Source organism: Zalophus californianus, chromosome 10 (assembly GCF_009762305.2).
Source record: "Zalophus californianus isolate mZalCal1 chromosome 10, mZalCal1.pri.v2, whole genome shotgun sequence".
Classification (NCBI taxonomy): Eukaryota; Metazoa; Chordata; class Mammalia; order Carnivora; family Otariidae; genus Zalophus; species Zalophus californianus.
In genome coordinates this window covers 5,263,916-5,369,662 of record NC_045604.1, presented here as the reverse complement: position 1 = coordinate 5,369,662, position 105,747 = coordinate 5,263,916, and the positions used below count along the sequence as shown (strand labels likewise).

Sequence of the window (105,747 nt, the reverse complement as noted above, 5' to 3'; positions counted from 1 at the left end):
AGAGACACAGCGAGAGAGGGAACACAAGCAGGGGGCAGTGGGAGAGGGAGAAGCAGGCATCCCGCCGACCAGGGAGCCCGAGGCGGGGCTCGATCCCAGGATCCTGGGATCATGACCTGAGCCGAAGGCAGACGCTTAACGACTGAGCCACCCAGGTGCCCCTCCAAGAGGCTTTTAACTGGGAGGAAGGAAGCACCGTCAAAGCTGCCTTGAGGATGGATGTTGCCAGGGGCAGCTGTGCAGTTGGCAGGTTGGGGGACAGCATCATTCCCTTTATCTTGTTGTGGGAAACTGACTTTTTTTTGAATAGGCTTCATGCCCAATTTGGAGCCCAATGTGGGGCTCTAACTCACAATGCTGAGATCAAGACCTGAACAGAGATCAAGTGTCGCACGCTTAACCGACTGAGCCACCCAGGTGCCCCGGGAACTGACTTTTTTAATAGCTGATGTAGAGTGGCTGGTTAAACCGTAACTTGGTGTCTTGAGATTCAGATCATATGTTTGTTTAGGCTGTAGCAGGAGAGGACTTGGAAAGAAAACTTCAGGAAAGCGGAGTGGGTGGTTTCGGGTGATATTCAGTGAGTGCGTGTCAGGTGCTAGACCCTCCCCTAACACCTGACACTCACGGGCTCATTTAGTCCACACAACAGCTTTATGAGATAGGTATTTTTATCACCCCCGTGTTGTAGATGAGGAAGCCAAGGTACAGAGAGGCTAAGTGGCTTATTTTGAGTTTTATAAATAAGAATTTGAGCCCAGGGCGCCTGGGAGGAAGGAGGGAGAGAGGGAGACAATGAGGATGGCGGGCATCTCCCATCAGAGGGCACCTTCAGAGTCTGGTCACAACCTGGCACCCGTGCAAGTCTGAGAGCGAGGACCTCCTTAAATTTGGTGTGGAAGGCACCTCTCTTGCGTCCCGCTAGTCCTGGCCCTGTGGCTCGAGCATGGCTGTCTAGAGTGAATTGCGGGACACGTGGCCAGGAGCTGGAGGTGGGGCCTCGCCAGACACTGACTCTGCTGGTGCCTCGACCCCGTGACTTCCGTGCTGCCGTCAGAACTGTCAGAAGTCAAGTTCTGCTATTTATAAGCTGCCCAGTCTCTGGTATTGCTGTTAGGGCAGCGCGAACTCACCAAGACTTCAGACTAGAGGCAAAGAGCATCTAGCGGGTGTTTTTTGTTTTTTTTTTTTTTAATTTAAATTCAGTTAGCCAACATATAGTACACCATTAGTTTCCGATGAGTGTTGGATAATTTATCAGTTGCAGATAACACACAGAGCTCATCACATCACGTGCCTCCCCTTAATGCCCATCTCCCATCTAGCGGGTATTTTTAAGCAGGGGTGCAGTGTTATTCAAGGACCCATTTGGAAGCTTACGCCAGCAGCAGAGGGGAGGGCGTGGAAGCGATGGGACTGTGATAAGGGGACGAGTGCGAGGGCGTTAAGAGCCGAGGTAAGAGCACGAGAGCAGCCTGGTGGGAGGAGAGGACAAAGGGGGGAGGCGGTTCGAAGATACCGATGATAATAAAAATCATTGCTCACATTCATTGAGTAATGACTATGAGTGACGCTTTGCGCTTTACAGATGTTTTCTTTTAATCCCTAAGCCAACCTTATTTGGTTGGTACTCTTGTTGTCCTCATTTTAAAGATGAAGAAACTGAAGGTAAACGTCACTGGAATGACCTTGGTAGTGGTGAACGCAGGTGGATAGTCTTGTGATACATAGAATCCAGCTGAAGTATTTGCATTTAAGTACAGTAAAAAAACCTAAAAGAGTATGAATTTTGATATAATGCAGTTAAGCGGCTGCCTTCGGCTCGTGGGTCCCTTTGGCAAATGGGTCCTGGACTCACCCAGTCTCTGTCTTCACACAGCGAGGGCTAATATTCTCATTAGCTGTGGATGAAAAGGCATCTCATGCTGGGAATCAGGGAGGAGGCAAATTGAGTTTGGCATTTCCAGTTTCACCATGTCCTTGGTCCAGGTCAGCAAATGTGAGCAAATGACTGGAAAATTTCTGGAATTCCTTCTGCTGTCCTGGGAGTCCAGCCAGGCCCACGCCCAGGCACCAGAATCACCCGTCTACTGGGCATCGCCCCCAGGTAGCATCAAATCCCAGCCTGGGCTTCGATTTGGATCCTGCAGCTACTGTCCCAAGTTCCGCCGCATAGATTCACCACCAGCCCCTAACCATCCCTTCATTAACTTTGCAATGAAGATGACCCTGCATTTTACACAACTGTATTTTTTTGACTTCACTTTTAATATTATGTGGGGGTTTTAACATGTTTATACTCCTGCAGATTGGAAGAATATGAAAAGAATACAGAATTTCGACAAGTTTAAAGCTTTTTACACCTAAGTGGAAAGATAGTTAAATATCTTAAGAGCTAAAAGAAATGCAACATCAAATCAAGTGCTATAGTTACAGTAAAGCAAAGAAAGAATTTGGTGATATCACAGTGCGGCAAGTTGAATTGAGGGACACAGGCTATGAGACCAGCCTTTTTTTTTTTTTAGATTTATTTATTTATTAGAGAGAGAGTGAGCACTTGCACACACACGCACACACTTGAGCAAGTGGGGGGAGGGGCAGAGGGAGAGAATCTTCAAGCAGGCTCTCTGCTGAGCGCAGAGACCAACGGAGCTCCATCCCACAACCATGAGATCATGACCTGAGCTGAAACGAAGAGTTGGACACTTAACGGACTGAGCCACCCAGGCACCTGAGACCAGCCTTTCAGAGGACGTCAACAAAGCAGGTAAAGGGACCTGGGTAGGTACCAACAGTTGATGTCTCAGTGATGTTTCTGGTCGTTAAGCAACCTTAATTGATGGAGCAGATGCCCCAGAAAATAGCTGGAGTAGAGATGACATAAATGTGTCCTTTATGAATCTTTCAGTCGTGGAAAGATAAGGAATTCAGAGCAGGCATGTTCAAGGTATCAGTTAGTACTTTTTGTTTACATATATGTATTATTCGAGACATGTAGCTTATTAAAGTAACCGTTTGTGGTTCCGACTTGAACTATGTATTTGAATAATTGATTTGCGTTTGTGATTTTATTTTATTTTAATTAATAAATTTTACTGAAGTACAGTTGGCACACAATGTTACATGAGTTTCGGGCGTACGACATCATGATTGGACACGTCTATACGTTATGCTCACCATACATGCGGCCACCTGTCACCACACAGCACTATTACAGTTGAATCTAAGTCTATATGAAGTATTTGAAGACAACTTAAGAATTACCCTACATATAAGCTTAGTGTACTAGATTTACAGGCCTTCTTTAAATATTTGGGGAATCTTATTTATTGATTCAAATACTTTATCCAAGGTGAGTGGGGGGGTGGGGGAAACAGGTGACGGGGATGAAGCTGTGCACCTGTTGTGATGAGCACCGGGTGATGCATGAAGTGCTGAATGACAATACCGTGCACCCGAAACTAACATAATCCTGTATGTTAACTCTCCTGGAATAAAAATAATAGTACTAAAAGTATATTTATATCTTAAAAAAAGAAAAACAAGCAGAAGAGCTATATCATAAAATCTGTTTTCAACTCTGAAAAAAAAAGAAAGTAAAGCCCCTACTGTGTGCTGACCCCAAGCAAGTCACTGGGAATTGAAGGATGAGAAAGGGAGGCTAGGGTGAGGCAGGTGAGGCAGGTGGCAGAGACTGGGGCAATCCAGGAAGCAGATTTGCAGGCGCCAATTTACAGGGCTGGGAAATCCTAGGGGACTTTGGGGGAGACTCTAGAAACAGTCTGCCGTGACTGGAGTCCAAGATGGGAGACGTGGTGACACGGCACGAGCCCAAGATTGGCAAGAAGCAAGAGAACAGGAAAAGCCTCGTCCCCCAGGCCTGCGAGCCTGACTTTACCTTGTAGGGGATGGGGGACCTCCGAAGGGTTTAAAGCATGGCTGTGACATTGTAAGGTTTGACTTTGAAATAGCTCCCCTGGCCTTTCTCATATGTCCCCTCATTTCTACATCTTTTGACTCTAAAGCGACATGTGATTATTGTGGTGAACTCTGAAAAGAGGAAATGTTTGTGACCCGACATTTACACATTCACTGCGGGCCTGAGGCAGGTCGGTCTGCAGGTGACAATTTATGGCTCTTTCTCTACCGGCGTCCTTGCTCGTGCTTGGTCTTTTCACAGGGAAGTCTATCCCTGCCGCTACCTCCCAGGCACCTCTACCTGCCTGCACATTTCTGGGAGCCAGGCTGTGTGTGTGTGTGTGTGTGTGTGTGTGTGTGTCGCACCTGCTACCATCTCAGACCATGCAGGCCCATACTGCGTCCTTGTCACTCTCACATTTCTTCTGCTAATGAGTCACAGGGAGCCCTGGGCATCCCCACACAGGCTGATGGTGGAGGCATGAGATCCAGGACCTGCCCCATCTGCATCTTGCCGTTTCAATCATGATCCTCTAAGGTCTCTTTGCCTCTCCTCCCTCTCCCACCAGCCCCCGGGAGTGACCCTTCATCATGAATTGGGCTTTCTGTGTCCCATAAATGACCTCAGCAGGGGATGGCACTTAGCAGCTGTTTCTGTCCCCCTAGATTCTTACTGCTTGCTCCTGTACCCCGACGACCTGAGCGGTGGCAAGAGACAGGCTTGGGAACCAGTCAGGGGAACGAAGCGTTTGAGAAATCTGCATAAGGGGCCGGGCTCTGATCTTGCTCTCCAGAGTTTCAAGCTTTTGCTTTCATTCTCCTTCAGGGGAAAACCAGCGTGTGTGATTACAAAGATCACCTGCCTCAGGACTGTCCCCTTAGGGGGTCCCCTAAGCCTGCTGACGAATCCCTTGATACATTTAAAACTTGGCAGTGAAGGGAAGGAAAAATTCTTCTCCACCCTCAAGGTCTCCTACCCGAACTAAGAACTAAATTTATGTGAGACAGATTAACAGGAGAAAAAAAAAACAACCCAAAGTTTTATGACGTGTGCATGGAGGCCCAATAATGAAATTGAGACCTAAAAAAATGACCGAGGAAGCAGTTTTTGTACTTTTTAAACAAAGAGACAATAAATCTGTGAGGAATTGACAGGACAAAGAAAACTTAACTTTGGGAGCTTTAATTAGTACGGAGTTCTAAACAGACGTTGGGCTGGGGGAGTGAATCAGTAAAAAAAAAAAAAAAAGGTGACAAGCGTTGTTTGTAAGTGTTCTCGGCTCTAAATTTCCCATCTCTTGTGATCAGGATACTCTTTACCTCCTGGTCCAGCCGGGTTGCTTTTCACACGGGAGATTTGTTTCCTGCTTTCAGGGGACAAAGGAGGGTCTGAGTGTCCTTGTGCTCACTGGCTCTGAAGTAACTTATTTAAATAATCAATATGCCCAAGTGGCCCATCTTCGGGTGGCCTGCCCTTGGCCCCTATCACAGTTTATAAAGAACCTTTACTTAAGTTTAAAAAAAAAAAACAAAAAACCTCTGATCCCCACATCAGACTTGTGATATAGATAAGGCAGACAGGATTACACACATTTTATGGATGATGGACAGAGGCTCAGGGAGATTAGGGGACATTTTCTGGTGCATGGCTGGTAATCTACCTGGCCGGCTGTGGGAACGCAGCGGCGCCGTGGAAACTCAGAGAACAGTGTCCTCGGCCAAGGCAGCAGAACTGGTGGGGAGATTCCTGCACGGCCCCCCTCACCCCCACTTTCCTCCCCCACACAGTGCAAGCTCATCTGCGAACGTGTCTCTCTCCATGGCGTCCAGGCCAGGCCCTCGGTGGTCCCTGCCCACAGGGGCGTCTCCCGGGCATATGGCCAAATAATGGGTAAGACAGGTCCTGCCTTAAAAAATGTTCACAGTTCTTCAGTTCAGTTCTGGAAACATCTACTGGGGTTCTTGTGTGCCGGGTCATGTGCTGGGTGTGTGGTGGGAAGGGGTCTCAACAGGTCCCGGGGAGGAATTAAATACGATGAAAGTCCGTTGCCAGCTGCACACTGTCGCTGACAGAGGACCAGCTTTGGGGTCAGGTGAACTTGGATCCTCACGTGGACTCTGCTGCTTCCAAGCTGGTGACTTTGGGCAAGTTTCTTAAGCTCTTTGTGTCTCATGATCTTTAAGTGGGAAGAAGAACACCCACCTTACAAGTTTGTTGGGAAGTTAGATAGGGATGATGTGTTTACCCTACTTGGCGCGGTGCCTGGCATTTGGGATTCGTGTCCTGACCGTATCCCTGTGTGTCCTCGCTTGAACCCAGAATCAGGATTCGGACCACGAAGTTCCACACACGCCCATGGCAGCTAACCCTGAGGCTAATGCACCGGCCTGCCCTCCTCACTCAGATATTAATTCCCTTCCATCTTCTCCCCTTCGTGAGCTTGTGAGCCAAGTGGAAAGACACGCACACAGCATCTGTATGAATCAGGGTGAAGTAAATGCTTAAAACCAAATAAGCACAGGCTGGAGGAAACCAGGCGGGAGCGGGGTGGGGGGGGGGGCTTGGCTGGACCAGGAGCAGGGAGCCCGGCGCGGGAGCAGCGCTTGAATTAGCCTGATGAGCTACTGCATGGAGGGTGCAGGGAGGAGCCATGCGGTTCTGTCGCGGTGGGGTCCTCCGGCTGAATTTCAGGCCCTGGGCCCAGTGTGGGGCGAGGAGGGTGCAGCTGATGCCAACAGCTTCCGCCTCGGTATGCTTCCTTCGGCACAAATGATGCTCCGTGTGGAGCCAAGGTAGCTCCACAGAAGTGGACGCCAGGCTCTCGAGTGCATTCTGCGGTGGGTGCACGGGACGCCGGCCTGCCCCCAGCTTGGGGTGCCTGATCCCACGGGACAGCAACCCCTCTCCCACCCCTCATCCCCACAGCTACTGTCACAGGACTTCTCGGGTCAACTTTTGACAAAGAGACTCACCACCTGGCCTGGAAACTGTGATGCGGCTGGCGCTTCTGCATCCCATTCTGAATCAGGACGCAGATTCTTCCCTGAGCCAGGCAGCCTTTTCTTTCTAAACCACTGTGCAGCACACCTGGGTCAGTTTCAGACTTTCTGTTTCCTGGGACGGCATGTCAGTGTTGCAGATATACTCCAACGGTCACACTATTGAGCGCTGGTCTTTTTGCATTTCTCGACAAGGGTGCTGGCTGGTTTTGGTGAGGATGCAAACAAGGTGCAGCCATCAAGTTGTCCCAGCGACATCAAGAATCTTTAATAACACCAACAGTGAGGCACTTACTTGCATTATCTCATTTCACCCTCACAAAATCCTGGAAGATGGCATGCGCTCCCTGTTTCACAGGTGAGAAAGCCAGGACTCAAAGAGCATAAGTTGCCTCCCAAGGTCACACAGCCGGTACCTAGCAAGTGTTTGAACTCGGGCGGTCTGACTGGTGCCCTGGTGCTTATGCTCTTCTCCCAAGTAGTCTGGTACTGAATGACTGTCTCCTGACTACCCTTCAACTTGCTTGGCCAGCCCAGCACTAGCCTTCCTTCTAGAAAGACGTTCCCAGAACCCAGGCAGAGCCTCAGAGCTGGCTTCTGTTCAGCCGTGTCTGAACAAGCGATTATGGGGGATGCTACAAGGTGGTTCCTGCTGCGGTGGGGCTGGGCTAAGTGAGTTCTGATCCTATTGCCTGGATCAGCAAGAGGGTGGCTCAGAGTCACAGCAGAGATCGTCCCCCCAGGCACCTCCCGAGAATTTTCCTTTCTCTCCGTTCCACTCAGCATCTGCGACCCTAGCACAGCATCTATTAATTATTGTATCATATGTGAATTAGTTGATGTGAAGGCTGAAGAAGACCACTTTGGCATAAAGGGAGGAGGCTGACTTGTGTTCCTGTTCTCTCACCAACTAGCTATGTGGTCTGGAGCAAGCCACCTAATTTCTTTGGGTCTCTGTTTTCTCATCTATAAAATGGGAATAATAATCACTTACCTGAACTCTCTCAGGCCTGTTGTGAGCCTCTGGCTTAGTCAGGCTGCCCCTGAGGCTTCTGATCTGTGTCTTTGCAGGGACAGGGGTTTCCGGAGAGGACCCAGACCCTGTGATGGTAACTGGGACCCTAGGGGGGGTCTGTCACTCTGCCCCTGCAGCTACAGGCTGGAGAGCCGGTGGAGAGCATCTCTTGGATATCCCGTTCCATCTCCATGGCCATAGCCATTGTAACCTTGGCAGAAGCAGGGGGGCCAGACACCTTTTATGAGGCGGAGACCCGGTACCGGGGTCGTGTGAGTGTGGTGGGCCCAGGCCACTCCCTGCAGATCAGCAACCTGAGCTGGAAGGATGCGGGGCCCTACCGAGCCCACACGAACCTGAGGAGCTCCCGCATCACCCGCACCCGGGAGTACCAACTGCAAGTCTATGGTGAGCGTCCTGCGGGCAGCAATGGGTGTGGGGCAGTGCTCATCTTTCAGGCTTTCTCACAGCCTTTTCCACATCTCGTTTAGTAACATTTACACTTTTTCTGATTACAAGGCTAATATGTGCTCACTATAAAAAAAAAAAAAACACAACAAACCATGTAAAGCAGAGTTGCCTGGGAAAGTCTCCTGAACAACGACAAGGCCCAGGACGTGCCCCAGGCCAATGGCAGCAGAACCCCCGGGTGTGTAGTGGGCAGAGAATGGGAACTTCAGCCCCAAGAACTCAGTTGTGCTACTTGAGTGCTCTTGAGGTTCCCTGATGCTAAAATAGGAACACTCCCATCTGGTGAGAATAATCTCCTGAGAAAGAACGTTGGGACACTCTGGACAGAGGTACAGGAGTGTACAGGAATATTGCTTAAAGATACTTAAAAATTGTTTCAGGAGGGAAAACTGCAACGAAGACATAGGGGCAGGTGGCAGATACCCCAGCAGCAAGGAGGACGGGCTGATTCAGCCTGTAGAGATACAACAAGCTGATTGTAGATTCAGACGGCTTATTACTCATATAGAGTGTGAAAGAGTAACCCAGGTCCCTCACACCAGAAAGAATGACAAAAGGGGCCAGTTGACCACAATGCAGGTGCTGGAAACCCTGTAGCCAGAGAAGCAGTTCTAGACTGCCGTGAGGGGGCAGGGTCTGCAGCTCTGTTCTGAGCAGTGGGAGCAGGAAGCTCCTTCCTCATGAGACACTGACTCACCAGTGCCTCCCAGGGGAGAAAGGGAGGTCAGCGGAGATGGTTTCAGGGTCTCACGGGCCACCATCCTCTCGTCTTCTGGGAGGATCACAGGGCACTTTGCCAAGACTCAGATCAGCTGTGGTTCCAGGCTTTGCCTGAGGGACCTGAGGGACCTGGCTGAGGTGCTCCCCCACACTGGGAAGCAAAAAGGTATAGTTATGCGTGAGGATGAACATGGGGAAGTGAACTGATGGAGGGAAAGCAGAGAAGCTTTTCAGGCTTGAGTCATGTTATAGGAAATATTCCTATTTGATGAGGCATTTTTTTTCTTCCTGGGAGAGAGCGTTTTCTGTCATACATCAAGCCTGGCCTGGCCATGGCCTGTTCGCAGACAGCTCGAGGGCACACCGGGGCTTCTGGGACCTCGGTGGGACTGTTCCCTAGGGTGGTCCAGGGCTGCGGGGAGAGCCCCTCTCCCTCTGCTCCAGTGGAGCGGCTACAGCGAAGTAACAGGCCAGCCTTTTGTTCTTCTCAGGAAGTTCCCCAAGTCACTGGAGCCTCACGACAGCCCTGCAGCAGGCAGCAGAGGGGTTTTTCTTGCTGGGCTGCTGAAACTAGTCTCAGAGAGAAGTAACAACACAGAGGTAGAGGTGGCAGAGCCGGGAATAGAACTCAGGCACCTCGATGCCACATCCTGTGTGTCTGGTTTGTCACTGCATTTACGGGCTTGAGCTAGAGAGGATGCTGAGGGGAGAAGGGCATGCGGAAGGAGTCATGGGGGGAGGGTTTGGGTTCTGGAAGACCACACCGGGGGAGGCAGCAGAAAGTTACCCAGCCTGCCTTCCCCCTGGGGGACATTCTGGGCCGTGGGGTCCTATTTTTGCCCAGTTGAGCTGCCGCTGGGGCTGCCATCAGGTGGGCCCCAGGGCTGAGGCCGAGTAACAGAGGCCTTCTCCCATACCCTGTGGCTTTGTTGAGCCTGCCCTGACTAACCACTCTCTTAGCTTCTCTTCCTGCCACTCCCCAACCCCCTGGCTCTGGCCTGGGGACACAGGAGGGCAAATAATGGCAACGTGGAAACCTTAAGGAAGCATCTGAGGTCCTGGTCCTGGGGGAAGAGGGGGTGGGGTGCAGGTTGAAGGGAGTACACGGGAGTGGAAGAACCCTCAAAGGCCAAGGGCCAAATCTTCTGGGAGCCCCGACGGGCACCCGGACGCTCGGACATCCGGAAGCTCGATGTGTACTGCAGAGACCCCTCCTGGAGAGAGATGTAATTACAACACAGTTCTGTGTGGGTGCGCACACGCCGCATTCATGTGGTCAGTGCTGGGGTGGGAACCCAGGCTTTGGGGTCAGATCCACTGGATTTGGGTCTTGGAATCATCATGTAATAGCCGAGACTCTGGGCAAGTTACTTGAAGGTCCCCGAGCCTGTTAAACGGAGTAGGTGCAAAACCTCTGCTACCTACTTCATAGGGTGGTTCTCGGAATCAAATGATGCTACATGGCAGGGTCTCGTAGAGCCCAAAGCTCTCGAATAGATGTGGGCAGATTCTGCCTCTGTTTCTCCTTGTGTGTACTGAGGATGATTCAGGGTCTTGGCACCAATGCCCTGTGCCTTCTGCCCTGTGAAGGGAGGGCCCAGGGCAGTTCGGCAGTCTTCGGTTGGTTCATTTTGTGCCCACAGAGCAGCTGGCCCGGCCCGGTGTCACACTGAGCTCCAGGATCGGTGAGAGTGGACACTGTATCTTCATCCTGACGTGTGAGGCCGAAAGCAGAGGAGGCTCTGTGACCTACAGCTGGCTACCTCTGGGACCCCAGACTGTTGGTGTCCCGTGGAGGATCTGTCCTCAGTGTCTCCTCAAGGCTCGGGGACAGGGCTCTGACCTTCACCTGCGTGGTCAAGAACCCAGTCAGTAACAGCGGCTCCCTCCCTGTCTCAGTGCCGTCCTCATGTCCAGGTACCCGGAACCTGAGCATGCACCGTGCACTGCGGCTCTGAAGTGGGCAGAGGTGGAGGGCAGAGTCCCCTTCAGGCCCCGGGGAGAACACCCTTGAGAGAGTGGCATGGGCAGGTGGGGGCAGTGCAATCGGGGGGGAGGGCACTGGAACCAGTGTGGAGGCTGGAGGGGTTTGGGCAGGAGGAGCTTGATGGGGCCTGGGTGGCCCTGAGTGCGTAGGGGAGACCCTGGCACTGAAGCTGTGGTTTTCTGTCTGTCTGTAGGGCCAGGAATCCTGGAAGGGGACACGGTGGGGGAGACAGTGACCGGTCTCCTCGGGGACTTGGCCATTCTGCCCCTGGAGGTCCCGGCCGGGCAGGAGGTGGAAAAGGTCACCTGGAGCTCTGGAGAGCTTGTTGCCATTATGCAAGTGGGGCCAGGAGGCGAACCGGTCCTGGCTGCCGGGACTCAGGCACCATACAGCAGACGGTGGAGTGCCCTCTACTGCGGCTACTCTCTTCAGATCAGGCCCCTGAGGCTGCAGGACCCTGGCCTCTACAGAGCCTGGATCACCCTGCATAGTCCCTCGATCAACATCACCAAGGATTTCACCCTGCATGTCTACGGTGAGGGAGGGGGTGGAAGGCTCACGTTTGAACTTTGACCTTTCCTCTCTCCCCTGCTTGGCCAGACCAGAGTCTTCTCAGAGCTCGAACTTTCCTTTCTTGCACATTAGCTGCAGGAGCCCAATATCACTGTCAGCTCCCGGATCACGAGGGATGGGGCCTGTTACATCACCCTGATCTGCTCCCTGCGACAGGCCGGAGAGGATGTTCAGTACAGATGGGCACCCCTCGGCCAGGGGGCAGTTACGTCCCATGGGGGAACCACTCTTCGTCTCTCCTGGAGACCCGGGGTCAGCGACAGCTATCCCTGCACGGCCAGCAACCCGGTCAGCCAGAGCTTCAACTCCATACCCACCAGGCCCCTCTGCTCAGGTAACCCCTTCCTTGTGTGGGCCCCCTCCCTGGCAGCCTTGGTCCAGGAGCTCAGCATCCCCACCTGCCGCCCTCCTGGTTCTAGGGGTGGTGGAAGAAAAGGAGGGCAGGATCGTCTGCAGCAGGGCTGTCTCTGGGGGGCAGGAAATGAGGGCTCTGGGGCCATCCTCCCAGGGCCGTGCTGTCCAGCTTCCGACGGTCAGCCCCAGACTCGGTGCCCGGGCGCTCGGCTTACTCTTGGGACTCCCCGAGGGAAAGTGCGTCCCTCAGCCCACACAGTCCTGCAGAGCCCACTGAGGAGGCATCCCAGACGTCCTTGGCCATGTCCTCAGTGAAGCCTGGAGCTGCCGTGAGACAGAAATCCCAGGCTGTGCCCCTCCGGTGTCATGGGCGGCCTCTCCTGGGTTCCATAGGCCGTGGCAGGACACTGCCTCGGTCCAGACTCACTATGTCCCTTTCCTCTTCTCGGCCAGCTTCTGAACATCTCTCCACTCCCTGTCTCTGGTTCCTTACCAACCACTTGCTCTTTGACCCTTTGTGTCTGCCCTGTCCCCAGCCGCATCCTCACTGCTAAGTCCAGGGGCCACTCCTCACTTGAGTTGTTCTTAGGCCGCTCTCCTCAGGGTCCTGGGCTGCTGGGTCCCAGGGGGTCTTCTTTTGTATCACAGTCCTTAAGGGTCACACCCAGGCCTTCTGTTGCCCGGGGCAGAAAGCTGGCTGTCATTCAGAACCCTGGTTTTCCACTGCTACTTGCCCAGGTGCTCACACCTCCCAGTTATCGCACTCTCTTCCTTCGGGATCATCCTGCTGATCACGCTGCTAGGGGGTGAGTTCTGAAAGAAAGAAATGCTTGGGTTACTTTTCTGCTTAAAATCTTGTGGTGTCTGCCCGCTATCAAGTGTATAAATATATGATCCCCTCTTCATTCATTTAAGCAACTCCTGTTTACAGAGCATTTATCATTATTATTGTTATTTTAATTGAAATATAGTTAACATATAATATTAGTTCCAGGTGTATAACATAGTGATTCAACATTTATATACATCACGAAATGTTCACCGCGATATGTGCGCTCACCATCTGTCTCATGCGTAATTACAATATCATTGACTGTATTTCCTATGCTGTACTTTTCATCCTCACGGCTTATTTATCTCATTCCTTGATGTTCTTTTTTAAAAATTTTTAATTGTTATGTTAATCACCATACATTACATCATTAGTTTTTTTTTTAATATTTTATTTATTTGAGAGAGAGAGAATGAGAGATAGAGAGCACAAGAGGGAAGAGGGTCAGAGGGAGAAGCAGACTCCCTGCCGAGCAGGGAGCCTGATGTGGGACTCGATCCTGGGACTCCAGGATGATGACCTGAGCCGAAGGCAGTCGCTTAACCAACTGAGCCACCCAGGCGCCCCTACATCATTAGTTTTTGATGCAGTGTTCCATGATTCATTCTTTGTGCGTAACACCCAGTGCTTCACGCAGAACGTGCCCTCTTTAATACCCATCACCAGGCTAACCCATCCCCCCACCCCCCTCCCCTCTAGAACCCTCAGTTTGTTTCTCAGAGTCCATCGTCTCTCATGTATCTCATTCCTTGAAAGAGCATTTTATAACCTTACAGAGAGAGAGCGTGCCTGTGTGCAAGTGGGGGGTGGGAGGAGCAGAGAGAGAGGGAGAGAAAATCTTAAGCAGGCTCCATGATCAGTGTGCAGCCCAATGTAGGGCTTGATCCCCTGACCCTGAGATCATGACCTGAGCCAAAATCAGGAGTCAGATGCTTAACTGACTGAACCACCCAGGCACCCCTTACCGAGCATTTTTTTAAAAGATTTTATTTATTTGTCAGAGAGACAGAGAGCATGCACAGGTGGGGGAAAAGGGGAGAGGGAGAAGCAGACTCCCCACTGAGCAGGGAGCCCAATGTGGGGCTTGATCCTGGGATCATGACCTGAGCTGAAGGTAGACGCTTAACCGACTGAGCCACCCAGGTGACCCCAGAGCATTTTAAAAAAAGATTTTATTTGTAAGTCATCTCTATGCCCAACGTGGCGCTTGAACACACAACCCTGAGATCGAGAGTTGCATGTTCCACCAACTGAGCCAGCCAGGTGCCCCCAGAGCATTTTTAAGGTGCCTTGTGTTGTTCTAGGCATTGAGGATAGAGTGAAGAAGAGGTCTGGATAAATTGCCACCCCTCAGGGAACTCAGTCACAATCGTCACGATCTGCAGCTAAGCCTACTAAAGGATTAGAGGGGGTACTGAGCATGTTGTATTAGGGCCTTCATCTGTGTCTGTTTTACCCATGGAACGAGACCAAAGCCCATTTTCGTCTTCTCTGCATCACCAGTACACAGCATGGAATAGGCATGAAAATTGTGAATCTGACAGTTATTCTGGGAACAGCCTGTGCTGGGGGTAACGGGGCACAAGGAAACATGGTAATTGGCTGCAGACACTAACGTTCTCCCTGCCCCTCAATGGGGTCCAGAGGGCAGTTCACCTCTACCCTCTAGATTCACTTTCCTTAAGGGGCCTCCAGCCCACTCACTCTTCCGAATTCTCTTCTTGGAAATCCCTCCCCCTGCCTGCCTGCCTTCCCTTTCTTCTCTTCCCCGCCTTTTACCCCAGTTCCTAACCTGTGGTCATTATTTCATTCCAGCCTCCTTCTTACCCTGCTCCTTGAAGAAAGAATTTCTTCTTTTTTTGATCCTGGGAGCTTTGCAGATTGAATAGATTGACTTTGACAAGTGGAGAAGCCAAGAGGAGGAATGTGAGAGGGGTCATCTTGTGGCACACAGAGATGAAGAATTCTGTACCTGGGCACCACCTGCCAAAGTCTCTTGGCGAGAGAGGGACATCAATCCCTATTTAAGGCATAAAACCTATTTCATTTGCAAACAGTTCAAAATCGCCAAGAAACTGCTACATACCTTCTGTTTAAAATAACCTGATTATGTTTTATTTAATCATTGTTTTAAAGTGTTCAGAAAGAAAAGAGGGCTTATTCATATAAGAAAAATTGCTTATTTGTAGGGCGCCTGGGTGACTCAGTCGGTTAAGTGTCTACCTTCAGCTCAGGTCATGATCCCAGAGCCCTGCTCTGCGGGGAGCCTGCTTCTCCCTCTCCCTCTGCCTGCCGCTCCCCCTGCTTATGCTCTCTCTCTCTGTTAAATAAATAAAATCTTAAAAAAAAAAAAAGAAGAAAAGTGGCACGTTTGAAACATAAGAAGGTTTGTGAGGTGATTAAGTGTTATGAACATATGTATTCATATTCTGTTAACATTGAAGTACATGGGCTAAGAGGGCCCAGATTGAACTTAAATTTCTTCTCCTTGGAGCAGGCTTTTGACCACCTTATTTATGCAAATCTTTCCTCTTATTCATAATCATTTTACCCAGGTCAATTTTGTCAAATTATCACAATTTGTAAATATATATTTATTTGTTGGATTTTTTTTTCTTACCTTCTGTCTCCCCCACAAGATATTTAGCTCCATGAGGACAAGAGCTCTATCTGTTTAGTTTACAACATAAATTCAGATGGCAATAGAGTGCTTGGCTTATGGTAGATATTTCAATATTTTTTGAATGAATAACTAATGGATGAGAGTTGAGAACATTTTTTCTTAAAGATCCAAGAACTATCAGATTTCATAATAATTTGGGATCTATAACGTTTGTGTGTGCGTGTGTGTGTGTGCGTGTGCGTGTGTGTGTGTGTGTGTGTGTGTAGTTTCTTTCTGCTTTTGATAGAGGAGGAAGAAAATGGAATTCTTATCTTGAAATTTCTGGTGTCAGGCCATCCCTCAGGCAGCCACTTTGGCATTCCGATTATGCTGAGCTCCAAACAGTCAAGACCCAAAAGACTCAGGGACGAAGAAGCTTTGACAAGCCCCAGCCACAAGAATTTAGACAGAGGACCAGCTCCAGAAAGACAAACATAGATAACTACACTATAATATGAACTAGAGGTGGCAGACAGGGAGGAACTTAGCAAATTCTGTTAAAATTCCTCTCTATGTTCCACTTTTCTGTATGGCCCAGCAAACACTGATTTTTACCATTTACTCTTTTTCATCTTCCTGGGAATTGACTTCCTTCCCTTTGAAGTCCTAGGCCCCATCCCCTTCTCCTTATTTCAAGATGACATATATACCCCATTTTGCCGGACTGTCTTTGGAATTTCCACGAATGTGGATTTAATTTGTACAAAATTAAATCTGATTTTCTCCTGTTAATCTGTCTTGTGTCAATTTGATTCTTAGTCCAGCTAGAAGGATCTTGAAGAGCAGAGGAAATTCTTCTTCCCAACATCTTCTAAGTAGTTTGCTTGCATCTAAGTGGTTTGCTTGACCCTCTGTAATGGGTTTCTCCCACCGCAGTCACTGAAATTTTAAAAGCACAACTCCTCTGGTCCAGACAACTGATTTTCTTCCTTTCAGGTCTCACCATGTCCAGAGTCTTTGCACAGGCTCTGCCCTCTGATTAAGCTCTCCTTTCCTGTAAGGAGCTCCTACTCACCTGTAGATCTCTGCTCAATCATCACTGTGTGGGAGAAGCCTTCCCTGATCCTGGCAACAGCCCCCATTATAGGTTACCCTTACACCATGCGTCTTTTTTTTTTTTTTAATTGTAAGTCTTGGCCTGCCATACTTCTGACCAACCCAGTATAGTCTAAGGGCTCCACAACTCTCTCCTGGGGGTCAATAATTTGCTAAAACGCCTCACAGAACTAAGGAAAAACAGTTTACCTACTACATCCTGGTTTATTATAAAAGGAAACATCTCAGGAATAGTCAAATGGAAGAAATGGACAGGGCAAAGTATATAGGAAGGGGTGTGGAACTTCTATGCCCTTTCCAGGTATACCACCCTCCTAGCACCTTCATGTGCTCACCAATCTGGAAGCTCTCTGAACCCCTCTGGTTGGAGTCTTTTTATGGAGGTATCATTATGTGGGCATGATTGATTCATCATTGGACATTGGTGACAGAACTTTATCTCCAGCCTCTCTCCCACCCCTGGATGTTGGGGGTAGGAGGTAGGGAATTTGGGGAAAATGGGGCTGAAGTTCCAACCCTCTAATCATTTTGTTGGTTCTCCTGGCAACCAGCCCACCTGTCACCTCATTAGCATACAAAAAGATACTTATGTCTTTGAAGATGCCAGGGAATTTAGGAGCTGTGTGGAAGGAAACTGGGAGGAAAACCAAATCTATATTTATTATTATCTCTCAATATCACAGCCTCTCTCATTAGAATTAAGCACCCCAAGGACAGAGACCTCTGGTCACTGCTCTGTTTTCTGTGTTCAGCACAGTGTCTGGTACTTAGTGGTGCTCAATAAATCTTGCTGAATGAGTAAGTAATGAATGTGTGCATGGTTGAGTGAATACCTGCCTGACATGGTACAGACACCTTCTTTTCTCCCCCACCAAAGATTCTGTATTTATGAGCTGTATTAGCAACTCATAAACCCCAAAACACACAGCTTTGGGTGCTGCATTTGATGGATCTTGATATGAAATGTGGTTTCTTGCCCTAACAAGCTGGTGGTTTCCTTTACCTGCTGGTTGAGCTCATGAGGTGAAGGCTTTTTCTGCACATGGATTTGGGAAAGTTCTTACTGAGAATCCAGACTCCAGATCTGTTGGGGTATTCCTGGGCTTGATTTTGTTACTGGTTTAAAGAGAGGGAAGGGGAGCTAATTCTAATTATTTCACCATTTGGACTGGCTTAAAGGAGAGGGGGTAGGGCACAGATTCATTCTAAACCCTGGCAGTTGTTAGTCTCCCCTCCAAATCTTTGTCTGCTCTGAAGCTCCCCCAACCTCAAACCACCCACTCTGAGGCAGACTAATCTTGTCCTCTGATCATCACGTTCTAGGGGCTTCTCTCTTCTTCCCACCTCATTCTCACTTGGAGGAGGCACTTTCCGTCCTCCCCCACTGCACGCCTCCCACCCCCAAGATGGGGGCCTCTCAGAATTTCCCCTGAACTCCTCACAGTGGGTCACACCTCTTTATACTCACTGAACACTTATTTAAAATTTCTTCCACTCCATTATGTAATACATTCTTTTTCATTAAAGAACTTTTGGAAAATTAAGACAAGCAGAAGAAAACCAAGCCACTTAAGATATCACCTGCCCCACAAAACCCAGCATTAATATTTTGATATTTTTTCTTCTAAGTTTTTCCTTGCATTGGTGTTTTTAAAATGTAGTTGTAATCATACAGCACATTAAATTTCACTTTCTACTTTCCTTCACTTGTGATATTGTAGAGGAGGGAAAATAATCTTCCTTATACCTTTCTAGATTCTGTGGCTGAGACCCTCCACCTCCCGTAACAAAAGATTAACAAGAGAAAAAAAAAAAACCCACAAGTTTAATAACATGTATACCTCCTGTATACATGGGAGATACCCAGGAACCTGAGTAAAACTCCCCCAAACGGCCCAAGCCGCCATCTTAAATACCATCTTCAGCTAAAGGCAAAAGAAAGAAGTTTTGAGGGGGAAGCTTTTTATGGGAAGTTATCAGGAAAAGTACAACAAAGGTGTAGTTGTCATGTAGATTTAAGTTGGTGCCTCCTCCACTGATAAGATTCTTTTGTAATTCAGAGTCATCCTTCTCTTTCTGGTATATGAGGGAGACACCTGTACATATGGAGATTTCCTTTGTAAATGTAATTGTCCCTTACAAAAGGGACAAAGGATCTTCTCCTGCATCTGTTCTTTCTTTAAAATAATCAACTGAACATAATCTTTATGCTTAAGAGGCATATTTTGGGGTGGCACACTCAACTACCCTTCAAAGTCATTACATTTTCTAGCTTTATAACCCATAATTCCTAATGTCTGTGTTCACTTCACCTTCCCCTGTGGTTAGAGTCTTAGGTAGTTTCCAGAATATCACTATAACAAATGGCAAAATAATGCATATTTTTGTAGGTAAGTCTCACAGTATCTTTTTGAGACAGTATGGTTCTCAATCCCATTCTTGCCCAGGAAGCATTGTTTTTAAGTTCTTTCAACATGGGGGAAAATAAATTCCCATTTCTCCCACTCTTCCTGCCCCCTCTGCTATGAGTCAGTGTTGAGATAAATTTCTAGGTCCAAATGGACCACTTCTGTCCAAGGTGCCATGTAAGCAAACCGAAACTTGGATGACTTTTGTGTCCCTGCAAATGCTCTGTTTGATCAGAAACCCAGTGGTATTTCCAGTCAACTAATCTCCAAATGCCAAGCCAACTTGGGACCTTTTCACTCCAAATGAGTCTGATTTTGTGGCTCTAGTTCTTCAGATATTTTCTATTTTTCTCTTCCTCATTCTTTATTCTTTATATTATAAAGTCTTCCAGGCTTCTGCCCCATTTTGCACATCTCCGAATGGAGACTGCTCACTTCGTTAAGTGTTTAATAAAGTTTGTTTGTATTACCTACTTTTTGTTAATCATTTTTTAACACCATTGAAGGGGAGCAGAATATACCACCCCAAAATATATCACCCACACTTTGGCATGTGGATTATTTTGAACTGAAGTCAATCAAGACCCAGCAGACTCAGAAAAATCTTTTTGCCTCTCCATTAATTACCTAATAAAATTTAGAAAGGAGGCCTGTACCAGAAAGAAGGCCACTACCAGAGGTAACGTTTTCATCTGAGAGATTATCTGCCTGGCAGGGCAAACACTGTGTACAAAACACTTGTTCTTCTCATTCTCCTGTGAATTGTCTTCCTCCCCTTTGAAACCTCAGACCCCTACCCGTTTCCTTACCTCAGGATGGTATAAAAGCCTCAGTGGCTGGACTATTTTTTTTTAAAATATTTTATTTATTTGACAGAGAGAGACACAGCGAGAGAGGGAACACAGCAGGGAGAGTGGGAGGGGGAGAAGCAGGCTTCCCGCGGAGCAGGGAGCCCGATGTGGGGCTCGATCCTAGGACCCTGGGACCATGACCTGAGCCGAAGGCAGACGCTTAACGACTGAGCCACCCAGGCGCCCCTGCTTGACTGATTTTGAGTCTCATATTTTTTATGGGGCTCTCATACATATGAAATCAAATTTTTTCACCTGTTAATCTGTCTTTTGTCAATCTAATTATTATACCAGCCAAAGAACCTAGAAAGGAGGAAGGGACAATTTCTCCTCCCCTACACTAGTCACCTCTCTTTTAAGGGCTGATTCTTCATTTTTTATGTAATGAAAAAGTTTACTTTGCATGAAAGCAACCAGCTCCTTGCAAGAGGTTGTGAGATGTGGATAGCAGTGGGAGAAGGTTGTCTTAGAAAACTCACCTGTTTTGGGGAGGTTCACCTTACTCAGGAAATCTCCACCCTCCTCGCCAATTGTGCCCTGTTTCCGTGTTGCCCCTTCTAATGCTTTGTAAAACTTGGTCTTGCCCGAAACCCTTTGAGAAGACTACTCCACTGCTTCTGAGTCACTGTGCTCCCCCAATCCATAGGTTACTTTCTTTTGAATAAAGGACTTCAAACAAAACTGTTTTAGTTTTGTCATTTGACAGTTTACACCCCTCAGACCTGGGGCATCAGATCCCTTCCCAATATCTTCATTCAAGATGTGTCCAGAAAGGGCGCCTGGGTGGCTCAGTTGGTTAAGCGACTGCCTTCGGCTCAGGTCATGATCCCGGAGTCCCAGGATCAAGTCCCACATCGGGCTCCCTGCTCAGCAGGGAGTCTGCTTCTCCCTCTGACCCTCTTCCCTCTCGTGCTCTCTATCTCTCTCATTCTCTCTTTCTCAAATAAATAAATAAATCTTTAAAAAAAAAAAAGATGTGTCCAGAAACATATCAAAAGCAACCATCCTCCGGCCCATGTTTTTCATTTCATTAAAAAGGTAAACTCTAAAAAGGGAGGCAGGCATGATGTCTATTTTATTTGCCGGACTGACCTGGCAGAGATCTTCAATAAATATTAGTTGAATGAATTATGAGACTTTAAATACTTACACACGATCACCCCTAACTCCAAGTCTTTTATAATAGATTCTAAATGTGTCTTCAGGTTCAGTTTCTCCTTTGAAATGGACTTCTGAACAGGCCCTATGGCCCTGGCTTCTCACTTGCAGCACAGAGTGTAAATGAAGCTGAGGCTGTGGTTCTTGTCTTCAGGTCAGTCACACTTTGGAGCATCCATCCAGCCAAACCCTGTCTTCTGCCTGGCTTCTCTGTCCTTATGCACTTTGGCTCCCAAGTCCTATGGCTCCACAGCTGACTCTGGTTATTGGAAATTTGTGATCAGATGTGCTGCTAATGCTCACAGAAGTCATTCATGAGGAACCAATTTCATGAAAGCAGAGAGCACACCTGAGCAAAATCAGTGTAAGCTCAGCACAGTGCCAGGCACATAGGTAATGAGTTGGTTAATGAATCCATTTCTGGCTGCTACATCTGCTTTTTCTGGAAATATCTGCCATTCCTATGTTCTCACTCTTTTGGCCACCAGACTCTTGGTCTAGTTTGGATCTCCAAGCTCTGGAATGGGAGTTGTCATTCATATGATGGACAGCACATTTACATTTCAATAGAGATACTTCTAAGGCTCTTGCTTGGAGTTGGTTGATAAACTCACAGTAACATTTCCAGGAAAGGATAGTTACACATTTAGGGTTTGAGGAGATTTCTCAGGAGAGGATGGAATTAGGAACTCAAATCTGAAGGAGCATAGAAGATAGTTATTCTGGAAGGAAGTCAGTGTTCTTCATTCTTCCTCAATATTTCTGGTCAATTCAGTGATTTTTTTTTTTTTTTAATTTTCTTTGAGGCAAGGCAGAAGAGATGCACTGCTGTTTAGATCACATTCTCATAGGCAAATAACCTTGGTGTGTCTGGTGATGTGGGTGGAGAGTGGGGTTTCTCCATCTGTTAGGCAGATAAAAAGATGCAGATTGCTGGAGGTGGGAAGGTGCTGGATCCCACCAGGAGACCCCACCATCCCAGACACCCTTCCTTGCCAAGGTCACCCAACCCAAACCTCTCGCTATAGAGAAACTATTACTTAAGGTTAAACCACATTTACTTTGCTGAATGCTTAATGAACTGAACTTTACTTCCAATAATCCTATTACTTTCCTACTACTATGCAAACTGTTTTGCTCATTCTCATCTTTTCTGACCTGGCTGGGAGGGGAGACAGGAAGGTCTCACTGCTTCTGCCAGGTGTGAAACGTGAAGGAATAAGCTTTAAAGCTTAGCACATTAGTAGTTTGGGGAAAGGGTGCAAACCAGATGTAACATAGCTAGACCAAAGAAAAGTAACAGAAATGTCTCCTGCCTCCAGCTTATTGGTGGCTCAGAAGCAAGCTGGAGTTGTCTCCCCAGCAATCCCTCCCCTTTGAGGCACAGCCCAAGCCATGGACTTTTCTCCATCCAAATCCTCAGGATCCTACTGATTTTCTTGATCATCCCTACCTAGAACCTCTCTCCCTCTCTATTTATTCCATATTACTCCATTCAACTCCGAAAACATAATTCTCATTTATTCCATATATCTTGTGTAACCCTAAGCAAAGGGAATGGGGATGTACTGGGAAAACTTTTAATATCAGAGAATACAAGAACGCTGGGGCCCAAGACATTTTCAGCTAAGCTTGAACCAGGAAAAAGAATGAGACAAGTAAGGTGAATCTCAGCTCTAAAGCTTCTTACCTTTTGAGGTATTTGCACAGAGGAATAAAGTGCATTTACTGGATTTTCCTCTGGAATAGTGTTCTATTAAAAAGAGAAAAAAAAATCATAGGGTCACCTAGACAAGCCCAAAGGGACACCCAGAATCCAGAAGGGAAAGCAGAGCTAGGAGGAAGGGCAAGAAGAAAGAGACGTTCTGGGCCAGGAATGGGGAAGAGGGAGGAACTCTTGTTGGTGAGTGCAAGAAGCAATTGCCTGATTTTTAAACTGTGTTGTGTTTAAATAAATTTAAAAATGTATAAGATATAGAAGTCCCATGAGCTAGGAGCAGCCTAAGGTGATTGAAGGATAATTTGAAGTAATATTGCTAACGTTGCAAGTAAACTTTTCTATTAGCTTAAAAGGCCCTTGGAGCAAATATATGAGGACAACTGATGGGTCAAAACAATAAAACTATGGCAGCAATAGCAAAAACAACTTCCAGGCTGGAGAAAAGTATCCTGGGTCAGTGAAGTTTCTTCCTGAACACCCAGGACAGTCCTGTGGTCTCCTGGGAGTGTGTCTTGAGCAGAGAAGAAGGAGGATGGTGATAAAGCAATCGGTTTTGACATAAGCCAGGCTGTGTGGAGCCCAGAGCAGTCTCCTGTGAGGCAGAAAGGAGCTCTCAGGACACTAACAGCTTCAAAAGAAAGTATAACGTCTCCTCTCAGGAAAGTTGTAGGTAAACAGAGGAAGACGCAACCTGAAACACCAAGGGCTGCACTGAAGCTGGCATTCTGAGGCCCCAAAGTGCTTTTATTTCTTCAGTAAATGGGCCAATGTGGAAAAGTGCTCTATGGCCTCTAAGGAGCTAGCCCAGCTGGGGCTACAGGGATTCCTGGTGACCTTTCAAAGTTGTCTATCTAGGTCATGTCTCCAAATTGTCTTATTATTTGAGTTTCTTTAAACTTTATTCTTATCATCTTCTTTTCAAAGAGTTTCCTTTGAATTGACAATGTGTTTATTTACCTCAGCTTGGTGACGCATGCCTAGAAAGCCTTGAGTGTGGGCCTAGAGCCTTCTGAAAGTGTGGGCCCCTGAGCCTTCTGATGGAAAAGTCATCTCTATAGCCAGTGTTCTGACACCGTAACTCAAACATCAGCCCAAAGTCACACTTCCCTACCTGCTGTGCTTTGCAAAAGGAATTTGGCCTGTTGAGTGACCCTTGTGAGCTGTAGAGGGAAGAGAAGATTCCATAGATCACAGAGTGAGCATTACTGGCTGGGTCAGAACCAGGGGCTCAGAACCAGAGGTCACTGACTCTTGCATGAGAAAGTATTCATAAGGACTTAAGGAGACACAGGTGTGTTGGGTTTCAAGGGCTATACATCCTCATATTCCATGTTGCCCAAGTCCACAGAGAAATCTCAACTAAAGTAAGGAGGGCCTTAGAGAGGAAGATCAGGTCCCAGGAAAGATGGGAAAGGACTCACATTAACGCAGATGATTGTGTCATACACTGGAGTCTCTCCAGAAGGAGGGTAGTAGTTAAGAACTTCCTGATGAGTATCTATTCCCTTCTTCTCTTCAATGGACTCTGAAACCAAGGTGGGAGAAAATTAGAGCTAACCCTCCTTTATTCACCACCCCCACCAGCCTACCCCCTGGAAGACCCATTTAGGGTGACCACCATGCTGGTTTCCCTACAACTGACCACCATGCTGGTTTCTGGGACATGGGACTCTCCGTGCTACACCCAGGGAAATCCCATAATGAACTGTTTACCCTGGTTTCTTCACTTCCCAATTTCTGGACCAACGCAGCCAAAGGGGAAGAAGAGAGGGTCAGAAACACTTTCAGAGTGCTTTCAAGAGGGAGGAAAGATCTTAACACCTACAGTTTATACACAACTGATGCTTAGGTCCCTCCCCAATTCTCCACATGGACAGTATCAGGGAAGCTGAGAAGAAAAAATCAGTAGGAGGGTTTAGGGATGCAGAGCATGGTGTTTGGCATGGAGAGAGACAGACATAGACTTCTCCAGGAAGAGTGTGTCTAGACTGAGGTGGGGAGTAAAGAGAGGTCTCTGGAGTTGATCCAATGAGGAGGACTGGGTATGGTTTGGGGGCTCTAACCAGGGATAGGGACTGGAAGGGCTGACTGGAGTGTGTTTGGTGTATGGGACCTCAGAGTTGGAAGCCATCGCCTCCCAGGTCTGAGGAACACAGTCAGCAGTGTAAGGCTTGTGTCAGTAGGAGGACCACACCGGTAAGTCCCTCTTGGGGGAAAGAGAGGGGTGAGCACTGGAGAGGGAACTAGGAGGACTTTGGACTTAGAAGATAGGTTATGGACTCAAGCACTCTCTTACTCCAGAATTAAGGAGTGCAAGATGATTGTGTTCTCCTTGAGTACACAGAATATGGCCTCTTCATTTCTGTATCCTTAGTGCCTAGTAGCAATTCCAGCGCACAGTTCAACATATGTTTTTTGAAGAAATTAGGGAGCAAATGCATGAATGAGGCTGAAGGCAAAAATCGTGCATGCTCTACCTTTTCTTCTTTCTCTTCGCATAATTAGAATAACTGGCACCAGGGCAAAGGCACTGAACAGGAAGAGCACCCACAGGACATACAGGACCATGGAGGATTCTGAGTCATCAGCAGCACCTTTAATGAGAGAATGGGTAGAGGCACAGGGAAGAGAGAAGAGTCAGCTAGGGAAAATGATGCAACTTGTGGAGCAACTGCCACCTTCCTCCCAGGCTGGTGACTTCCCAGGGGCCTCCAGTTTTCATGGGCTGTTCCCATGGGGACCAGGAGCTGAAGAAGGTATAGGTCCTGAGATAGAGGCTTCTGGAGAGAGAGGAGAGACCGTCACCTTCACAGAGCTTCCAGGCAAAGATGGGGTTTGAAGAATTGCTGCTGATGGGGTTCCTGGCCACACAGATGAAGGTCATGCCCTTTTTTCCCAGCCTCCAGGATATGGGGAGGATGGGGCCATTATGGGACTCATTGGCTGCCTGCCCCAGGGACTCCCAACTGTAGGTCACATCTTCTCCTCCCTGGTCCATGAAGCATGTCAAATTAGTCACACAGGTGCCATTCTCATTGTTCTGCAGACCCATGGTAACTTTGGGCCTTGACAGGTGCTCTGCAAAAGAGAAACAGACAACCAAGTGTGGAAACTATGCCTTTCTGATTATTCTTGTAAACCTTGGACCTGAATCTCTGGGGTGCTACAGAGTGGAGAGGAAGAAGCGATTCAGAGCAGAATTCTCATTCTTATCTGGGAAGAGAACTGGTCTAGGTTGGCTTTCCTAGTTATATAAAAACAACAGTAACAATAGAAATAATAATAATAATTCAACAAGAATGCAGCTGCCATTTTTGAAGCAAAGCTATATGGCCAGCCTTGTGCTAGATGCATTTTAGATGTGAGCTAATTTTATCTTTTTTAGAGGCTCCCTATTTCCTCTGTCTTCAGGCTTCCTTGAAGAGACTTTCACTTTACTCTCCAGGAGAGAATAGTATGGGAATAATATTTCTGGCCCTCCTCTCTTTCTCATGCTCATGTTCTCCTGAGAGGATGAGCAAATCGGTTCATTGATGAGATGGAAAGAGTCCTGACATCCAACATCATTTCTTTAATACCTTTCTCTATTTCGAGCTGTTAAGATTGCTGTCTAAATGTGGTTTGCCCTTCTCTCCCTCCCCCAGCTAGTTTGACTGCATAACCTCTGTTCCTTTCAACTATGTCTATATGGAGGACACACCTGATCAAGGTACATGGCCTAACTCTTAAGGGCAAACCTGGAGGCCCATCTCTGGGTGTCCCTGATCCTACAGCTCCATGAGTAATTGGTTGAACAATTGTTTTGTAAGTTCATCTTCCCTGAATGGGCTCCAAGGTCTAGACTTTGGGGGAAAAACACTTCTCCTACCTAGCTTCACCAGAAAAAATAAAGCTGATATTTCTATCTTCCTTTTGATTCTTGTGTGATTTTTCAATTGGTTGGAATCTGTAGGGAAAGAGGTATAATTGATGTTTATACACAATAATCTTTCTAAGATAGGATCTCCTTCCTCCCCATTACAGATATGGAAATGAAATTTCACAGAGCTTAAGTAACCTGGCTAAGGCCATGCAGTTAGTAGGTAGAGAGGCCAGAATTTGACTTGTGTGATCACTGCTTCCCCTATCACCCATCCTCTACACTGCATTGCCTCTTGCAGAATCTTTGAGTAGGAAAGGGCCTGAGGGGTGAGCTACATTTACTTCATCCATGCAGGAGTTTCCCTCTTCCACTTCTTGCCAAATGTGTATCCAACCTTTGCTTGGAATCTCCAATATCAGAGAGTTTACCACTGTGTGAAGGCAGTCATCCACCTTTGGAACTAATTCTGCTCACCATAGACACGCAGTCCATACTGCTGGATGAAGGGGTCTTTGAGGGAAGAACTGTATATCACCACGCGGTAATCACCCGAGTCACTCTTATCCAGTTTGCTGAGCTTCAGGGAATAGTTTCCACGTAGGAAGTCCAGCCTTCCTTGTTATGACTCTGGGTCACTATGACATTGGCCTGTTTGTCTGGTGTTTTTGGCTCTATGGTGATGAGAGGGGTTGTGTTGAAGATCCAGACAAGGCTGTCAATCTGAATTCCTGGGAGCTTCAGAGGGAAAGTCACAGACCCACCAAGGTCACCAACCAGTTCTTTCGGAGCTCCAGAGGTTGCTGGCCCTGCAGACACAGAGACCATAAAATAAACCTAAGACCCTGTCCTTGCCACCAATTACTCACCTGTTTTGGGTCCTGGGAAGGTCCCCAAGAAACCCTCTGGGGCCAACCCAACCAGCCCCTGGGAAGTCCTTTGAAACCTCACTCACACAAAGGCATTGAGGTCAGAATGCTTTGCCTGAAAGGAGGGGACTGGCAGGGGAACCCCACCCCTTCCCAGAGACCTCAGGCTGGAAAGACCATGCTCTGAGGTAGGTCATGAGGCCCAGCTCCATCTTGGACAAGTTCCTGTTAGGGGAGAAGTGGGGAGGTTACTGTCCAGTCCTCCCTTTGGACTCCCAGATTGCTCCTGGAGAGCTGACTTTGATGCAGATGCAGAAGCAGCAGCTTGCCTGGCGTAGGGGCAGTGGTTCTCAAGAAGAGATCAGGACACTGGGAAGGGAGCTCTAAGTTCTTATGATAACAATAGCTGGAAGCTTGCGGGTGTTTCATCTTCTGTTTTATGGTAGATTAGAGTGTGAAATCATCCCCGAGTGAGGTTCTCATTCATTTTAATTTCAGTGTCCCTTCCTTGAGTGGAAAGGCAAAAGAGCACTGGACGCTCTGCAGTATGCCTAGACTGACTCGTGATGCTCACCCCCAACTATTAGGATTGTAGTAGGGGTTCACTGCCCCAAGAAGTTTTTGTTTCACCGCAATCTTAGTTCACTTTAAAAAGTATGACTTATAAACAACCACCACTGGTTTGTGGTTCCAGGTGGAAAACAGTAAGAACGGCTATGAAAAGCTTCCAGAAGTGGCCCACAGAGCATTTCCAGTGAGCAAGTGTGGGGAATGAGTCTTCTACCTGTTAAGATCTGAGGGACAGACTCGGGATAGCACAGAGCAGAAAGGAAATTTAGAAATACACAGTCAGTAAGAGGCAGAGCCCACATCAGTACCCACAGGATCAAGGCCCCATCCATCATTGCTTACAAATGAGAAAAACAAACAACAGAGATTGAGGAAAAAGTATTCAAGGATCACAAATAGTGGCAAAACTAAAACCAGAACCCAAGTCTTCTTATAAGTGTTCTCCATACAAGTACAAAACCCAGTTATTTTCCCTTCTACCTCTTAACATAATGCATCTGCTGAAATGTCTAAGAGAAAATTTTATTAATTCCATCATGGAAAGCACAAAAAAAAGAAGAAACAAGGAAAATCTTTTTAAGTAGTTTCTACACCCAACATAGGGCTCAAACTCACAACGCTGAGATCAAGAGTCACATGCTCCCCCAACAGAGCCAGCCAGGTGCCCCAGGAAAATCTTTTTAAACTCTAACAAAGCAACAAGCTATAGGCTCCTGACAGTTGTATTATAATGAGGCAGCTGCTGGGCTGCACTATGACTTTTGTAGGCTGTATTCACTTTTGCCTTGGTCCTTCATCCATAAAAAATATTAAAAACTATATTTTATGACTGCATTGGTAAAAAATGAATGTAATGCCAGCTGCATTCATTATTACATATTAATTATTATTATTATATTTATTTTTCTTCTGATTCTGAAAGAAATTTGAACTATTGTGGGCCCCGGACATTGTGTCTAATTGGCTCTGTGCGGCTGACCAAGCATGCAGGTTCTCTTTCATGTCAAAGCTTGATTTGTTATCATATATTTTTAATTGAAATATAGTTGACATACAATAATTATATTGGTTTTAGGTGTACAACATAGTAGTTCAACAATTCTATACATTATGCAGTGTTCACCATGATGAGTGTAGCCACCATACTAAGTTATTACAACGTTATTGACTCTATTCCCCGTGCTGTACTTTTCATCTCTGTGACTTATTTCTCTCATAGCTGGAGGTTTGTACCTCTTCAACCTCTTCACCTATTTCACTCATCCCCTCACCCCTTCTTCCGTCTGGCAACCACCAGTTTGCTTTCTGTATTTATGAGTCTGTTTGTTTCTTTGTTTTAGATTCCACATATGAATAAAATCATATGGTATTTGTCTTTCTCTGCCTGACTTATTTCACTTAGCATAATACCCCCTGGGTCCATCCACGTTGTTGGAAATGGCAAGATTTTATTCCTTGTGATGGCTGCGTAATATTCCATTGTGTATATACACCACATCTTCTTTATCCCTTCATCTATTGAGAGACATGTGGGCTGCTTCCAAATATTGGCTATTATAAATAATGCTGCAATAAACACAGGGGTGCATATATCTTTTTGAATTACTGTCTTTGTTTACTTTGGGTAAATATCCAGTGGTGGAAATACTGGATCATAGGGTATTTCTATTTTTAACTTTTTGAGAAAACTGTGTGCTGTTTTCCACAGTGGCTACACCAATTTACATTCCCACCAACAGTGTGCTAGGATTGCCTTTTCTCCATACCCTTGCCACCACTTGTTACAGTCTTTTTGATATTAACCATTCTGACTGGTATGAGCTGATATCTCATTGTGGTTGATTTGCATTTCCCTGATAATGAGTGATGTTGAGCATCTTTTCCTGTGTTTGCTGGTCATCTGTATGTCTTCTTTGGAAAAGCGTCTCTGGTTCTCTGTCCAGTTTTAATTGGATTATTTGGGTTTTTTGGTGTTGAGTCTTACCATCATATTTTCTATCACCCTGGCACTGATGCAACTCATTCCCCTTCTAGCAAGAGACAAATTCCTGTACTGGCTTACCCAGATATCTAAAATTGCTTCACTAGAGATTTATTTCTATAGTCCCTGTTAAAACTCAACTACTCCGGGGCACCTGGGTGGCTCAGTCGTTAAGTGTCTGCCTTTGGCTCAGGTCATGATCCCAGGGGTCCTGGATTGAGCCCCACATTGGACTCCCTGCTCCACGGGAAGCCTGCTTCTCCTCCCACTCCCCCTGCTTGTTTTCCCTCTCTCACTGTGTCTCTCTCTGTCAAATAAATAAATAAAATCTTTAAAAAAAAACCCAAAACTCAACTACTCCAGAAATAGTTCCCAATATAGTTACTATGCATTAGGGTTGATTCTGTGCCAAACATTTATTGTAAAGATTATGCCTAATACCTAAAGCAATCTTGAAAACTAGGAATTTTGATCCTTTTACACAGGGATCAGCAACCTATATAGTCCACGGGACAAATGTGGCCTGCTGCCTATTTTGGTAAATCAAATTTTATTTGGACACAGCCAGCCATGTTCTTTTTTTTTTTATTTTTAAGATTTTATTTATTTATTTATTTTAGAAAGAGCAAGAGAGCTGGGATAGGGAGGAACAGAGGGGGAGGGAGAGGGACAAGCAGACTCCGTGCTGAGTGCAGAGCCTGTTGCGGGGCTCTATCCCATAATGACCTGAGTTGAAACCAAGAATAGAATGCCCAACCAACTGAGCCAGCCAGGTGCCCCAGGACACAGCCATGTTCTTTCATGTACATATTATCTATTGATGCTTTTCCACTACAAATGCTGAGTTGAGTAGTTGCAACAGAGATTATATTGCCTGCAAAGACTAAAACATTTACTATTTGACCCTTTACAGCAAAAGTTTGTTAACTCCTGATTTGATGAGAAAACTGAGATTCAAAAAAACCTAAATAACTTGTCCAAAGGCACAAAGTTAGTAAGTGATGATTTGAGGATTTAACTCAATGTCACTCTCTCTCCGGAGCCTGGGGTCTTTCCACTATGGCTCAATTTGAAGGCCCTAGAGCCTTGTGCTGGCTCCAGCCCTCTCCCTCACTCCCTTTCAGCAGTGAGGGCTCAGGTGTCAATCCTGAAGCCCTTGTGTCTCACAGAATCCAATTTCCTCTTCATGTCCTTTGGTGACCTTTTTCTTTCTTTCTTTCTTTTTCTTTTTCTTTCTTTCTTTCTTCTTTCTTTCTTTCTTTCTTTCTTTCTTTCTTTCTTTCTTTCTTTCTTTCTTTCTTTCTTTCTTTCTCTTTCTTTCTTTCTTTTTCTTTTTCTTTCTTTCTTTCTTTCTTTCTTTCTCTTTCTTTCTTTCTTTTTCTTTCTTTCTTTCTTCTTTCTTTCTTTCTTCTTTTTTAAAGATTTTATTTATTTATTTGATATATATAGAGAGAGCACAAGTAGGCAGAGAGGCAGACAGAGGGGCAGGCAGAGGCAGAGGAAGAAGCAGGCTCCCAGTTGAGCAGAGAGCCCGATGTGGGGCTCGATCCCAGGACCCTGGGATCATGACCTGAGCTGAAGGCAGATGCTTCACTGACTGAGCCATCCAGGAACCCGGAGATGACCTTCTTTTAAGCACAAGCTGCTCTACCAGTGTTTCAGAGAAAGGGAATCCTGATGTTATCAAATGTTGACCTAGCCCCTTGATTACAGTTTTGGGATTTTTTTTTAATTTAAAGATTTTTATCTATTTATTTGAAAGAGAGAGTGCACATGCCTGAGCAGGGGAAGGGGCAGAGGGAGAAGCAGGCTCCCGGCTGAGCAGGGAGCCAGATGCAGGGCTTGATCCCAGGACTCCGCAATCAAAACCAAGCCAAAGGTAGCTGCTTAACTGAGCCACCTGGGCGCCCCTACAGTTTTGGGATCTTAACTAACTTTTTTTGCTAAATTTGTCTCCAAAAGTACTGGCTTCTCCTCCTGGGTAAATGTCTTTTGGGGGACTGATTCCTGTTTTCGAACATTTCTGCCTCCTCACCCCTATCAGTCAGTGCATATATATTTTGGATCCCTCAAGTCTTTATTAAATCATTCTGTTAAATAATCTGATTTTTCAAAAAGCTGCTCCCCTGCATCCCTAAATACTAAAGCAGGATGGTTTCCAGTTGCTCTGTCTTTGACAATTTCAACGGTGTCAAAACAGTCCCAGTGCATGCTACAAAGTCAGTGTCAGTTTGAATTTTTGACTGATCATCTAACGTTTGCATCCTTTTACTTCAACAATAAGGTGAATATTTTGTAGTCAAATAAAGATTGGTTATTACTTGGCTCCAAATAGGTGCAACCCTGGATTTTCACACAAGGTTTGGGGGAGATGTTTAAATTGGGGAGGTGGCAAACTGCAAGGATATGACTTTAGTACTAAAGCATGTGTGCACACATTTAGACATGGGTAATCATTCTTTTCACTTCTGTAGACATGTGGCGCTATATTCTCTGGGTGAATGCCAAGACGGGTGAATTTTGTGTGAGGATATTAAAAAATGTCTCCAAATTCATTGCTTCTTGTTAGGATGAAGGTGGAAGATGACACAGTGCAAATTGTCAACACAAGCCTAGAGGGAGTATATTGTTTCTATCTTATATCTATAGGATGAATAGAGGGGTCATGAAAGAAGAAAGTAGCTCCATGCCATTCCTCAAGTGTGAGTTCAGACGATAAGGGGTGGGGTTAATGAGTCCTAGCCAGTTTTGTTCCCTCTTCTGTGGAAAGAGTTTCCCATAGTTGACTGTGAAAAGGGATCCAGAAACAAGAGACTTCTCTCAGCTATTCAAGGCTGACCTGAAGTTCCGCATTCTGTGATGGCTTTTCCACCTGCAGCAGTCTTATCGAGTTTTACCTTGCCTATGTAGGTCATGTTTTCTTAATTCAGTCATTCTTTCCTCTAGCAAGAATTTATTTAGTTCCATATTTGTGCCACGCACTGTCTAGGAGCTGAGGATATAACTAAGGAGGGATACAATCCTGACCCTTGTACTCATGGAGTTAGGAGATAGCCATTAAATAAGTGGCTGTATGTGTTATGAAAGGGGATGTAGTAGGCACTTGGGGAACCTACAATACAGAGATTGAATGTGATCTGTAAGATTGAAAGACTCTAGAGAATGAGTGGCTACTAACACCTACCTACAAGGCCTAGGAGGATTGGACCCCATGAAACTCATCTACCTTCCCACCTAGATCAGTGTAGTGAATGTCCTAACTTGCCTTTTCTGCATCCACTTCATCCTTTCCTCATTTTATAGCAGCCAAGTGTGTCAGGTAAGACTGACAGGAGCCCAGTTCAAGTGGTAGCCTTCCTCATGGTAATTAGTTCAGCAGTATCACATGACCTGGGTTGACTTATCTGGGAAACCCCAGGGTTTTGCTCCAAGCGCAAGATGACCATATGATGCTGTGGGAAGATATGAAGCCGGGGACCACTTGCTATCACCAGACAAGCAACCAGGTCTCCTCCCTTACCTGACCCCCAGTTTCCTTTGTACCTTACATTTTTGTTTGTGCTTTATCCTTCTCTCTGCCCATCCAAATCATATTCAAGATCCATAAAACCTAGGTCAAAGCCCTTCCCTGAAAAGTCTCCACCTCTTTCACCACACCTACCCCCTGAAATTCCACCACAAATGTCACTTCTTTTTCCACTTTAAATTCCCCAAAAGGAGTTATTCTCCTGGGTGATGATTGGACATACCATTTGTAGACCAGTAACTGGTCTACAGGCATTAGGTTCCAGATTACCTGGTGTTGGCTCTGGGGTTGCACCCAGGGAGGGGCGGGGATGGCCTCTCCTGCCAGGCAGCATGGAACAGTGTAAAGAGGTAGTGCTCTGGCCTAACTGGGAGTCAGAAGACCTGGGTTCATTCTGGTTCCTCCGTAATAAGTAACAAACACTTGGTATCACTCCTTAGCTCATAAACTGGTTTAATGGGCATCATGTTTTTATCCTCAGAGTAACTCCATGAGATAGAGGTTAATTAAACTCCATTTTATGGATGAGGACACTGGGGCTCCAGTGTCCTCCCAGAGATGCTGAATGATTTCCCCAAAGTCCCAAATTGGGAAGTGGTAGATGTGGGATGAGAAGCTGGTTGGTTCTTTTGTGTCGGAGGCCTGCATTCTTTCTACTACTGCCTTGCTATTTACCACTTTGAGTTATAGCGTTGAGTTGAGGGAGAGTCTCAACTCTCAAAGAGAAAAATAACCTTTATTTGCGAGGACTTGGGGTGGATGAAAGGTGAATACGGATTTGAAAGCATTTTGAGAAGTACAGAGCCCCTCTACCACACAGTAGGAGGTGGGAGGGAAGGGCGAGGAGCCGTGTTATGAAACAGGCCTTGAGAAGGCTTCTCATTTTTAATTCTCATTTCCTCAAGGATGGCTAGAAGTGAGAAACAGATTTCTCAAAACTTCTCTGGATGGCTTCTCAGCAGGATGAGCTTTTCAGAAGGTGTTCTGGAACCTAATGCCTATAGACCATTCACTGGCTAATTCACAGCAAAACACTATGTCCAGTTACCATGCATGGTGAGATCTCCTGCGGCAAGCATTCCCTGCCAACTTGCCTTTGGAGGTGGAGGGTGCTGGAGCAGGAGACCCGCTGTCTTCTGTCCTGGCCAAGACTCAGATATTTTGGAATCAAAAGAGTCAACCCTAAGATGCCCTTCATAACAGGAAGGTAAACAGCTCCTCCCCTTTGCCACCTCCTTTTCCTCTGGGTTATCACCTCCTCCCTTTCACCTGCTCCCCCCACAAGACTCAAGAGTTGAGTGGAAGGAAGGAGCTATATTAAGAGAAAGGGACGTCATCAATACAGCCAGAATTAAGGGATGGTACCAAGGAGAAGCTGGTTTAGCTCACAGCTACAGTGTGAGCTGGTTTTCTAAGTAGAGACTGATTGAATTGTTCAGTTAAGAGAGAAAATTCAAATGTTTCCTTCTGCTAATATCGTTGTCATGCATAACCATTTTAAAATATTTTTCTAAATATTTTCTAGTACACTTCTAAACATATACTTATAAATATGTTTAAGTAGAAATATTTAAAATGTATATTTATAAATAAATAAATATACACCCGTATGATCTCATTTTGATCTTAAAGTTGCCCTCAAAGGGAAGGAGGGCTAAGTCCCGGGGAAGATAAAATTCTTTATTTAATTCATGACAGAATCTGGATTAGAACACAGGTCATTCTACTACCCAACACCCCTTCTTTCAGCCCTTCTTTCCCTGAGACAGTCAGAAGGGGAGGCTGTCCCCAGATTCATTCTTTCTCCTCTCCTTCTAGTTTCTTCCTGTTCTCTGATTTAGAAATCACAGATTACACAAATATATTAAATGAAGTAGCAGAGCTTCCTGAGTTGGGCCAGAGTCCCAGAGTGGACCCAGAAGCCTAGAGGTTTACCTCAGGATGGAGAAGGCAGTCAGGAGAACAGGAGAATCTGGACTCACCTGTGAGCTGGCAGAGAAGGATGAGGATGAAGCATGCTGGGGGACCAAGCATGTTGTTCTCTGGATGTCAGTCACTAAAACGAACTACTTCCTTCTTGCAGTACTCACATCTCTTCCCCAGCTAGCATGTGTAAAAGTAGGAGGGGTCATGAAATGCAAAGTGAGAATGAACTGTCTATAATTGTTTCCAATCTCACGTATTAATTGTAGGTGGTCAATAAAGGATGGAAAAATGAATTGAACCCCAAAGGTGATGAAGCCCCCCATTTTACAGATAAGGAAACATTGGCTCAGAGATGCTAGGAATTGATCAAGGCCATATGGTCATTCTTTTCTGCTACGTTATATGACCTCTCAGATACTCAGAACACAGGAAATGGAAAGAAATTGAAGATTAGAAGGAGGAAAAAAGGGTGGCACTAAGGATAATAATAATATTTACTGAGTTTTGCTAAGTGGCAGGAGTACATGCATTCTTTTATCTGTTCCTCTTAACAACCCTGTGAGATACTACCATAATTCTTGTTTTCCAGATGAGAAAATGAAGGCTTAGAGTATATTACAGCAAAATTAAAAGTTATTTTAATTAAAAAAAAAACAGTATGAGAGGCAAAGAGTCAAGCCAATTAGTGGGAAATGATATTTATAATACATTTATTCCACAAGAATCTTATATCCATAATACATAAAGAAGTCTTACGTATCAATAAGAATTAGGCAGACAACACAATGGACAAGAGATTGAAATAGGTACTTCATAAAAAAAGATATCCAAATGGCAAATAAAGAGAAATCACTAAGAAAATGATGTCAATAGGAATAGCTAAAAGGTCAATCGAGGCACTAAAATGAATTCTAAAATAAATTCTAAAAATAATTTTTAAGAAGAAAAGGAGAAACGGTGACACAAAAAAAAGTAAGCAGAAAACATAATAAAATGGCATATCTAAATTCAACTATATCAGTAATTACACTAAGCATAAGTAGACTAAACACTCCAATTAAAAAGCAAAGATTTTTAAATTAATAAGAAGACAAAACCAAATTAATGCTGTCTACAAGAGGTGAGCTTACAAATAAAGACACAGTTGGGCTGAAAGTAAATGGATGGATACAGACATAACATTCAGCCACTAGGCATAAGAATGCTAGACTAGCTCTATTGATACCAGATAAAGTAGACTTTAGGACAAAGTGATAAAGATGGGCATTTCATAATGACAAAGGATCAATTTATTAGGAAGACATAACAATCATAAATGTGTATCACTAGTAATCAGAGATCTTCAAAATACAAAAAGCAAAAAATTTCTCTGGGATAAATGCCCAGGAATATGACTGCTGGGTCATATGGTAAATGTATGTTTAATTTCTTAAGAAACTGTCAAAATATTTTCTAGAGTTGTAACATTTTACATTCCCACTAGTACTTTGTAACAGATTCAATTCTTCTATATCCTCATCAGCATTTGGTTTTGTTATTATATTTTATTTTCATAGTTTTAATAGGTGTGTAGTAATATCTTATCGTGGTTTTAATTTGCATTTCCTAAAAGCTGATGATGATGAACACTTTTTCACGTGCTTATTTGCATTCACATATCCTCGTGAAACATCTATACATGTCTTTTGTCTGTTACATAATCAGATTCTTTGTTTTTTTTTTTACTGTTGAGTTTTGAGAGTTCTTTATGTATTCTAGATACAGTCCTTTGTTAGATAAGTTGTTTGCAAATATTTTCTCTTTGTCTGTAACGTCTTTTTTTGTCTTCTTTTTTTCTTTTTTAAAGTTTTTATTTATTTATTTGACAGAGAGATGAGAGCACAAGTAGGCAGAGTGGCAGGCAGAGGGAGAGGGAGAAGCAGACTCCCCGCTGAGCAGGGAGCTGGACACAGGACTTGATCCCAGGACTGTGGGATCATGACCTGAGCCGAAGGCAGACACCCAACCGACTGAGCCACCCAGGTGCCCCCTTTTTTCGTCTTAATAGGGTCTTTTGCAGAGTAAGATTTTAAATTTTGGTCAAGTTCAATTATCAATTTGTTTTTTTTTTTTTATGGATTGTGCTTTTGGTGTCATGTCTAAACACATTTAACTGGTCCTAGGTTTCACAGGTTTTCTCCTACATTTTTTTCTAAAAATTTTATGGTTTTATACTTTATGTTGAAATCTCTGATCCACTTTGAGTTAATTTTTGTGTGATGTGTGAAGTTTAGGTTGAGGTTCATTTTTTGCCTGCAGATGTCCAAATGTTCCAGCACTACATATTGAAAAGATTATCCTTCCTATATTTAACTGATTTTGCAATTTACTCAAAAATCATTTGGCCATACTTGCATGGGTATATCCTGGGGTTATCTATTAATTTACATGATGTAATTATTGATATATTAGGGCTTAAGTCTGCCATTTTATTATTTATTATTTCTTTGTTTCTTCTTTGTTATTGTTGTTGTTGTTCTTCTGTTTTACTTTCCTAACCATTCTGTGGGCTACTTGAATATTTTTTTATAATTCCATTTTGATTTATCTATATCTTGAGTGTATCTGTTTGAACAGTTTTTTTTGTTTTGTTTTGTTTTTAGAGAAAGAGAGAGCGAGGAGGGGAGGGGCAGAAGGAGAGGGAGAGAGAATCCCAAGCAGGCTCCACTCCCAGTGTGGAGCCCAATGGGGCTTGATCCCATAACACTTAGATCATGACCTGAACCAAAATCAAGAGTTGGACGCTTAACCAACTGAGCTACCCAGATGCCCCTCTTTGAACAGATTTTTAAATGACTGCTCTATGCATTATATTATACATATATAAATTATGGTCTACTGGTGTTCACATTTTACCAGTTCAACTGAAGGGGAAAACCTTACCTGTACTAGATTCCTTTACTATAGTTTCTTAATAACTTATCTTAAATATATCTTCTATATACATTGAGACCCATGTAAGGTAATGTTATAGTTTTTGCTTCAATTGTCAAATATAATTTAGAAAACTCAAGAGGAGAAGGATAGTCCATTATATTTATCCATATTTTTACTCTTTCCATTGCTCTTTCTTCATTCTTAATGTTCCAAGTTTCCTTCTTTCATCATCTTTTTCTATTACAAGATACTTCTTTGACCATTCTTTTAGGATAGGTCTGCTAGTGATAAATTCTGTTAGTTCTCCTTCACCCGAGAATGTCTTGATTTCACCTTCCTTTCCTGGTTGAATTCTAGGTTGGCAGTTCTTTCCTTTAACATTTGAGAAATGGTTATACCTCTCTTCCTGACCTCCATGGTTTCTGATGAGAAATCTGCAGTAATTCAAATTGTTTCCCCCTGTAGCCAATGTATTGTTTTTCTCTAGCTGTTTTCAAGATTTTTTTTTCTTTGTTAGTTTTCAGCTGATTGATTACAATGTATCTTGGTATGTATTTCTTTGAATTTCTCTTGTTTGCAGTTCATTCAGTGTGTTGAATGTGTAAGTTTATGCCTTTTGTCAAGTTTGGGGAAATTTCAATACTTCTTTAAATACTGTTTTTTGGTCCCACATTCTTATTTTTTCTCCTCTCCTTCTGGGACTCTGATGACATAAGTGTTAGATTTTTTGTTATTACCCTAGAGAGCTCTGAATCTTTGTTAATTTTTTTTTCAGTCTATTTTCTCTCTGTTTCAGATTGGGCGTTTTCTATTTTCAAGTACACTGATTGTTTCTTTTATCATCTCTGTTTTGCCCATCAAGTGAGTTTTACATTTCAGTTATTGCATTATTCATTTCTAAAATTTCCCTTTGGCTCTTTATATCTTCTATTCTTTTGCTAAGACTTTCTTGTGCTTTCATTTTTTGTGTTTCCAGTGCGTTCACAGTTACTTGTTGAAGCATTTTCATAATGGTTGCTTTAAAAATTTTTGTCAGATAATTCTGACATCTGTCATATTGATTTTGGTGCCTATTGATTGCTTTTTTTTTTCATTCACACTGATATTTTTCTGGCTCTTGGTATGATGAGTGATTTTTGACACTGTGGTTGTGGGGAGGGTGAACTTGTTGCCACTGTGTGCTTGTGAAAATCCACTAGTCCTTCCTCAACACCACCCCAAGCAAGAAGGAGTAGTACCTCATCATTTCATGGTGGAGGTGGAAATTCAGTCTCCCCACTCAGCCTCTTCCAATGTGACTCCAGTGGGGAGGGGGAGGGATTCTTCCTTACTGACGAGGGAGAGTGGAGGTCTAGATTTGCCACTTGGCCTTTGCCGATAGAAAGGGGTCCTACACTTTTCCAGTGTTATTTGGCTGGAAGAGTGTGGTTATTTTCTAAATGCTTCTGTCTTGCTAGGCTGCGTATTTTCAAGTTCTTTGCCAAGAGAAAGTAGATTTTTCTTGGGATTGGCATTTCTGGGTTACTGTCTTGTCTAACACACAACCCAGGATATATAGGTGACAAAAAGAAAACCCAAGGAACTAACTGCCATGTCATTCCTTGGATCTAGAGGTCCCCAGTTGGCCTTTTTTCTCTTCAGCTTTTAGAATTATCTTGTGGTTGTGTTTTATATATAATGTCCAGTATTTTTAACTATACTTAGTGGGAAAAAGAAAGAGAAATGCGTCTACTTCATCTTTTCTGGAATGAGGAGTGTGATCATTTGTTTTTATATCTTTTCTCTCTTCTTACTCCGTTGAAATAATGGTGAAATCCTTAAAAGGGATTTTTTGTTAATTGGTGAAATGAATCCAACATAGATAACTTTTTTTATCTAACTTGAAAAACACAGTGACAATAGATGAAACATTTTCAAATGTATTAAAGTCTATAGCCTTGCTGAAAATTAAGATAACAATTTCTGTGAATGCGAAACTGTGCAGAAACCCACAATACATGAGGAGAAGGGAGTGTATATGTATCTAAAAGGAACCTTGATACCAAAATCATACAAAAACAGGAAAAGAAAATTATAGACCAGTATCACTTATGAGCATAGTTGCAAAGATCCTAAATGAAACATTAACAAATCAAACCCAGTGGTGTGTTAAAAATACATCACGATCAGATATCATTTATCCCAGGAATGTGAGAATGGCCAATATTGTAAACATTTATCAGTAATCCATCACATTGACTAAAGGCAACATAACATATGATCATTTCAGATGATGTAATAAAAGATTTGGTAAAATTTAATATTTACTCATAATTTTAAAAATTTGTAAAAAAAAAAAACTATAGCAAACATCACATGAAAATGCTGAGCCTTGAGAAGCAATTTTATCAAAGTAAGGAATAAGATAAGAATTGCTCCAGTTACTGCTACTATTCATTGATTAACTAGTGTCTTGGCCAAAGCAATGAGACAAGAAAAATGAATAAGATGTATGTGGATTAGAAAAGGAGAGACAAATTATCATTATTTTCTGATCATATCACTGCTGACATAGGAAATCCAAAAGAATCTGCAGACAAATTATGAGAATTAATAAGAGTAAACAAGGACTCCAGCAGATAACCATGTTTTTCTAACTTGGCTTACAGGTTGACACTTGTTTACTAATCTTGACCCAGTTTGAATAAGAGATAGAGAGATATTTTCCCCAATGTTTTATTAGCAGAGTCAGGATGGAACACAAATATTGGACTTCAAGCCAGTGATTTTTCCATTGTGAGGTATCACCCATTTGTAAACCATGCTACTACCAATGTGGCAATGGTAGAGACAGTAGCTTTGAAATGTTGTGATTTTGATTGCTGACATTCTTGGTAAAAAGAATGAGGTTGGAGGGGAGGTGTTTTTTTGAAACCTACCCAGCCATGATTTTGAAGCAGATGCTTCATTCTTCATTTAATTTCCCTTTAGTGATTCCTGTCATGGCTTTCCTCATCCTAGAGATGACCAAGCCAAGGTTTCTGGGAAGATGGGGAAAATAAACTGTTCTGATATGGGAAAGGGCTAAATTGGGCAGAATGACATCAGTGAAAAATCCTGGGGCACCCCATCAAGACACATGTGGAGAGATACTGAAAAAGAAAGCATATGTTGAAACAGAAAGTTATTGCCTTTGTAACATAAAACATATCAGCAACATTTTTTAGTCATTTTCTCTTTTTAAAGACATTTTGGCCCATGAGGCCCCACTCTCTCTTGGTTCTTTCTTTCTTTCCTTTTTAAAAAATATTTTATTTAAATTCAATTAACATATAATGTATTATTGGTTTCAGAGGTAGAGGTCAGTGATTCATCACATTTAACTGGTCCTAGGTTTCACAGGTTTTCTCCTACATTTTTTTCTAAAAATTTTATGGTTTTATACTTTATGTTGAAATCTCTGATCCACTTTGAGTTAATTTTTGTGTGATGTGTGAAGTTTAGGTTGAGGTTCATTTTTTGCCTGCAGATGTCCAAATGTTCCAGCACTACATATTGAAAAGATTATCCTTCCTATATTTAACAGATTTTGCAATTTACTCAAAAATCATTTGGCCATACTTGCATGGGTATATCCTGGGGTTATCTATTAATTTACATGATGTAATTATTGATATATTAGGGCTTAAGTCTGCCATTTTATTATTTATTATTTCTTTGTTTTTTCTTTGTTATTGTTGTTGTTGTTCTTCTGTTTTACTTTCCTAACCATTCTGTGGGCTACTTGAATATTTTTTTATAATTCCATTTTGATTTATCTATATCTTGAGTGTATCTGTTTGAACAGTTTTTTTTTGTTTTGTTTTGTTTTTAGAGAAAGAGAGAGCGAGGAGGGGAGGGGCAGAAGGAGAGGGAGAGAGAATCCCAAGCAGGCTCCACTCCCAGTGTGGAGCCCAATGGGGCTTGATCCCATAACACTTAGATCATGACCTGAACCAAAATCAAGAGTTGGACACTTAACCAACTGAGCTACCCAGTCTCAAAGTGAGAAACGTTTATTCGTCTAAACCATGACAGTTACAACTCATCTAATTTAAAAATATCTCTTTCAATAGTTATTTCTTTTTCAAAACACCTATAGATTATATTATGCAAAATGGCCGTAGAGCAAGCATAGCAGTCACTTTTCTTATGATGTGATTTTGCACTCAATTATCATTTAAATTTTTTTCTTTGTAAAATAACTAAGCATGACATTAAAATGTGAAATAGAGAACTTTAAACTTCAAGCTAAAAAATCTACAGGAACTTTTTGATATTTTTCTCACTAATACACTTTCATCACAATTTGATCATATTTTTGCACATCTTCAATAGAATGCTTTTTCCAACTCACTCTGAAATATCTAAATTAGTGTTAAAACATCCCCGGGAGGGCACATAACTGATAATTTAATACTTTGAGACTTCATAGAAACCAGTTGCGGTCCAATGAGAATATTACTTTCTCATTGGCTGGTGGCTTCCCTGCAACACAGCCATAGAGTCTACACACCTGTTGGCAGAGCTACACACCAAAATTCTCAAGCCCAGTGTGGGAACCTCGAGCACTTGCCCTTCCTCTTTGGGCCCTGGTTACTGCTCTGCTGTTGGTTGGACTCTGAGGATTGTCACGTCCTGTTAGATCAGTGAGCTTTGAATCTGTGACTACGCTTTCCTGTAACTGCCCCCAGTTTCTAAGAGTTACTTCTAAGTGGTCAGAGGTGAAAGAATTATTATCATGTCTCACATGTCTAGTGTATGTTCCAGTTTCTACACCTCTTAACCTACATTCTGTCTCTGGGTTTCATCAATCATGTGACATGTCCTTTGAGGAAGGAGGCTCTGGAAAGGAAGGCTAGCCCTTTTTTGTGCCCAGGACAGTGCTTGGTGTGACTAGACTCCCACACACTGACCCCAAACACCCAATAATCTATCCATCAAGTACAATGTATGGCAGAGAGCCCTAGACCACATCCCTGGTTGGCGCTCCTCACTTGTCATTAACGCAACTTGTATCACCCACTGTACTGTGTGTTGAAAATACAGTTGAAAGAAAATTGTCTGCCTTCAAATAAGCCATGCTCTGTTGGGAGAAATACATACATAAGACAATAATTATGATGCAGAGGCTAAGGGCTGTGATGGGTAGAGTCTAAGCACTGAGTAGTTTTTAATGTAGGGTCTATCACTACACGTCATCTCACTCTTATGATTCATCGTTTCTTCACCCGTTAAGTTAAAATAAAACTGCCTTCTCTTACCTACCTCATGGGTTGTTGTGGGGCAAAACTGTGGAATGGATGTGAAAGCACTTTGTAACTCTAAAGGGCAATACTGCCGTGACTACAAGACATGTGGGGTGGCAGTGGGAGGGGGTGGTCTTATGATAGCTGTCCTGTGCTGGGCTCCTGGAAGTTTCACTGGGTGTGGGAATTTATCCAGATGTCTAGCGCTCAGAGCCAGTCCTTGCTCAGTTCACAACTTTGGAAACGTGAAAAGTAGGACAGAAGAAAGGAGAGCAGAGAAGCCTTGGCTACCCCTGGTCTTGTGCCTGCACAAGTGGAAACTCCCTCAATCCTGAAGGACTGGAAAGGAATCTCTTTAGGCAGGGCCAGTCCCAGCCCCTCTCTCTGCTGGTCTTCCACTTCAGTATCTCAGAACATGCTTCTTCTCTGGGTCTAACCTCCATTTCTCCTGCTTTCACATATGATCATTTCCATTTGGTTGGAGGAGAAAACAACTACAAGCTTTCTCTAACATCTCTTCATTCAAACTTTTTGAGAAAATGGGACATGGGGGAGGAGGTGATGTAAGAAATGTCCAACATGCTCACAGTCCACCCATTGACCCATAAATTGTCCATATTCCTTGTCATTCACAGCAGAGTTGCCCTGCTCACCTCTGTCAGCATGACTCATGCCTCCCCCTCTCTCATTCTGGCAGTGTTGCCCAGTGAGTGGGCAAGAACACAGATGCTCCAGCCACATGGCCTACACTTGACTCCTAGTTCTGTCCTCCCTGTTTGGTCTTGAGCAAGGTGACTGATGCTTTATGCCTCCATTTCCTCACCTGGGAAATGAGATAACCATAGTTCTTAGTCCACAAGATTATAAGTATTAAATGAGATAACCCATATTAAGATGGCATAAAGACTGGGGCGCCTGGGTGGCTCAGTCGTTGAGCGTCTGCCTTCAGCTCGGGCTCCCTGCTCCGCGGGAAGCCTGCTTCTCCCTCTCCCACTCCCCCTGCTTGTGTTCCCTCTCTCACTTTCTCTCTCTGTCAATTAAATAAATAAAATCTCTTTTAAAAATGGCATAAAGACTACCCTGTAGTAAGTCCTCAATAAACATTAGCTATTATTTTAATTAACTCACTTAAAACAGCTTCTAATCACTTGTAAAGAGGCAGCATAAATAAATGAAGTCCTAGTTCTAGACTTCAAGAGAGGAAAGCTGATAAGCCACATGCCTGGACTGTCTCTCCTCATGCCCTCTGCCCTGGCAGGCTCCTGGGAACCCAGACCCAGCACCACGCTGACTACTGCAGCCCCAGGTCCCCAGCCCATCCTAGTTCCAGGCCAACCCCTGCAGACCCAGACTTTAGACTGGCTCCTCTGGACCCAGGCTCTTGGCTTGCTCCAGACTGGTTCCCTCAGATGAACCTTCAGACCAGCTCCCAAGGCCCCAGGTTCTAGGCTAACCCCCATGGCCCTAGGCTCCAGGCTTACACTAGCTCCATGTCGTTCTGCATCGCCCCAGACTCTAGGCTGAGTTCCAAAAAACTGGCCCATCTCAGCATCTACCTGGTCCCTGTGGATCCATCCAGATGCCAGGCCCATCAAAGTTGTCTCCAATGCCTGGTTGGCTCCTGTGGTCCCAGGATCCAGGCCCAATACAGTGAACCCAAGCTTTAGGCCTGATCCATGGACTCAAGCACCAGTGTACCAGGCTTGCCCACATGCTGACCCAGGCACCAGACTTCCCAGTCCAAGGACTTCAGCAGCAAACCCACCCAGGATCTCTCATGGTGAAGGTCTCTGCCTGCAGCAGTCAGTCTTTAAACTGGAAGGGGTGCCTACTTCCTCAAATGTGCAGGCACCAATGCAAAGCCACACAGATCGTGAATAATCAAGGGAACATGACACCAACAAAGGAAACTAATAAATCATCAATGGCTGACCCTGAAGAAATGGAGATTTATGAACTGTCTGACAAATAATTAGAATAATCTTCTCAAAGAAATTTGGTAAGCTATGAAAAAGCAGATAGATAATTAAATGAAATTTGGAACACAATGCATGAATAAATGAGAAATTAAACAACAACAAAAAATAGAAACCATAAGAAGACCCCTCAAAACATAAATCCTAGAATTGGATAATACAACAACTGAACTTCAGGAGTCAACAGAGAGCTCCAACATCAAGCTCAACCAGACAGAAGAATTAGTGAACTAGAAGGCAGGTTATGTGAATCATTCCATCAGAGGAGAACAAAGAAAAAAGAATGAAAATTGTGAAAGAAATCTACATGGATTATGGGATACCATTAAAAGAAACAATCTGTGCATTACTGGGGAGACCCAGAAGGAGAAGAGTTGGAGAAAGGAGCAGAGAGCTTTTTAAAAGAAATAATGGCTGAGAACTCCCCAAATCTGGGGAGAAATTTTGATGTCCAAGTTCATGAAGCTAATAGGTCATATACCTGTTGGCCATCCTTATGTCTTCTTTGGAAAAATGTTCATATCCTCTATCCGTTTTTAAACTGGAGTATTTGTGGGTTTGCTTGTTTGTTTGTTATTGAGTTGTATGGGTTCCTTATATGTTTTGGATATTAACCCTTTATCAGAAAGATGGTTTGCAAATACTTTCTCTCATTCTGGAGAGTGTCTTTTCAATTAGTTGATTGTTTCGTCTGTTATGCAGACCCTTTGTTTGATGTAGCCCCACTTGTTTATTTTTGCGTTTGTTGCTTGTGGTTTTGGTGTTATATCCAAGAAAATCATTACCAAAACCTGTGTCAAAGAGCTTTTTCTTTATGTTTTCTTCAAGAAGTTTTACAGTTTCAGGTTTTATATTTAAGTCTTTAATCCATTTTGAGTTCATTTTTGTAAGTGGTGTAAGATAAAGAGTCCAATTTTATTCTTTTGCATGTAAATAACCAGTTTTTCCAGCACCATTTATTTATTTTATTTATTTATTTTTATATTTTATTTATTTATTTATTTGACACAGAGAGACACAGCGAGAGAGGGAACACAAGCGGGGGGGGGGAGTGGGAGAGGGAGAAGCAGGCTTCCCACGGAGCAGGGAGCCCGATGTGGGGCTCAATCCCAGGACCCTGGGATCATGACCTGAGCCGAAGGCAGACGCCTAATGACTGAGCCATCCAGGCACCCCCCCAGCACCATTTATTGAAGACTATATTTTCCCTACTGAGTATTTTTGCCTCCCTCGTCAAATATTAGTTGATCATATATCTGTGGATTTATTTCTGGGCTCTCAATTCTGTTCTGTTGGTCTGTTTTTTTTTTATTTTTAAATATTTATTTACTTATTTCAGAGGGAGAGAGAGAGTGGTTGAGGGGCAAATGGAGACAGAAAGGGTGAGAGAATCTCTAGCAGACTCCCGCTGAGCGCAGAGCCTGACGCAGGGCTTGATCTCATGACCCTGAGACCATGACCTGAGCTAAAAGCAAGAGTCAGATGCTTAACTGACTGAGCCACCCAGGCGCCCCCTCTATGTGTCTGTTTTAATGTCAGTACCATACTATTTTGATTACTATAGCTTTGTAATAAAGTTTGAAATCAGGATGTGTGATGCCTCCAACTTTGTTCTCCTTTCTCAAGATTGCTACAGCTATTTGTGGGTTGATATGAATTTTTCTATTTCTGTAAAAATGCCACTGAAATCTGGATAGGGGTTGCATTGAATCTAGAAATGGCTTTGGGTTGGATGGACATTTTATCAATATGAATTTTTGTAAGCCATGAATACAGGATATCTTTCCATTTATGTGTGTCTTCTTCAATTTCTGTCATCAATGTCTTGTAATTTTCAGTATACAGATCTTTCCCCTCCTTGGTTAAATTTATTCCTAAATGTTTTGTTCTTTTTGATGCTATTGTAAATGGGATTGTTTTCTTTTTTTTTCAGATAGTTTGTTGTCAGTGCATAGAAATGCAATTGATTTTTGTGGGTTGATTTTGTTTCTTGCAAATTTAATGAATTCCTTTATTAGTTCTAACAGATTTTTGGTAGAGTCTTTAGAACAATTTAGCGATTTTACTTCTTCCTTTCAAATTGGATGATTTTATTTCTTCTTCTTGCCTAATGGTTCTGGCTAGGGCTTCCAGCGCTATATTGGATACTAGTGGTGAGAGCGGGTACACTTGTCTTTTTCCTGATGTTAGTGGGAAGCCTTCAATCTTTCACCGTTGAGTATAGTGATTTTGCCATATATGGCCTTTATTATACCTCATTTGTTGAGAGTTTTATCATGAAAAGATGTTGAATTTTTTTTTTAAGGTTTTATTTATTTGTTTGACAGAGAGAGAGGGAAAGAGCACAAGCAAGGGGAGCGGCAGGCAGAGGGAGAGGGAGAAGCAGGCTCCCGGCTGAGCAGGGACCCTGATGTGGGGCTTGATCCCAGACCCCTGGGATCATGACTTGAGTCAAAGGCAGACATTTAACTGACTGAGCTACCCAGGTGCCCCAGAAAAGATGTTGAATTTTGTCAAAGGTTTTTTGCATCTACCGAGATGATTATATGATTTTTATCTTTCACTCTATTAATGTGATTTATCACATTTATTTGCATATGCAGAATATTCCCAGGGATAAATTCTGCTTCATCATGGTGTATGGTTCTTTTAATGTGTTGTTGAGTTTGGCGTGCCAGTATTTTGTTGAGAATCTTTGCATCCATATTCATCAGGGATATTGGCCTGTAGTTTTCTTTTCTTGTAGTGTCCTTATCTAGCTTTGGTATTATTATAAGGTTAGCCTCATAAAACAAGTTTAAGAATGTTCCTTTCTCTTCAATATTTTGGAAGAGTTTGATAAGGATTGGTATTAATTCTTTAAATGTTTGGTAGAATTCACCAGTGAAACTATCTGTTCCTGGTCTTTTCTTTGTTGAGAGGTTTTTGATTACCAATTTAATCTCCTTTCTCATTATGTGTCTGTTCAAATTTCCTATCGCTTCATGATTCAGTCTTCATAGGCTGCATGTTTTTAGGAATTTATCCATTTCTCCTAAGTTATCCAGTTTGTTGACATATAATTATTCATAGTAGTCTTTTATGATGCTTTGTATTTCTGTGGTGTCAGTTGTAATGTCTCCTCTTTCATTTCTGTTTTTATTTATTTGAGTCTTCTTTCTTTTTATCTTGGTCTAGGTGGTTTGCCAGTTTTGTTTATCTTAAAAGAAGATGCCACGTTTACTGGAACAGGAAAGAAATTTACTTCCTGAGGCTAGAACATCATGGTCAGAGTTATAAACACTTCTACTCAAATAATGGGAGCAGTGGAGGGTAACTAGGAGAATAATGTGATAACTGTGAATGCAATTTAATCCCCTCTAGTACATTCACAGAAAAGTAGAGAGCCATTGTTTTAACCCCTTTGTTATAAGTCCCCACCTCTGATGATTGAGCATGCCTGTAATTCTGGAAGGTCCCAAAGAGAAGGTGTTGGAACCTCTATCTACCCTCCCTCAACCTCCAGAGAGGAACCGTGAATGTTGACCACCTGTAAAGTTAGGGCCAGTCCCTAGAAACTCCCTTATTTCTGACAAGTTTCTAATTGCAAGTTCAGGGGCTTCCCAAAACCACATTCAATTTTGATAATTCACTAGGAGTCACAGAATTTACTAAAAGCTATTATACTCATGGTTATGGTTTATTACAGGGAAAAGATACAGATTAAAATCAAAGGAAGAGATGCACAGGGCAGTGTTCAGAAGGGTTCCAAATGCAGAACTTGAGTTGTCCTCTGCCCATTGAGTCATAGGCAACATTAATTCATCTCGACAATGATGTGTGACAATACACATGGAGTATTGTCAGTCGGGGAAGCTTACCTAAGTCTTGGTGTCCAGAGTCGGTATTGGGGCTTCATCATTTAGGCACCCATATAGCTGATTTCAATTTTCAGCCCTTCAGGAAGTTGAGCTTATACATATGACCCAAAGCCTCCACTCTGAATCACATGGTCACTATTTAATTGGTGCAAGGTGCCCTAGCAAATAAAGACACTTCTATTGGGCTTGATATTCCAAGGGTTTAGAGATTACCTCCCAGACTTGGAAGGAAATGATCCTTGGACTGGCTTTCTTCTTAGAGAGATAAAGCCATGTAGGTCAGACAGGAGTGAGGGTGGAGTGAAGGCTGTCTTGAGACTCATTCTCTTGTGACGGAGCAGTATGTTCAGCAGGTAAATGGTGGTGATCCCCACAGTTAGACAACTGAAAGACAACAGTGTCTATCTCCTAAAGTCCCTTCAAGGAATAATAATATGTGTTAAGCCCCTTGTCTAAAGTCTGACTCAGGAGCTAATTAAATAGTAGTTCTTTCCCTCAACATTGTCATATCCTGTAATTTTTCCACAGTCTTCCTTATCCTCTACCTTTTTGGAATAACTAATGATATTCTTTGCAGTTTGATTGTTTGGCATTCAGAACACATTGTCTTGTAGAATGTGACCATGTCAGACTGTATCATCTACTTTCCTGTTCTTACAAGGACATTAGTTGTGCTAAATGAGCATGCATGTACTCAACACTAACATATTTTCCCATTTTAGACTTGGGGACATGCAATGGGCTGGAACTTGTGAACAAATTAATTCTGAATGGTTTTTAGGTTTGTCAAGTTTGAGGAAATGTACTCAAAGAGTACTCTCATAGAGCCAATTACCAGATAGTCACAGTCTACCATCCATGCCAAGGAAAAAGATATTATCACATCTGGCCACATCCATGGGCTGATCACTTTCCAAATGTTATCTGAGTTTTGCTATGTTCCAAGGGTATACATCAGGCATGATAAGACATAAAACTATATTTGTTCTTTCAGTTACAATAAAAAGTGACCATATAAGTTGAATAAATTACCACTGATGTATGTAAATACACAAATGGTGATCAGATTGCCAGAAAAGATTGGATCCCTTATCCAGTCAGAAGAGAAAGAAGGTAGAGAGAGAGCCAAGAAGAGAAAGATGGCCAAGATATTTTGGGGAAGGGCATCTTCTAAGCAAGAGCATTAAGGTCCAAATTGCAGGGCGCCTGAGTGGCTCAGTTGGTTGAGCAACTGCCTTTGGCTTGGGTCATGATCCCAGACTCCTGGGACCAAGTCCCGCATCGGGCTCCTGGCTCAGCGGGACTGCCTGCTTCTCCCTCTGACCCTCTCCCCTCTCATGCTGTTTCTCACTCTCTCTCTCTCTCTCAAATAAATAAAATCTTAAAAAAAAAAAAATGTCCAAATTGCACCCACACCACATAGAAGGAAAAGATAAATGGGCTGTGAGTGGGAAGAACCCATTCTTCCTCCCATGTCTTCCCTTTATATTCACAGTGTTACCACACTCAACTCTTCTGATAGCAGGTATGTGGGCATTTCCCCTACACCAACCAATTCTCTGTGGTACCAGCCATGTGTCCTATAATTAAATTCCACTCTGACACTAATTGGAGTTAGTCCAGGCCCCACAGGTTAAAAGGCTCAGCTCCATGAGAATTCTCCCTACTTCAGATTTTGTTTTAGACTGAGCCAAGATTGGATGTTTGGAATTTTAGCCAATTCTAAGTAGTAGGTCCTTAGGTTATCCACAACTTCTGTCCAGCTTGTTTACAAATTGGAGGTTCCGATGACCTTTCCCCATGGATTCGGTTATTTGCTAGAACAACTCCCAGAATTCAGGGAAACTCTTACTTACATGTTTACCAGTTTATTGTATAATAAAGGATATGATAAAGGATACAGATGAGTAGCCAGGTGAAGAGATAGATTGAGCAAGGTCTGGGAAGGTCTTGACCCCTTGCAGTTGGGGTGTGTCACTAACCTAGAAGCGCCTGGAACCCCATAATAGTGGGATTTTTATGGAGGCTTTATCATGTAGGCATAATCAATTATTAATTCCATTTCCAGCCTCTTTCCTATCTCTGGAAAATGGGGGATGGGGCTGAAAATTCCAAACATCCAATCTTGGCTCAGTCTAAAACAAAACTCCAGATTTCTCAGTTTCCACAGTCTAAGAAGGGAACCACAGCTTGAGTGATGTCTTTTTGATATTGTCACTGGAAGGTCTAGATTGCTTCGTTCAGATGTCTAATACCTTTGATTTGGCAGGGATCTTTGGATTTAAGGGAGAAGAGAACATTACAAAAATTAGTTTCCCTACATAACAATATGTTGGTGCCAAGTGGCTAACATGTGTTAATATTAGGGAATCTCTCTTCTTGGGAACCAAGAGCTCTTTCAACTAGGGAACTAGAAGGGAAAGCTGTTTTCCCCCATTCCAATCTGCTTCTTTGACCTTCTACTAGTGACATTTTCACCTCACCCTGACCCCAAAATAATGAAGCATGTTAACAACACAGCTTTAAAAGAACTTAAAACAAAACTGTCTTTTTGTGAAACTTAATGAAAAACAGAATTTTGAACAGTTCAGTCACAGAATTTTCCACATATCAAAACCACACATACCTCATGTAAAATCTTCAGCCCTTCATCCTCCTGTGCCTGGTCTGTTCGGCATCTCCTTGGCAGGTACTTCTACGATTTCAGCATCAGATTTTGGGGATCTCCTCTCCTTTCTTTGGAGATCTCCTCTCAAGCCTTTCTGGCTTGGTTTCTGGCTTTGTAGGATGGGGTTTAGCAGCCACACTGTGGTCCTTCTCTGTAGTCTATCTTGGTTTTCTTACCAAGAACCTTGCTTTTGGGTGTGGTGGGGGTGATGGTAGGACACCAATGTGGGGTGGGGATGGAGGGAGGGAGGCAGGAGATGGGCTAGATGGGTAATGGGGATTAAGGAGGGTACCTGTTAGGATGAACACTGGGTGTGGTATGTAAGTGATGAATCACTAAATTCTACTCCTGAAACCAATATTTCACTATATGTTAACTAACTAGAATTTAGATAAAAATTTGAAAAAAAAAAACCCCACATAAAAATCTAGAAGAAAATAAAAAAAATAAAAATAAAAAACAATGTTGTTTAGATTTCACGTACCCACTTCTTCACATCTCATTTATTTCTGAATCAATGAAAATTGAGATTTTTCTCTCATGATTCATTTGAAAGTGATGATTTATTAAATCCAATGGAGACCTTATTCCTTTTGAATATATGGTAAAAATGAGAATAGGAACACAGAATATGAATGTTTATTGTAAAAAATCAAATAATATAGGGTAAAAGCTTTACTCAAATTTCCCACCCCATCCCTGAGTTAGACACTAGTTTCCAGTTTTATGTAAATTATTTCAAATTTTTTTGTATTCATATAAACTATATAACACACAACTCTCTCCACATTCACAGATTTTAACAAAAACAGGAGTCTATCATAGGTATATGACTACAATTTTTTTCCTCAGCAATATATCATAGACATTCCTTTTAGATCAATATTCTGTTCTGTCTCATTCTGTATTATGGCTCCATATTTTCCCAAGAATGTGTTTATACCATAATTTTTCATCCAGCCTCCTATTGGTTGGTATTTGTTATTTCCAACTTCTCTCATTATAAATTATGTTGTAATGAACATCATTTTATGTTTCATTTATCCTTGTGCCATTGTGCCAGTATGTTTGTATATAGATTATTACAAGTAGAACGAAGTACCAAGGGTATTAGATAGTTAAAATTTTGACAGGAAACACCAAATTTCCCTCCAAAAAGATTGCACAATTTATATTCCCATAAACAGTGTATCTGGTTTCCTCTAATTCTTTCATCACTGGAATCTAACAAATTATTTTTTTCCATAGGTAATATTATCATTTTCTGTTTATTTCCATTTCCCTGATTCCTAGAATGAACGTGCATTTTTCTTGTATATTGGGCATTTCCTTATTCTCATTCTGTAATTTACTCATTTGTATACTTTGCAATAGACAAGTCTCCATAACTGTATTCAATTTCATTTCTGCAGCATTTGATGTTGTGAATACCTCAGTTCTTCGAATTTTTCTCATTTCCTATTAACTTCCTTTAAAGTGCTCTAAATTTCTTCCCAGTTTTCTAGCAAAACTTTGTAAATGCCTCTTCCTTTACCATTCCTTAAATATTGGTATTACCAGGGTGTTATTCAATGAAAGTTTGTGTCTGGGGTTGTTCCATCCCCACCCCCCCACGCCCCATGCACATGTTGAAACTTAATCCCTCATGTGATGGTATTGGGAGCTGGGGCTTTTAGGAGATGGTTGGGTCATGAGGGGGGAGTCCTCATGAATGGGATTAGCGTCCTTTAAAAGAGGCCCCAGAGATCCTTCCACCTCACAAAGGCCCAGACCATCTATGAACGAGTGAGTGGGCTCTCACCAGATACTCAATCCCTGGTGCCTTGATCTTGGACTTTCTAGTCTCCTGAATGTGAGAAATAAATGTTTGTTGTTCAAGCCTCCCAGTCTTTGGTATTTTTGTTAGAATAGCCTGAATGGGCTAAGATGTGGTGGGATTTCCTGCCCAATCCCCTTTTGACTTTACATATTCTTCCCAAGAGAGATCCTTCCTGTACATGTATGACTTCAACAACAATTTGTGTGCTGACCATTCATATATGGCACATATATGGTACATAGCTCAGGTCTCTTTCTTGAGCCCCAGATCCACAGATTCGAGTCTGTTTCAGACATCTTAATCTTAACATATCCCATACTGAGATTACCCTCATGTCCCCAACCACTGATTTGGTCACCCAAGCCAGTGAGCAGGCTCTTCCTTTTCCCATTTTCACCTCCCCCATACAAAACCAAGTATCGAGCCGAGGTCTGCTGATTCTGATTTATTCCTGTCACTTCTCCACTGCTGCCGCTGCTGCTGCTGGACCTTCATTATTGTGTAGCTGGATTCTTGTAGTGTCTTGCTTCTAGTCTCATCCTCCTCTTCGTCAGCTTTCTCTCTAACCTGTGGAATGAAGCATATCACCCATCTGCTCAAAATCCTTTACATACCTCCCCTTGAAAGGGGTCAGGCTGAAATCCAAACTCCTAACTGCACACACCAAAGCCTTAGGGCTGGACTTGGTTTCCTTTCCCTTCCTTTTATTTCAGTCACACAAAATACCCTCAGTTTCCTGAACTAGCCAAGTTCTCCAGCTTCTCAGATGTTATCATGTTCATCTTCCTTACGTAACACACTTCCCTTACTCTTGAAAGGAGTCATACCTATTCATTGTCTTCCAGCAGCCTCCCATGACCACAGTTTGTGTTGGGTGGTCCTTCCATGTGGCCCCATAATTCCCCATTTCACAACCACATTTTAACACAAGACTATGAGCCATGTAAGAGCAGGCAAGAGTGTAGTTTTCATTTCTACATCTTCAGATATGATGTAGAGCTTATGAAATACCTAATAGATATTGGGAAGGAGGAGAAAGGAGAAGGGGAGAGGAGACTCTGGCCTCTGCTTCCCCGAAAATGGCTCTTACCAAGATTAAGGTCACTAGTGACCACACAATTACTAAATGCAACGGATAGCTTTTCCCCTAAGCGGCCTGAGGTGATCTCTGAAAATGTTTGTTATTCACTTGACCCAGAAAACCCTACAAAATCATGCAAATCAAGAGGCTCAAATCTTCATGTTCACTTGAAGAACACACATGAAGCTGCCCAGGCTGTCAAGGGTATGCCAATCTGAAAAGCCACCAAGTATCTGAAGGATGTCACTTTGCAAAAGCAATGTGTGCTACACTTTGCTGCTGCAATGGTGGAGTTAGGAGGTGTGCCCAGGCCAAACAGTGGGGCTGGACACAGGGTCGGTGGCCCAAAAAGAGTGCTAAATTTTACTGCACACGCTTAAAAACACAGTGAATAATGCTGAACTTAAGGGTTTAGATGTAGATTCTCTGGTCATTGAGCACATCCAGGTGAACAAAGCCCCCAAGATGTGGCGCAGAACTTACAGGGCTCATGGTCAGATTCACCCCTACATGAGCTCTCCCTGCCACATTGAGATGATCCTTCCTGAAAAAGGGCAGATTGCTCCTAAACCAGAAGAGGAGGTTTCACAGAAGAAAAAGATATCCCAGAAGAAACTGAAGAAACAAAAACTTATGGCCCGGGAGTAAGTTCTGCATAAAATAGATGCAAATAAAAAGAAAAACAGGAAAAAAAGAAAAAGAAAAAATGCAATGGATATACACTTTCTGCTAATCTGGATACAGTTTTTTCAAACATCACTTCCTCCTAGACTATCTGCTGGATCCTTCTCATTTTCCTCTTTAGCATTCTTTTGTTTTGCTCACCTCTTAAATGTTAAGCCTGCCCCCAGGATACTGTCTTTCAGTCTCCCTGAGGTGTGTCCAAACTGGAGCCTACTCCCAACCTGCAGTGTTGCGCTGCCCCCTACTGGAGCCATCGAGAGGCCAGCCAGAAAGAGTAGAGCTCCACTCTGGTTGGAAACAGGTGTTGTTACTCCCTGCTGGCTAGCCTCAAATGCTTCACTGGGCGGCAACCTTTTTGAAACCCTTTTGAAAACTCCCGGGAGGAGCAGGGTCTGAGTAAAGCCCACCCACAGTTCACTTCCTTCCTTTTCTCTTTCTCTGCCCTTGTGACTCTGCCTCTTCCTCCTCCTAGGCTTCTTTAAAATCTTCCCTAGATAACTACATTTTCTTTAAAATGTTCTTTAAAATAATTTTTATAATTTTCTTTAAAACCTTCCCTAGCTAACTTTTCTTATTTGTCTTTAAAATCATCCCTAGCTACGGCGCCTGGGTGGCTCAGTCGTTAAGCGTCTGCCTTCAGCTCAGGTCATGATCCCAGGATCCTGGGATCGAGCCCCGCATTGGGCTCCCTGCTCCGCGGGAAGCCTGCTTCTCCCTCTCCCACTCCCCCTGCTTGTGTTCCCTCTCTCGCTGTGTCTCTCTCTGTCAAATAAATAAATAAATCTTTAAAAAAAAAATCATCCCTAGCTAACTCCATTTCAACTTAGCTCATTCTACTCCTGTCTCATGTTCTCTTCTAGTGCAAAGATTTACGGTAGCCCACACTGCGGGAGGAGTTGAAGATTGGGGTGGATTGGAGCTGAACGTTGGTCTGACTCAGATTCAGTTATAAAGTGCAAGCAATAATGCCTGCCCTTCTCGCCTCACGGGGCTCCCATGTGTTCAAGTGAATGGGGTGTCATGTGCAATTTAAGGCATTGGGCTGACTCAGTTTCCCCATGCCGCTCCTTTGGGGAAGGGTAACTACTTCTATCATAGGAGTTCACAGATTGAGGAGAGCAGTGTTTTTACTGGGCTCCTCTATGTTGAATCAGGAGTGTCTCCAATTCAGAAATAGCTACGAATATGCTGTATTAGGGACTGTGGCTTGCCTTATGGGTCCCCAAAGTGCCCTAGGTGGACAAATAATTCATTTAGATTTAAGAGGGATGGGTCTGAAATTTCTTAGACCACAAGGCTGGGAAATCCATTCATTTGGGCCAAGTAATCTTGCTTTTTCTACTAATGTTCAGTAGATAGGCTGATGTAAGGGTACAACCAGTGTCTTTATCATAAAGGAGGAGGAGACTGAGGGTGGGGCTTAGGGTGTGGGAGGTTTGGTTTCTCCATTTTCTGCTCTGTATGACACTTATATGTCACCTGTTCCTCTCATGACTTAGGGTTGGCTCAGGCTGGAAATTCCCCGCAGGCTTGGTGAGTATCTACTAATTTTAACTTCTGGATTAATCAGGGTGACTCCTGCCTGGGAAACCAAAGCCAGATACTCTCTATCAGGAGACTTTAGTCTTTTCTTTTTTTTTTTTTTTTGGACTTTAATCTTTTCTGAGCACCGACCCCTCTGAGAATCCAACAGAAGCTATGGATCCTCTCTCCAGAAAACAGAACCAACTGCACATTCAAACAAAATAGTCAATTTCATTTTGCTTTCGTGGTGCTCTCAGATACGGGGGCTTCCTGTTTTTGGTCTCCAGGCTCCACCCATGAGTTGCTGAGTGTCAAAAAGGTTTCTGTAAACTTGGACCATGATTTCAAGGGCTCTGGAGCCCTTAGTCCCTTTCTGGCCTGGTTCTGGCCTGTCTGTAGTGTTCCTGGGAAGTAACATGTGCTCCCAAAGGTGGGAGTGGTGTCTGGCTCTGGAATTTCTAATGCTGCCTCATTTGTTCCTGGCAACCAGCATTCAAGGTACTTTACACAAGTTGTGTGCATGTGATTGTGCATTGAAGGCACAGGTGAGATGGGAAAGGGGATATGGGGTGGGGCTTCGTCCTGAAAGTGGAGTGTGGTCTCCAGGCAGCAGATACTTCTATGCTGGTAGGAGGGCTGTGGCGAGTTGGGGAAACTTCCTGAGCCTTGGAGAATCATCCCCTCTCTTTTCCCAAGGGATCATGACAAAAACAGGACCTCAGGGAGAGCGGGAAGGAGGCCCCTCAGATTTCGTTCCATGCTTTGTGGTCTGGGAAGATGTTGTGTTTTGTTTTGTTTTGCATTTTGAGTAAGTGAAGCTGCCCATTGACGGCTGCCACATTTTCTGCTCTGCACACTGTGCTCCCTGAGGCATTCTCGAGACCTCTGTCTATGCAAGGGTTTGTGTCCTGAACAAAGGTAAATGATGTTGTCATGGTCCCAAAGAGAGATCTAAATTGTAGGAAAGGAAACTCGGAGAGGATTGCTCTCTCTAGGGTCTCTGAATGAGGGTCTGAGCAGAGGCCTGAGGTGCCTCAGTATCAAAGGAGCCCCCAGCGTCTAGTTGTTAAGAGTTAAGGATCATTCCTCTGCCACGGGCTGTTCTGGTTCCGCTGATGTACCCAGGGACTGAGTTAACGCTCCTTTCTGTTCCAGCTGTTCACCTCCTAGTACCTTTCTTTTCAGGTCAGCTGAGAAGTGGGAGTTAAGCTGTTGCCTTTCTCACTATTCCCCCTAAGAGATACTCAGGTCTTTTCCATGTCAAAGGCTTTAGTGCTCACCACTATGGGAAAAAAAAAAAAAGAGTAAAAATGAACAAGCACAGGGAACCAACACAGCATCATAAAATTACGGTGTAACTTTTAGGGAGAGGAGACAATCACGCTCAGTCATGCCCTGTTGACCACTCCTGCAGGACCTCTCAGGCTGGCAGTACTTTGGATCTGGTTGATGACTGTGTACATCTAGAGACACGATGTCTGCAGGGCATTCATAGCTGTATGGGCTCTGTGGGGCTGACTCAACTCAGAACACTGATATGGCTTTGCGAGTGGGGGCTGATATGAAATATTAACCCAACTTTGGGAAAGATAGTGCTGCTAAGAGAACTGGAATATTTCAGGACTTTCTCTAGACACAAGGGCGATGTGTCTAAATCTCTTCCTGCATAGATTATGCCCACAGATGGTCCTCTTATTCCCAGTTTATGACTTGCCCCCTATTAATCATATCCATTTACATTTAACTTTGCTGCTTGCCTTGAAGGAGGTGCTTTCTCTGTTATGGCTAGGTTTTCTGCCCAGGATTCACTGCACCGTCCTCTCCCTCTGCCCCTCCCGTAGGCTGCCATTTTTATGTGACTTCCTCCTGTAAGCCTCCAGATTATGATTGGTGAATTGCTTGTTTGGATTGTTTGTCTCCTTGAGAGGACATGAAGACAGAGACCATGTAGTGTGCTAAACTTAGCAGAGTGCCTGGAACATAGCTGGGGCTCAATAAATAATTGTTAAATACATGAATGAATGACTTCAAAGAACTTTCTTTTGGGCTCTATGTCTAGATCTTCCTGGGGACATAGTAGTTCTCTCCTCCCTGGTAAGGGATACTTTAGTGGAAAAATTTGAGAAGCATTTTTAAATCTCCTCTTTCATCCCTCCTCAGGCTTGAGTCTCTCAGCTCTCTGATTTCAGGTACCCTCCACTACTGGGCATCTTCCTCATCTGCTCATAGCACTTGGCAGAGTGCGGTGGAAGCAGCATGTGCTGGGAATCAGAAGACCTTTGTTTTATCTGAGTTCCAGGCCACAGGATTTTCTATAAATCATAAAAGCTTTCTGGGCCTCAGCTTTCTCAACTCTATAATGGGTATAATAATATGCTTCCCATTTTTTCAAGGGGTTATTATTAAGATCAAATCAAATAAAGAATGTGGAATTGTTTTGCAAACGTGACACACACAATCTGAGACAGATAAGAGCTTGGGAAGGACATAAGTAAACTTCAGAGCCCAAAGCTCTCTCTTTACCCACAGATCTGAACTTTTAACTGCTTTTTAAACATCTCCAGATTCTCCAAACATATGCCCCAAATCTAATTCATCATCTTTGTTCTGGCTATCTATTGCTGTGTAATAAGCCACCACAACTCTGCAGCTTAAAATAATAATCACAAATTTTGTGCACGAATGAGGGGGTGGACTGTGCTCAGCACCCTGGGATATCTCATGTGTATGTAGCCAGATCATGGTGGGGCTTGGGGTCATCTTTGAGGCTTCTTCACTCATGTGGCTGGTGCCTAGGCTAAGTAATACTACAATAGCTGTGTGTGTGATCTTCTCACATGGTGGCCAAACCTCTCAGGGTGAGTATCCCGAGAGAAGTAGGCAAACGCCGCATGGTCTTTTCTAACCTCACTTTGTGAGTCATACTTCTGCTGTCTCCTACTCACTGAGGCCATCACCAAGGGGAGGGGATGTAGATACCACCTCTTGATGGAAGGAGTGTCAAAAATTTGAGGATTTAAAAAACATTTTTATAATCTGCTGTTCCTCTGCTGTTTGCTTTCTCAGTAAATGACATCTCTATGTCCAATTACTGAAGCCAGAATTCTGGAAGCCATCTTCACTTCATTTCTTTTCCTTGCCTGTCACATCCAATGAGTAAGTCCTATTAATTATACCTTCAAAAACTCTCTCAAATATATCTAATTCCATCCACCTCTGCTGGCAGATCAAACCACTTATTCTAAATCAAGACATCATTTTCTCTCATCCAATTACTACAATAGTAATTGTAGTAATCCTGCTTAAAAGCTCTTTTTAAAAAAAAATTCAATTCTTCTCTCTGTCTAGTATTTACCATACTGCCATTGGTATAAATTTTCTAAAATGATTATCTGTTTATTTTACTCTTCTTTTAAAAACTCATCAGTGGGGACACCTGGGTGGCTCAGTTGGTTGGGTGTCTGCCTTCGGCTCAGGTTACGATCCCGGAGTCCTGGGATCGAGTCCCGCATCGGGCTCCTTGCTCGGCGGGGAGCCTGCTTCTCCCTCTCCCTCTGCCTGCCGCTCCCCCTGCTTGTGCTTTCTGACAAATAAATAAAATCTTAAAAAAAAATAAAACAACTCATCAGTGGTCACCATAGTGAAAGAGAGTTACAGCAGACCCTGAGCATAAGCTTGCACTAGATAATATGGCCACTTCCTCCCTTCCTCCAGGTGATGTTCTAATCAACTGCACTACTTCTACTTCCTTAAATGGATCTTGTTTTTGTGGGTCTCTGAGCACTTGATACTTTTCTTCTCCTCTGGTTGGAACATTGATTACTCCTGGTCCTCATCTTTCCCTGGCTAATTTCTACTTACACTAATTCCTACTCACACTTTCTATGGAAGCCACTCCTGACCCCTAAATTCAAGTGATGTGCTCCCTTAGTATTCCATATTTTCCTTATGCTAACACTTATCATCAATAGTGGAATCATCTGATTAATTGTCTGTATCCACTAGAATGGAAGCTCCCTAAGGTAAGGAGCTATGTCTCTTTCATTCTATGCATGGTGCCTACCACAGAGCCTAGTCCATAGTAAGTGCTTATTCTACATTTTTTAGAAGAGTGAATAAATGAATAAATTGATGTACATATGTATGTGTTTATGGATGGATCGATAGATGGAGGGAAGGAAAAACGGAGGGAGGGAGGAAGTTGTGAATCATTGTTTCAGTCAAGCTGGGATCTCAGCAAAGAATTTGCCTCCTATTTCACTGAAAAAAATGGGGACTGGAGATCATTAGGCAGAAAGCCTCTCAACTTTTTGTCTACCACCTCTAAACTACAAACTTCTGTACATCCCCAACAGTCTTGTGCTCCTTCTCTTTTCCCTCAAAGCATGAAGTATCTTCCCTTCCAGGCAAGACCTGGGCCATTAACTCTGCTCTAAATCCCCTCTAGCCCAATGCCATTGGTCACCTTCTTGCTCTTCCAGGTCTCTTTCTCTACTGGCTCCTTCCCTTGACCTATCATAACTTGTCTTTTTCCTTCTTAAATAAAACTAAAAAATAAAACCAAAAACCTCTTTTTACCTTTCATGTCCCTCTACACAATGCCCTATCAGTTTCCTTCCCATTCACACTGAAATAGTTTACTTTTGTTGTCTCCTCTCCCTCGCCTTCCATTGAGTTCTTGACCCCTTGCAATCTGGCCTAGTAAACTCATTAGTCTTCCCATCTCAGGAAATAATACTCTTGTCACCCATGACAAAATCTGGGGTCCTGATATCCATTGCCAAATTATTTCCTTAAGATAGGAGGCAGTTTAAGATGGTAGCATAGTAAGATCTTGAACTCCTCTCCTTCCATGGACACAAATCCAAGACTACATACAGTACAATTCTCTCCAAAAAGAACCTGAGAACTAGCTGAACAGCTACTCTACAACAAAGGATAAAAGGGCGACATCGAGATGGTTAGGAGAGGCAGAGAAGCAGTATCACTAAAATCCTATCCTTGGCATGGCACCCCACCATTGGGAAGGGTTCCCACAAATATATCAGGCATCCCAACCTTTGGGACCTGCACTGGAGGTACAAGCTCTCCCCCAAATATCTAGCTTTGAAAACCAATGGAGCTTATACCCAGGAGAACCGTAGGACTGTAGGGAATGGAGATTCTACTCTTGAAGGGCTCACATGCAGATTCACTCATTTTATGACTTAGCACAAAAACACAGTTTGAAAAAAGCCTATATCATATGTGAAGGAGATTAATTTGCTGATTATAAACGATCTTCCACAAGGACAAAAGCTTGTTGGGATTCTATCCAGGAATGGAGGTGCTGGTGGGTGTCATTTTTATGTTCTGTCTTTAGCTTGCTAGTGCTGTTGGGTGCCATTTTTGCACTCACTCTAACCTGCTAGCACCTGCTCTGTTGTGCTGCTAATGCAGTTCTCCCCTCTCACGCAACTTCCTTAGTGGGCTAGTGTCCTGCTCCCTTCCCACCTTCCATAATCCCTCCAAACGAGCAGGCACACACAGCTCACATAAGGGATGCCCCTTGACACCCTCTTTGACGGTTCAGGGGGATTGTGTTTCTGGGCTCCATGGGTTTGAAGTAATCAGAGACAGTGCAAGAGACAACCAAGAACAAGGGCAGGGTTAAATAATAAGATTCATCACCTACAGAGGCCACCCCTTCAATACTGAGAGAGGTAGTTGTTTTGCCTGACACATAGAAACAAACACAGAAAGTAAAGCAAAATGAGGAAACAGAGGAATATATTCCAAATGAAAGAACAAGACAAAATCCCAGGAAAAAAAACCTTAATAAAACAGAGATAAATAACCTGATAAAGAGTTCAAAGAATGGCCATAAAGATGCTCACTGAACTCAGGAAAAGAATGGATGAACACAGTGAGAACTTCAACAAAGAGAAAATATGAGGAAGTACCCCACACAGAAGTCACAGAACTGAAGAATGTGACAATTGAACTGAAAAATGCACTAGAGGGGTTCAATAGCAGCTAGATGATGCAGAAGAAATAATCGGTGAGCTGGAAAACAGGGCAGAGGAACTCACATAAGCAGAGCAGTAAAAAGAAAAAAGAATTTTAAAAAGTGAAGATAGCTTAAGGGACCCATGGAACAACATCAAGTGGAATAATATTTGCATCATAGGGCTCCTAGTAGGAGAAGAGAGAGAGAAAGGGGCAGAACACTTATTTGAAGAAATAATGACTGAAAACTTTTCTAACCTGGGGAAGGAAACAGACATCAGATCCAGGAATTCCAGAGATTTCCAAATAAGATAAACATAGAAAGACCCACAACAAGACATTAAAATGTCAAAAGTTAAAGGTAAAGAGAGAATCCTAAACACAGAAAGAAAAAAAAAAAAAAAAACTAGTTACATACAAGGGAACACCCAAAAGGCTATCAGCAGATTTCTCATTGGAAAGTTTGCATGCCAGGAGGGAGTGGCATAATATAATCAAAGTGCTGAAAGAAAGAAACTTCTAACCAAGAATACTCTACCGGGCAAGATTATCATTCAGAATTGGAGAGATAAAGAGGTTTCCAACAAGCAAAAGCTAAAGGAATACACCTCCACTAAAGCAGCCCTAAAAAAAATGTTAAACGGACTTCTTTAAGCTGAAGAAAACATGAAAGTAAAAGTCTCACTGGTAAAGGTAAATATATAGTAAAGGTAGTGGAATAATCACTTACAAAGTTAATATGAAGGTTAAAAGAGAAAAGTAGTAAAAAAACAACTAACTGCAATAATTAGTTAAGGGATGCACAAAATAAAAAGATGTAGAATGTGACATCAACAACATAAAATGTGGTAAAGGGGAGTAAAAATGCAGGGTCTTAGAATGCATTCAAAATTAACTTGCTAGCCACTTAAAGTAGACTGTTATGACATATGTGAGCCTCACGGTTAACCACAAAGCAAAAATTTGTAATAGATCCACAAAAGGTAGTGAAAAGGGAATCTAAGCATAACACTACAGAAAGTCATCAAACCAGATTTATGGTGGTGACCATTTTACAATGTATACAAATGTTGAATTATTATGGTGTACACCTGAAACTAATATAATGTTGTATGTCAATTATACTTCAGTTTTAAATATTACTTCCTTAAAAGGTTATACAAGTTAGTTAAATGGTTGAGCTCATCAAAGAGCTCTTGGTAACTCCATGTTAGTATCTTTAAAACTCACATCATTTCTTCCTTAATAGTTTTACTAGAAGCCACGTGACTTGATTTTAGAGTGATGAGAACTTGTTCTCTAGGACCTCTTTCACTTTCCTGGGTAGACTCTTTGGTAGGAAATGATCACTTTCTTTGATCTGGTTCCCTCCTTCCCCATTTTAGTTTTGCTTTTCTACAGACAGGAAACATGGCTAGGCACAGGAAAGAGCTGCTTCATTTTTTATTGTAAACTGCACGTAAACACAGTTACTTTATCCTATGCATCCAGACACATAACCGAATACTTCTTCCTACGATGCTTCCTAACTTTCTTTACAGTTATTTCCCCTGCCTTTGACCATACGCAATTGTTAGGAAGACAAATCAAGATTTTGTCAATTTAAAATTAAAAAAAACCCCACATAAATATATTATAGATAAGAAAGATATTAATTTGGGCGCCTGGGTGGCTCAGTTGGTTAAGCAACTGCCTTCGGCTCAGGTCATGATCCTGGAGTCCCGGGATCGAATCCCGCATCGGGCTCCCTGCTCAGCAGGGAGTCTGCTTCTCCCTCTGACCCTCTTCCCTCTCGTGCTCTCTATCTCTCATTCTCTCTCTCTCTCTCATATAAATAAATAAAATCTTTAAAAAAAGAAAAAAGACTTTTCCGTCTGAGCTGCCGACATGCCATCCAGACTGAGGAAGACCCGGAAACTTTGGGGCCACGTGAGCCACGGCCACGGCCGCATCGGCAAGCACCGGAAGCACCCAGGAGGCCGGGGTAATGCTGGTGGCATGCATCACCACAGGATCAACTTCGACAAATATCACCCAGGATACTTTGGAAAAGTTGGTATGAGACATTACCACTTAAAGAGGAACCAGAGCTTCTGCCCAACTGTCAACCTTGATAAACTGTGGACCTTGGTCAGTGAGCAGACACGGGTAAATGCTGCCAAAAACAAGACTGGAGCTGCTCCTATCATTGATGTGGTGCGATCGGGCTACTACAAAGTTTTGGGAAAGGGAAAACTCCCAAAACAGCCTGTCATCGTGAAGGCCAAATTCTTCAGTAGAAGAGCAGAGGAGAAGATTAAGGGTGTCGGGGGCGCCTGCGTTCTAGTAGCTTGAAGCCACATTTGAGGGCGTTCATTAAATGCTAACAAGTGCTTTTCAAAAAAAAAAAAAAAAAAAAAGAAAAAAGAAAGATATTAATTTATCTGAATTTAGTAGACGATTAGCAGATTAAACCACCATCTTGATAACCCAAATTGTATTACTCCATTTCTGCATTAATTTTGCAATCTGTATTTGTAAAATTAATCCATATTTCTTCTTTAACTTGTGAATGAATTATAGAATTCTTTCAGAAGACTAGAATATCTTATATCCCTTTTTAAATGGTCAGTCAAGCGTTCTTTCTACTGCTTCTATCTTCAGGTTCATGTTGCTCTTCCAGGCCACCCTTTCATTAGATATTTCAAAACAAAATTCGCTGTTCCATTTTCTGTTTTCGAGCATGATCTCAGCCCTTCTGAGGCTGCTGGATTGATATTTCAAGGTTTCTTTTAGCTGCTTTGCGTTGACTTTCGATATCTGAAAACTTGAATGCCATATCCAACACATTTTTATGTTGTTAGGTTTTTGTTTTTTTTTTGAGAATTCCTGGGCACCTCTTCCACTGCGCCTCTGCTTTCTTTGTCATAATAGTCATCTTGGGTAGGAGGATGGGTTAGCCTGGTGATGGGTATTAAAGAGGGCATGTTCTGCATGGAGCACTGGGTGTTATATGCAAACAATGATTCATGGAACACTACATCAAAAACTAATGATGTAATGTATGGTGATTAACATAACCTAATAAAAAATTAAAAAATAGTCACCTTTTATTCATTTATTATTGATTTTATTCATTTATTATTATCAGGATCCAGCCATAAGACAGGGCTCCCCTGGCCCAGTTTGGGCACATTTTCATATTTAAGAAGCACAATTCATTGGTCATAAGTAACTAAATAGTAACTCAAATTTCTACTTACAGTCTCTCAAAAGATGTTAAAGGAAATCCAATTTATAAACTACGGTAACATTTCCTACACCCACCTTTCCTGTCCTCTTCAGTCTTCTCAAACCATCCCATCCATTTGCTGCCCAGACAGTCTTACTCTTCTGAGCCCCAATGCACTAGCACCCCTATTTCCTAAACTGGCTTGAGTGGCCTTGGTATTTGCTTATCTCTTCCTTTCCTCCCTACTCATCAGTCCAAACTGATTTACTTCTTAAGAAGTAAACAAGAGGGAGAAGCTGAGTGGAAAGTAAAAATACGAAAAATATTTTTGACTAGCAGGAGGTCATGAAAGAAGAAGACTGGGAGCACTTATGTAAACATTTTGTCACTGTCATCCATTTATTCATTGTCTACTAAATACTAAGTATCAACCGAGTATTGTGGAGATTCAAAATAGAGCAAGATATTGTCTTTATCTTTGAGAAGCTTACAAAATTAGGGACTATGTGTCTGCTATGGTTTCTCCCTATCCCTCACACTAAATTTTTGAAGTTCTTTTGAGCATGTTGGAAATACCCTTGCCAGACATGATCTCTTTGTCCTTATAAAGCAGATTCCATTCTCACAAAGAGAAAGGATGCAAGGTATAACTGGGCCTGGATCTTAACTTGAGTCTATGTGCTGTGTATTCTTCATTCTTTCGCATTGGATACATCCTTCTTTCTCCCACCCCAAAGAAGCTTTAGGGAAGTTGTCTGTTCTGATAGAGGTCCCAGCACATGTCCTAGGCTAGTGACCTGGTTTTGTGTTATCTCTTGTGCATGCTGACACCTTTTATTTTTAGACCATTAGGGTACAAGTGAAAGCTGATTGAGGAGCTGCTACAATTTTTTGGATTTTAGGCCCCTTCTTTCACATTCTTCAATCTTTCGGATTCACATATGAACATCCATTTCTAAAAAATGTATCATTAGTCTAGTCCTTATTTTACCACTGTTTTGGTATAATAAAATAAGTTCAACAGGCAGTTGTCAAACATCTTAATAACTTAGGCATAGAACTAGGTGTTATGGATCCAAAAAATAATGTAGGTAATAATAATAAACAATACATGACCTTTATTGAATGCTTACTAATCTTCCAAGTATTGTTCTAAGCACTTTATTTGTATTAATTGATTATTTGTATTAAGTTATATTCTAAGCATTTTATTAATGTAACTCTGTATTAGAGTTCTTCAGAGAAACAGAGCAAATAGTCTATATATAAATATATAGAAAGAGGTTTATTATGAAGGATTATCTCATGCAATTATGGAAGCATAACCCATACTGTGTAGTTCTCTATATGGAGAAGTCCCACAACCTGACATCTACAAGCTGGTGGCACAGGAAAGCCAGTGGTGGAGTTCCAGTCCAAATCTGCAGGCCCAAGAACCAGGAGACCCAATAGTGTAAGTCCCTGTCCAAGTCCAAGGCCCAAGAACCAGGAACACTAATGTCCAAGGGTAAGAGAAGATGGATGTCCCAGCTCAAGCAAGGAGTAAATCTGCCCTTCTTCTGCTTTTTTGTTCTTTTTGGGTTATGGTGCCTACCACATTGGTAAGGGTGATCATCTTTACTCTGTTTACTAGTTCAAATGCTAATCTCTTCCAGAAACACCCTCACAGACACATCCAGAAATAATGTTGTACCAGCTATCTGAGCACCCCTTAGCCCAGTCAAGTTGACACATAGACTTAACCATTACAAACTTTATGAGATAATAACCAAAACAAAGACAGAGAGATTAGGTAACATGCTCAAGGTTACATAGCTAGCAAGTGGTAGAGCCAGGATTTGAACCAAGGCAGTCTGATTTCAGAACCCATGCTCTTAACTATCACACTATAATGGAAAATGAATTAGACTCATAAGACTCATTTGTTGTCTTTAGGAAACTTGTAGTCTAGTGATAGAAGCAGGTAGTAGACATTAAACAGATCATTTCAATATAACATGATTGCTAAGATATAGACATGCACGGGATGTTGTATCTTTCCTTCCTCTCTTCTTCACTACCTATGTGTATGATTACCAAAAGGTCATTTTGGTGGTTGGCCATCACTTCTTACTGAGAAATAAAAGAAGGGATTAATTGTAAGTTGTGCTGTCTTCCTGAGCATATGTCTGACACTTACTGGAGTCTGCCAAGGATGACTTAGGCCAGTAGTTCTCACCCAGAATGGGGTTGGGACATTTGCGATACCTGGAGACATTTTGATTATCACATCTGGAGAAGTGCTACTGGTCTCTAGTGGGCAGAGGTCAGAAATGCTGCTGAACATCCTACAATGCACAAGGACAGCTCCCACAACAGAGACTTATCTGGCCTAAAATGTCAGTAGTGCCAAGGTTGGAAAACACTGATCTAGGCTGTCTATTGTCACTACTTCTATTAATTCACATGGAAACAAGTAACAGAATGAGAACAAATCTAGAATATATGTCCGGTGATTTTAAAATCCTGAAGAGAATGTCCTGCTGGGCTGCATGCTCCAAGAGGCTAGAGCTTCCATCTGTATTGCTGATGCTAGAGCCTCACGCAGTGCCAGGCACATTAGTGGTGGTTCAAATACTGTTACTGGCACTGAATTGTTTTTGTCACAGAGATGATAATGTGTGGAATGGAATCAGAGGCACTGTGACAATGAAAGCCTAAGTATGTCTGCATATGCACTAGGCACAGGATAAGTGCTCAGTAAAGTGTTGAAGGCAGAGATGGATGGTGGGAAGGATTAATAAATAGAAACTTGAAAGCCCTGGGGACACAGGCATTTTCAATCTTTTTTTAAATTCATTTTCAATCTTTTATTAGTTGAAGAGAATGCTTTTTGGAAATGATAGATTTGTGGAAAGTGAACAGCTGGATGTATATATGATATTGAACAATATTACTGAGATTTTGTGTGACAGTAGATGAGGTCAGAATAATATAGGTCGTATTTCCTTTTTCCTCTATAGGTAGCTTCTTTCTACTGTTCTTTCTTAGCCTATATATAGATACCTAACTATATCCACCTCCTTTGTTCTTCTTCCTCCACAAAGAGTCAGCACACCTCCCTTCATCTTGCATCTTCCTGCTGTCATCTTTTCTTTGCCTTAACCAGACAAGGTTTGGGCACCCTCATGAAAAAAGAACAGAACAGCAAACACAAATAGGAATAAAAGTGAATTTAGTTAGAATGAGAAAAGAAACCCCAATGTATTACAAGTTTTAAAAAGCTGAGAAATACTACGAATGCCAGAAAAATAGCATACTATTTTTATTAATGAAATGCCTTCATGCTTCTATAATACTTTGCTAATGAATAGCTCTGGCTTCCATTCGCTTCAAACTTTGTTTCTTCTCCACTTCCTGCCTACTGCTAGAGAAGTAAATCGAAGCAACAGGGAACACAAGCCCAGAGAGGGGATGTGACTTGTCATCATTTTATTTGAAAATCTACTGGCATGAGAGCAAGGGAGAGTGTCGGGGCCAGCATCAGTGTCCTTTGTCTTTATCTTCTGGGGCAGAACTAGAAGGATTATCAGCAACATGCCCTACCCCCTTACCCACCCTCAAGCTCCAACTTTTACTGAATTCCTGATCAGAGGGCAGACCCTCTGGTGAAGACCATACTTACTGTTTCCAAGCAGAAACCTCTTCTCTCTTCCCTGTCCCACCAGGTCAGGCGAAAGCTTTGGCTGCTGGGCCCCTCTGCCCTCTCTAAGAAGGCTGTCACTCTCATTGACAGATCATTCGGAACATCCAGTGACTGCCATCTCAGGCAGCAATGTGAGTCTGCAAATCTCCAGTTTGCCTGCTAACTACAAACAACTCACCTGGCTTTACACCACCAATCAGAAGATTCTAGAATGGGAATCCAACAGGACTAACTTCTTCAAGTCTAAGTTTAAGGACAGGGTTCGACTTAATCAAAGCCATGCACTGTGCATCTATAATGTCCAGAAAGAGGACAGCAGCACCTACATCCTCAGGGTGTTGGATGAGTCTGGGACAGAGAAGGATTGGCATATCTCACTGGAGGTACATGGTGAGTTTGGGGAGTCCCACTCTAGGGCCCTGGATGGACCACTGGGAGGTTTCCTAGGGCACATGGGGGCCCTTTCTGGGAGGAGGATAGAGAAACCTCAGGACAGGCTTCATTCATTTCTCCTGGAGCCAGTTCCTCTGGGGAGTGAGGCTGGGCCAGCAGAATCCAAATTGATAGCCTTGGGACATTTAAAAGTTCTTCTGATGTTAGTGTCTGAGATGTGAAGAAAGGGAAAACCATAGAAATGATTTCCTCTCTGGTCTCTTCATGCTCTCCTGTGACCAACCCAAATCAGTTCTGAGCTCATCTTAATAATATACCTGAACACAGACTTCATCAGACTTAAGGAAAAAGTTATAAGAGACACAGGATGGGGCAGGAGCTATTAAAGGAGGGTTTTTTTAATTTTTCAAAATGGATGGGACATAAACTTACACTCATAGCTCCAGCCTAACCGGTATGTGTGGAATAAGGACTAGGATATTATACTTGGAATCAGACAGACCTGGGTTAAAAACCTCGGTTGCTAGCTCACTTCCTAGCTGTGTGACCTTGAAGAAAGGTCGTAACGTCTCTGTGCCCATATTTGGTAAGTTTGTTTTGATGGCAAGTAACAGAAGCCAATTTGATGTAAATTTAGCAAAAAAAAAAAAGAGAGTCTATTAAAGAAATTAGAACTATTTAAAGCAATTCAAGGAACTGAGAAGAGTTAAGAAGGGCTGAACAAGAGGAAGAATGAGGACCAGGGCCAGCCCAGAGTCCCCAGCCTCAGCAATCTGTGGACTGTGCCTCTTTTGATCCCTGCCACGTACATGACTTACCTCTCAAAGCCTAGACTTTTTTTTTTTTCAGAGTTCAGCATGAGTACTTTTATATAACTGAAGGAAATTAAGCCACATATGTTGAAGATGAACTGTTGAGAAAATAGTACATTTTTAAAAAAGAGATTTCTATAATCAATTGACCATTCCATTCACATTAAAGCACTCATAATTGGAGTATTTTTTATTTTATGTACAATGAGTTGACATTAAAGTAGGTATCGTGGTTATCTGCAGTTAACGTAGGTTATCTTGAATGACCAATTCAAGGAAGTTCACTTAATCCGGCTTAATGAAGCCTATATCCTTCGCGTACTGACGGAAACATGGCGGCACATATTGAGGCCGTATTTCCGGATCAGAGCGTGCCGGTTTGAGCAGACGCGGCAAGAACGAGAACCCTGAACAAATTTCCCCGGATGGCTCCAGTACAGCTGCTGGTGACCCATCTTGCTCTCTCGGATGCAACGAGGCAAAAGGCTCAAAGCCTAGACTTTTTAACTCTTGGTTTAAATTCTCAGAATTTAAAGGGAGAAACTGATTAAGCCAACTTGGCTCAGGTATGCATACCTGATCAAAATATTTATGGCCCAAAGTGTCAGATTTTAAGGCAGAAACATGATTCCTGGGGAGGCCTCTGTGGTGTTGAGGTAGGCAAAAATTAGAGAAGAGGGGCAGGGCAGACATCCAAGACAGGGTCTACCCGAGAGCCTCGGGGCCCTCATATTGTGAAGATAATTATATCTTCCTTTTAGGATATTATGAGAATCAAAGTAGAAAATGGGAGTGAAACATCAAAAATGAAAACAAGGGGTTTTTCCCAAACCAAATCATTTTATCATGCAGTTTCCTTCTACCACATGATTACCAAAAATACAAATACAAAATCTCTAGAAAATACTCAGAAAATATCTGTAATCTTTCTACCCCCAAACAGTGTAAATGAAGAGTGCCTTCTACAACCCACCAGCTCAATGGTCCCTGTTCTAAGAGGCTGGAGCCTTCTTCTCACGTACTTCCTCCAAGTCACATGGCCTGAAAATTCGGGAAGTCCTGGGAAAAGGAAAAGATTCAAAGTCTCTTACAGCGGTGTTAGGAAAAGCCCAACTTTGTATCATTTACTAATTTCTGTGGTAAATACTCCCACCACAGCCAACTCCAAGTTACAAATGGTTTCACAATCTGCTTGCAACATTCCTGAATATTTTAAATTCCACAAACTGGTGTGACTGTAAGCACACCTGCCTGGACATAAAACCCTGAGGATGGGATTAGCTGCAAGCTCCTTCTTCAGTATAGCCCCTGAATTTCTGATAGCTCTAGTAAGGCATCTTAGAGCCAGACTACACTGGCTGGCTCAATGAGCCCCACCCACAAAGCATACAGTACGTGCTGCTCGCCATGTGAAATGTGGAAGATGTTACAAGACAAGAGGCTAGACCACAGGAAATGGCAAAAAATAGTACAAAAATTGCTCAGTTCAGGCATGGAGGGGAAGTCCAGCAATCTCAGGGGGTTTCACTCAGGAGATGGTTCTAGAGTTCAGGAGGCCAGGCAGGTGAAACTGCCATTGCCCACCACACACTTGCAGCCAGAGGGGAGCTCTGATCTCGTCAATTCTTGGCACGTTTAATCCTTTGACACCAGAGCAGCACTGATTCTGTAGGTGTTTTACCCATGGCCAGAATGAAAAGGCCCAGAGGGTTTCAGAAAAAGTGGCCCTGACAAAGGAAAAAGCAGATGCTGGGATTACCTTTCATCCCATCTGGTGGCAGGACAACATCGGTGATAAGATGACCTCCGACACGCATAGAACACTTGCACCCTGCAAGAAGTACTTCCCCATAGACAATGCCATTTTATCTCACTAACACTGTGCTATGAGGTAGAGTCAGTTTACCCATGAGAAGAAAATTCAAGGGGTTAATTATTTTGATACTGTCACTCCATGAGAGCCAATTCCAAGACCGAGGCTGGTCTTACTCCAAAGCTACTGTTTTGTCCTTTGTATCTCATAACTGCTCCATCCATCCATCCACTCACCCATCCCTCCATCTATCCATCCATCCACTCACCTGTCCATCCATCCATCCATCCATCCATCCATCCATCCATCCATCCATCTATCCATCCATCCACTCACCTGTCCATCCATTCATCCATCCAACCATCCATCCATCCATCCATCCATCCATCCATCCATCCATCCATCTATCCATCCATCCACTCACCTGTCCATCCATCCATCCATCCATCCATCCATCCATCCAACCATCCATCCATCCATCCATCCATCCATCCATCCATCCATCCATCTATCCATCCATCCACTCACCTGTCCATCCATCCATCCATCCATCCATCCATCCATCCATCCATCCATCCATCCAATCCTTTCATCAGATACTTACAGATTTCTATCTGGTAAGCACTGTGGTAAACCCTGAGATACCAAAGTTAACAGACACAGTGCTATTCATCACGCTAATGTGTGCTGGGGGTTACATGAAGTTCTTCTCTGTAGCTCTTCCAGAATCCAGGAGAGGGCTTTGCTCTGTACCTCCTACCCCAGGACTCTTGCTGAATCTGAGTCCAAGAGCTCTTGATGGACAGGCGGGCCACGGTGCCAACTGTGGGCCAGTGCTGGAGAAGAAATTTCACGTAGCTCAGACAGTTGGGATACTAAATCTGACCCCAGGAGATCTTTGCTGCTCTTTCTGGCCCACAGATAGTCATAACCCCATTTTGTTTCTGGGTGCATGGCTCCCCCTCCTGGATCCATTTTAGCTTCACCCCCAAGGAGTAGCCCTTCCAGTCTGAACCTCCAGAGATCAAAGCTGCTCACTGGCTCCCCCTGTAGGGGCCTCTTCTCCATGACACCACTTTCTGCAGCACTCAGCGCCCCTCCCTAGTTTCCTTTGTATTTTATTGGTTAAACTCTCAAAGCGTAATTGCCTCATAAATGCATAAACCCATTGTCTCATCTTACAACATCCTCCTCATCTTCAGATCCTGTACCTAAACCTGACATAGAGATCCGGAAGACACAGAAAGTGAACAATGGCTGTCATCTGCAGCTGTCATGTATGATCCCAAACCAGTCCATAAACTATACCTGGTATGGGGACTCAGGGCCCTTTTCAACAGGGCTCCAGAATTTTGTGCTTGAAATCACCGTTGAGCCACAAAACTACTCCAAGTTTTACACCTGCCAAGCGAGCAATCCTGTGAGCAGCAAAAATGATACTGTCTATTTCACCTTACCTTGTCAACTAGGTAAGAAATACTCCCCAGGGAGCGACGTGGCGGGGGGGGGGGGGAGCTAGGGTAACTAGTTTTCTTTTGCATGAAATGAAGAAAGGTGTGGGGATACTATTCAGCCTCCTGCTCAGATGGAAGATCCCAAAGGCCTCTGTGAGACCTGAGAGACTTGGGTTCTACCCTGGGCTCTGCCGCCAGCTCTCAGCAAGCTTATTTGGCTTTTGTGGAGCTCTCTGTCCTCACCTGCAAGGGGTGGCTGGCACTCCTACCCTGCTCTAACAATGCATGGTCCTAGAATCTGAGGCCTGGGTAATTGTAGGACGATCTGAGCTGTCAGGGTTGAGCAGGAGAAAAGCCCAAGTGGGAGAGCAGACCAGACACAGTTGAACAGGTACATGAAGGGGTTTCTGGCAGACAGCCTAAATCAGCAAAAGAAAGAAGGGCCAAGTAGATGAGCACAAGTAAGAACAAGTAGTGAACAAGAGTGAGGACCTTATCCTAAGGCAGAGACTCTCTGCTTTTTAGAAAGACAGACTCTGGGTTTCATGTTTCAGATTTCTCTGTCTCTTGGGAGGACCCACTCACTTGAGCATCACTGCTGGCTCTCTGTCAAGCTTATACCAGGATTGGGCAGTAAGCTCATAGGTTTTGGAGTTAGGTACTTGGGGTTAATCCTGGGATTGTCACTTAATAGCTAAGCAAGTGACTTAGCTTCTCCAAGTCATGTCCTTCTCCAAGTTGTATCCTTCTTAAATAACAGACAAAATGGTAATTCTTACCTCATGCTGTTATGAGGACTAAATGAGACAGGACAGATACCCTATCTCGAACAGTGCCCAACAGGTCTTCAGTGAATGGTACTTAAATTAGAACCAGTTCCTTCAATTCTGGAGACACTGGGGGCTTGGGGGACCCCTCGATAAATTTAGATTACTAAACCCAGCATACTGGGTCTTGTACTTTCCACACCCCTGAGACCATATCCCCGAGTATACATAACCATATCCTTCTAGAATAACTCATATCTGTGGTGCCAACATTTACCTGAGTTCCCTGTCACGCCAGGCATTAGGGACCATGGCCCCCAGAGACACTGATCTTTCATGGTCTTCCTGGACCTGCTCTACTCTCCCACCGTGCTGATTTCTTCACCTCTGTTCCTGCACACGGACTATGGAACCTGTACACTCTTCTTTATTCTTCCCACCTGACTGGCCATGCCTCTTCTAGTCTCTGCTGCTACCACAGACCCTATGCAACAGTTCGGTGTCTGACCATGAGACCACCTTTATATCAACACCATATCCTGAGATCCAGAAAAAGGAAGAGACATAGTCCCCGTCATTTATAAAATGAGGGTGACTACTCATCTACAGCGAGGATGAAAACAATAATAAGGCCCTTTTTTGGAAGGGCTAAGCCCATCTTGTCACTTTTCAGCCATCCAAATTATCCTAGAAAAGAACCCCTAATTTCCCTTCCCAGCTGTATCACTCATTCCCTTTTCTTTTTATTTTCTGCTTCCTCTCCTGTCCTCTCCTCCATCCCCTCTGTTCTTATTCCTTCTCTCCCCTTCCCTTCCTATCAGTCTTCCCCTTCGTTCTCTTTTTCCCTCTTGGTATAGATGGGATGTGGGGTGGAGAAATGGAGAGGGGAAGTAGTCCTACCTTCCCTAAAGTCAAGACACCTAAGCATTTGGAGTTTTCTTGCTCTTTCAGCCAGATCCTCTGGAGTAGCTTGGATTGCAACATGGCTAATGGTCATGGTACCCATTGTTCCTGGCCTCATATGGACCTGAGACAAGCTCTTCTAACTCAAGAGTGAAACTTCAAGACAGCTGGGTCTTGCCTTCATCAGCAACCGCGCTGTTAACCAAGACAGGAGCTCTGGCTACACGGGATGGTAGAAAGTGTGCTATTGAAGCATCTACAAGCATTTTCAAATTAACTTTTTAAAAACTACAGTTAATACTTTATTTTATATCTCCTAGTTATTTTCCAACACACATACATAGATACACATATATTTTTCCCACCAAAAGATGTGACCACACTATGCAATGTTTCCTTGTTTAAATAAACGATGTGACCATCAACGTCAAACTGTCAGACAATGTCTGCTCCATTGGCCCAGGCAAACGGGATACAAAGGGGAAGATCCAACACAACATGTTGTTGTGTCTGAAGAATTAATTTGTGCCATCTCTGACTCTTGGTCCCGCATCCATGCCAAATCTCCTGGGGTTCCTTCTAGCTTTGCCTCCCCCCCCACCCCCCACCCAAGTTCTGGCCTCCTCTCTGAGGAGCATGCTCTTTAGGTTTCCTGGGAATATGGGTTCAGGCTTACCCCTCAGGAGTGAGCATGCAGCTTTGCCACATAAAAAGGGTCCCTCCCAAGCCTTTCCTGGGGAGCCGAGCACCACTACTTCCTTTGTGGGCAACTCTTCAAGTCCTACCTGTGTCACGGGATCTAATAAAACCATCAGATAACAAAATGTTCTCACTAGGGTCTTCCATTACAGGAAGGTAGGAACCCCCAGGCCCAGCACTGACAGAACACCTGGGATTTCTTTTGTGTGTTCCTCTCCTCCAAGGCTTTCATGGGCCTGGAGCTGAGAGGGCCACTCAAGGATGTATTCCCCCTTCAGGGAACTGTCCCATCACAGATCACTTTTTGTCTACATCAAACCAGCCTTCCCTGCCATCCAGCCCTCCTCTGTGTCAAAACACGCTGTGTGCTCACCAACCTCACGTTTTCCTCCTGGGCTGTCCTGGTTAATTTTATGTGTCAACTTGACCGGGCCCCAGAGGTGACCAGATGTTTGGCCCAACATTATTCTGTGTGTGTCTGTGAGGGTTTTCTGGATAAGATTAACATTTGAATCAGTAGCCTGAGTAAAGCAGATTAACCTCCCTAATGTGTGTGAGCCTCATCAAATCAGGTGAAGGTGTGAATAGGCTCTCCCTCCCCTAAGTATGGAAGAATTCCTTCTGCCTGACTGCTTTTGACCTGGGACATTTGGATTTTTTTCCTGCCTTCAGATGCCATCACCAATCCTGAGTCACCAGTCTGATGACTCAGACCTTGGGACTTATAAGCCTCCATAATTGCATGAGCCAATTCCTTATAATAAATCTTTGTGTGTGTGCGTGTGTGTGTGTGTAGCTCTTATTGGTTTGTTTCTCTGGAGAACCCTGACTAATACATGGGCCACTAGAAAAGCTACCTTTCTCAGCTCCCCGTCTATTTAGTTGGGGCCATGTGACTGGTTTTAGCCAATAGAAAATGGATGGAATTAATGTGCCAGGAAGTGAGGGACTCTGAGAAGTGGAGCCACATAATGCAAAGGGCCTGGGTCCAAGCCATCACATGGCAAGCGGCTGCCTGGTCTACACCGGACACGCATAGGAAAGTTTGGTTTTTGTTTGTTACCACAACATAGCCTGGACTCCCTAAGTCTCCCACCATCCCCTTCAGTCCAGCCTGTGGTTCCATCCCAGCCTCACCTCTGATCGGCTGGCACCTTCCAGTGGGACTGTTTGGGTCTCTTTTCTACATGCAGCATCCTTCCCTTTTCCCTCACTTTTTCGTGGCAGAAGAGGTTTTTTTGAAGGGACATGCACACGCGCGCACACACACACACACACACACACAAATGGAATCAAAGAGCATTTCTGGGGGAAAGCAGTAAAAGGAAAGAAATGTCACTTTATATAAAAAAAATAAGCATAGTCCTCGCCTGCTAAGGAACAGGCACACCTCTCCAGGCATCCTGTTTCGATTGGATCCAGTTACTTGAAGACCAGAGGCAAATAGTACCTTTGACAGCCCAGGTCACTGGCACCAACTGTTCCCTGCCTCTTTCCCTCAAGCCAGCACCAGATACATAGTTTATTGGACTTACTGCAGAATTAAAATGTGGGGCCCCTTGTTCAAAAAGCAGGAAAAAAGTGCCATTAAATGTACTAAAATATAAAGTTTTTTCCTTTATTCCACAGCCTTTCTGTACTTGGGATGATTTTTTAAATTGCTATTTAATGTTCTAAGTAAAGGAAATTTTTAAAATTTAAATTATTATGAATTTTATTTATATTGTGCAATGTTAGTTTTGAATGAAATAAGAAAATATTTAATTTGTATGTGAAATAATTGAAATTACTCAATTCATATTTGGTAGCTTATACATGCATATGCATTTTGTTTTTGCTAGAACAGTAGAAATCATGCAAAAAACTAACTTAACTTTTTATTTTACTTCTTTTTTTTTTTTAAAGACATTTATTCAGTGTCATGACCAGACTATTACATTTAGCAATCAACAGCATGGGTACAAAAAAAAAAACTACATTAAAACCCTTTGTTGGAATGCTTTACATTTTCCACAGAACAGAAACTTAAATAACCTGTTACACAGTCACAAATACAGTCCTCGAGTTTTTTGCCTATACACATGAGTATTGTCTAAAACACGTCTTCTTTTTTTTTTTTTTGAATTCTGGCTTTATTCTGTACATCACTAATGATAAGCTAATCCTTATGTTTACAGAGGACCTTGAGATAATTAGCTAATGGTACTATTAGGCCGCCACGTTTAAAATTAGTTTATCTCATTTTTATGCCTTTTTAAATTTTATTTATTTTATTTTATTTTTTTAAATTTTTTATTGTTATGTTAATCACCATATATCACATCATTAGTTTTTGATGTAGTGTTCCATGATTCATTGTTTGTGCATAACACCCAGTGCTCCATGCAGACTGTGCCCTCTTTAATACCCATCACCAGGCTAACCCATCCCCCTACCCTCCTCCCCTCTAGAACCCTCAGTTTGTTTTTTAGAGTCCATTGTCTTTCATGGTTCGTCTCCCCCTCTGACTTACTCCCCTTCATTCTTCCCCTCCTACTATCTTCTTCTTTTTCTTTTTTCTTAACATATGTTGCATTATTTCTTTCAGAAGTACAGATCTGAGATTCAACAGTCTTGCACAATTCACAGTGCTCACCACAGCACATACCCTACCCAATGTCTATCACCCAGCCACCCCATCCTTCCCACCCCCCACCACTCCAGCAACACTCAGTTTGTTTCCTGAGATTAAGAATTCCTCATATCAGTGAGGTCATATGATACATGTCTTGCTCTGATTGACTTATTTCACTCAGCATAACACCCTCCAGTTCCATCCACGTCGTTGCAAATGGCAAGATCTCATTCCTTTTGATGGCTGCATAATATTCCATTGTGTATATATACCACCTCTTCTTGATCCATTCATCTGTCGATGGACATCTTGGCTCTTTCCACAGTTTGGCTATTGTGGACATTGCTGCTATAAACATCGGGGTGCACGTACCCCTTCGGATCCCTACATTTGTATCTTTGTGGTAAATACCCAGTAGTGCAATTGCTGGATTGTATGGTAGCTCTATTTTCAACTGTTTGAGGAACCTCCATACTGTTTTCCAGAGGGGTTGCACCAACTTGCATTCCCACCAACAGTGTAGGAGGGTTCCCCTTTCTCCACATCCCCGCCAACAGCTGTCGTTTCCTGACTTGTTAATTTTAGCCATTCTGACGGGTGTGAGGTGGTATCTCATTGAGGTTTTGATTTGGATTTCCCTGATGCCGAGCGATGTTGAGCACTTTTTCATGTGTCTGTTGGCCACTTGGATGTCTTCTTTGGAAAAATGTCGTCTGTTCATGTCTTCTGCCCATTTCTTGATTGGATTATTTGCTCTTTGGGTGTTGAGTTTGATAAGTTCTTTATAGATTTTGGATACTAGCCCTTTATCTGATATGTCATTCGCAAATATTTTCTCCCATTCTGTCGGTTGTTTTTTGGTTTTGTGGACTGTTTCTTTTGCTGTGCAAAAGCTTTTTATCTTGATGAAATCCCAATAGTTCATTTTTGCCCTTGCTTCCCTTGCCTTTGGCGATGTTTCTAGGAAGAAGTTGCTGCGGCTGAGGTCAAAGAGGTTGCTGCCTGTGTTCTCCTTTAGGATTTTGATGGACTCCTGTCTCACGTTTAGGTCTTTCAACCATTTGGAGTCTATTTTTGTGTGTGGTGTAAGGAAATGGTCCGGTTTCATTCTTCTGCATGTGGCTGTCCAATTTTCCCAACACCATTTGTTGAAGAGACTGTCTTTTTTCCACTGGACATTCTTTCCTGCTTTGTCAAAGATGAGTTGACCATAGAGTTGAGGGTCCATTTCTGGGCTCTCGATCCTGTTCCATTGATCTATGTGTCTGTTTTTGTGCCAGTACCATACTGTCTTGATGATGACAACTTTGTAATAGAGCTAGAAGTCGGGAATTGTGATGCCGCCAGCTCTGCTTTTCTTTTTCAAGATTCCTCTGGCTATTCGGGGTCTCTTCTGGTTCCATACAAATTTTAGGATTATTTGTTCCATTTCTTTGAAAAAAGTGGATGGTATTTTGATGGGGAAAAATACGTCTTCTTTGTAGCAGCTAGGCTCGGCCACCACTGTGCTTGGCTGAGTTCACAAATCTCTTGTAACCTGTAGCTTCCCTGTCTCTTCTTCGGCTCTCCTCTCCTGCTAAGCTTTGTTTCCTGTAAGTAATTAAAACCTTCTGCCACTGCCGTAGCTACTGCTGCTGCTGGAACCACCATAACCACCTTGGTTTTGTGGTTTGGCAAGGTATTGGCCTTCACTATCATAGGGGCCAGAGCTTCTGCCTCCAAAATTTCCTCCTTTCATGGGTCCAAAATTTGAGGATTGATCGTTGTAATTGCCAAAACCATTATAGCTTCGACCACCTCCAAATTCGCTTCCGTCGTTACCAAATCCGTTATAGCCATCCGCACTGCACCAGATCCACCCCCATCTCCACCGCCACCAAAGCCACCTCGACCACTGAAGTTCCCTCCATGACCAAAGTCATTCCCACCAAAACCACCTCCACGACCACCACCAAAGTTTCCAGAACCACTTCCACCTCTTTGGCTGGATGAAGCACTAGTCATCTCTTGCTTAGATAGGGCTTTCCTTACTTCACATTTGTGGCCATTCACAGCATGGAATTTTTGAATGACAATATTGTCTACAGAGTCATGGTCATCAAATGTTACAGAAGCAAAACCTCATTTTCTGGGTAAGATGGCTGCAGTGCGTGTGCTGAGGACCTGGAGCCAGAATGCTGGGCGGCTGATTTGTGTTTGCTACTTTCAAACATCTAAAACGTAGGATAGGATAATGTATTCCATTCTCCATATCCTGAGAAGGAATGTGAATAAGAGGAGAGAGAAGAGTCTAATGGATAATTATGGTCATTAAAACAATAACTATTATACAGAAATGAAGGTATCATAATGATCATGTTGTAAGAGGCCCACTTTAATCATAAATAGCATCAAGGTGAATATAATCCAACGTTTTAATTTGCATTCAGAAATCCAGGCTGCTTCTAATGTTGTCTCACTGACTACTCTATGTCCAAGTGAAATTTTATAACAAACAAGAAATTGTTTTAAATCTACTCAATTTTTTCAAAATGAGAATCATGTAATTAGAAAATAATGAATCACTTAATCTCAGGAACAAACTGAGGGTTGCTGGAGTGGTCGGGGGTGGGAGGGATGGGGTGGCTGGGTGATAGACACTGGGGAGGGTATGTGCTAGGGTGAGCGCTGTGAGTTGTGCAAGACTGTTGAATCACAGATCTGTACTTCTGAAACAAATAACGCAACATATTTTAAGAAAAAAGAAAAAGAAGAAGATAGCAGGAGAGGAAGAATGAAGGGGAGTAAGTCAGAGGGGGAGACGAACCATGAGAGACGATGGACTCTGAAAAACAAACTGAGGGTTCTAGAGGGGAGGGGGGTGGGGGGATGGGTTAGCCTGGTGACGGGTATTGAGGAGGGCACGTTCTGCGTGGAGCACTGGGTGTTATGCACAAACAATGAATCATGGAACACTACATCCAAAACTAATGATGTAATATATGGTGATTAACATAACAATAAAAAAATTAAAAAAAGAAAATAATGAATCAAATGAATGTTATTTTTAAAATTTAGATAGTACGAAGAGTTACAAAGAAAATAAAATCCTCGATAATCATATCACTGCTAACGTTTAGATCAAGGTGTCTGTATACATAGCTATTCTTTTTATAAAAATGAGATCATGCTATATCTACTATTTTGTAATTTGATTTTTTAATTTAACATTATGAGTAACTTTACATGTCAATAAATAATTCTACATTAAAAAAAAAAAAGGGAAGCAAAACCTCTCTTTTTGCCACTGCCCTCGTTAGTCATGATCTCGATCACTTCAATCTGCCCATACTGTTCAAAATAATCTCTTAGATGATCTTCTTCAGTGCCTTCTTTAAGGCCACCAGCAAAAATCTTTTTCACAGTTAAGTGGGCACCAGGTCTTTGAGATTCTTCTCTTGAGACAGCCCTCTTTGGTGCCACAACTCTTCCATCCACCTTGTGTGGCCTTGCATTCATGGCTGCATCCATCTCCTCCACAGTGGCATACGTGACAAAGCCAAAGCCTCTGGAGCGCTTGGTGTCCGGATCTCTCATTACCACACAGTCCGTAAGCATTCTCCATTGCTAAAATGGCTCCTCAGACTCTCAATGGTTGTTTCAAAGCTCAAACCACCGACAAAGCGCTTCTGCAGCTGTTCAGGTTTTTTGGGAGACTCTGACTTAGACATGACAGGGGTGGGAGGGAGACTTTAATGATGCTTACTTGGCGGTGTCCACAGGCAGAAAGGAGTAATCTAATGAACGTATCTCTTTATTTTATTTCATGAGGCACACACATTTTCCCAACATTCTGTGGAAGCCAGTGGCTTTCATGACACAATTCCTTTGAAGTCATTTTGAGTCTCTGTGAACTCCTACAGACTGTTGATCCCCTGGATTCTGTACTCGTGGGGCACCACGAATGTTACATTTGGATGAGGCAGCCAGAACAGGATGGACATGCATACTGCATGGATTTCCTCTGTTCATGTGCATGCTCCATTGTCCCAAAGGAATTCACTTAAAAAACACAAGTTGAAAGATGAAATGATTAAGAATTTCAAGATGGTGACAGCAGAGCACCAAACCAAGTGAAGAGCCTTCTGATCATAGGGTCCTGTTTGACTTAATCGGTTGCATACGCATGCAGCTGGGTTTGCCTCAAGGATACCTGATACCTTACACCCAGACAATACCTTCTCTGGGAGTTCCAGTACAAGGACCTAGCCTTATTCTCATGGATTCCCCAGCCCCTCATATGTTTATATACACTAAAACTTAGTGGGGAGGTTTTCAGTGAACTTAAATGTTAAAAAAAAAAAAAAAGAGACGGGGCCCCTGGGTGGCTCAGTCGGTTAAGTATCTGCTTTCTGTTCAGGTCATAATCCCAGGGTCCTGAGATCGAGGCCTTGAGAGTCGGGCTCCCTGCTCAGTGGGGAGTCTGCTTCCCCTCTGCCTCTGCCCCTCCCCCAACTTGTGCTTGCAAATGCTCCCTCTCTCAAATAAATAAAATCTTTAAAAAAAAAAAAAGACAACAGTTTCCCAAATGGAGTCACTTGTGCTAAGCCCGTGTTGCCAAACCAAGACTTAATACCTAACTTAATTACAGTTTCAATCTCTTCTAGGTTGAATCTGGAATTACCAGATTACCTCATTGCCCCTAAAAGAAGGTGACCTTGCCTGAAACAATCCACTCTTTGCTAGTAACTTTTGTCCTGCTCTCTTCTGCCTATGAAAGTCTTTCATTTCATACAGCTCTTCAGAGCTCCTTTCTATCTGCAAATGGGACGCTGCCTGACTCATGAGTAAGACCAGTAAGATCTTTAAAATGCACTCAGTTGAAATTTTTAAAAAGATTTTATTTATTTATTTAGAGCCTGCAGGAGCAGGGGGAGGGGCAGAGGGAGAGAAAGAATCTCCAGCTGACTCCTCACTGAGCACAGGGCCCAACACATGACCATTTCCACACATGACCCCGAGATCATGACCTGAGCCAAAACAAGAGTAGGACGCCCAACCGACTGTGCCACCCAGGTGCATTAATGAGCCATTTGTCTTTGCGCAAAGAAGATACTCCAGCATTTGCCCAAAGTTCTTAACTGTGAACAGCCTCCTGTGAACAGCCTCCAGTAAGTCCCGTCCTTCATCCTTACTTAGGATGACATCTTTGCGGTCCTCCTTCAGGCCACTCTGGTGAGTTCTGCAGCACTGCCCTCTGCTGGCACCACTGCAGCCCGTTTAAGTACAAGGTAAAGCTGGGGATGAGGTCAATGCTACAAAAACTTTCACTTTAACTGCAGCAAACCTGGGCATCTTGTTAAAATACAGACCGAGTGAGTAGGTCTGAGGTGAGGACTGAGATTCTGCATTTTAAACAAGATTCTAGGAGATACTGATGCCCTTGTCCACAGACCTTTTTTTTTCCTCTATAAGTTTTTTTTAAATTTTTTATTGTTATGTTAATCACCATACCTTACATCATTAGTTTTTGATGTGGTGTTCCACAATTCATTGTTTGCGTATAACAGCCAGTGCTCCACGCAGAACCTGCCCTCTTTAATACCCATCACCAGGCTAACCCATCCTCACCCCCCTCCCCTCTAGAACTCTCAGTTTGTTTCTCAGAGTCCATCGTCTCTCATGGTTCATCTCCCCTTCCGATTTCCCCCCCTTCATTCTCCCCGCCTTGCTATCCTCTTCTTCTTCTTTTTTAAAAACATATATTGCATTATTTGTTTCAGAGGTACAGATCTGTGATTCAATAGTCTTGCACAATTCACAGCGCTCACCATAGCACATACCCTTCCCAATGTCTATCACCCGGCCACCCCATCCCTCCCACCCCCCACCACTCCAGCAACCATACGATCCAGCAATTGCACTACTGGGTATTTACCCCAAAATTCAAATGTAGGGATCCAAAGGGGTACGTGCACCCCGATGTTTATAGCAGCAATGTCCACAATAGCCAAGCTGTGGAAAGAGCCAAGATGTCATTGACAGACGAATGGATAAAGAAGATGAGGTATATATACACAATGGAATATTATGCAGCCATCAAAAGGAATGAGATCTTGCCATTTGCAACGACGTGGATGGAACTGGAGGGTGTTATGCTGAGCGGAATAAGTCCACAGACCATTTTTTGAGCCGTAAGGCACAAGATGTCCCTGAGCTCCCTGGTTCTAGGCCTGTCCAAGAGACTTGGTTTTCTCCCACTTCCTGCCCTGTTCTGCTCCTGGACACCACACTCCTTCCCTTCTCAAGTTAAAACGTCCAGTGGTTCCTCCCGGGTTCCCACGATCCCCAGGTGTACCACTATGTCACCAGGGACCAGCTCGTCCCAGAAGGCAACACAAGGTGACACACAGAAGGTTTGCAAGACCAAGAGCTCCTGAGAAGTGAGAGAATTCAGCCTTCATATCTGGCCCTGGTGGTGGGATCTGGACCACTAAATTAGACCTGGACCCTTTGACCAATGAGCTTATTCATTCCCCACCCATATTTCCTGAGCACTGGGCCATACTGGGTACTGGGAGCTGCTTAATGAGAGCTAACATTGACTGATGTCATCAACGTGCCTGGCTCTGTGCTGAGCAATTTACCTGAATGCACTCCTTTAAGGAATGGGGATGGGTACTGGAAGAAGAAATCTTTCTAAACTGTTCATTAGGGATTTGGATTTAAGATTTTATTTATTTGAGTGAGAGAGAGGGCCCGTGTGCATGGCGGTGGGGAGGGGCAGAGGGAAAGGGAGAAGCAGACTTCCCTCTGAGCAGGGAGCCGGACTGGGGGCTCTGGCTTTATCCCAGGACCCTGAGATCATTACCTGAGCCCAAGGCAGATACTTAACAACTGAATCACCCAGGCGCCCCAGGGATTTGGATTTAAATGGCTTCTTTGACCCTGTTAATTCTACACAATTCTCGCTGAGATCAAAGCTATCTTAGAAAGGTCCCATCCTTCATCCTTACTTCTTATCGAGGAGTAACAGGATCAACCTCCTCCAGGGCCTTGGGGCTATGTTCAAGTGCACTTGTTAAAGTGGCACCCAGAGAGGTGTGCTCTCCCCTCTCCCTACCTGCTGATCCCTCAGAAGACTGCATGGTGGGAAAGGGGACAGATTTAGCCCAGAGTCACCTGCATCAGCTGCAAAGTGGTAACCACAAGCCCTTATTCTCATTCACCAGCTGCAGGGCCTCTCCTGCTGTGCTCCTGCTGGGCCAGCTGTGGCCCAGTCTCTTTCTTTGCGCAGTCTCCTCCCTGACCCCAGCCTCTAGTCTCTCCTCTCCTCCACCATCTTCTCCCTTTCCCAAATTCTGTCATCTCATTTTCTATTCCCATCATCTTCCCATCTCTTATTTTTTTGCTCCTCTCGTCCATATCATCCTGTGGATCATTTCTTTCATTAGTTCTAGTCTTCCCTCAGCCATTTCTGCCTCTGATGTCCCATCTGCCCACAAGGGTCTGCACAGCCCCTGAGAGGTGATGCTTTGGTTGGTTTCTTTCCTCCCTTTGTGAAATAGGAAGTGTGGTCCCCTCAGTAAATGTCTTCTAGAGTTGTGACTTCTGTGCTGGGGGTCCAGCTCAAGCAGAGCTCCCTTTGGAGCTTTAACTGGATTCCAATGGGACTTTTCCTCATGCCTCAAATTTAAAGCAAGGACAAAGAGACTTCACTTTCTAAAGAGAGCTACAAATAAGTTGGGGATAGTACCACCTCCAGGGGTGACTGAAGTGATTTTTTTTTTTTTTTGTCGGGGCAAATACACTTTATTCAGTCCTGGCATCAGGCTGGCGGAGTCCTGCTGTGGGTGCCAGTGCCCCAGATCAGAGGGATCCCTCCCCTCAACTACTAGACGTTCTCCAAGACCACAGACAGTGACATCTCTTCACTCACATGACGTTTTCTGGGTTTTTTCATTGTCTTTTTGTTGTTGTTTTTCTTAAAAAAAAAAGAAAAGAAAGAAGAGAAAGAGAGAGAGAGAAAGAGAGAGACAGAGAGAGAGAGAGAGCGTGAGAAAGGCCCAGAGCCGGAGCACCAAGCTTAAAGGAGGCAGCTGGTGGCTTTGTCAGCGACGGGAACGCGTGGGGCAGAGACCTGTGGAGACCCTGGGCAGGGGTCCAGGAGGACTCTGGGACCGTTTGTTCCTGAGAGTTGTGTGTGTATGAATGAGAGTGTGTGCACACCCAGGAGGGTGAACACACGCCGGTGAGATACAGGTAGTGAGGGCAGAAGGGGGCGTGGGGCGGCCGGAGGGGCGGGACTTGAGCGGAGACTTGGGGAGTAATGTGGCAGGGTCCCCGAGGGCACCCCGGAACTGAACACAACCTCCTCAGACAGCAGCGCTATCCCGAGTTTTCACATGGAAAAAAAGTCGTAAACGGCACACCTCCACTACGCTGACCCTCCCTTCAGTCTCACTGGCCCAGTCCATAGTCTCTCTCACCAGCTGTTTAAAAGTGGGGCTCTTCTTGCCACGCCGGCTGATCATGCCTCATTCTCAACACCCCCCACCCTGGACCAACGTGCCTCAGTTTCTCCCACTGAATACTGTCACTGTGGGCACAGGACTTGAGTGATAGAAAGGAGTGGTGGGCGTAGGGAGGAGCCCAGGCTGGGAGTGTGCCTTGACGTGATGGGGCATTTGGAGGGGGGTGGGGAGCAGCAAGAACCCTGTCCCCAAATAGACTGATAAATGCCTTGGTTCGGAGTCTTCTTGGGCTGTCCTCTCGTGGTGCAGTTCCAGATGAAGACCCTATTCCCAGTTCCCAGGTGGGGGAAAGAAAAGGGAGGATTCTGGGACCAAGGTAGACTGTACAGGCAGTCTGGCGGTGTGTGTGTGTGTAGGCGGGGATGAAGGGGGGAGGAGGAGGAGGTGCACGTCAGTCTCGGCAACCCCGCAAGGAAAAGGGGCTATGCCACCAGGGACAGTTCCGAGCTCCAAACCAAACCCTTCGGGGCCAGCTAGTCTCTTTCTCCCTCTTCCTAGTGTTCCGCCCATCAAGGCAGTGACGCCCCGTCGGGTTGAAAAGAAGCTGCGGCTCCCGGATCAAAAGATTTCTCAGGATCGCTCAACACCCGCCCCACTTTTTCCCGGAGCCGGCCACAGAGACTTGCGGGTCGACTGGGACCGGCCCCCTCCTCCCAAGAAGTATTAAGCATGCGTGAGAAAGGGGCGGGCCCCAGCGATCGGGGAAGGGGAGGAGGGGGGCATGGGAGGAGGGGGGCATGGGAGGAGCCCGCAGTGCCGCCAAGCCGCAGCGCCCCCCTAAACAAGAGAGGAGGCGGGCTGGGCGAAGGCGGAGGGATTCAGGAACAAGGGGCGTGTCCTCCGCCCACGAGGAGGGGCGTGTGCGAGGTGGGGGAGGGGTGCAGGTCTGTAGGAGTGGACGTGAGGTGTAAAGGAGGGGGGCTGGCTGCTGGTGGCTGTGCGGGAGGGGGCAAGACGGGTCGGGGCTTGGATGTCAGGGAAAGAGTGGGGGTTGGGCTGCCTTGGGGTAATGTCTGCGGGGGAGAGGCATGTCTGGATTTGAGGGGAATGGGCACGTCTAGGAGGGGGTAGGCTGCGCGGGAGATGGGGTGCCAGCCTCGGACTCCGAGGGGCCCCAATACCTGATTCCTGTATGTAAACAGCTGGTTTGGGGGCGTGCGCACCCCGCTGACGGTGGGCTCAGTAGGTGAAAACCAGGTCGGCGATGCTAGACGGGCGCCAATCCCCCGCGATCATCTCGGTAACCTCGGGGGTGCAGTAGTCCGGGAACTCGAAATGCGACGTGCCCAAGGGGGGCGGCAGGTCCGGGTCGCGGTCCAGGGCGCTGCAGTCCAGGCCGGCGGGACCGGGGGGCAGTCTGGACAGAAAGCCCAGCGGCTCCTCCCCCGACGCCACCGTCTCCTCTTCGCCTTCCTCCGCCGCCGCCGCCTCTTCCTCCTCTTCCTCCGGCTCCTCGTCCTCCGACGGAGTGGGGGAGGCGGCGGTGACAGCCACCCCCTCGCCCGACGCCCCCTGGGCGCGCTCCGCTGGTCCCCGGGCAGCCCGCCGGGACCATCCTCCACAGCTCCCTTCCCGGGGTCTCGACCAGGCGCACTTCCAGCAGCTCCTCGTCGTCGTCCTCGGGCGCCGCCGCGCTGCCCCCCAAAGGCCCGCCCGCTGCTCGGCGGCCCCCGCGGCCAGGCACCTGCGGCTCGGGCTTGAGCCGGCTGCCGGGACCGCCACCGCCGGGGGGGCGGGGCCGCGCCTTGGCGAGCGCCCCCTTGCTCTTTTTGCGCGGCCGGTACTTGTAGTCCGGGTAATCCGCCATGTGCTTGAGGCGCAGCCGCCCCGCCTCCCGCACAAACGGGATCTTCTCCGAGTCCTGCCTCGGAGCTTGGAGATCTCGGCACTGGTCCATGATCTTCCGCCGCTCGTGCTGCGACCACACCATGAATGCGTTCATCCGTCTCTTAATGTGGCCGCTCGGCGTCTTGCACCAGCCGGGCTCGCGCGCCCCCTCCTCAGCCGGCCGGGGCCCCGGGGGCGGCGGCCCGCCGTCCCGCTTGGCCCTCGCGCCCCGCTGCTGCACCATCGCGCCTGGGCCCGGGGCAGCTACACGCCACCGGGGGCCGTCCGCATTCTCCGCGGCTGGGGGCGGGGGCGACTGAACTGATTTTGCTACTCAGGCAATCACCCAGCGCTTCTTCTTCTTTTTTATTTTATTTTATTTTATTTTGTTTTATTTTATTATTTTATTATGTTATGTTAATCACCATCCATTACATCATTAGTTTTTGATGTAGTGTTCCACAATTCATTGTTTGCGTATAACACCCAGTGCTCCATGCAGAACGTGCCCTCTTTAATACCCATCACCAGGCTAACCCATCCCCCCACCCCCCTCCCCTCTAGAACCCTCAGTTTGTTTCTCAGCGTCCATAGTCTCTCAAGATTCATCTCCCCCTCCGATTTCCCCCCCTTCATTTTTCCCTTCTTGCTATCTTCTTTTTTTTCTAAACATATAATGTATTATTTGTTTTAGAAGTACAGATCTGTGATTCATCAGTCTTACACAATTCACAGCGCTCACCATAGCACATACCCTCCCCAATGTCTATCACCCAGCCACCCCATCCTTCCCACCCCACACCACTCCAGCAACACTCAGTTTGTTTCCTGAGATTAAGAATTCCTCATATCAGTGAGTTCATATGATACCTGTCTTTCTCTGATTGACTTATGTCACTCAGCATAACACCCTCCAGTTCCATCCACGTCGTTGCAAATGGCAAGATTTCATTCTTTTTGATGGCTGCATAATATTCCTTTGTATATATATATACCACATCTTCTTTATCCATTCATCTGTCGATGGACATCTTGGCTCTTTCCACAGTTTGGCTATTGTGGACATTGCAGCTATAAACATTGGGGTGCATGTACCCCTTTGTATCACTACATTTGTATCTTTGTCACCCAGCACTTCTCATCTCCACTCCATCTAAACAGAAGACTGGGGAGGGAATAGAGAAAGGGAACCATCAGGATCAAAATAGTTGCAGTTGGGAGAGACCTGTGGCTTTTCCCTCTACTCCTCATGAATGAGGTGCCCTTCTCATTATGCCCATTGAAAGGGGCTCTGCAAGCCCCACTTGAGAGCTTCAAGGTATGCCAAAAAAGTAGATACTAATGTCTCACTTCCTGGCCAGGCAGTGATCTATTGATCTTCCCTAAGGTAGAAGTGTGGCATTGGATGGGAGCCGGCCTGCACACACACTGCTTGGAATGGCAGGGGTGTAGTGTCCCCAGAGGATGCTGCAGACAGTAACCAGGCTTCACAAGGTGGGCGGATCCCAGTGGCATGAGGTTGCTGCACCGATAGTGGGAGCTGAGTGGGAGGAGAGAGGCCAGAAGAGGCCGAGTCAGAGAACCTCTCCCACACGGCACAGCCTTCAGTGAAGAGCTCCCCACCCCCACAAACCTTGCTGAGGCCCCTAAAGCATTTGCATGGTGCTTCCCAAAAAAGCCAATATTCAGGTGTCTGTTATAGAGGCATCTGCAGCGGGTGAATAGCAGCCCAGAGAAAGAGATGATCAACAGCCGCAGGGCAACTAAGACACAGTTTGGCTCTCTCCTCCCTGCCCTGAGCCATTTGAGAAGCTGGAACTGGATGAGGTAAAATAGGAGGGTGGGGAGTTTAGATCATACTTCCCTCCCCATTACAGAGTTTCTGGACCATGAGACAAGCCTGTGCTGGAGTGACAGGAAGAGGTTAAAAGGGAGTTTTACATCGAACTGTACTATTAAATTACTAGAAGTGATAAAAATGAAACTGAGGGATTTTCCCAAAACATCCTTAAGTGACAGAAAGCAGGTTTGACCTAGACTTGATGTGAAGGAGGGAAAGATCATTCTTTGATGTTAGCTCCCAACCAGCTGAGTTCAGAATATTTTTTAAAAATAGGGTTATATGTGTTTATAAAACAACTGTTATGAATCAAACACAATCCTAGATTTAGTACTCAGAAAGACAGACATTGTTCTTGCCTTCATGCAGATGATATTCTAGCCTGAAAGACAGCCCTAAGGAAAATTAGTAATTTAATTTCGGTTAAGACAGTGCTACAGATATTAGATATGACAACTTCTAGACAGAAGAGTACTGAGGACTGAGCTAAATCAGGAAGATGGGATCTAGTTTTGAGGGTCAGAGAGAAATTCTTTTTGGAATCAGAGACTGAGAAGATGAGCAGGCGTTAGATTGGTCAGGGGAGTGTGTGTGGAGGAAGAGCCCTCGAGATGGAAGAAAGGAGCATGAGACAGGGATGCTCTGGAAGGAAAAAACAACCTGGTTGCTGGAGAGATTTGAGCAAAAAAGTATCTAAAGAAAGCTGTGGGCATATTTCTAGATCACAAATAGAGAGCCATCTTGGGTGGTGGTCCTTGAAAAATAAACCAGTCCTCAAAGAATTGGATGTTCCTTAGCATAATAATTCTGGGACTTTAATTTCATAAGGGTCATATCAAAGAAAAATTTCATTTTCCTAATGGGACTGAGCCTGTTTATTTCCTAGGAAAACTAGTGAGAAAATTAGCTGCAAAATTTCACTGGCATGGAGACTTGATTAGAATGGAGAGGACCTGTTTTCTTTCTCATCCTTTAGACTACAGTTTACCTTTCCCCACTCCAAAACCAACTTTGATTGAGCAAAGGAGAATTTCAATCGCATCAGGCCAAAGCCAGGGCATTTGTACTTGCAAAAGGCAAGGGAGGGTTGCAAAGGCAGGAACTGTGCCTTCTGTATCAGCTAGTTGTATGCAAGATACCCAAACAAAAGAGAATTTTACTGAAGGGTTTGGGAGTAACCAAGAGAATCAAGGGGGAAGCTAAACCCTGGTGTCTAGGTAGCAAGATTTAGTGGGCAAATTTTTAGGGTTCCCCATCAAGATGAATCAGTTCTAATTATTTTCCAGACCTGTGACACTGCTTTGTGTGCAAATTCCTGTAACTAACCACTGTTTCTTCTGAAGTTCCCTGGGCTTTTGAGATCCACTGGGCAATTCAGTGAAGAACTTTATTTGCATCCATGGTAGGGTGGGTGTTATTTTTCTGAGGAAAACAGGAAATATAAGAGTTATTCTGTACAGGGCCAGTAATCACTTTCCAACCTCTTGTGAGGGGACTGGGAGAGGTAAGTTTGGAGGAGAATCAGCTGCACCCTCTTGTGATTCTCCAAGTAGTCAACAAAGATAGTGATTGATAGCATCAGGCAGATCTATAAGCCAGGACCTACAGACACACTGCCCTAATTCCCACTTCCTACCTCTCCTGCTTTGCACCAGCAGATACAAAACTGAATTCAGGAAAGCCTAACTCAGGAAAAAGAGGGAAGCTTTGCCACTCCTGAGATACAGGCTAAAATCAGTGGGTCTGGGAAGGCTGGAGGAACCATGGCAGGAGATGAGACTGCTGGGGCAGCAGGGCCCATTTCATACAGGTTCTTGGGAATTTTGTCTTAAGAACATTGGCAGGTGAGTGGTGGGCTTTCAGCAGGGAGATGCACGGCCAGATATTTGTTTTGAAGATTGCTTTCACTGATGTATGGAAAGTTTCGAAAATGTTACAGATTCTATTGATTCTGTAACTAATTCTAAGTGATTCTATATGAACTTTCTGCAGGATGAAGAGGCAAATTAGCAAATTTGAAATATCTTATTGAAAAATTCCAGATATCAGTTTGGTTTTATGTATTTATTTATAAGATTTATTTATTTATTTTGATGGGGAGGGGCAGAGAAAGGGAGAGAGAGAGAATATTAAGCAGGCTCCACGTGAAGTGTGGAGCCCGACATGGGGCTCGATCTCACGATCCTGAGATCACGACCTGAGCCAAAACCAAGAGTCAGATGCTCAACCAATTGAGCCACTCAAATAGCCCTCAATTTGGTTTTAGTTTATGAAAATTTTTTCTACTAGATATGGGATGATTAATATAATGCAATACAGAAGCTTTAGAGGTAGATCCATGGGCCTCAGAAATGACTGTGGTAAATATATATACTTCTATAAATTTTATCACATATTTACATATGATAATAAATAAATATAAATCTATTTACGTATTAAATAATTGTATATTCCTACATAAAGCAGAGACAAAATAGGTTCAAAATGTTGTGGCTACATGGAGAAAACTGGGGAAGGACTTGAAATAAAATCTTGAAAACAAGTATTTTCTCAGAGCCAGGTGCCCCAAAATGTCTCCCTCTTACATGGTCAAATCATTTTGTGGGTGGCAGAGACTCCCAATTGCTTACTAAATAAATATTTAGGGGCGCCTGGGTGGCTCAGTCAGTTAAGCGTCTGCCTTCAGCTCAGGTCATGATCTTGGAGTCCTGGGATCTAGCTGCATCTGGCTCCCTGCTTCGCGGAGAGCCTGCTTCTCTCTCTCCCTCTGCAGCTCTCCCTGTGCTCTCTCACGCATGCTCTCTCTCTCAAATAAATAAATAAAATCTTTAAAAAAATATTTGTCTTCTCTTTTTTCTCAAATCAACAAACCTGATATTTAGTTGGATACGTTGCCATTCCTGTAAAGGTTGCATTTCTCAATTCCTTTACATGTAGATAAATTTTAGGTATTGCTATATAAGCAGAAATTGTGTGGGATTTCTGGGAATGGATAGGAAGGTATTTTCCATTTCTTCTTTCATCCTGCTTTCTAGGACAAAAATGCATGGATGGAGTTTCAATAGTCATTTTGAACCATGAGGATAAAGACCATGATAGAACCACCATATCCTAGAGATATCCCAGATATCCTAGAAATATACAAAAATCGGTATACCTAACTAAACTGCCTACCTCTTTTTTTTTTAGTGAGAATAATAAAGATGTATCTTGTTTAAGGCACTCTTTTTCATTTCTCTTTAACTCATCTAATCTTAATCCTAACTGATTTTCATGTGTAGCTTTGAATACATTTACCTACTCCCCAAAAGGAAACAACTAAAAGTTATATCTAACTCTTTTTCTTTTTTTTTAGATTTTTAAAAAATTTATTTATTTGACAGAGAGAAACACAGCGAGAGAGGGAACACAAACAGGGGGAAGGGGAGAGGGAGAAGCAGGCCTCCTGCCTAACAGGGAGCCTGATGCAGGGCTTGATCCCAGGACCCTGGGATCCTGACCTGACCCGAAAGCAGATGCTTAATGACTGAGCCACCCAGGCGCCCCAAATTATAGCTAAGTCTTGCACCTAGAAGTCATGCCATGGATACAGTCTTCTCTGAGTTCAGTCAACTAAATGATGGCGATTTTCCCTTTAGTTCTCTTTATTACAGGCCAATCTTACTTGTGAATAGAAATTCTAAATAAAATATTACCAAATTGAATTCATCAACATAATAAGATATGCTATAGGACTTATCCCAGGAAAGCTAAGATAGCTTAACTTTCAAAAAATCTGTTTATGTAATTAACTACATTGGCTAATTAAAGGGGGGAAAGCATAAATCACTTCAATAAATGAAGAAAAAAGGTAAAACCTTATGAGAATTTAAAAATCAACCTCGTACCTGAGAATTCTCTTAACCTGATAGAATTTCATACATGCACACATACACACATGGCACACACACACACGGTACATGTTAGCAAAAATGGCAGAATAAGGGCTTCCAAAAGCTCTCTCATCAATAAAGTCGGTGAGAAAATCGGAAAAAAATAATCAGAAGCATCTTTTTCAGAATTCTAGAAATGAACCAAAGGCTTACAGCAATTCAGAGAGCATTTATTCAAGAAGAATGGTTGAATCCCAGTAAGAATAGTGAGTTCTGTGGTATTTTAACTTGCCCTACACCCATCCTACTCTGTCTAGCCTCTCTCTTGCCTTTAAAACCAACAGCCCACAATCGTGGTGAAAGCCAACAGTGTGGCAGCCACGGGCGGGGCAGAAAAGGGTTGGAACTCCTTTGAAACTTCACTCTCAGAGAATTGTCCTTATTTGATTGATCAGGTGGTGCCTTGAAAGACCCCACTTGCAGGTTGTCTTTGTTGGACCTGACTGGGAAATCACAGTGTGAAAGCCTTTATCCTGGGGGTGTTTGTCAAACACAATTAGAGGCAACTGATTAACTTTGCAGCTCTCTGAGGTGTTGGATAACAGTTCTCTTATTCTTATTTTTCTGTTGAATCCAAAAGAAGAGAAGAAAGCTTCCATGAATAACATAGGTAGGGGTTATAGGTTGGTTGTAGTTCAGCAGAGCTCTGCCCCACAATGTCTTTCCATTTCAGTTCCCAGGCACAGGAGCAGCTTCTTTCTCTGTTAGGCTATTCTCTGGGAGAGGGTGTGAATACAGAGTAGAAGGGTCTTTTTTTTTTTAAGATTTTATTTATTTATTTGACACACAGAGAAAGATCACAAGTAGGCAGAGAGGCATGCAGAGAGAGAGGGGGAAGCAGGCTCCCAGCTGAGCAGAGAGCCCGACACAGGGCTCGATCCCAGGACCCTGGGATCATGACCTGAGCCAAAGGCAGATGCTTAACTGACTGAGCCACCCAGGCGCCCCTAGAAGGGTTTTTTTTAAAACACAGGTTTGACTGTGACATTTCCATGCTTAAAATCTTCAAGGATAGGTGCTTTAGAGGGCCTGAAGGTGACTACTAAGCCCTACGTGACTTGGTTTCTGTGAATTTCTTCTGTCTAATTTCTAGCCTGGCCCCTCCCTAGCATCAATGCTGCAAGCTTCCTGAACTACTTGTAGTTCCCCAAATTCACCCAGCCTTTGCTCAAGCTTTTGTATTTCCTGGAATCTCCCCTCCCCCTCCCCTCCTTGCTTGCCCAAAAACTCTTACTCATTTTTCAAGATTCAGACCAACTGTTGCTTCTCCAAAGCCCCAAAACCACTTCTTAGGGATGAGACTCTCTCCTCCCCCATATATTACTTCTTTATATCCCCTGTGAGATGGAGATGATTATTGCAGAGAAGACTCAGAAATCATCAGTAGGGAAGCCCACAGAATTTGTATTTCCCCATATTTTTTTCAATCTTGGAAGACCAAGAGAGGGAAGTGGCATGCCCGAGGCCATGTAACAAATTACCAGCAGAGTTGAAGCTGGAAGTCAAAGATGTTTTCTCCTTCCTTTGGAGTTTGCTGATGTCCACTTGGGCACTCTTTGGGACTTGACCTATTTTCTCTCCTCTGTTTATAAAGGTCTCCTGGATTCTCTCAAACCCCAGACCACTGAATTTTGCAAGGCTTGCTATGATGGCAACATTAGAAGATTTGTTGGTACCTCAAGAAAGCTCTGGAATGAGTTCCACTTCTAGGCTTATACCTAACATCTAGAACCACAATGGAAGCCTCTGGAAGGCTGCATGATGTAAGGGAAAGAGCATAAACTCTGGAGCCAGACTTCTTAGGTTTGAATTCCAACACCCACCAATTACCAGTTTTAGAACCCCAGGAAAAGTAAACTTTCTAGTCTCAGTTTCCTCATGTGAAAAATTGGATGCTCTTTTCATCAGGATTAAATGAGTTAACCTTAGTAGATCATTCAGCACAAGGTCTGGCATACAGTAAGTACTCAATAAGTATTAGTTGCCTTCTTTTGTCTCATACTGCTCCCTCCTCTTTCCCAGGCACAGGGCTTTAATTTGACTGAATCAAGACAAGATCTCTTGGCCTAACTTTTTCCAGGTGTAAAATAAGAAGGAATTGATTGTGTGATCTCTGTACCCCAAATAATATCTTCTTTCTATTCTTCTTGCTTTTAGTAATCTTCCCTTCAGGTCTGTGGACAGAGCACAAAACCTGCCCAAGGGTGTGACTTGCACGACAGAGTTTTCACTCTCAGAGGAAGTAGAGGGGAGTTGGGAGGTACCTGGGGAAATGCAAATTTGTGGCTAAGTAGGACTTCCCTGGGTCTGATGATTTCCAAGATGCTGCTGAGATATAATTCCAGTGATGACGTGGAGAGGAGAGGCCAGTCCTACCTCAAAGAATGGTTGTAATTAGCATGTCTATTCCACAAATATTTTTTTTTTTTTTTTTTTACATATTGAATTAAACTTTATTTTAAAAGGTAAAGTTTTATATATCTTCAAAAACCTGCGGCGTCCACAGCTGCGCAGGCGCACTCCACAGACGCACGCAGCCCTTCCCAGATCGCCGAAGCCTGGGATTGTGGCTCCACAAATATTTTTAATACCTACTGTATGTAAGGTATTGTTACATTGGGGAAATATGAATATAAATAGAGCAAAATGAAACTCAGTGAGGGGGTGAGTAGATTGAACTAAACTGAAGAGACCTGGTTTCTGGTCATTGCTTTATAAAAACTGGCCATGTTGCCTCTGGCAAGTCCCTCAGTAGTAAGTGTTAACCTCTAAATCTCTGCTTTCTGATAGTGAGATGAGGGACATGGAAAAATAGCTTCTAAGGTTGTGTGTGTGTGTGTGTGTGTGTGTGTGTGTGTGTGTGTGTGTGTGTCCCCAGATTTATATCTTCTCTGAAACTGAGTTCTGTGTATTCAAGTACTCTCTGGAAATTTCTATCTGGATGAACCATAAATACGTCAACTGAACCTATCCCAAGTGAACAAACTAATCTTATACTCCTGCTCCCAATTTTGACCCAAAGTTATCTTTACCTCCTATACTTCCTATCTCAGAGACTGGCATTGCTATACGTTTGAAGACTACACCATAAATCTAAAGGCCATTGTATACGGGTTCTTCTCTGTCACACCCCACGTCCAATCAGTTGCCAAACTTTACCAAATCCACCTATGAAATGAGTCTCCAATGGACTTCCTTCTCTCCTACCTCATTGCCACTTCTTTAGTGGAGATTATTAGTTCTTCTAATCATCTCCCTGTCTGTAGTTTTACCTAAATCTCTCCCATACTGTGTCTGAAGTAACCTTTCTGAAGCAGAAATATGGTTACTCACCTGCTCAAAACTTTTGGTGGCTCCCATCAAGAGGATGAACAATTTTCTAAGAGCGGGTTTAATTATTTATGGGTGAGAAAGAGTTTTGATCAGGTGGAAGGAGGGACATTATCTCTTGGAAGGCCTCAGTTCCCTTGGTAGAGTATCCTTAGGAATGAATGAAAGACAAAACAATGAGGAAGAGGAGGGAACTAGCAAGCATTGAGTGTCCATGCTATATCAAATACAGTACTTTATAGACACTATGTTGTTTTACCCCTTGGAAAATATATGAGATATTTAAGGTCAGGTTCCCCCCAAAGTAGACTCTGAGATGGAGATTTGTGAGCAGGAAATGTACCGAGGGTACTTGTGAAATCAACACCTGTGGGAAGTGAAGGACAAAGGACTGAGCAGAGGGAGAAGTGGAACTCCAGAAGCAGTTGGAACAAAGGCCTCAGCTGACTATCCGAGGAGCTCGGGAGCCGGGATGCCCCCTAAGGGCTGCTCCAAATTGAGGCAAGGGGACTAGACTTTTATACCCTTTCAGTGACCAGCTGACCATTTGTTAGATGTAGGTGGTGCTCATGGAAGGAACTGCCTGAGGGTGGCTCCCAAGGAGAGACTTGACTGCAAGCTGTCAAGCACCAGTGCTTCTGGCAACTGGGGAATGGTTGCTTTGGTTCTCAGACCCGAGTAGCACATCACAGCACCCATTACATGAGTAAACTTGTAGTGCACTATTTTATAGATGAGAAAACTCAGTGTCACCAACAATATGATTTATTCCAGGTCATACAAGTAGTGAATGAAATCCCTGTAGTTAACAATTCATATTTTTCGGACTCCATGCTCCTTTGACTACAAATACTTCTGCAATTAGAAAAACTTTCAAAAAAAGAAAAAAGAAGAAAAAGAAAAACTTTCATTGGTGTCAGGTCAAACCTGAACCCTCAGGGACTTTGGGTGGCAGCATAAGCTATCACACATATTAATCATTAGAGGAAGAATTAGAGCCAACCCATAGTGGGGCCAAGTATTTAAGGTCTTAGAGATTTCTGAGAACAGAGAGTGTAAATTTCAAGATCTGTGGGGCCTCCAGGTGAAAGCCAGGACAAGCAGAGTGGAATCATACTTATGGCAGACCCAACATGGGTCTTTGTAGAGGACTGGTAGCTGGAAAAGCCAGCAAGGCAACAATCACAGACCTGGGGGCCAGTGGCCAAAAGTGGCCGGCAAGTTAGAGAGCTCAAAGGGCTGATGGTAGAGGGACCAAAGGGAGCGGGAAAGAGAGGGCCTTAAGGTCAAATGGAAGCAGTTTCTTTCTTTTTTTTTTTTTAAGATTTTATTTATTTATTTGACAGAGAAAGACACAGTGAGAGAGGGAACGCAAGCAGGGGGAGTGAGAGAGGGAGAAGTGAGCTTCCCACAGAGTAGGGAGCCTGATGCGGGGCTCGATCCCAGGACCCTGGGACCATGACCTGAGCTGAAGGCAGACACTTAACTGACTGAGCCACCCAGGCGCCCCAAACGGAGGCAGTTTCTAAGAAGAGGACAGGAAATACCAAAGAAGTCAAGGGTCATAGATATTTAATGATAAATACATTAGGATATGCTGTGCAGAACTCAGAAAGAATGATGAAGGCTTTGCTAAGCAGCATGTCTCCTAGGCCAGTGTGGCAGGAGGTAGTGGAGCTTATGTTCAAGTGCTGTCCCTGTTCCTTATTTACTATGTGACCTCAGACAAGTTATTAGCTCTCTAAGACTCTGTTTCCTCATCTGTGAATTGGGGTAGTAATAGTAAGGTCTAGATCCAGTGCAGAGCTCGTGGGAAAGAGAAGCTGTTTCTGTTGCGGGATTCTCATATTCTTCCATGCCCATGACCTAGCATACCTGTGTCAACAAGCCAAATTTAGAACCCAGGATCTTAAAGCAAATTCTTGTATTTTGAGAAGTTCAGTAAGCAACATAGGAAGCACCATGATTGCCCCTCTTTCTCCCAGCTTTCTATCTCAGTGTGGAATGGTGGACACTCTGGGATGTGGGTACACATCTACAGAAGGAAGCCCCCATGGGAGGTGCTAGCTAGAAGGAAAGCTGAGAAGGACAGCTAGGTCTTGGGGTGCCATCTGAGCACACACAGTTTAATATCCTGGCCACTTGGGGTCCAGACAAGACCAGGGTTTAGTATTTTAATGGCCTTTACCCTGGTTCTATCATCAGGGAGCCACCTTGTGAAGACTGTACAACAGATATAGAAGCCTGCTCTTAACTGGCTTATTCACTCCTAGAAAAATATCTCAGGATGGAACCCAGGGCTTTCGTTTTAACTCCGTTATCTTGCTTAACAAAGCAAACAGTTAAACTAAGGAAGGAAGCCTCTGTGTCCAGGTATGGTCTATACTTTCACCCCATGGAATGCCGTGTATAGTTTAACATTTTAAAGAATTTCATGATCTTCTTTTGCTCTCTTTTCAAGGCAATAATTATTAATACAATATTCTTTAAGAAATCCCTGTTCAGGGGCACCTGGGTGGCTCAGTTGGTTAAGCAACTGCCTTCGGCTCAGGTCATGATTCTGGAGTCCCGGGATCGAGTCCCGCATCGGGCTCCCTGCTCACCAGGCAGTCTGCTTCTCCCTCTGAGCCTCGCCCCTCTTATGCTCTCTCTCGCTCTCTCAAATAAATAAATAAATAAATCTTTTTTTAAAAAAAGAAATCCCTGTTCATTAAACTAGGCAGCAGCATATAATCATACATTTTTATGTATTATGTTAAATAAAAAAGAACACAAAAGTGTGTGCAGAACCGTCATTTTAGTTACAAACGTGCTCATGGAAGGGGTAACCTACTGAGGCAAGAGGAAACCTCACTTAAGCTACTGCCCAGGAAGGAGTGTAGCTTCCATGCTGGGCTCCAGGGTCTTGACTACAATTGTTATTTAGAACTAGCCCAACTGTCAGGTGTTTACTTATGATGACACCCAGAGGCATTTTTTACTTGAAACTTCGTAATACAGCAAAAGAATAAATTTAGGTGACCAGACCCATCTTAGAGAGAACTCTGTATTTTTACAGTCATGGTTAAATTAAAAAATAACTCATTACTATGCTGATTTTGATCTTGACTTCAAAACCCTCCACATGTAGATTTTGCAAAACTGAATCAGGTGTGGCTAACGGCTCAGTTCACATTTTCATTCTGTTTCATATTTTCTGTTCTGATTTATATGTAATTGTATGGTTCCTGTTATGTTTTCTATGCTGATATTTTTATTTATGAAGTGTGATTTTCTATACTGAGATGTTCCTTTATAACAGAGCTTTTACATACTTGTTGCAGAATATTCACCTGTCTTTTTTTTTTTAAGATTATTTATTTACTTGACACAGAGAGAATGAGAGAGAGAGACAGAGAGCAAGCACAAACAGGGGGAACGGCAGGCAGGGGAGAAGCAGGCTCCCCGCTGAACAAAGAGCCCAATGTGGGGTTCGATCCCAGGACCGTGGGATCATGACCTGAGCAGATGCTTAACCGACTGAGCAACCCAGGCACCCCACTCACCTCTCTGTCTTAAATTGCTGAGAGTTCTTAATGGCCTCGAACACGCTTCATCTCTAATTTATGCTGCAAAGTTACTGTTGCCTCTCATGGGGAAGCCCAGGAATGACATTCATTGCCAGGGTGCCTATAGCATTCTGGTCCAGTCTCTGAGGATTGTCCCTGAGCTTGACCACAAGGTAGTACTTCCTGTGCATCACCTGCTGCAGCTACATGTGGTTCATCATCTAATCACTCATGCCCACTTTCAGGAAAGGATGAAACCGAGAGATACCAAGTACAAAATGGCTACCACATGCCGGGCTTTGCGCTGAGTGCCTTACTTGAATTGATGTCATTTAGTTTCCAGCAACCCTGTGAGATGTTTCCTTATCTTTATGTTACTGATGAGGAAAGAAAAGTTCAGAGAGATTACGCAACTTGCCCAAGATCACACGACTTATAAATAACAGACTGGGGACTTGAACCCAAATCTCTCTGACCTCAGAGCCAGAGTTCTGAGCCAGCCTAATCTAGGGCCTCCTAAACAAAGAGTTGGAGATCTGCAAACTTGAAAGCAGTTGTGAAAAGGCTAGAAGACTATGGAAGATTTTATTTTCTTTCTTTCTTCCTCTTTTTCTTTAAAAAGATTTATTTACTGGGGCTCCTGGGTGGCTCAGTTGGTTAAGCGGCTGCCTTCGGCTCAGGTCATGATCCCAGGGTCCTGGGATCAAGCCCCATGTCGCGCTCCCTGTTTGGTGGGAAGCCTGCTTCTCCCTCTCCCACCCCACCCCCCCCGCTTGTGTTCCCTTTCTCGCTGTGTCTCTCTCTGTCAAATAAATAAATAAAATCTTAAAAAAGAAAAAAAAGATTTATTTATTTGAGAGAGAGAGTGGGGGGAGGGGCAGAGGGAGAGGGAGAGAGAATCTCCCGCACACTCCCCGATGAGCACAGAGCCTGACCCAGGGCTCCATCCTAGGACCCTGAGATGATGACCTGAGTGGAAATCAAGAGTCAGACGCTTAACTGACTGAGCCACCCAGGTGCCCCTCTTTCTTCCTTTAAAATGTTCTTCAATACTGTATTACATTTCCAATTTTAAAAAGAGGAGACAGAACCCTAATATTTAAAAATCCCATTTCCTACAATCCTGCTCTTAACTAGAAATGTTATTTGATAAAGTCATTCAAGTGGTTGATAATTAAATGTGTAAGTCCTTGTATGATTCCATTGTTAAGGGATGTTGAGACTCATTATATTTAAATCTGATAGAATGTTTTCCTCATGGTTAGCGTGGGGTCAGGCAAGTGCATGAAGAGGAAGCTATTGGATTTCCTTGCTGTGTGTCATCCGAGGGTATCCCCACACTTTATCGCCCTCTCTAGTGATCCCAGCTAGAGTTCTTCACTCGAGTCCCCGATTCTATAGCTCCATTTTCCGAGCTGCTCAAGTGTCCTAGCTTTTCCTTCTTCCCTGGACTCACTTCAGGTCAGCCTACATCACTGGCATGTCAGTGCAGAAATCCCATTACATACGTGGCCTGTGAGCATCTCAGAAGGTCATTCATTGACCTCATGGAGCATGCAACCCCTCCTCCCCAGCTGTCTTCATCTCTCAGGAAAGTGATCACTGGTTAGGGACTGGGACTATTCAGAAAGGAGTGAGTCCTGTTCCTTGCCAGGCTTTGCAAGAAGAGTGCTCAGTGGACTTGCCAAAGAGCCGTCTAGAACTGCTAAGGAGGAGCCCTTAGTTTGAGCTTTGTGTGAAGGGAAGAAGAAGGCTGACCACGGTCATCCAGGGTTTGTAGCATACTTTGCGAATTATTGTTATATTTATAACTCTATCTAAGAAGGTAGATCAGAACTAAGGGGGGCAGCTTTTGGTGCACAGAAAAAGTCTGAAGTTGGTGACTCAACAGTATTGTTACTGGTTCCTAAACTCAGTTCCTTCCTAGAAGGAGTAGAATGGCATGGGCATTTCCCTCTCTCTAGCAGCTTATGCCGGTAGAAAGCAGGCCAGCAAATGACATGGCTGCCATGTAGGGTAATTTGGGGGATACTAGGAAGTACCCCCAACCCTACCAAGAATACTTTTCAAAGAGCTGTGGAGACACAAGGACAAGAGAAATTTAGAGTCAGCCCAGGGAAGCCCCAGAAGGCAGAGATCCCCACATAGTGGCTCTGGGGTTTGGAAGGAGGGCAGGAGCATCAGTGGAAGTGACTAGAGTTTGGGGAGGTAACCCTCAGATTACAGATGCCCATGGATATCTCTCCTCAACCTCTAGATTCTAGTGTTCTGACCTGGATCTGAACACTGGAGGAGGCACTGATGTGGGAAACCTGCAGAAGGCCTTGGAGTGAGTAATTTCAGCCTCACGGGCTCGGTAAAGGCCAGAAGGCACTGCAGGTGGCATCTTCACAAGCCACTCCGGGCCATGTCTCCAGCTTCTCTTCCTGAGCCTGGGTCACTCAGCACATCCATTTGCTCAGGAGGATGGCTGCTGGCATGAACACAGAGGATAAAGATGTTGGGCAAAACCTGGGCCTTGGTCTGTGATAGAGCCACCTCAGAGCCTGGTTTCCATCCCCCCTCCACCCCCCCATGCCCCTCAGCCCCCACAGCCCCAACCCACTGGAGGGCTGTCTGCTCCACTGGTCTGCTCAGTCTCTGTATCAGACACCTGTCCCGTGGGCTTCCTCATCTCACCCAACAGGGCTGAGCCAGGGTGTTTTTTCCAGTGATTTCCCCGGGCTGATTTTAGACTTTGCAATCAGGTCTCCTAGGAGATGTTTCAGAATTTGGGGGAATTTTGTATTTTCATTTTGTTTTCGTGGGTTTTTTTTTTATTGTTGTTGTTTTAATTTTTTTTTTTAATTTTTCTTATTCCAATGGATGTGCTTATCATGGGCTCCAAGTAGCCAGGTAGTCTGGTCTGCCCCTCTGTGATCCCTCCCTCTGGTGGTGGCTCATGTTATAGGGACCTCTCTGGTTAGAGGCTATAATGAGCACAGTCTTAAGCTGGGAAGCAAGGATGCTCAGGAGCAGCCCAGCTCCAGGCAAATTCAGGCAGGTCACTTTGCCACCCTAGCCATAAAGTGTCAGGAGAGAGAGTAGCAAATCTTAGGGGGATGTTACACCCTCCTGTTTAGGAGATAACCTCATTGTGCACCCACCCGGGATTGGGGAGAGCTCTT

General features: G+C 44.0%; 5 protein-coding genes and 1 pseudogene across 5 annotated transcripts; 3 read left to right on the top strand and 3 right to left on the bottom strand.

Annotated features, from left to right (window-relative positions):
* The first annotated feature begins 6,535 nt into the window (after nt 1–6,535).
* On the top strand, nt 6,536–12,845 carry LOC113932657 (T-lymphocyte surface antigen Ly-9-like). The gene is given in 7 exon segments (XM_035722022.1): nt 6,536–6,668; nt 7,990–8,042; nt 8,044–8,341; nt 10,768–10,895; nt 10,897–11,041; nt 11,305–11,646; nt 11,728–12,845. Coding segments are annotated over 7 exon segments (1,725 nt in total). The 3' UTR covers nt 12,354–12,845.
* Nucleotides 12,846–20,754: 7,909 nt separating this feature from the next.
* SLAMF7 (SLAM family member 7) lies at nt 20,755–35,579 on the bottom strand. The gene is given in 8 exon segments (XM_027614008.2): nt 20,755–21,909; nt 22,696–22,758; nt 24,147–24,250; nt 25,203–25,319; nt 25,531–25,803; nt 27,062–27,202; nt 27,205–27,393; nt 35,513–35,579. Coding segments are annotated over 8 exon segments (1,011 nt in total). The 5' UTR covers nt 35,565–35,579; the 3' UTR covers nt 20,755–21,837.
* Nucleotides 35,580–57,307: 21,728 nt separating this feature from the next.
* On the top strand, nt 57,308–78,117 carry CD48 (CD48 molecule). The gene is made up of 4 exons (XM_027613915.2): nt 57,308–57,749; nt 70,226–70,525; nt 74,356–74,622; nt 76,326–78,117. Exons 1-4 carry the CDS (start codon nt 57,590–57,592, stop codon nt 76,403–76,405), a joined length of 807 nt encoding a protein of 268 aa, XP_027469716.1. The 5' UTR covers nt 57,308–57,589; the 3' UTR covers nt 76,406–78,117.
* On the top strand, nt 65,109–65,638 carry LOC118356050 (60S ribosomal protein L27a-like). Its single transcript, XM_035722551.1, has one exon. The coding sequence runs from the start codon at nt 65,127–65,129 to the stop codon at nt 65,571–65,573; it is 447 nt and encodes a 148-aa protein (XP_035578444.1). The 5' UTR covers nt 65,109–65,126; the 3' UTR covers nt 65,574–65,638.
* On the bottom strand, nt 71,626–71,795 carry LOC113933612 (annotated as a pseudogene).
* Nucleotides 78,118–85,615: 7,498 nt separating the features above from the next.
* Nucleotides 85,616–90,174, bottom strand: LOC113932957 (transcription factor SOX-12-like). Its single transcript, XM_035722397.1, is given in 3 exon segments — nt 85,616–87,553; nt 89,225–89,643; nt 89,645–90,174. Coding segments are annotated over 2 exon segments (891 nt in total). The 3' UTR covers nt 85,616–87,553; nt 89,225–89,282.
* Nucleotides 90,175–105,747: the final 15,573 nt, after the last annotated feature.

What these genes read in the sequence shown, in the direction of transcription:
- CD48 (XM_027613915.2), top strand. Translation starts at nt 57,590, where the DNA reads ATGATTTCAAGGGCTCTGGAGCCCTTAGTCCCTTTCTGGCCTGGTTCT. An exon ending in CCTGGCAACCAGCATTCAAG is followed by an intron (nt 57,750 to 70,225) that starts GTACTTTACACA and finishes TCTCATTGACAG; the next exon opens with ATCATTCGGAACATCCAGTG. An exon ending in TATCTCACTGGAGGTACATG is followed by an intron (nt 70,526 to 74,355) that starts GTGAGTTTGGGG and finishes CCTCATCTTCAG; the next exon opens with ATCCTGTACCTAAACCTGAC.
- LOC118356050 (XM_035722551.1), top strand. Translation starts at nt 65,127, where the DNA reads ATGCCATCCAGACTGAGGAAGACCCGGAAACTTTGGGGCCACGTGAGC.